Here is a 122,392-nt window from a genome sequence, read left to right as displayed (position 1 = left end):
GTGTCCCTGGCATGTTGCCCAAACTCAGTTAATTCATAGTGCCCTGCATTTCCCAAACCCAGAATATGGATTCCTTCCTCCCTCAAGAGGGTGCTGCAAACCAGTGAGGAGCATGCACTCTGCCCAGGCTCAGAGGCACACCAAGGGAAGGGGAGCTCCCTCATCCTCATTTGGGTGCAGGGGCTGTTTGCAGGGCGGTGGGGAGGGACAGAAAAGGCCCCCTGATTTTGAGGGATGCACAGCCACAGAGAAAAATCACGCAGGGTCAAAAGGAGCCCAACTCAGCATCGGAAAGGACGGCGGAGAGAGCCCCCCTCCCTCCCTCCCCCTTTCCTCATTTCCTCGCTGTTTATCTTCATTTCCGATCAATAAGAAGAAGGCAAGTGACTGAATCAGTTGTCGCCCTGAATGAATTACAGTGATTACAAGCCATTGCCAGGAGAAGGTGGGGGGGGGAGAAGGGGGAGGACTCGCACTCGGACACTCGGAGCGGGAAGAAGCCACTGAAACAAGGTTCTGCCCACAGCTTTGGCGGAGGGGGCTGCTGGAGTGGGGGTGTGCGGGAAGGGGTCACTTTGGCGCTTCCGAATCATGTGCCAAGGTTGCAGCGAGGCCGAGGCGCAGTAAGGCCAAACTGCCCTTTAGGTTAATTGGGTTGAACAGGATCAGGAAGAAGGACAAGGAGAAAGAAGGAGAGAAAGTGACAATAAAGAACACAAAAGGAGAGGTTGCACTGCTTAGAAGGCCCAGCCAGGGGGCAGCACTTAACTGACCTTGGACGATCTCAACAACCTCAGCAAGGCTGGATTTCTGGTTGAGTTGTTGGATGGGAGACCACTAGGAGAGCTCAGGACTGTAGGCTAGTCTGGGAAGTAGAAAAATCATCCCATGAGAAGGCATTGGCAAGTCTTGTTTTGATATTTCAGCCAAAGAAGCGGCAGGAACGGAACAGGAGCCAAGCTTGACTGAAAGGAGGGGATCCCACTCAGTCCCAAGATCACTTAACTCTGAGATGCATCAGCTGCGTCTGCACAACATGCTAAGCTCTAAATCCAGATTAACAACACAGCCCATAATGATTGTGTGCAAGCCGCACACGACCCTCAAACAGATTAACTACACTCTACTTGGTTCATGGAAAAAGAATCCCTAAATTCCCATAAGACGCCGAACCCCCAGATATCCAGCCCCTATTAGCCCCGTCTAATGGGTTGTGTGAATCCAGCTATTAAGCAAGAAACAACCAGATGTTCCCCAGCAGAAGTGCAGAGTGCCCTTCTTTTGCTGCCAACTGGATTAGAGACTAGCAATATGGCCTTCCAGGTCTGGAAGGGGTGCTTTCAGTCCAATATGATGCCTGGCACCTGTTTTAGTGGGGGGAAAAAAAGCAAGCTGCTGCTTCAGCCAGCCAGCTGTTAATCCGCCAGCAGATTTGCCAAGCATCCTAAAACAGTAGCCAGGCTCACTTTGGGGTCCAGATGAATAGTAGAGGCTCCTTTCCAAGTCCTTAAACCAGGAAGGACTGCTGTTAAGGTCCCAAATCCCTCTGTCCCTTCTCTGCCCCTTGCATTTCCCTGTTGCCTCATGGGGACGTTTGGGGGTGACCAGCTGCCTCCCTCGATTCCTGAATCCCTGTGCAGGGTCTGCCTATCTGTCTTGCTCAGCCCCTCTTGTGACTGCATCCCTCTCTGTCCATTTCTTGCGCCATTCATCATCCCTTCTCCCTCGTCTGGAGGGCAGCTGGGCAAGGGGGACCTGAGGGGAATGCAGAGGAAGGCAGGAGGCCGGGAGAAAGTGAGAACCGGGGGAGAGGCGCAGAATGAGGAGAAGGAAGGGGCGGGAGAAACCGGTGGCGGATGGGGAGATAAATAATCTGCACGGATGGATGGGCAGGTAGGCAGACAGCTTCAGTGAATGGCGAAGGGCTGCCCGTAGACAGGCGGGTGACAGACAGGTGCACAAAGTGATGGGCGCGCTGAAGGCCCCTGTGGAGGTACCAAGTGGGTGTTTAAGGAAAGAGACCGCGGTGTAAAACGGAATCTGTGGGGAGAGGAGACACAGGGAAGAAGAGGTTCAGACATGCATGCGCTGAGATGGGTTGAGGGTCAGAATTTTGAGCATCAGGCCAGGCCAAGGAGCGTAGGCTAAGGACGGTTTCCAGCCACCATGAGATCTGGTGGCTTTGTTCTCAAGTGACTAAGTTGTGCCTTGGGAAGGATGCCTGGGGGAGATAAGGGAGGGAGCCCCAAGCACTGAGTTCACATGGTGCATTCAACCCGCAGAGCATCCAGAGTAACAAAACACAATGCTGGGTTCACATGACAGGCAGTGGAGAAACTGTATAATGGCTTAACTCGATGGCCCAGTTCACACAACGTTCTAAGACTGTGTCTGTCTGTTCACAATTTGCTGAAACGCAGAATGTGGGCATGCATTGTAGGCAATTGTAGCGTGCTTTGAAGGCCCAGCTAGGGATTTATATACCCATTAAATCGGCTTTTCAGACACATCGAGCATTCGGATAGCGCCAGCACCCCAGGAATTCCGATACTCAGCCATTATACCTATCTGCTCTTGATTACAGTGAGATCTGGTCTGTTCCAGGGTGATGTGTGGGTGTCTGGATCTCTCTAACGTGCAACCAGAACTTTGCAGTGCGCAGGGAGATATGAATTCAGAATTGAATGATCTCAATTGCAACCCTTTCTGAGAGAACAGAGGCCCTGCCCAGAGTTACGAGTTGGAAAAAAAGCAAGATTAGAGACATGGAAGTGATAGGCACACCAGAGGGATCCATCTGGCTAGAGTAGGGCCAACTTCTGGGGATCAATATTGGTGGAAATTACCTCATCAATGCACCTCATTCTAGGAGAAGCAGCTGAGCCCCACCGTTGCAGAAGGATAGGAGTTCAGGCATTCAATAGGAACACATATCTGGCCAGAGACATCCTCCGTGCTGCGATATGATCTTTGGGTCATGCTAAACACAGAATCCAAAGATGGTGTTAAGAGAGCCTGGTTGTTTCTGGCATTTGCAATGCAGACCTGGCACCCAAAGGCACCCAGATGTGCTTCTGGTGGGCCCTTTATAGGATCCAGTGGTTGACCGTCGGTGGGAGTCTTGTCTAACCTCCAGTCTTCCTCCTTGCATCCAGATCCACCCAGATGGGGTAGCCGATCCCTATGGGCCACGCGGGTGAGCTGAGCGTCCTGCTGCACGACGACTGAACCTCGGGGCCAAGCCATGGTCAGCTTTCTGCAGCTCCTTCTAGCTTGGCTGGGAGGGTGTGGTTGTGCAGGCCGCCTCGTGCCTCCCAGCCAGGGATCCAAGGCCGGATCTTTCCGGGGAAACCCGTCTCAGCGTTGGGAACGACCTCTCTTCAGGACCCGTCGCAGCTGGGTCTGGAATCAGTTCTTTGTCATTGAGGAATATTCTGGCCCGGAGCCTGTCCTCATCGGAAGGGTGAGCCCTGGGCCCCCCCGGTTAGAAGGGAGAGATGGCATTTGTTCTTTCGAGGCATCCCCATTTCCTGCACTTTTTTCCAGGTTTGATTCCCCTTTTGGGCTTCGAGTTTCAACTCTTCTATTACGGTGCTCTTTCTTAGAGACCCTGAGTTTTCGGCCTTTGCTCCTCTAAAGCCCTCATGGCCAATTCCACCACTGCCAGATCTTGCATTTAGAAATTAACCAGACTTTCCCAAACTCCTCATCTGCATCATGTCTTCCTGGAATTGACTGGGGAGGGGAGGGAAATATTTAAAATCCATATTCAACCAAAGGCCAGATCTGAATCGATGAGAGGTCCTCTAATTGGACGCTGAATACAGAAACAATATAATAGACGGTATTAATTCAAACTGGTTTTTCATCAAGAAATCCCCAGGTCAGATCTCGCCTGAGCTGTGAATTCATTACGGCAAGGCAGTTGTTGTTGGCCTTAGCGTGCAATTTAATACTGAGCAAGGATCGGCCAGTGGTGACAGGCGGAAAAAGCTGCAGAACAACACGCTTGTACCTAATATCTTAAGGACCAGTTGGTCCTTCTACCTGGAATTCCTGGACCTGTTGCACCTTCTTGTGTGTGGTCAGTTCTGGCTTGCTGTCCTCTCAAGTCATAGGAAGTCAACGAAAGGCAGCCAGAGAGATCTGGTGGCTTGATCTCAGGAGGGTTCACCCACCTGATCGGACTACCCCATCCCTACTGATCCTGCTGGCCAACTTCCATGCTGGATGTCTTCCTTCTCTTTTGCAGCTGCACACAGACGTGGATCGTGGTGAGGGTCGCATCAAGTATGTCTTGACCGGAGAAGGGGCAGGCACGGTCTTCGTCATAGATGAGAAGACAGGCAACATCCATGTCACCAAGACCTTGGATAGAGAGGAAAAAGCTCAGTACACGTTGCTCGCTCAAGCGGTGGATCGGGCATCCAACCGGCCTCTGGAGCCGCCGTCTGAATTCATTATCAAAGTCCAAGACATCAATGACAATCCGCCCGTCTTCCTGCAGGGCCCCTATCATGCCACCGTGCCTGAGATGAGCAATGTCGGTGAGTTGGGTGTGTGGCCGGTTAGAGGACCATCTGCAGATGAGCCATGGAATTCCTTACCCTGCTGATCCCAAGAGGAAGGGGCCTCCAATCCCATTTCCCCCATGGGAAACTATCTTCTAACCTTCAGCCTCCAGAGGGTGGGACTGGCTGAGAAGTTGGGGGAAGAACCAACATATCTGAAGGCACTGCACAAGGGTGTAAGCATAGAATTACAGGAGAGACTGAACTATATAGTGCAGTGTTTCTCAACCTTGGCAACTTTAAGACGTGTGGACTTCAACTCCCAGAATTCCCCAGCCAGCACATGCTGGCTGGGGAATTCTGGGAGTTGAAGTCCACACGTCTTAAAGTTGCCAAGGTTGAGAAACACTGATACGGTGGAAAAGGACAACAGCCATTCTCCTGGGTGATAAATTGGCCTTGGTCCTTCTACTTTCCTACCTATGCTTCCTTGCACAAGAAATTTCAGAAACTGACAAGTCCTGGGCCTGGAGTTTGTGAAGGGCGGCCAGAGATACTTCAGATCTGAACCATGCTGGAATGGGGCTGCCTATGTCTCACATCATTCCGTTTTCAGCTTTGTGGTTAACAATGACCAGGGGGCTTAAAACCGGCCTGAGTAAATACATGGACTTTCTCCTACACCTGATTTTACTATTGAGGTAGCAAGTGGGCTCTGCAGGCCTTAACTGCAAAAGGAATCATTGGGGTGGTTGGGTATTCATATTTTGCTTCTGTTCCTGTTGTGGTTATGTTACTTATGTGCCATTTTCCCCACGGAAGCTCTCAGGGGCGGCATAGCACCCTTAAAAAAAAATTAAATCCAAACAGTGAACCATATAAACGTTTTTATTGTTGTTAGCTGCCAAGAGTCACTGGTTTGAGATGGGCAGCAATATAAATTGAATGAATGAATGAATGAATGAATGAATGAATAGAAAATGTCGCCTTAAAATGTCAAAACTACGATAAAAACGCTTTGGGGATCTTCACACATCATCCGGGAGAGGTAAAACCCTAACAGATGGATTCATGAAACGGGCCAAAAGTTGAAGTTTTAAGCCCATTTTGCTCTTTTTGGGGCTAAATGTTGGCGCAAACCCAGCGGGGTTAGTTTATGGTTCAAGGTAAGGTTGGTACCCAGCTCTCACCCTGTTAGCCATATTGTGTGAACAGAGCCCGAATTTAAAAAGCCAATTTAAAGAGAGGCGTGTTGACATTATCTGTGAAAAAGTTTGAGTAGGAGAGGGTTTCATTCCTGAATTATAATTGGGGAAATGCACATGGATTCTTCACAGCACAAAATGCTGGTTAGTTTAGCCCAGTGTTTTTCAAACTTGGCAACGTTAAGATGTGTGGACTTCGACTCCCAGAATTCCCCACCCAGCCTGTGTCCCCGGCAAGCTGGCTGCAGAATTCTGGGAGTTGAAGTCCACACATCTTAACGTTGCCAAGTTTGAAAAACACAGGTTTAGTCAGAGGAAAAACTGATCTCCATAAATCTACTCCTGCAGGAGTTAATTAACACTGTTAATGCATATATACAGGCCTACCCATGAAACGAGTGTAATAATTTTGTAACTTCCAGCCTATATTTGAGCCTAAATGTGCAGGGGTTCCCTGAGGCCTGAAAAGTATTTCAAGGGTTCCTCCAGGGTCAAAAGGTTGAGAAAGGCTGCTGTAGAGCTACAGCTGGCCTTGTCTACAGATGGGAAAAACTATAGTACTTACGCATTGCAAATGACCGGACAGGGATCATACAGAGATGCGGCAGGGCACCTCCTGAATGGAGTGCATTGAGCTCGATGGGTGATTTTCATTCTTTCCTTCTTTTGGGGATCTAACCGTTCTCAGCTTCTTCTGAATGGAGCTTCTGTGTTTGATTGTTTGCGGAGGTTTTGATCTATGTTGCTTTGGGATCTCTTTTGAACAATTTTTCTACTGTAAGCCTGTGGGCAGAGCAGGTGTTATATTTTTAAAGAGCTTGAATGCTCCCTAGAAATATTAGACACTTAGAGTAGACTGCAGGTTGCAAAAATGAAAGTAAATCAATCAGCATTAATGCAGTTAACAGACTTCCACAGTAATTTAAAATTTCAGCTTTTCCAGAGTGTTTTTTTTTAAATGTCTGTGCTATTTTCTTCTTTTAAATTCAATGTCCAAATGGCAGCCCAAATAAAAGGTTTGCCCTTCATCTCCTTTGCTAGAGGTGTTCAAAGAGGTGCTGGAAGGCTTTCTGAAGGGATGCTGTGGTAGTGGATTTCTGCCCCGGTAAGGGGTTGGATTGGATGACCTCTAAGGTCCCTTTCCACCCTTACGTTCTGTGCTTCTACGAAGTGCAGTTGGAATTTCAACTGCACATGAACAAGTGCTGCGCCCGCATATTCTGTGCTGAATGCAATGAACTATATTCTGATAACACAATGGTGTGGTTCACACAGCATGCTAAGACAACAGCTGGGTTTTACACACTGAGCCGCAAACTAACCAGCCCCATTTTAGTGAGTCTTATGCAAACCATGAGCTACCTCAAGGCACAGCTCTCCTGTCAGTAGGATGCCTGCATTTCCGCTGCCATCCACACAATCCGCATCTTTTCTCTTCTCCCACCCCGTTTCTGCAGGTACGTCCGTGATCCAGGTGACGGCCCACGATGCGGATGATCCGACCTACGGGAACAGCGCAAAGCTGGTCTATACGGTACTCGAGGGCTTGCCGTTCTTCTCCGTCGACCCCCAGACGGGTACACAATGGGGAGGGGGTGATAGCTTTGGGGAGGAACGCACTGGTACAAATGTCACCCCCACGGTAGGGGAGAAGAAGCAGGTGTCCATGGGGGTCAGAGGTGATGGCCTGGTGGGACAGCAGATGCTTTGAACCTTAAGGATGTTAAGGAGCCAGCAACATCTTTAGACCAGAACCCACTTTGCCCTCAAAGCCGTAATCTTGACCACTTCACTTCCTTAGCTCTGTGTAGCACATATTCCAGAGTCAGTCCTGATCTTGAAAACCACGTCTGAAATTAAGGCTTAGTAGAGCTCCAACAGGTTGCTGGGTAGATGTTATAGTTGAGGGTTGAAGGTGCCCTTCTTTTTCCTTCTCTGTTGGAACTGTTGACGTAATAGACAAGGGTTTCTCAACCTTGTCAACTTTAAGCTGTGTAGACTTCAACTCCCAGAATTTCCCAGCCAACTGGCTGGGGAATTCTGGAACTTGTAGTCCGCACATCTTTAAGTTGACAAGGTTGAGAAACACTGTAATAGACTCTGCTCTCTTGGAAAAGAAGCTCCTTCTTCTCCGGAACATTCATCCATGTTCAGCTAATTATTTTCAATCAGCTATCCATCCATCCATCCATCCATCGCATGAGCCTAGAGATCATTGAAAGTTATGGATCAACCAAGTTCTTCCCGTGCATCTGATGTGCACCTTCTCTATCAGCTGCGTCTCTGGTTGTCTTTTCCATAATTAGTTCCACCCGTTTCTCTGCCATGGGGTGGAGCTGTGGAAACCGAATTTCTCCCCTGCCTGATCCATCAACCAATTCTTCTGCCATTCTCTGATTCTCCTCTTGCTCCCCCTCCGTGATGTTAGGTGTGATTCGGACAGCCACTCCCAATATGGACCGGGAAACTCAACAGGAATTTCTTGTCGTGGTGCAGGCCAAGGACATGGGAGGCCATGCTGGTGGACTTTCTGGAAGCACGACTGTAACGGTCACACTCAGTGACGTCAACGATAACCCTCCCCGCTTCCCACAGAGTAAGTGGGAAAGGGCTGCTTAGAACAGGGGCAGAGTTGTGAGGAAGGAGAGAAATAGATATTAAAGGAGATTTATAGACCCAGAGAGAAGAGGCTGGAACTATCTGCCGCCTGAATAACAGAAGAGGTCAGGCATGTCTATACGGGATGACTTGGGGGCCCACCCTTAGATGCATGAGCATTGGTGGCCCAAGATGCACCTGGGCAGCTTTGCCAGGCCCTGCAGCCTGTCCTAGATGGGACTGACCTATAGCCCGTGTTCCAGTAACCCCGCATTTGGATTGCTGCCACCCGCTCCAAGCCGTTCTACCCAGGGAGGTCTCAAAAACTGTAACTGGAGCAGGATATGACAGTAAGGCTATTATCTGGACCCCCTGCAGAGACCACAGACCACCGCTCCTAAAGAAATTGGCCTAGTTGTCCATGTCTTGCTGGACTTCAAGCTTTAAGCAATGACATCCAAGGCCCTTAAGAGCTTGGACCTCAATATGAAGGGCCATCTGGCCTCTGCTTGAGTGCAGGGACTGCAGGTGGGGTCCTCCTCCGTATGCCAGAGATGTGTTCTATACGGAATGTCCTTTCCTTGGATGTCAGGGAATATCAAGCATGGACACGACCTGCCTTTCAGTGCCTGGCAAAAGCTTGGCTTCCCATTCTTGTATCCAGGACATGGTGTCCACGTGGTGTCCACATGTCCTTTGTCCCACAGAACCCAGAGAGTGTTACTATGTTGCCTCTTCTGTGTGTTTCTATTACGGGATGCGTTTTACGGATTACAACCCACCACAAGATCGTCTGGATAGCAGAGGGACCATAAATATTTTAAGCCCGCCAACCAGTCAATCAATTTTAACAGCTACCTGGCAGGTTCATATTCACGGTGTGTGAAATAGATGGGCCAGAGAGGCAGGGACTAAAGATCAGGGGAAGTAGACTAATATTTGGAATAATTATGTCCAGCAAGCGACGCCATGGAAATCTTCCAGCTCACACACTCCTTGTAACAGGACAAAGGAAGAACCTGGGTCTGAAGTCGCTCCAAGCCTAGAGTTGCTGGAGCATGACTCCGGGCATCACCACAGCACGGCTGAGGAGGATGCAAATTGTAGTCCAACGTGTCTGGAGGACACCAAGTTCTGAATGATGTAGGAAGTCTGGGAGGGAAGGTCTCTTACACCCTCGGTCTGTCTTTCCCACCCCCTTTCCAATACTCTAGGTTCTTACCAGTTTTCTGTGGTGGAAACAGCACCTCCTGGGTCTGCGGTGGGGAGAATGCGCGCGCACGATCCTGACGAAGGGGAGAATGCCCTGCTTGCCTACAGCATCCTGGACGGAGGAGATGGAGCTGAGGCCTTTGCCATTCACACTGACCTGTTGGGGCAGGATGGGATCATCACTGTGAAAAAGGTTGGTGAAAGACCCCAGAATGAAGGACTTCTCCAGTCTTCCTTCCTTCCTTCCTTCCTTCCTTCCTTCCTTCCTTCCTTCCTTCCTTCCTTCCTTCCTTCCTTCCTTCCTTCCTTCCTTCCTTCCTTCCTTCCTTCCTTCCTTCTGGGAGCTTGGTGATAGGAGCCATTATCTGATTCCCTTTTTTTCTCAGACAACATGGGGCCTTTGAGATCTCACCCAGCATTCTCGGCTGTTTTCACGTCCTTCCCAAACTCGCTGTGCAGTCTGCCCCTGCCTGCTTCTGATAATGAGCTTTTTTCTCGTCCATGAGAAAACAACAGTGTTCTTCCCCTTTCCCACCTCCCCATGTTATCCTCTCCATGGACTGATCGGCAGCCTCTGGATTTTGAATCCCGCCGCTCTTACACCTTCCGCGTGGAGGCCACCAACACGCTTATCGACCCTCAATACATCCGGAAGGGGCCTTTCAAGGATGTGGCCACGGTCCGTGTGGTGGTGGAAGATGCTGACGAACCCCCAGCCTTCTCCCGCCCCGAGTATCATCTGGCCGTTTATGAGAACGGCCCTCCGGGGACTCTCGTGGGCAAAGTGACGGCAGTGGACCTCGATTCCCCCAGCAGCGTCATCCGGTAATGTCTGGGGGGAACGTCGGAACCGCAGGGTGGGAGCCGGTGTTTGTTGTCTCTGTGTGTGCGTGAAGTTCCAGTTACTCCATTTATACCTCGTTGCCATGACAACCTGATACCCCAGGTTCCCCCCTCCATCTTCTAGATACTCCATTCTGCCGCCCACGGATCCCGAGCGCTTTTTCAGCATCAACCCCCAGGATGGCACAATTCTGACCTCGGTGCCTCTTGACCGAGAGGTTTTGCCCTGGCACAATATGACTGTCCTGGCAACGGAACTTGGTAAGGGAGGGGTGGACTGGGCTCGGTGCGGTGGGTGGGAGTCCGGGAGGATCCGGGGTGGTGGGACTTTTTCACTGGCAAATATATATTTTTCGTATTTTGATGCATCAGTAGAAGAATGTATAGAAAAGGCAATGGCAGTTGTTTATTAATTTTTCCCCCTTCTTTTCCTTCTTCCTTTCTGCATCCCTGCATCTGTTGGCTGATCCCTTGGAATGGTTTCTCCTTTCTGTTTTTGCCTTGCATGTCGGATGGGGGGAACGGTGCACTTTTTCACGCACCGACATTGGGGAGCGGGGCCCTGCCTTTTGTGCGTTTCCCTGTGCTTTGATTGATGGATTGATTGATTGCCTGTGTTGGCTGGGTGGCTGCATATGGCTGCCTGATTTCGCTTGTTGGTCACGGTGGACATTTATGTTTGCCTACCCATGTACAAATATGGCACATCATGCGCCGTTGCTCGCTTCCATCCCCCTGCCTCGGCACGCCTGCCAACATCTCTCAACCTCTTGATGTGATTCTCGCCTGTCTGGTTCTGCTGGTCTGCACGTGGCGTCTCCATCTTTTCGACAATGGAATCTTTTGCGGGGTTATGGATGGGATCCGACCCAACCTCGCTGGATTTGGGACCACGTGTCACCCTGGCTCACAACGGACGACCTGTATGGCTTTCTTGCGTGGGTGAACTCCCCTCCCCTTTGGATCTCGCGCCCTTATCGGTCAATGACTCACTCATTGAACCTGCTCTGTGTCGTCGGCCCGCCTCCCCCCGTCTGCCTTTTGGCCCAACGTCTTGCACATCTGGTCGCTCGACTCCACGGTGCTCCTTACCCCCGACTCTTGCCCTCAGACAGCCCCACACGGGGCTCCCAGGTCCAAGTGGCCGTTCAAATTCTGGATGTCAACGATAACCCACCCCAGCTGGAACAGAGCTACGAGCCTTTTGCCTGTGATAACGCTGCCCCGGGCCAGGTAAGGGCACCCTGGGAAGGTGATGGGGCAGGGTGGGGTGGGAGAGGAAAGCACAGGCAGAGGAAGATGAAGTCTTGGGCACGTCACTTTCTCATTTCCTTTCTCTGGCCAGCTGCTGCAGCTGATCCGGGCAGTGGACCGAGATGAGGATGGCAACGTGAGCCGCATCATCATCCGCTCCCCACCTGGGGCCAGAGAACCAAACGTCACTGTGCGGGACAACAAGGGTGAGGCCGTCGGAAATGTAGAGCCCCCGCCCCCGTCTCTACTCTCTGTTTCCCTTTCAGAGGTTGCCCTGACCCTATGGACTAGGAACATGCACTGTTCATAAAAGGAGAGTGGGCGTTTTCAAGAATACAAATATGTCACAAACACCAGACAGGATCTTTGGATTCAGAGGACTATATGAAAAGGGCACAGACCTCTCTGTGTTTAGCTGCCATCCTCCCATTCCACCGTTTTTCCGCCGAGTACAATGCAATCCCAGAATTGATAGAATTCAGTGGTATATTGCATCAACAGCTTATTACACTGTCCACATGAATATGGTTATACAGACCTACAGTATGGGGTTTTGGTTATTGCTGTCTACAAGGAAAACCCAATTTTAGAAAGACAGCAGAGCCACATTCATTCTTCTCCTCTGAATCTTCTCACCTCCAGACAATTCGGCCTCCTTGCTGCTCCGGGCTGCCCGGCTGCCTGCCCAAGGCAGGTCTCTGCTTCTGCCCCTGGAACTTGTGGACGGTGGTTCCCCCACTCGCACGGGCTCCCCGACCCTGACAGTGAGCATCTGCCGGTGTCGGCGAGACGGTGCCATGCAGTCTTGTGGCCCTGAGGCCCTTGGATCTCCTGCTGGCCTCAGCACAGGTGCCCTGCTTGCCATCCTTGCCTGTGTTGGCACACTGCTTGGTGAGAAAGGACTCGAGGCTTGTATCCTGATGGTATGGGTGGAGCAGGGAGAGGAGGACAGTATTATGGGAATTTCAGCCAGTAAAGGGTTGAGGCTATTCATCCTAGATCGGGCTCTAATAATAACACAGGAGAACTTCTCATGTGAAAAAAAAGAAGAGTTTCTAACTGGGAGGGGGAGGCGTCCCAGCAAGATCAACACCTGAGTGGAGATTCCCCAGCAACGTGGAGAACAGGCACTGAGGCTTGGGGAACGTTTTGCTAGTAATGCTGGATTTCTCCAGGAGGATGTATGGTGTAATGGTGCGTGGGAATGGCCTTGGGAGACAGGGAGAAGAGACGCAGCCAAGGGAACAGTCAGATAAAAGGCAACTTAGCCTGCAGCTGGATAGTGGGCGGGGCAAGAGGCTTAGAAGGGACCCTCCCTAGTTTCTTGGGCTGTAAAGGAGAAGGCGGGGTGGGAGAAATGTACTTTCAGACTTGCAAGATTGATGTCAGCCTTGTGAGGTAGACCAGACAGGAAGCGGGGCCAGATGAGCCAATTCTACTTTATTGTAAGGTTACATTTGATTTCTGTCAATCTTGCAAGTCTGAAAGTATATTTCTCCCCCTGTCCCCTTTACAGCTCAAGAGACCCTTGCCCCGCCCACATCCCTGCTGCAGACTAAGCTGCCTTTTATCTGACCGTTCCCTTGGCTGCGTCTCTTCTCCCTGTCTCCCAAGGTCATTCCCACACACCATTACCCACGGAAAGGAGTGGTGCAGCATGTTCGCGATGGGTGCCCTGCACCTGGTCAGTCTTACTAACGTCTAATCTTCTCCTCCCATTTGGTCCATCCAACTCACACCAATGCAACTTCCCGCTCGTATCTAGCCCTGGTGCTGCTGTTTGTCGCCCTGCGGAGGCAAAAGCAGGCGGCTTTGCTGCCCTTTGAGGAAGAAGACGTCCGCGAGAACATCATCACTTATGACGATGAGGGCGGCGGGGAAGAGGACACCGAGGCCTTCGACATGGCCGCCCTGCAGAACCCGGATGCTGCCCCTCCTCCTTCGCAGCAGCGGCGCCTCCTCCGGCGGGATGTCCTGCCCCGCCCGCACTTCCCGCTGTCCCTATCCACCCGGGTGCCCCCGCAGCCCCACGACGTGGCCAGCTTCCTAGCGGCCCGCTTGAGCGAGGTGGACGCCGATCCTTCGGTGCCTCCTTATGACTCCATCCAGGTGTACGGATACGAAGGTCAGGGCTCCTCTGCCGGTTCTCTCAGCTCACCGGGTTCTTCTTGTGCCGGCGACAGCGATGCTGGGGGGTATGAGTACCTGGAAGAATGGGGGCCGCTCTTCCGAACGCTGGCCGAGCTGTACGGTGCCCCAGAGGGTCCGCCGCCAACCTGAGTGACCTCGGCCCGATGCCTCCCCAGGAGAGCGTGGACCTCTCTCCCCCTTCTCTGTTTTGAGTTGCTTGTTCTCCATTCTGCTCACCCCCAGCTTCCTTGTCCTTGGTTGGAATTTGTCCCTGAAAGGCTGCATCACCTCATGGGTTCCGAAACCCTTCCTGCCGACCTGCTGTTGCTTTACTGTGTCTGTGTCTCACGAATATTTCTCCTTCCCTTTCTTTTGGCTGTCTATCCTGGTTTTTTTTTTCTTTTCGGTATCGTTCAGGCTTTTGGTTCTCGTCCCCCTCTGTCCACTCCACACTTTACCCTCCTGTTCTCTTTCTCCTTTCAGTTGCCTTGTATTTTTTTTCCCCTTCCTCACTCAAAGGTGCTTTGTCTCTGCTATCTTCCTGATCGTCCTGTTCCGTCTGCAGGGTTCAGTTTTGATTTTACATGACTTGTGCTGTGTCTGTTACGTTTCTTCCCCCCCCCACCCCCCGAATTCTAGGCTGACCGTACGTCCCGTTTTGGATGGGACTGGCCCGTTTTTTTAACATTTCCAGACCGTCCCGTCGTTTTAATATAAATGTCCGTTTTGTCCCATTTTCTTAAAAACCTTACTTTAAAATTTGAAAGTTCCCGCGAACCTGTCAGAAGGCACTCTGACTTTGAGCGGAAGGAGGGGGAGCTCGGCAGAAACGGCGGGGGAAAAGCCGCAGAGCTCAACCCGGCGGGAAACCTAAAGAGAAAAAAACAGGATCGGCTGATAGGCGGTGATCAAAGGGTGAGCCGGTTGGCTCCTGCCTTGAAACGGCAGGAAGAAAAGAATGTAAAAGCACAGCCAGAGGAGGAATGGCTTGTCGGGGACAACCGTTCACTAGACTCTCCAGCCCCGCCTTGCCTCTCGCAAACGAAGGAATCTGAAGATTCCCAGACCGAGAAAACCGGAGAAGTTCCTGCCTGCCGATCCAGCCCGTTGCCCAGCCCTGCCCCGTTCTGCCATCCCAGTGTCCCGTTTTTGTCTCAAGGAAATATGGTCAGCCTACCCAATTCCTATACAAAATACTCTATGCATTCATCTTCCCCCCAAATCCCTTGGTTCCAAACTCCCTACCTTCCTGGATCCTATATTATCCAGTCTTGCCAGCATGGATTTACCTCTCATTCAACTTGCATCTCCCAAGCCCTGACTGCAGAACCCATCCGCCCGGGCGACGGCCGGGCTTCCCCTTCTGCAGGAGCTCTTCGATTCTATCTGTGGAGTTTGCAGCCTGGTGGAAGGACTAAACTTGGACTTCACCTTCTGGAGAAAGCCCTTCTCTTTCCTGACACCAAAGGGGGGGAACGCTGCATATCCAGGTCAATGTTATTCTAGGGAGTTCAGGCAAAATCGGTGTCAGGTGGGAACATCCATGTTATAATTTCGTAATAAACAATTTATTTTCTAAAAGAAGGCCAGGGTGATTTGTGTGCATGAGGCAGAGAATGGTGTCGTGCGGGGATCATTACCAGCATGGCTTCAGTCCAAAAACCGGTCTCGTTGGCTGGATATTCTGGATCCTGTACTCTCCACACACATCTGTCACAGACATAACTAACTGGAGGAAGGGTTTTATTTGATCAGGTGGCTGAAATCCCAGGAAAGAGCACATAACTGGTTTCTAATATACTGGTCCCTCAAGGATCTTTTTAATTGCAAGCAGCAGCAATAGGTTAAATTGGGTAGGCGAAGAACAAGAGGGCCTTTAAATGTTCAAGCTGAAGGAACGCTTCAATGCAAAGCTGCCAAGCTTGGTTTAAGGCGAAATCTTCCATAACCGCCAACATTTCACAGTATGAATACAAGGAAGGAGCCTTCCCTAACTCCCATCATCCCCAGCCTAGTTGGCCACTGGATCCCTTGGGGCAAAGCAATCTGTTTCTCCACCAGAGAAAAAGGGGTGCAAGGGAGATCGATGTGCCCGATTCTCCAAGAACTAATCAAAAATAGCAGACAGGGAGAAAGAGGCGCCCAGATAGGAGTGGAAGAACATCCTGGCCTCTTTGGGCTATAGTGAAATTTCAGGGTCATTAAATAAGGAATTTCGGAAACAAATTTTTCCTTCAGGATGCAAGAGACTCGCTTTGTGAACCAGGCCAGCAAAAAGATATTTGGTTCTACCCATCTGTAGTTTCTTGCCACCGTTTCATTCAATTAGAAATCCTTATCCTTTCATCTGAAAAAGGTCCAAGATCACTTGGGACTCACATCCTGAAAACTCCTGATCTTAATCCCAAGCAGGAGCAGATTCTTTGCACTTTTTTTGTTGCTAAAATCACTTAGCACGTGCTCCTGTTTATTCTTCAGCATCACTAGTACCTGGATACTAATGCAAACGTCCCTCTTTTTTCAAACCCTCCTTTTTCCCTACCAATGTCTCCTTCTGGGTTTTTAAAGCATTCTGCCTCTTTCTGTTTCCTTCTCCCCACACCAACTGTGCCTGTAAAACAACTGCGTAGGCCCTCCACACAATTTTTCTTATTGTCTCTCCTGCTCACCCCAACTTCAAGCACATACCCATACCCTGAATCCTTAATTCCTTTCTTCTGCCGTTGAGAAATAAGAACATCCTCCCAGAGCAAATGGGCAAAGTTGGTTTCCCCTCTCCCTGGCAGAAAAGTGAGCAGTATGCTGGCGTGACCCTCTGCCATCTTTGATACGGAAGGAGGGTGCTGAAAAGATAAACAAACAAAAAAAAGCATTTATTTTGCAGAGACCTGCAGGTCAAATCTGGCACTGAAAGATCGCTGTTTCTTCCCATCCACACAAAACAGCATGCAATACGAAAGAGAGATTGAAAACGCTTGTGTGAACACTCCTAAATCATCCCAGACCCGTTCAGCCTGCAAATAAGGGTGACAGAAAGGCTGCAACTTTCTGGAAGTTAAGTTCTGGAAATAAAAGGGGGTACATTGAAGGCTCTGTAAACCAACTGCTGGTTTACCACGGGGAAAGAGAATGAAAGTCTCACCCAATTTAGCCTTTTGCTGGAAACCTTGAGGCACTTGCATGGAGAGGGAGGGAGTCTCATAATTTCCTGATCATGCTTGTTGTAGTCTAAAACATCACATTGGGAAATGCTGCTGTAGAGGACTCCGAAAGCCATGGGAAGATGCTTTAACACCAGTTCAGAGATGATTTCCAATGAGACTTGAAGCCAGCATTCAGCTTCTCTGTCGTAACCTGCCAGATGGTTTATTCAACTCTGTTTTCAGATACCCACAACACACTGAATCAGAAAGCCATCCCTTGCACTGGGTGCCCACTCCCACCAGGCTAAATCACGGCTGGTTGGTTTGCAGAGTGACAAGTCCTAACCCCACATCTCTCATGCAGCCTTTGGACAAAGCCATTCCGTTTCTCCCCTTCCCATCATTAAAACAGGAACAACAGTAGGTATGCATTTCCTTTTTCGCCGGCTGGGAGGAAATCCAAAAGAGCGTGCGAAGAAAAATGAGAAAAGCATGCCCGTAGGGGAAGGAAATAAATATTTTTCTTTCTTTTGCCTAACAGCAGACCTCAGGGTTACCAAATGATGCACAGCAGCTCATGAGCCAGAAAAATGCCCTTTTCTCCATCAGCTTGAACGCGACAATCACAAGCCCGTGCAATTTCAACAGCAGCATTTCAGTAGCTGTTCATTAAAGCATGCGTCCCAAACATCATGTTCTCAGATGAGTCGAGTTCCCCTAACTGCCATCTAGCAGGGTTGTTGGCAATGCTAGCTGGCACATACGTGGAAGTCCCAATTATCTGGAGCAGTGTTTCTCAACCTTGGCAACTTTAAGATGGGTGGACTTCAACTCCCAGAATTCCCCAGCCAGCTTCTGTTTTTCTTTGATGCTCTCTTCCAGGATACCAGAGCACCCAAATATTTCCCATTTCTTCCCCCAGTTGACATTTTGCAAAAATGTAATAGCAGCTACCAATCACACTTAATCCTGCCTGGATGAGAATGGTTGTCACTTTAGCTTGTATACACATGCATTTTCTATTTATGCAAGCCTTGGGATTCCCCTGGACAAGCCGGGACCTTTGTTTTGTACCAGTTAAGCCTCTGATCCTATTAAATGTAAAATCTCCTACAAGTCAAGACTCCAGATACAATGGGATATATTTAAGGAGTTTTCTTGGATATAAGGATGCAGTGCACCTCTGCCTTCTCCCAGGATGATTTTCTAACCTCCTGGTCTTGTCTAAAGCTGTGGGATTTCCTCTTGGTCTCCCATCCTCAAACCATTCCTCATGGTCTCGCATCTATGAACTTCCAGCCCAGACACAGTCCTCTTAAGTTTCTGCTGCTGGCCGAGACCCCATTCTCTTGAAAGATAGAACTATCCTTTCACTGCACACGTGCTAAGACAATCATGACAAGGGATATACTGTTGAAGTGTCCTAGGGACACGTGTGACATTGTCATCTGGAAGAACGTGAGAGAGAATTTAGCAGGGCTATCTGAGGCCAGACTGAACTTCTCCCGCAGAACCCAGTCATCCCTTCCTGAAAATCAAGGACGAATCACGCTCTCTCCTTAAAGCACAGAGGACATTATTCTCACACGCAGCCACCCATCCAGCCTTTTCAGCCCAGCTCAGGGGACAGACACGCATTCAGGCCCTAAGCGGGACGGTGGCCAGCATCCTCGTGGAATCTGAGCCCAACCCGGGTTCAGCAGCTTGATCCCCGCCGTTTCTCTGACCAGCTGGGGGGAAAGGGGGGCAGCAGCTGCTGGGAGGCTCAGCCCAGGGTGCAGGAGCGCGGAGAGAGGGCAAGTGTGTTCGCCGGCGGCCCCGCTCCCCAATTTAGTGGGAGCGGGCCCAGGGACTTGTGGGGGGGCGAGGGGGAAGCACTTCCCCGGGGCATAAACAGGCCTGGGAGGCGGATTGGAAGGCCCGGAACTGGATTGCTTTTCTGGCGGCGGCGGCTTTGTCTCTCGTTTAATTTAGATGCAAATGAGGAAGGCGGGTCTGCTCCCCTGTCCAGCGCAGCGCGAGCATATTAATCGCGGTGGCGGAGAGCCCCGGTGCTCCTTCTGATCCCGGGGCTCCCCGCTTCAGGCTCCCTTTCTGCCGAGGAGAAGGCGGAGGCTTCCCGGCACCCTCTTTCCCACATGCACCCTCTCCCCTGGAGTGTCCTGATGGGGCCCCGGGCCCGTGCAAGAAGCCCCCGCTTTGCTTGCTCGTTCCCGGCCGGCCGGGTCAGCCCAGCCCAGCCCTTGCTGGCCCGGTCGCCCGCTCCATCTCTCCGCCCCGGCCCCGGCCCCGCGCCGGCTCATCTGCCGCTGAGCCTTTGGCCCGCTTCCCGGCGCTGGCTTCTGGCCCGGGCAGCCCTCCGCTCTTCAGAAAGGGAAGATGCCCCGGGATCGACCTGGGCTCTTGAGGGCAAGCTGGAACACTGCCCGTGGCTTTCTTGGCCGTCTTGCTCCGGCGATGTTTTTCCGATATTCCAGTCTGGACTAAGCCGTGGGCGGTCCTCGTGGTCCCCCGTCCCCCTCTGGGGTGGGGGCAGGGGCAAGCATGGCTAGATCAGTGTTTCTCAGCCTTGGCAAGCTGAAGACGTGTGGACTTCTAACTCCCAGAATTTCCCAGCCAGCATGCTGGGAGTTGAAGTCCACACATCTTAAACTCGCCAAGTTTGAGAAGCACTGGGCCAGATGATGCTCCCCCTTGCCTGGGCAAAGCCAATCTCCCTCGAGTCGAGCCTGTGTCCTGTAGCTTGCCGCTCCCTTCTTTCAGATGCCCCTCTCCCCGTCGTCTTCCCAGACTTGACCACATCCCTGGGATTTCCTTGTGGTCTCCCATCCCTGGCCGAAAAGGCAGACCTTCCCGACCGCCTCGCTTCTTCCCAGCTCTCATCCCCGTCCCTCCGCCTGGCCTCGCGGCCCCGCCTCCCCCTTTCTCCGCGCCCCCCCTCCCTCCGCCTCCGGGTAAAGCTGCTAAAGCGCCGATAATTGGCGCCCCCCCGCCCCGCGGTGCCCGCTAATGGACTGACGCCCCGCCGCGCCGCAGCCGTGATGGACGGGTCTCCCACGCCCCCTGTCCCGCGGCGGGAGCCACGTAGCGGGAGGGGAGGCGTAAGCAAGATGCGGGGTCGGGGGGGGAGAGAAGAAAGGGGAGGGGGCGCGAGCCGGGGGTGGGGGCGAGGCGCTCCAGCGGGAGATGCTCAGGAGGAAGGAGCGGGCGGGGCAGGCGCTGCGAGGGGAGGCGGACGGGGGGCGGGGAGGCCGGGCAGGTGGGCAGATGGGCAGGCGGCGGGCGAGAGATGCCAATGAAACAGCGGCGGCAGCCCGTGGCGCGCCGGCCCGGAGACGCCGGGAATAGCAATGAGCGCGGCGTGACCGCTGGGGGGGGCGATCCGGGCAGCAGCCCTCTCCCCCGCCCGCCCAGCGCGAGGCAGGGGCGCTCGTCTGCTGGCCCCGCCCGGCTCTCTCCGCCGTCCCTCTTCGCAGCCGAGCGGCGCTGCAGGCGACGTGGCGGGGGAGGCGGCGAGCGAGGACGGAGCCTCCGCCGCCGCCGCCGCCGCCGGTGGGAAAGCCGGGTGCGGGTCGGCGGGCTTCGCCTTTGTCGCCTTCGCGCGACGCCGCGTTCCTGGACTCGCTCGTTTTCCGGACTCGCGCGATGCCGGGAACCCGCAATTATCCCCGCGATGAGTTTGTGCCACCTTCTGAAAAAAATAAACTAACCGGTCAACACTAACACAGCGGAGCATGTGAACCCAACCTTGGGGTGATAGGTGGCTGGTCAGCTTCTTGTCTGGAATGGCAGCATCCCCTGGCTTCAGTCCTTGGGTCAAAAAACCAGTTGGAGGATACCTGAGGATCCCTGATTCAAACAAATCGGGGACCCCAGACCTCTCCTGACAGCATTACAGGAAGTCCTCACTTAACAGCCATTTGTTTAGTGATAGTTCAGACTTATGATGGTGCTGAAGAACCGACTTACAACCGGACATCACACTTAGAACCATTGCAGCAGCCCCGTGGTCACATGATCATCATTTGGGCACTTGGCAACAGGTTCGCATTTATGGCATTTATGACCGTCACAGCATCCTGTGGTCATGTGATTGCCATTTTCTACCTTCGCAGCTGACTTCTGGCAAGCTAAATCAATGGGGAACTGTGTGATTCAGTTAACAACCATGTGGTTTGCTTAACACCCACAATGATTCACTTAACGATGCAAAAAAGGTTGTGAAATTGGGTTGGATTCGCTTAATGATCGCTTCACTTAGCAATCAAAATTCTGGTCCTAACTGTGGTCATTAAGCAAGGACTACCTGTGGGATGTAGCTGACTGCTTGCTCCATAACCCAGTTTTGCTTACTGATCTTCCACTGAGTCTCCTTTATGGCATGGTCCGTCCTATCCTGGTTTACACATTGGCTAAGGTTTCCTATAATGGATGCTGAACTGGAACCTGTTCCCTTCCAACACTGTCTACCTTATGTCAGATCATGCTGGTTTATGTTGGCTCAAGCTGGTGGCTGCTGTTCCTTATTTCCCACCATATTGGTTAATTATTACATCTTTTGCTATTTCTTGAAATGGATCTCTTTTATTTTGAGCAGAACAAAGGAGGCAACGCTAGAATCTGGCCCAAGCTGCTTTATTTGCACCCCAGCTCCCTTCTCCGCCTTACAATTTCTCTATGGTGTTCTCTGCACTCGCATTCTGGAATGAATGATTTCCAGATCCGAATCCTGATGGCTTCTGGTAGGGGGTGTCAGCTGCCCTCTTCCCGTGGCTCCTCTCTGCAGTCTCCATCCTCTTCAATTCGGAGCTCCAAGCCGTGATAAACTTCGCTCAGATCTTCCCGCGACACACAGACCCATCCGTTTGGCCGGACGTGGTAGAGGTCCACGTTGCCACCGGAGTAGGCATCTCGGTGGGCAGCGTGAGCCACCGCTTGGCGGGCCAGCAAGAAAGCCTCTGCCTGTGGCAGATCGTAGTGATAGGCGCCATCCAACACACCGTAGGCGTAAGTGGATCCGGACCCGACAGCCAAAACATCTCCAGAGAAACAGGTCCCATCGCTGTAGACATAATGCAAGCCGGGTCCTTGGTGATCCCAGCCGCAGAGCAGGGTGGCCACGCAGAGATCCTTGTTGGAGCATCCCCGCAGCAGGAAAGCTAGCAGCTTGGCCGCCCCAGCTACACTGGGCTGCTGCCCTTCAGAAAGCTGCCTCAGGCGGAGGGAGCAACTGAGGAGACGGAGCCAGGCAGCGCAGTCAGCTGAGGTCCCAGACGTGGTTGCCAGGAGGTGCCGGTGGAGCGTGATGACCTTGCGGGAGGACGGGTGGGCCACCAGGCCCGCGCAGGAGGCACGAGTGTCCGCTGCCACCACCACCCCATGACGGCAGCGGAAGGCTAGGGTGGTGGTGCCGTGGGACAGCAGGAACGGCGGAGTCACCACCGGCCCACCGGGTGATGGCTGAGGCCAAGAGGGAGCCTGCGAAGGGACGTTCTTGCGGAGAATGTCCTGGAGAGCCATTTGGGAAGAAAGTGGAAAGCGACAGGAGGAGAGAATTTAAAGGACGAGCAGCTTTGCTTGGATGAGGAGGGGGTGGGATCAAATAGGGGATGAAGAGGGGAGTGTGATGCGGAGGTAAGGATTATGTTTCTTGGGACGCGGAGCAAGATTCGGAAGAAGGAGCATGTTATGTTGCCAACAGTCCTTTTGTTCGGCAACAGGCCTGGGCCTGTGTTGGCTGCTCAATCCTAGTGGGGTTTATTTTCATCTAAAGGTGGCGGAATCTGATGCCGCAGCCTATCTCAATTCCAGCTTTCCTAAATAGTGGTGCTGTGGACCTTCCTCCAAATTCGGGGCAACTGCACCCCAAACAGCTTTTCCGAATCCGGTGGGGGAAGCGATGCAGAGAAACTCATCTTGAAGGCCAGTCTCGATGAGTGAGGCAGATAATCCCGTATCCTCCTACCACCCTCCATACCATCTCCATCTCTTCCCTGTCCCTGAAGGAAAATTTCAAATTAAAAGTTTTCTATCGAAAATACTCTTTTTTCAAAAAAGAAAGAAAGAAAGGCTTTATCTTCACAACAACCAGGGGGAAACAGAAATTCAATTCTCCGTTTTCTATAGGCCCTGATCCTTTGGGACAGGGGCTGAGTGAAACCCAGACAAGCAAATAATGTCTCTTTTGTTCCAGTTGTGTCTGTGATTGGCACCTACCGCTGAAATGACACGCTCCCTCTAGGGGGGGAGGCAACCAGAGTTTTTCTCTTGGGACTCCTGAGAAGCTGCTTTAAGGACAATCTCTGTTGAGCAATCTGGCAGCTGAGTTTTGCTACCCGAAACGCCTTCGCTGCACGCAACGGAGCTTGTCTTCAATGTCACTTGGGTTACCTGTCTTCAAATATATTAGCAGGGAGAGGACAATTGCTTCAATTATTGTTTGACTTTGCCTGCGGCTGGGACGGGACGCTGTCGTGTCGGCAGCCATCAGCCTCAACGGCATCCTCTGCGTCTCCTACCAAGTGGGGCGCTGAGTTGTCCCCACCCCATCTCACCCCACAGGTGTCTGTCCATCCAGAGGCTGGGAAAGAGATTCTCAAGAGAGGCACTAGCAAGGGAGACGAGTATGTGTGTGCAAAAGATGTGCCAGAGGTGTGCATTGGGTAACTGGAGGCAGCTCAATTGCTCCGAGACTTTGCACGCTCCATTTGCATCCCACAATCGTGTAGGACTTCTGTTGGATTTATTCTAATTTACCTCTAAAGCGGCTTTAAATTAACTTAAGGGCAAGAGTTTCAAGAAGTCAGATCCAGTTGGGGTCTTGGGAAGATTGTGAAGCTGTTCCAGACTTAACAGGCAAATTGGGGTTAAAGGGGAATAGAGGTTGGTGTAGAACAGTGTTTTTCGGCCTTGGCACCTTTAAGATGTGTGGACTTCAACTCCCAGAATTCCCCAGCCAGCATTTGGAGTTGGGGAGCGATGAATTCCATTAATTCTCCTGGCCAAATGTCACTAGCTTCTTGATCATTTTTAAAGAAGAATAAAGAGGGATTCAAAGTAGGGTGCAAGGGAGTAAACAGGGAGCAAAGGAGAATGAAAGAAAAGAATAGCCATTTCCTGCAGAAAGTAGGAGAGACCACAAATCTTGAGAAAGTGACACCTTCCCACGGAGAATGTTCAGGACATCTGCAATCCTTCTAGAGATATAGAATCAGAGTTGAATTTCCTCTTTCTGCAGGAAACAAGGTAAGCATCCATCAGTTCGGAGTGACAGCACAGTTAAGGGACATTTGTACAGGTGATACGGGGTAAAGGCAGTGATGGTGGATATAGGGATTGGGTTGTCTGGATTGGTTGTAGGTGATGGTGCATGGTGTGCAAAGAAGGGGACAAGAAAACTTGAAAAAGAATAGCTCCGTTCTTATTTCACCCAATGTCATATTTTAATCCTTGTCTGTTCAATGAAACACAATCAGAAAGAAATGATTGGATCAAGGTACTGGCTGTCACTAATACTGAAAAAAGAGTTATGTTCATGCATTAAAGTAACCTGTGGTTCGTTTTAGTCATGTTTCGCTGTATAAACCAGTGTTTCTCAACTGCAACAACTTTAAGATGCGTGGACTTCAACTCCCAGAATTCCTCAGCCAACATGCTGGCTGGGGAATTCTGGGAGTTGAAGTCCACGCATCTTAAAGTTGTCAAGTTTGAAAAACACCGACGTAAAGGATGCAAATGTGACTGCAGACCCCTCTTTTAGAGGTCACCAGATTTCTTGCCCCAACTCAAGTTTTATATTTTAAAAACAGCCCTTTTAATTAAAAAAGGGGCTGCAGCCACCTCCACATTTGTGAGTGGGCAAGCACTGAGCCATTTTGTGAATGCAGCCACAACTATTTCAACATTCCCATCAGCCCTGCCTGCCCCGAGTTGAAGACCTGTGTTAACCAAACAGGTAGATCTGTGCAATGTGCTAAGCCACACCCAGGCGTGCACACGATTAACAGCAGCCATACTCACCATGTTGCACAAAGGCAGCTCTAAAACCCATCCCTGGGTCTCTGTGAAGTTGCTTGTCAATGAAGAGTTGGAAGCAGCCTGATCCTGGTGTCTGTGGGGCTTCGGGTACAAAATCAGTGTGAATGCACGTAAAATCAAGTGAAAGGACCCATCCATTCAGCCTTCTTAGCAAGATAGAAGTGATTCATACTGCTTCTTATCTGGGGATGTTTTTGCACCTGCAGCCCTGGGGGTCCTGTTGGGGGTGTCTTCATGCAAGTACTAACCTGGTCTGATGCTGCTTAGCTTTTCAAAATAAATTAGCAATCTATTAGATCGGATGTATGCATGTTTGTTTTCGTTTTATGGTGGTTAGCCCCTCAGAGTCACTCACTTGAGATGGGCGGCCATATAAACTGAACACATTTTACGTACAAAAATTTATTCTATAAACTGTACCAAACATATACGGTAGCAATAAAAAACATCACAACCAGCAGCCGAGGTTAAAAGAATGATCACCAACAAATTAACAGGAGCACTATATAGCCTCTGGTGTTTGTGTGTGTGTGTGTATTGCACACACCAGGACGTATTTGCTTGCTATTTTGAAATCTGTTTATTCCACGCCATCACTGGGCAGTGAGTTCCGCAGGGGAACCTCAACATTACGACTACATTGCAGATTGCCTTCTACAAAGAGCTTGACTCCTTTCTGGTTGTTTCCTTCCCTAGCGTGGCTGATCTGCATGTCAACAATTAATTTCACTTTTCCTTTTCCTTCTCAGCACGACAGCCCCGGAGCTGTCCACCGCCCTCTTTCCTTCCCACCCTCCGAAGGCATCACTCGCTGCCCTCACCCAGCATGGCATTCCCCGTTGTTATCCGGGGCAGCTAATCTTCAATCTCCCACGCTAAAGATGGCGGAAGCGGCTTCACCAGCATGACTCGCGAGAGAGCGACGCCGGGGCCGGAGAGCCCGTCGGGTCTTTTGCGACGGGATGCGGGCGTTTGCCCTCACCCAACATGGCGCCCGGCATATATATATAACGGAGGCCGTAGCGGTTTCCTGAGTCACGGTGGATTGCCCTTACTTAACATGGCGCTGGCCAGCGTTCTGGAGCCGCAATTCCCCGCGAATAGGCCCGGCTTTTTCGGCCTGGGGGCGCTGGGCCCTCTCGGCGGGGAGAAGGAGTCGGGGGGCCTGGCACTGGCCGCCCCTTACGCCGGGCTGACCGCGGGCGACCCCGGGATCGAGCTGCAGCACGGGACCACCACGCTGGCCTTCAAGGTGGGCCGCCGGCGGGGGAGGCAGGGTAAACTTGAGAAGAGCTGGAGGCCTTGCGGAGCTGGTGGGGGCTGTGGGGCCCCTCCGGAGAGGAGGGGAAAGCCGTTCCGGGCGGGGAGACGTCACTAGGCTCCACGAAGAGTCCAAAATCGTGGATTTTGCTGAGATTTCCATTCCTCTTGCGCTGGTTTTACGGGCCTGGGTTTGAGGCAAAGGGAAGGGGTCAGTTGCACATCCAGATGTAGCTCACGAAAGCTGGTGCCTTTTAATAACGTCTGTTGGAAAAGGTGCCATCAGAACCCCCCAAACTGCTAAGCAGTGGGGTGAATTTAGGCTAGTTTCTTTCTCTTGGCCCAGCCTGCTTTGCAGGGTTGTTGTTGCCGGGGGAAATAGGAGAGGGGATCACTGTTCATGCCACCTGTAGCTCCTGAATTAGAGGGCGCATATGAAGCTCCAATGCAGTGTTTTTCGACCATGGTGACTTTAAGATGAGTGGACTTCAACTCCCAGAATTCCCCAGCCAGCACATGCTGGCTGGGGAATTCTGGGAGTTGAAGTTCACCCGTTTTAGAGTTGCAAAGGTTGAGAAACACTGCAGTAAAAATGTGGGTATCTGCTGTGTTGGCTTGAATCCCTCTTATACCCAGAGACTATGAGTTCCTTTCAGTTTCTCTTTTTGCCAACGACCCAGGATGCGTCTGTACATCAGAGCTACTTTTGATCTTCGGTTGCTTCCTCCTTTCTCCAGTTCCAACATGGTGTGATTGTGGCGGCGGATTCGCGGTCGACGGCCGGTGTCTACGTTGCTTCACAGACCGTCAAGAAGATCATCGAGATTAACCCGTACCTGCTGGGCACCATGGCTGGGGGTGCAGCGGACTGCAGCTTCTGGGAGCGGCTGCTTGCCCGGCAGTGCCGCATTTATGAACTCCGCAACAAGGAGCGGATCTCGGTGGCGGCTGCTTCCAAGCTCTTGGCCAACATGGTGTACCAGTACAAAGGCATGGGCCTGTCCATGGGGACCATGATCTGTGGCTGGGACAAAAGAGGACCAGGTGAGGAAACTACCTGTTTCCTGAGGGCTTTTAGAATGCTTTATTTCTCTAGCTCCTGACCCATCCCACTAAACCCAAATCAGAGTTAATGCTTCTACACCCCACCCCAAAATATTTTACTGTAAAACATTATACTCTGGTATCTCCTAGTGGTTTAAGGCAGCTAGTCAGTAGCTGAACAATGAAAGCTATTTTTTCAGGGTAAAACAGGCCATGAAACCAAATGCCAAAAGAAAACAACACAGCAAAAGAACTGTTTTGTTTTTTTTAAAGAGACCTGTCTAAAACAGAGTGAAGAGTATGTACAGAATGCTTGTGTTTGAATGTTAGCTGTGAAATCTTCTGGAAGGGGAGAAATGCTGTGCTGATGGTGATCAGCTGTTGCTCGTAATCCATTTATGTTTCATTTATAATTACTAGATTTTTATCCTGCCTTTTTAAACATATAATTCAAGGAGGTGAACATACTTAATCCTGCCTCCTATTTTCTCCAAACAACAACCCTGTGAGGTGGGTTGGGCTGAGAGAGAATGACTGGCCCAAAGCCACCCAGCTGGCTTTCATGCCTAAGGGAGGTCTAGAATTCACCCTCTCCTGGTTTCTAGGCCAGCACCTTCACCACTACATCAAAGTGGCTCTTTGCATTTACGTTTCTTTATCCAGCTCCTTAAAATTCCTTTTTTCAGGAGTTTGGTATTCTATTTTTTCTTTTGCTTTGAGCCTGTCTCCACCAAACCAATATGTTATGTTGCTTTCAGATGAGTGGCTTAAAATCAGAGTTTCAGTTCTATTTTGTGATATGATAAGCAATCCTTTAAAAAGTTGGCTGAATTTTACTAGAACGGCCATGTGTCTCTTGTTGCATTTCTTTTTTTGACTTATTTTTCTGTTCTTTCTGTATAGTGCACATTTAGCTACACAATACACTGTAATTTTTAATAGAAGTGGAGCCAGGGGTCTGTGGGCTGGATGAAATTTTCAAGCAGTCCCCTTGGAAAAATGAGAGGCAGTGCCTTTTTGAGATGTTGTAGCTTCAAGCCTCTAGCCAACCTTGGCTGGTCTCTACCAGTTAAGCTGGATCCCATCAGGCTTGTACTTAGGAGACTATCAAGACATTCACTGGCTGTAGACGGCGAAATCAAAAACTCCCAGCATTGCAGAGAAAGCTACATGGACATTTCCACAAGGTCACCAGGAGCTGACTATGATTTGGAGCTGATTCTATCTTCAATTTGCCTTTTTTCTCCAGCAGAATGGCACACGTTAATGGGGACTGCATAGTTTATTTATTTAGTCCATTACCATGGCATCTTATCTTCTGCCATAAATTTGAGACATGGGATTCCTTTTCAGTATGCGTCTTGCTGCTGCTCATGACTTTCACTGCACCTCGGCTGGCAGAAGCAGACAGGAGATAACTTGCGAGGGTGCGGGGCAGAACCCTCTTCGCTGCTGTGGTGAAGTAGTTCTGTTCTCCTGCGCTGATTCTGCTAGACTGGGCAGGTTTGCAGGAATCCTGGGGAGAAAGCCACCCATCTCACTTAAATTGCCATTGCCTGAGTTTTTTTTTTTCTTCCTGTCCCTAAAGCCCTTGTGGAAATTCTTGGAGCATTGTGTAAATAGATCTGTTTCTATGAAGTCCGGGGATCAAGCTGGCTGGTGTTTGAGAAATACTAGAAAATGTGCATGAATGTGCTCTGAAATACACTGACAGAATAAATTCCACTTAAGTATGTGAAGCGGATGCATTTTGGACTGGGATGTAAACCTCATGCATCTTCTTCCCCCCTCCCCTCATTCCATGCTGCAAGACTGTTGTTCGAAGCCCTTTATTACTCCCTTTAAATAGAGTACAGCCTCTCCCCCCATTCTCTACAAATCAGCGGTTCCAATTTTAGAACCCCCAATGGATTTTTTTTTAAATAGTCCCATAATTCTCTTTCCTTGCATTCTCTTAAAAGTTTTCTTGAAGACCTACATAGCTTTATAGTATGGCTATTCCTGTAGAAAGCAAAATCTCTCATGCTTTGACTACTGTAGTATGGTTTCTCAGCAAAAGATTAGAACAGAAGACTAGAAAACAGCCTTGAAGAACTGTTTTTCTTTTTTTGTGGTTCTGTTAGTTTTGAAGGGCTGAATGGAGTGCAACTTGCTGAGGTAAGAACATAAGGAGTGCCTTGCTGGAGTCTCACGGTGGCCAACCAGCTGCACAAGGAAGTCCCCTTGTCTTGCAGAAGATGGTCTTCAGGGGCAGTCACACTAGCCATTATTTGTTTTATTTATTTAATTTGTCCCCGCCCATCTCCTCCCATCGGGGGACTCTGGGCGGTTTACAATATAATGATCGATTAAAACAACAAACATACAATAAAAATATGATATATAAATATAACCGTCTTAAAAAATATAAGAATAAGAATAAAGTCCAGGTGGCAGAAGAACCCATACAGCCCGTATGTGGGAGGCGTGGTCTAATTATCCTCTTGACTTCCATGAATTGGTGCAACCCTTTTCTAAAGCCAGCCAAGCTGGTAGCCAGCACCAGATCTCATGATGAAGAGGCCAGGACTTAACTCTGCAAACCCCTGACAGTCCAGTTCTCACATTACCTTCTGACATTCCACAAACACAGAGGATCGGAAGGAATTGTGGTGGTAGGATGGTAAAGTTCGGAGAGGCTCAGCAGATTTGAAGGTGCTCCCCAGACAGCGTGTTCAGAAAACAGCCCAATTAAAACCATGCCTCATCCTTTTTTAGGAAAAACGAAAGGCACTCGCTGTGGTTAAGCCCGTTGTAGGGAAATTAATGGGCTACCCCGTTAATCTTGGTTTCCTTGCCCTGTCTTTCAGGTCTGTATTACGTGGATAACGAAGGGAATCGCATCTCAGGAACATCTTTCTCGGTGGGCTCTGGGTCTATCTATGCCTATGGGGTGATGGATCGTGGCTACTCACACGACCTGTCTGTGGAGGAAGCCTATGATCTGGCCCGCCGGGCAATCTATCAAGCCACCTATCGTGACGCTTACTCGGGTGGCTCAGTGAACCTGTACCACGTACGCCCAGATGGCTGGATCCGTGTCTCCAGTGACGATGTATCTGATCTGCGCAAATTGTTCCTTGACGCAGCCACAGAGGCAGTGGCTTGAGACAGTGGACTTAAAGCTGGCGGGGGGGGGGGGAGCAACCTGGGTCTATGAAGGTCATTTGCTGGGGAGTATTTTCAAAAGCGAAATTGTAGCTCGCCTGTTAAAGAAGGGTAAGGGCCCACTGGTTGCCCTAAAATGGGAAGACATTTGAGCAGTGTTTCATGCAATAAAATGTTCTTCGGGATTAAACTTTGCTTGCCCAAGCAGTTTTGAGTCCTCATTTGAAGAATGGGAAGAGCAAGAGAATCTTGTCTGCTCTAATCCCACGGGGGTGGGGGTGATATAGTTGGATTCTGCCTGTGCAAAGTACTAACGGCTGTGGAAATGTGATGGGTGGGTGCAGGAGCTGGAGGGAAACAACTCTTGAAAGTTCTATCCTTAATTAAGGAATTAATTCCTAAATTCATAGGAATTAAGTCAGCCCGTTTCCTGACTGGTGATGCTTAAAGACCCACAGCTTAGATAATCCTTCTTTGCCTTTCTCGGATAGGCCGTGCCCAACCCTCATCTTTCTCCGGGGTTGGCAGTACCCTCTACCAAGCGTCCCCTTCCCATCTCTCTGCTGGTTCCCTCTCACTTGGCACGAAGGCTGCGTGTGCAACGCGTGGACCCTAATGCGAAGGGAAAAGGTTGTTGCAACCTTCGGGGCAACAGCTGGGTTGAAAAGGGGATGCAGGCCGAGCTTGCAGAAGGGTTTTGTTTTTCTTTTTAAACAAAGGTTGCTTTTGAGGTGTCTTCTTTCTTCAGAGCTGTGTTCATGCTAACCAAGAGGAACGAATGAAACCAAACAGCAAAGGGATTTGCACAGCCACAAAGAGATGGAAGGGGAAAGATTGCTGGAAAAGCAGCAGCAAGTGGAAGGGGGCTGGGGGGGTTGTCCTGGGTGCAGCAGCGCTCCCCTGCAAAATACTTCTGGCTGGAGCCAGCGTGGAAAGAGAATTGGGGATCAAGAAGAGCCCAAGAAAGCATTGAGAAAATAATAGGGGAAGATGAAGGGACAGACTGGAAGAGGAAACAGGCTGAATGTTATGTCTCGGGAAGAGGGAAAAATTGGCAGTGCCCAGCTCTAGTAGATGTTCCCTGCTGGGGCCCTGCTCAGGAATGCGTGTGCAGCTCTGGTGTGTGTTCATGTGCGTGCAGGAGACTGGCCAATCAGGGCAGAAGGGGGGAGAACATGGGGGTGTGGCAGTTGGCAGCAGGGTGCACATCTTCCCCCTTTTTGCACACACACACATGGACACACGGGCGAATACAAAGAGCTGTATGACCTTCTGGTATCCTTTGCCCAGGGATGCGTGTGGGGGAGCGGGGATGGGATCAAGGGGAAACCGGGGATGGATTGCAAAGAGCGGGAGGGGGGATCCCGGCCCTCCTTCCTTCCTTCCTTCGGCCTTGCCAGGGAAACACGATGAAGCCAGGTAGGCTTCGCTGGAGCAGAATGAGGGGAGGAGAACAGTGGGCAGAAAAGGTGTACATGTAGGTACAAAATGGCTAGACAGGTCGACGTATACCGAGGTACGGGGAAGATACAACGGTGGGGCTCGGAAAAGGCGTACAGCAGCTCAGGACAATAGATGTCCGATAGGATAGCACGGTTTGCCTTGCCCCACGAAGCACATTAGTTGCACCGTTGGGTTTCTAAAAAACGGGGTGGGGGGACGAGGATTGGCCTTTCGTTGCAGGTGGGCAGTGGTTCTTCCGAACAGGAGAGGCTGCGGTGCATCCCCAAAGGAACGGAGGATTGGCATGCCGTGCCCTGGGAGAGAAGACACCTTTCCCAAAGGGCCTAGAAAAAGAAGGGGAGAAGTTTGTCGCAATCAGGCCCAAGCCAAGGTTCCCATGGACGGCATGGCTGAGGGTCAACGCAGCATCTCTGGGAGATGCGATGGTCAGAGTTAGTGGGCCTCATTCAGTATCATTTGGGGTAGCATCTGCTTAAATGGCACTTGTCATTCTCCCCTTTGTAGCCAAAAAGCTACCAAGCTGTAAACCAGAGGCGTCTAGAAGTACAGAAGCTAGTTATGGGAGCTGTTCTGGACTTTGATTCCACCGCCACTAAAAGAATAAAGATGTTTTAAGTGGATATAACCTGGAGGCTAACAGCAATATCTGGCCACAGGAACTGGCAGAGAGAGAGGCAGGGTAATAAATGCGAGGGTCTGTTTTCTGTCGTGCGGCAGGATTGCGTCTGCAAAACAGGGAACCAGGCTGATTGAGGCCCGAAGACTAGAATCAAAACAGCAATAACTGAGCTTGGCTTGCAGGTGTAAATTAAATTTTACGGCGTGAAAGCTGGGATTGATGCACAGGTATCTATCAGGGACTCTTCAGGGACTGGGGATGCCAGGGGAGGGAGACTGCAAAGCCTGAAATCCGGAGTTCAAACGGGACCCATTCAGGATGAGCATCCTCTGGTCAGTTCCTTCAGAGCAAAGCGACCCCCGGGTGTGCAAACGACCTTGGCCAGAGTCAGCCATTTTGAAGCGTCCCATCAAGGCAGGGTTCGGGGAGACGTTGCAGGGATGCAGGTATATTTGATTTCCGATGCTTTGCAGGGGGGCCAACCAGGAAAAACACCCGACCCTCGACTGGATCCTGCTGCTCTGAACCGGGCCCTGCAACGGCCGCCTCCTGCGGGCTCCAAACAGCGCGGAGCAGCCGGCGCCCTCAAGCTGCAGAGGCGGCCTTGAAAAGCAGCCGGCCTCGCAGATCTCCTGAAGGCGCCCCTTCTCGTCTCCGGGGCAAGGCGCCAGGGCTGGCAGCCAATCAGATGCCTGCAGCTCCTCCGCTCCGGCCAATCGGAAAGGAAAGGGCGGAGAGCCCGGCCCTTCCCTTTGTACACGGCTGCGGGCGGGCACGCCTCTCCCGCGCTGTACACGCGGGGTGGAATGTTGGGCGCCGCAGCGTTCCATCCCGCGCCTTCGAACGCGGGGCCCGAGCTGAGCGCGTGGCGTGTGAACGCGGCGACCCGGGATCTCTTTTGCAAAGCCGCCTCGGGCTCCTGAACCCCGAATTCAGGCTGGAGCAATGTACCCAGCATTCCCACGACGCTCTGGGGTCCCCGAACACGCTTCGGGAGGCCGTTCAGAGATTGAGCGGCTGCCTTCCCGCCATACGCTCAGCTGACTAGATTCCTTTTCAGCGAGGGTCGTTTAGGGTGCGGTGTGTTGTGCCCCACCCAGGAAGCTCGGTTAACCGGGGAATGAAATGAAGCTTGTCGTGTGAACCGAGCCGAGAGCTAACCACGCACAGTCCGCTGGCACGCAGCTGCTTCGTGGCTCAAGGTGTTTTGCAAACGCAGTGAATAAGTGGCAACTTACCTGGGGGCCGCGTGGCTCTAGTAGATCCACTCAGAGATCACTCTAGTAATTGCAAAGTAATTGCAAAGTTTTTAATTCTCCAGACCTTTCCATCGAAGTAGAGATCAGATGAAGTCGAGGGGCAGGGTGGGGGGACAAGGGACAAAGCGACCCCGAAGATGCCGTCTCAGTTCTGCCTTTGACACAAGGCGCTGTGTAAATATATAGGAACTACAAAGCTCATAACCGTTGGGGGTCTTACCAGTCTCCAAGCGGAGCAGCCAGATTTATTCAGAAGCATGATGGAATAATGGGCTGAAGTTGCAGACATTTAATTTAAGCTTTATTGGGGTTTTCTGGGAGGTTCGGATGCTACCTGGTGCTGCCCCGGAACCTGCTGAACAAACAAACAATGGCGAATCCCTTGTTTTTGAAAATATGACATCCACCTGTTCCTCGCAACTGTCTCCCTCTCCGAGCTGAGTTAATTGCAAGACTCGGCTGACAAAGACGCTCAGGAGGCCGAGAATAAAATTTACAGGAGGTCAGCTGTGAGTTAATAGAGTTTCAACTGTAGCGGAAGAGCAAGACAACACCACAACTCAAATGAAACAGCGGAGTGAGGCGAGGCTCTGAAGCGTCTGGAGGTTTCCTGCTTCGAACGTCTGTTTAGCTGGGCATCGAGTTAGCGGTGCCAGGGCCTGTGTTGCAGAAGCCGGGAAGGGATTTTTCTGCACAACGAGAAAGAGACTTGGTCCAAGTCTCCGCGGTGCTCTGAAAAAAGTCATTTGCGGCTTTCCCGGGATGAAGGCCTGTCGTTGAGCCGCACTAATGAAAATCCTTTATGTTCCTTTATTTTCCTTGATCTTCCGTTCCTTCAGCAGGCTGGTGCCTCGTCTGGCTAGCGGGTGGGTCCCCGCCTGATGCTCTCCCATCCAGACCGGAGCCATCTTGCTGCCTCCCCGCCGCGCAGGTCCTCCAACACCACGGGCTCACATGTCGTTCAGCGCCACCATCTTGTTCTCGCCCCCCCACGCTAAAGAAGCCAAATGCTGCTGCTGCACGTGCAAGCAGGAGCCGGGGGCTCCCACCCCGCCCCCGCCTTCCCCGCCTCCTCCCTGCACCCCCATCACCATAACGGGCACTGGGTTGACGGTCCAGTCCTCAGAACAGCTCCTCCACGTCATCTACCAGCGGGTGGAAAAGGCCGTCGGCCTGGCCGAGGTGGCGCTGAATCTAGCCAAGGCCAACAACGACGCCCTGAGACGTCTGGAGGAAGATCTGGGGGCCCTGCGCCGGCCCCCCCCCAGCGCCTTCAAAGCAAGCCCCCTGTGTGTTCCCGAGGAGTCGCAAGAGCCCCCCGAAGATGAGGAGGAAGGAGAGGCCGAAGGCTTCGGGAACGGCGTCCAGGTGGTCATCGAAGAATTAAGGCAGCTGGGCGCAGCGTCGGCTGCAGTGGGGCGGCCTGAACCCTTGGCCTTCTCGCCAGTGCCGGCCCTTAGCAGAGTACGTAGGGTGACGTCAGGTGCCTCCATCTCTCCTACCTCGTGAAATCCATGCCATGGCCCCGTCCCTCCGGTCAGGCACAGATGGCATCATGAATAGTTGATGGCACCTCTCGCCTTTCCTGCCAACCGGCCCCTCCAAGGGGCGGCATTCTGGGAGTTGCGCCAAGGCTGCGCTGCTGTTGTGGCCCGGGCTGTGGCAAGAGCTGAAAACCCCGGCGTGATTGGGAACACAACCCCAAGGCCGAGCTGGGAATGGCGTTGGCGTTCCTCAGGGTGCATGAGCTTGGGCCAAGTTGGGGCTGGCAGCAAGGGAGCGCCAGTTAATTTTCTGGCGTGACATGGAAAAACGTTTTTGAGCCTCCCGGGCCACTTGAGCCTGGCGTGGTGGTGTTCGTGGGCAATCACAAGAGGCTTTGGTTTCCAAATGCATGTTCGGGGCATCGTAGACTTTGCATTTGTGGGGCAGACCTGTTTAATGTCCGAAAGAAACCCCTTGCTTATGCAAGTGCATAGGAAGACTTTGGGCAGAGGGAAGGAAAGGCTGCGTCAAGCATTACGGTGGCATGAAATGTAGGTTTCAAGGAATCCGGGCTGTTTGGAGCCCCTCCTCTTGAAATGCTGAAACAGAGGCGGTTGAAAATTGGAATAAGAGGAAGGCTGCTGCGTGGGCAGAACGTGTTTAATTCTTCCTTTCCTCCCAGGTAGCTGAGGAGTGCCCTCCAGGAGATGCCCCCACGCAGCAGGCCTATGTTCCTCCCTCTTCTCCTACCCTGCAGACGCCTCATCAGCCACTTCTACAGCCTCTGGATGAGCCCGTCTCCTGCCCAGAGGTATCCCCTATCAGCACGACCCATGAAGATGCCACCAACAGGGAACCTCATTTCTCTTTAGGCTTTGCCAGTCTCCCATGCAGAAGCCGAAACATGGGGCAGAAGAATGCCAGGCGCAAGAGGGACCTAGTGTTATCAGTGAGTTGACGTCCCTTTCCTCGCTCGGGCAGAGCTCCTGCAGGGCACCCAGCTGGGAACCAGCCGTTCATACCCGGAATGCTTGTCTGAATTCTGGGCCCTGTTTTCATAGCTTGGGGATAGCGTAATGGTTCAGCTGAGGTTCACACTGTTCTCTCTTTCTTCTCCTAGAAACTGGTCCATAATGTTCACAACCACATCACCAACGAAAAGCGGTTTGATGGCGCAGAAAGGTGAATGTTAGTGGAGATGAGCCAATGGGAGAAGAAGTTGAGGGTTGCTAATTATTTAATTATTGCCTTGGGACCTTGCTTTCCTGTTAAAGAACGATAACCTTCAGGAGTGTGCAGGGGTTTCAGGAGCTGTGTAGAAAGCGGACACTCAAACGGAGCTGTGTTTTCTATCACTGCTGCGGTCTGTGGGTCAAAACAGCGTTGGTGTTTTAATGCGTAGACCCACCAGAGATTTTTCTTCAAGTTTGTCTGGCCGCCTGCTTTCTTAAGGAAGTGGATCCCAATGTCTTCCCTTCGGATGCCCCCGTTATTATCAGCTGAGTTTAATTTTTAGATTTATGGGCATAGATAGCATTTTATAAACTGGAGAGCCGTTCTTTGCTGTGAAGAGCTGAAAAGCTATACAACGACAAAGAAGGGGGGAATGGAGATGGGTCTCGGTTATACACCCTTAAAAGTTTGGTTAGAATTGTAAAGGGGCTTTCCCAAAGACTTAGTGGCAAGAATGTGTTCCAAACCATGGTTTGTATTGGTGATGCTCTAAAACAGAACAAGGATGGTGTTTTAGAGATACATTTATTGTGGTTTTGTGCTATTTTTTTTACTGTTGCCTTTGCAGTTCTTAATTCTTGTCTCATCTGCTATGCTGTTTGCTTCTTTCCCACTTTTGTAGCATTAAGTCTTCATGGAATATTTCTGTAGTGAAATTTTTGCTTGAAAAACTGAAGCATGAATTGGTCTCAAATCACCATAATTATACTGATAAGGAACTAAAAGGTGAGATGGTGTTTGTGTCGGAATTATCAGGGGCCAACTCAGCGTTGTCTCATAAGCATAAGGGGGTCTTTCTAGTAAACACATCTCCATTGGGCTTGTGGGATGTCACATGGGTCACCTGATTTCCACTTCCTCCTCCTCCTTGGGTTTGGGGATTAACAGTCTCCATTACCTCTTGGGCACACTTGCAAGCAGGAGGTGCTGCTGAATGCAGCTCTTGTCCTTTTGTCTCGCTTGCACACAGACATTTATTCCACATAGAAATCTGTCAGTGATGAATAAGTGCTTTCTACTATGAATCCACTTCTATCCAGATCTACTGAATAAATGTAAGCTACCTGTTTTTCCTCTTCATCTAACTACTGTGTGAAAACTGAATTTATTTTCTGAACGTAATTTAAGCTTAATGTGCAAGTTTCTTTTTGGTTCAGGCTTCTGCTTTGCAAGATAGTTGCTAGCTGCTTGGAGTTCTTTTATTCACCTTTTAAAAACTCCATCAGTTTGTTGAAATTTCCTGCCCGTTTTGTGTCTGGGTTTTATTGCTAGCAAGTACCCAAAATTTATCTCTCCCACCAAAAAAATAAAAAATAAAAAATCTCTATCCTTTGCGAAACATTCAGAAAAAATTTCCTCTGCTTTGGAAATAGCTCCTGGTATTTATTCGGAAACCAACAGATGATTTTTGAGATGTGGATTGATTGTGTACCCAAAGACGTGTCCTGTAACAGCCTTGTACTGTCTAGGCCCCAATTCTGCTTTCCGGGTTTGTGATTTCTGTACCCACGTACACAGATACATTTTCTGTCCTAACAGCCAGGAACCACGCTGAGACAAGGAACAGGTCTCTAGTGTTTTATTGCTGCTACATAACAGGAAAATCCTAACAAACTGAAGAAGCGTGGGAAAAACCCAGACATATAAACCCCAAAGGCTAAGGCGGGCCCGATCTGTGTCTCTTGGAATGGCCACCTAATTCCTCAGTGCTATGCATGCACTTTACAACCTGGATGGGAGCCGCCTGCTCGCCATCCTTACTCATGACATTTTCTTCTCTTAGGTGCCTGCGTGGCCTACTTTTTGACAAAGCGACGTGAGTATCGAAATTCTCTCAATCCCTTCAAAGGACTTAAAGAGAAAGAGGAGAAGAAACTCCGCAGTAGACGCTATCGGGTGAGGTTGACCAGACAGCAGAGGAACAATTTGGCACATTTATTGCCTTGTTGCTTGGTCACATTTAAAAATATAGACTTCCATCGATTTTATTTCAGGACGTCTGTAAACAAAAATGTTAAAGCTAGGACTGATGTGAAAGAGGAAATTGCACCAATACTCGCACTGAAATCTCTTAAAGAAAAAGCTGTTTTTTCCCTTGCAGCTGAAGGAAGAAGGGAGGCTTAGCAAGCCAGCCAATAAGGGGCACGGACTTTTCGGTCGGTCAGGCTACTGAAATTACAAAATGCCAACGTTAAAAGCAAACCGCTACAAATATATCCGGTCAGTTTCATCCTGCAGAATATTTAAGTGGGAGCTGATCTCAAGCTTCTTCGCTTATAATGGCGGATTTTCCTTCTCAGTTCTGTAAGATTTTGGTCTGTCCTTCAACTCGGCCTTAATCGTATTTATGTTCAAATGCAAACTTCTGCTTTTATAATCTTCCTTGTATTTACTCAGGTGTCAGTTCCATTATGTTCAAGGGATGATACACAATAAGGCTGGCACTCTATCAATATTGCATTGGGATTAAGCCTTACTGGACTTAATTTAGATTTAAGTCGTGCCCCCCCCATTGCACCTGATCACAGTGTAAATATAGGCTGGCAATCTGCTTTTTCTCCCCTGTCTCCATGATCCTTCCTTCATCTCCTCCCATGCCTGGAACTTGTTTAAATTGCCCGTAGCTCTGTTCCCGTTAAAGTAGTATTTTCTGCCTTCTGACATGGTGCAAGGACATCAGAAGGTGTGTAAAATCTATTACACTTTGCCATGAGTTAAATTGGAGGTGAAGTTGGGACTAATACGGGGGGGGGGCGGTCAAGGGGGGTTGGTATTGGCTATTTCAACCCCATCTGCTGCATCCTTTTGTAGTGTTCTCCTGTATTGTACCAGGGGTTGATCAAAATTGCGCGATAGCACTAGACTGCGATCAACCTAGACAGCAGCTATGCCAGGCTTCTCATCTGGCAGTGCTGAAAGCATATTACAGGTAGTCCTCGTTTAGTGACTGCCTTGTTTAGTGACCATTTGCAGTTACGATGGTGATGAAAAGTAACTTTATGACCAATCCTTGCATTTATGGCCTTCGCAGGTCTGTAAAGCAAAGGAAAGCTGAAGTGAGTTCATAAGCGCAGTTGGGTTTCACTTAGCGACCGCTTTGCTTAATGACCAAGTTGCAGGTCCCAATTGTGGCTGCTAAACAAGGACTACCTGTACTACCCTACCAGTTCAGATCCAGATGGAATAGCATGACTGTAGAATGATGAGACTGACACTCCCCCCACAAAGGCACAGTGGAGTTGGAAGCTGGCAGTTGGTGCCAAAGGAAAGAAAGGAAAGGGGAGAGAACTTCTGAATAAAAGCAGTACTTTGGATCTCAGCGCCCCCATGCCTCAAATCTCATTTTCTTGGGGCGGGGGGAAACTTTATTCAACTCAGGTCATCACAGGTACAGGGTGTGGGTACAGGAAGGAGAATAGAAACAATAGGCAGAGTCCTGAAGCCAGACCCTCCCCTTTTCTTCTGATTGGATGGTGAGGTGCAGACAAGGGCAGGAAGTAAGAGTCAACCAATCGCTGTGCTTACCATGCGCTGCACACCAAAAATCAGGACAACCCCTTGCAGTGTGGAGTCAAAACAGGAGGCAGGAGGTGGGTAGCTAATGTCTTGCAAGTGTAGTTTGCTGCTGACTTCTTTAAAGCAGACCATTGCAATCAATGGGATTTATGCTGCTAATGGTGGTTCCTCTTATTTCAGTGGGTCTTCTGTAGGTAATTACCAATTCTGGATCCAGTTCATTGCAATTACCCCTGCTTCTGAGTAAACATGAACGTAGGCATCCAGAAGAAGCCACGAGGATATCACACGGGTTGGGTTGTGATGTCGTGGTACAAGTGGCTTCACTTTTTTTCCTTTTCTCCTCCCCCACCCCCCAATGCCTGTGAAAGTCTTATTCTTATCCTGGTTTATTTGGGGGTAAACAGGCTGAATTCCTGCTGATCACAGCTCTTTTCCGATGATTTGTTTAACCCTCCGAATATAACAACTTTTTAAACAGAATTCAGTCCCCTCTTAATCACCCATTCATGGCCAGGAAGCAGCAGCAGCAGGCTTGTAATATTTAACAAGTAGGAAAGGACTGTAAAAGTTCTAAGACAACCTTTCACAGGACCGGAGATGATTTACTATAAGGAAGCAAGTGTTACGGTTTGCTTAACAAGCAGGTCCCTGATCGGTAAGTGTCTGTGGGATCTTTTTAAGGTTATAGAACCAGAGCCAGTTTGGTCTAGTGGTTAAGGTGCTGGGCTAGAGACCAGGAGCCTGAGAGTTCTAGTCCCGCCTGAGGCATGAAAGCTGGCTGGGTGCCCTTGGGCCAGTCCCTCCCTCTCAGCCCAGCTCACCTCACAGGGTGGTGGTTGTGGGGAGAACAGGAGGAGGAAGGAGTATTAGGTATGTTTGCCACCCTGAGATATTTTTTAAAATAATAAAGGCGGGATAAAATTAAATAAGTAAATAAAATAAATAAATGATCTCATTAAGATGTGAGCGGAAGTCTCAAAGAAATAAGTTTGGCTTTGTTTAGAGTTAATGTGCCTAAGGTGTGCTGTAAGAGACTAAAAGGTGAGGGGCAGGATGCTTTCTGGCAGCTTAAAACAAACCCCCATAAAAATATTTTTTCTAATTAGCAGATCACCTAGTTGCCTGATCCTATGCATATTTAATCTAAAGTGCCACCCCGGTTCAGGAAGGTTTATTCCCAAGCGTGCATGCAGGGCACGCATCAGATGGCAGGCTAAGAAAAAAATGCTGAAAAATAAAACTCAGGAAACCAGACTCTGATGTCTGCATCCCACTGGTTTTCCAATATCATTCATTGGAGCAGGCCGAGCTTTCCTGTCCAAAACAAGAAAAATTGAGCTGGTCTCAATCGAAGCTCCCCTCTCCCAGACCGCCCTCCACAGCTGCAGGGGGCCTTCTCAGAGTAGCAAGCCAGGCAAAGGGGCGCGCCAGCTTTCAACCCTTGGCTGCCAAGAGGTGTTTGCATTATTCACAGCTATCCATGGTGTGTTCTTTCTCTCTGCCATGGAATTGATTCCTGAGACAGCCTGCCAAATGTGGGGCGGAAGACAGAGGCTTGCACGCACGCATGGAACAGCTGAAAGTACTCCGAAGGCCCACCCCCCGTTTGCGCCAGCTAAACGCCGGGCACCAGGCCTCCCCTTAGATCTTGAAGACGTGAGGTTTGAGATCTCTGGCCCAAGGGGGAAACTGAGCCAAAATTGCGAGGAATGACTGCCCAGTTGAATAGGAGGAGGGGTTGGGATGGGAAAGGATGAAGCCAGCAGATGAGGACAGATGGGGTGGGTCCTTGCAGGAGTGAAAGCAGTTGTGATATTCTGAGAAGGACTAATGGATCCCTTTTTCTCCCCAGCTTTTTGCAAACCGCTCGGGGGTGGCACGGCTGCTTGGCTCGGAAGAGCAGTGTCTGTGGCAGGGGGTGACCGAGGAGCTCATGTCAGATGAGGAAGACAGTGCCAGCGAGCCCGGTGTGTGGGTGGCGCGGCCCCCCCGGTTCCGCGCTTCGCCTCTCACTCAGCTCTGCTACCGGCTGGATGCCAACTCGAAGCATGGCACGAAAGCCAACCGCGTGTATGGGCTGCCCTCCGACCGCCTGCCCTCTGCCGAAGCCCAGCTGCTGCCCCCACACCTCTACAACCCCCACTTCCAGGGGGAAGACCCCAGGACTGGCACCCCCTCCCACCTGCCCAGCCACAAAGGCTTCTGCCCTGAGCTCAGCTCTTTTGTGGCGATCAAAGTGGAAAAGGATGAGTGACCGAAGGACTGGTGATGACTCCTCGCGAGAGGACCAGCAGAATGAAGAGAAGGCTTGGAGTTGGGTTGTGTGAAAAGGCTTCCTTTGCTATCTGCGTTGGGGGGCGAGGAGGGGAGCCAACGGCGTGCCAGATTGAAACGACTTTTCTCGGGAGCCTGCTTCTCTTTGCTCCTTGGTGGGCCAGCGAAGAAGAGGTGGATGAAGCCAAAAGAGAACCTTCACTGCTGAAATGGCAGCTCCAGAGCGGAGAAGATCAGGAAGGCTGTGTGATCGTTAAGGGGAGAGGACTGCAAAGAGATTTCTCTCCCTTCGGACTTAAATGAAGTCCAGCAGGGAGCAGAGTCGAGATTCTCCAAAAAGCCACGTGGTTGGATGAAAAACTTGGGTGGACAAACTGTTCCCGCCTCAGAGCCTTCTTGCGTTTCAGGCAGCAAATATTGATGCTCGGGAAACGCCCAAATTAGGGTGGGTTTTCTCTGTAGCCCACTGCTGAACAGACTGCTGGGGTTACCCGAGCTTTGAGCGACCATCGTCAGCGACTGTTGGGCTTTTAAAAGAGCCACCACAAATGGCAGGGGGAGTGGTGGTCTACTTTTTCAATACGAAGCATCCTGAAAGAATAAGCTGTTGAGATGGAATCTTCTCAGGATGTGAAGTAAAGACTGGGTCTTGATGGTGGGCTGCAGCGGTGTCTGCAGGGCGTGGGCAAGAAAGTCAAGATGGCGGCCGCCGCGCTGCCCTCAAAGCTCTGCCTGGTTTTGATCAAAAGAGCTGTGGCCACCATCTTGAGTTTTATGACCACGTCCTGCAGATACCCCTGTTGAACAAGAGCCTGTCAACATTCTTCCTGCCTGTCAAATGATGCTTAGGTTCTTCATGAAGCTTTTTCATTGAGATCAACGTTTTGGATTTTGGGACTCTTCCTGTGTTGGCGTGGTACCCTAAGCGCCAACGTCTAGTTAATGAGCACAAACCAACATTTGTAACTCCCAACCATCTTTGGCTCAAATTTCGCATTCCTTAAATCCCGAACAGTAGCTGTTACAGGTTTGGCTACCGACGGATGATGTCTGTCAAAGACTTTCCGGCTAGCAGGGAGGGAGGAGGTGGTGGTGTATGATCTCATTAAGCTCAACCTTTTGGCTGAAGCATCTCTGAGCCTGATCTCTGTTTTATTTGCTGGGAGATTAAAGGCTTGTTTGTATGAGAAGAGGATGAACGAAAACATTTCTGCGTTTTGTGCTGTCATGTTGGCCTAGTGCATTGCAGGCATACAGTGAGCCATGTCTGTCCTCTGGTGGATCTTCTCAGTAGTACAAATGGAGGAATGGTCCTCATGTAGGGAAATACTTAATATATGTGGTTTTTCCATCTTGAAAAAAATCAGGGAAGCGTCGCCTCTTATATTGCATCCTGCAGCCCCCTAGCTTCCATGTCGCTCCGTGTCTACATTTCTCTTCCCCAGATAAGACGTCTCTTTCCCTTGTTTGTTCTTGACTTTTATATCTACTTTTCCTGGCAAGGGTTAGAAATCCTTCCTGGGCCATTGGAGAAGGTATGGACGTCCTGGGACTATAACTCAGCAGTGGGAGACCCTGTTTAATGTGCTAAGGGTGCTTCAAATCCTCCTCAGGTTATAAAAGGGGGATCAGGTCCAAGCATGATGAAGGATCCCTATTCCAAAGGAGGTAGATAAAAGCTCTCAGGCTACTTCCAAATTCCAAACTCCTGAATTGTTCTTTGTTTTAATTTATTCTTTGCCAATTCATTCACCAGATAAATTGAAAAGCAGGATTGGGGGAAAGGGAAGAGCAGTGATGTAAGTCGAATGGAAATTACCCTCCTTGCAGAATTAAAATTTCAGTGCACTGAGATAGTTGCATTTCGGCAGCAGCAATTTGGGACAGATAACAAGGGAACCTGTTTGGGGGAAACAGGATGAGATCCAGAGACACCTGCCGGAAATAGAGGTTTAGCCCAATTGAGTCCGACTGATTTTGAAAAGGGAAGAATGAACTTTACCTGTTGATCCATGTTTTGCTTGAAGTGCAATTCTGCACAGGAAAGCATGTGTAAGGTTGCAGCCTTAGTCCAGTGTTCCTCAGCCTTGGCGAGTTTAAGATGGGTGGACTTCAACTCACAGTTTCAGTTAAAAACTTCAGCTGCTGCCCGGTTCCTCTCAGATCTTAGCCTGTTTTATGCATTTACTTATTTAGTGATTTTATATTTTGTCCTTTGTCTGGTTTATCCTTCAATAAACCAGATTTCATAGAGTCCACTTGTGAGTCTGGGTTTGTTAGGTTAGGCAACCATTACAGTATAGGAGCTCGAGGTGCAGTTTGTAGCACTCCCTAATTTTTCCCCACAGCAACCTTGTGAGGTAGGTTGGGCAAGGGTGACCCAGGGAACTTCCATGGCTGAGAGTGAACTAGAACCTGGGACTCCCCAATGCTGGTCCCACACCTAAACAATAATCCTAGTTTGACTGGTTTAAGGATAGTCTTTTAACTGGTTTAACAGTTAAACTGACTCGTTTAGTGACCATTCACAGTTACGATAGTCATGAAAAAGTAACTTTGCCACCAATCCTCACATTTATGTCCATTGCAGGTCTGTAAAGCAAAGGAAGGCTGAAGTGATCATAAGCACAGTTGCGGTTTCACTTAGTGACCACTTCACTTAACTACCAAGTTGCCAGTCCCAATTGTCACTAAACAAGGACTACCTATATTGGCTAAACCACCACTAGTTTTGTGCACGCAATCCCGGACAGCATGAACTGTGGTTTCCAAGCACCTTCATGTGATAGGGAAAGCCAAAATTGAACAAACGTTACGGGGTAATGTTATGTGTGAACCCAGCCTTTCAGTTATCCACGCATTCCAACTATACCTATATACATCCACACCTACGTTTATTATTTAGGATGTGATAAGCTGAACTGGCCGTCTCCTGTGCTTTTTGCTCACAAAATTAAAATACGTGTCTCAGAACCACAGATTCTAATTCCTTTTACAGCAAACTGATCATTCACTAATTTTAGGGATGACTGGTAATAGAGGCATTATTTTCCTGGATGATAAAGCTAACCAACCAAGAAGACTTAATTCAGCAGGGACAATTTTTAAAGTTTGAATGTCTAAGGTGGTGTTTCTCAGCCTTGGCGAGGTGGACTTCAACATTGGTCTGACTAGATGACCTCTGGGGTACCCTCCATCTTTGACTCCAGGCATTGGAGCTCCTTGCTGCTCTGTAGGTGGGCAAGGGTTGACCGAAGGAGGACGCGGCCGGGCTCTGCTCCACCCCTACCAGCCTTACTAAATTTTGTGTCCGATGCATCCCACTGTAGAAATCCCCACTAAAGCCCATGCTGGCTGGGGATGATGGGAGGCTTGCACCTAGACAACTGAGGAAGGGGCTACCCGATCTGGGTGGCAAAACCCCGGACGGCCGCTCAACGGCAGCAAAGATTTGTCGTCCAGATTTTTGCAAGCCAGATCTGACAGAATTAACCGGGGGGCGCCTGGTTGGGGAAGGCGAGCTAGCCGAAGGCCGAGGCTTGGGAAGAGTCCGACAGCGCCCCCTTTGGATTTCAGAAAGGAAATCTCCCAGGCACTGGCCAATCCGGATCCGACTCGCCCTCATCAAGGCCACGCCTCTCCTTGCGCTTCTCGTTCGGCCATTGGCAGCCTCCTTCCGAGCTCCCGCCCCTCGTGGTGAGGAGCTCGACCCATTTCCTCCCTCAAGCCTCTCGGGGTTTCCCGGCGCGCGGGGCGGCCCTGGGAGTTGGTGCTTGGCGGGGGGGCGGGGCTTAATCGTACGCGCGGGGGAAACGGGGCGGCAAAAAGGGCGGGTAAAGGAGCCACGCCTTCTCGTGACGTCACAGGTTGGCGCGGGGGCTGTGCGCGGGAAGTGGGGGGCTGCTCGAGGGAGGAATGGGGTGATACCTTGGCGCAGGGTTCCTCAACCTTGGCGACTCTAAGCTGTGCGGACTTCAACTCTCAGAATTCTGGGAGTTGAAGTCCGCACAGCTTAGAGTCGCCAAGGTTGAGGAACCCTGCCTTGGCGGGTAAAATCCCCGCCTCTTTCGCTCTCCTCCCGCTCCTCCTCTGCTTTGCAATTGGAGGCAGAAGCGGAACTGGTGCAGCCTCAAGGAGAACTGCACCGGTTGCATTTCTGCCTGCCACACAGCTTGGCAGGGTACAGCGAGGAAGAGGGAGGGGCGGGTGCTGGGAAAGCTCCCCGCAGTGCAGGGGGAAGTGATGCTCAGGTGGGGGTGGCGTTGCATTCTGGGAGGCTTGTGGGGGGCTGCAGGGTTAGTTCCCTTGTGGCAGGGAGAAAGGATCTTTGTAGGATTGGCAGGGAAAATTGACAAGGGGTGTGCCTGGGAGGCTGCATTCACACAACACCCTGGAATGGGAGTTGTCTGGCTTGCCACTCTGCCTGCGCTGGAACCCCGGGATGGCATTCGGGAGCCGTTTTGCTCTGCCCGAATTAGGCAGGGCATTTTATGTGAATCCAGTGACGGCGGGGTTCAGAGGGCAGCGGGTCGTGTGAACCCACTCTAAAGCAAACCTTAGCTTAGGAAAGCCCCTCCTTAAAATTGAATAATAAAGAAATAAAACAAGAGCTCGTCGGGTGATGGAGGGGGCTAGCCAGAGCATCTCTGTCAGATGGGAGTGTGACCCATGGAGAGGAGAGGATTTAGACTTGGGTCAGCTTGTGAGAAACATCAGCCCTTGACCCTCTCCAAGACACTTGACATCACACCAATAAATAGGGGGTGTGGGATTCTGCCTCTTCTCCAACAGGCAGCCCGCCCAAATGGGCACGAGTTTGTTTATGTATTTATGCATTAATTTGATGCATAAATACATAAATCACACATACATGACTATAGGCTACTTAAAATAAAACAGATAAAATTTTAAAAGCCCTTAACCATCCCTTTTCCTCCACTGGTGAAAATCTCAGCCCCCTCTTGGCTGGCCTGGCTGGGGATGATGTTGCCCGATTCATCTGGAGGGCACCAGGTTGAAAAAAACAGATGTAAACATGCTTCTACCAACTTCCTGCCCCAAAAGGGATCAGCTGGATTTAGGCTCTAGCAACTCTTTCCCCAGTCAGATCCCTCCCTCCATCTTAAGGCAGCTTCTGCCAATTTAATTGGTTTTTTTTCTTGGTAGTGTGGGCATAATGGCAGCTTCAGGAGCTGTGGATCCTAAATTCCTACAACAAGGTAATTGCCCTGGGAGGGAACCTTAAGGAGTCTAAAATAAGAGGGGGGGGAAATAAACTTTTTTTCCCCCTTTCTGTTTCCACAGGTTGTAGGAGCCAGCTACCCCCCTGCTCACTGACAGATGATGATCTGTCTGCTTATCCTGGCTTGGCTAACCTTCTTATGGTTCTGACGAAACATATGGATTCTTCGGGGATGAGCATCGCTTTGGCCCAACCGTTGGAAGAGGTGGGATGAGACATTGCTGTGGGGGAAGTGGAGATCAGTCCACAGATTCCTGAAGACCTTAACCCTTTCCTTGTCTGGGGTGGGGTGTGTAAAATGGGATGAAGGAAAGCGAGGATCTAGGCTAACCTTTTTCAAACTTGGCCACTTTAAGATGGGTGGACTTCAACTCCCAGAATTCCCCAGCCAGCATGTGCTGGCTGAGGAATTCTGGGAGTTGAAGTCCACCCATCTTAAAGTGGCCAAGTTTGAAAAACACTGATCTAGACCTTGGGGAAGATCCTGGGCGGGTGTTGTGCTGCACTGCAGATTCTCTCAAGCCAGAATGGGCAAATGGCATCATTTTCCCTGCTCAGCGTGTGAGAAATCTACTTGATCTTCTCTGCAGTGCAGGGAGATAAAATGAACACTGAAAGAAAAATAGTTACAGATGTAAGATATGTAATCCAACTTATCTTGGGGTAGAGATTATTTATTCATTATATTGACTGACCTACAGTAGCTGCCCTTCTCGCAGATTGTGACTCTGGGTGGCGAACATTGGATTAAGAACCAATGCAACCACAAGAAGAAAACAGGACTAGTAGCAGTAATAATGCACAATTCTTTACCCAGTTGTCCAGCGTGCTTATAAGACTCGGTATGTTGTGTGAATCTGGTAGCTCAGTTCTTTCTGGGTTAAATGAGGAAACGTGCAGGGTCCCACAGTATTCTGCACGTATGAAAAGAGGGTTAACTGGAAGTTAATCCTCCCTATTGGCACTGAGATGAGGACTCAAATCTTGGAAAAATGAGTTTGCATCAGCTGTTTGGTGTCTACAGGTGGTCCTCGGCTTACGACCATTTGTTTAGCAACCATTTGAAGTTACGACGGCACTGGAAAATGGGACGACCAGTCCTCACACTTACAACATTGCGCCGTCCCCATGGTCACATGACCAAAATTCAGGTGCTCGGCAACCAACTTGTCTTTATGATGGTTGCAGCATCCCGGGGTGATGTGATCACCATTTGCAACCTTCCCAGCCAGTTGCTGACAAGCAAAATGTATGGAGGAAGCCATTCATGCTTAACGACAGCATGATTCGCTTAACAACTGCAGCAAAAAAGGTCATAAAATTGGGTGTGGTCATGCGATGCCTTGATTAATGACTGCACCGCTTAATGATTAATTTTCTGGTCGCTATTGTGGTCGTCAGTCGAGGACTTACTATATTTGCAAAATGGTCACGTAGAGCTTTAGCCTTTTCTTGCTCCCTGTACAGGGGAGTGGCTTTTTAATTTTACAGCTTTTTAACACACACACACAAGCAGGAAGTGACTGCCAGCCAGCTACAGCGAAGGATGCTGGTATGCGGTCAAAGATGGTGGCTCCACACTTGATGAGGTTATTTGGGCTGGAGCGCTGGGAGTAGCTTGCCTTCAATCCATGCCATGTAACTTATTGAGCAAGTGCCCATGCAATTATTAAAAGCTTTTCTCACTTTCTTCTCTTGTAGGCAAGGAAAGAATTACACATCCACCGTGCAAACTGGTTGAAGTGGGAGGCATTGCATCGGCTTTTGCAGGAAGCTTTGTGGGAATCGGGAGCTGATCCTGCCCCGCAGGAGAAAAAAGTAATGTTTGAAAAGAAGCATTTCCGTAGCACTTTAGACTAAGTGCGTTGGGCAGTTGGTGATGGAGTGTTACATTGACTTGGCAAGTTGTGTAAACCAACCCATCCCACTAAGCCCAGATTTGGGTGTCTGCGCAGCAGAGCAGAAAAGTGGGATATAAATTAATATGTTTGGGCAGAGTGTTTGATGTGATCTCAGTAATTGCATTGCGTTTAAACGGGGTTCAGGGTCCAGCACGTAGTACAATGGCAGCCTATATGCCCGTGGGGGAAGTGGAGAGCGCATCAGGGCTATCCTTTGCGTCTGGAAGAGAATCCAAACCGTCAGGATAAGTTTTCATGAGCGATATCAAAATGGTGTCGCTGGAGAAAAGCTGGATCGGGGCACTTTTAATGAGACTCGGAGCCAAGAAGCGAGTCACAGTTTTGCAGTCGATGAGCTTTTGCGTCGTGATCACAGAGGCGTTGAGCAAGATGTTTCCTTGCAGCCACTTGCTTGTTGGGAGAAAATTAGGGCAGGGCCTCCTGAGCATCTGTTGGGTCTCTCAGAGATAAAAATGCAATAAATATATAAGTGGCCTCTTGCTTGGAGCTGTGAGGTAAAACACACTAAATCCTTAATCCTAATTAAGCCACGTTGACTGTTCACCCGAACTGCAAAGCAAAACCCAGACCGCACTGTGGCTTGACACAGGGGCCACCTTCACACAAGGCGTGATGTGTCTCGTTTGGCTTTGCCCTTGTGGCTTGCCAGCCAGACTTTTTGCGGCTTCGTGTGTTGTCTGGCGGGAAGGTTCTAGCTGGGCTGAGATGATTTGTCTCTTTTCCTAAATCTTCTTGTCCTGCCCTCAGTTCCTGGAGACCCTGGAGCAGCAGCTTCTAGTAGCGGAGTTAAAACGGATGCTTGATCTGGATTCTTCTCTGAAAAACTCCCGTCCGTCTGTCCTTGGCTTGCAACCCTCTAATTTAACAGAGTTTCTCCCTGCTCACCAAGTAAGATAGATGCATTGCTGGTCTGTTGAAACTGCATAAACAAACTTTTCTTTCACTACAAGAATCCTTGCTATAACATCCCCTGCTTGAGCTTCACTCCTCTTTTAAGGGCTCCGATACCCACAAGGTGCACCTATTTGTTGGATTGTGTAACAAATCCCATTAAAGGCTGGGGTGGATGGGATGACTCAGCATCCATGCTTTCCTGAAACGGACGCCCCAATGAGGAAAATACTCAAGAGTCTTAATTCTGAGCAGGGGAACGTTGTCTGCAATTAAAATCCCTAATGGTTCTGCAGAGAATTTGTGACAATTAAAGTCTGTCGGTGAGAGGCATACGGTTCTACTTCTGTATTTCCCTAGGAACTGGAGCAAATGCAGAAGCACCTCCCTGCAGAGCTACAGAAGCTTCTTAAGGCCAAATGTTTGGCTTTGCTGAATTACTATCGTCCTGAGAGTGGTAAATTGGAACTACAGCACATCAGGGGTGGCACAGGGAAAGACCGTGCCCGTCGGTGGGAACCATGGGCACAGCCTGGAACTCCTGGTGTGGGGATTTTTTTCAGTGGATGCCCATGACTTTACTTCTTGCAGATAGTGCTGGAGGAACAGCCCAGAGTATTATGCTGGGGACCCTGGCAGACAGTCTCGCAGTAGAGAAGCAGCGTTTGAAGGAGGCCAGAGCTCAGCAGGAAGAACTTATAGGATGCCTTGAGCAGCAGAAAGCTGCTTATCCCCAGGTAGAGGGTGCAGAAGAAAACTTTGGTCTGTCCATAACAGCCTTTCTAAACCTTTTGACCCTGGAGGAATCTTGAAATATTTTCCAGGCCTCGGGGAACCCCTGCCTATTCAGGCCCAAATATAGGCCAGAAGTTACAAAATTATTCTGCCCGTTTCATGGGTAGGCCTGTATATACGCATTAACGGTGTTCTTAAAATAAAGAATGAAACTTACCTCTTGAATGTGAAGTTGCCCACACTTGAAATAATTTTTTAAATAAATCGTGATCTCTCCGGGAACCCCTAACGACCTCTTGCGGAACCCTAGGGTGCCACGGAACCCTGGTTGAGAAACCCTGGTCTGTAAGGTATAAACTCTGCCCAGAATTGTGCCCCAGTTTCTTTATCTCCTCCTCTTGGGTTCCAAGATTAAGCTTTTAAATAGCACGGGAGTCTGTCTGCATTCATGTCTCTAAAACAAACCTGTTTGCGTTTTGAAAGCCCGGATAGAAAAATATCTTTTGCTTCTATAAAAAGACGGTTACCTGAGGGACCGTCTCATCCCCGTTATATCAGCCCGTCCCACCCGGTCATGCAGAGAGGGCAGGCTATGGACCCCGTCTGCAAGAGAATTCCATCTGGTGGGGTCCAGGAGGCAGGCCTGCTCTGCAACAGCCCCTGCCCTTTGGAACATCCTTCCCCTGGAAGTGAGGTTGGCCTCTTCGCTTCTGGACTTCAGGAAACGGCTGAAGACCTGGTTTTGTCCCTGGGGTGGGGAGAGGAAGAGCCACTCTTGGGGCTGGTTGGTTCCCTAGTCCTGCCTGGACCAGTTCCGCTCCCCTTTGGGGGGAATTAGATCTGCCATCACTTGGATTTTATTATATGTATATTTATTGATATTATTCTGATTTTATTGTATTTTATACCATTTTATTGTGAACCGCCCAGGGTCCCCCGAGTGGGGGAGATGGGGGGTAATAAAAATATGACAGATAGATAGATAGATAGATAGATAGATAGATAGATAGATAGATAGATAGATAGATAGATAGATAATCCTTGTTGTGAAATCCCCCCTTCCCCCACCAACTCCAGTCAGGAGTCTGGTAGCATCTGTACCAACTAACGAATTATACTGAAAGGCAGAAGCTCACTTCATGAGATGCCTAGACCGGTACAGATTTAAATTGGAGTGAGGTTGGGGGGAAAGTAAATTGGCTATGCTAGTGTTTCTCAACCTTGGCAGCTTGAAGATGTGTGGACTTCAACTCCCAGAATTCCCCAGCCAGCCATGCTGGCTGGGGAATTCTGGGAGTTGAAGTCCACACATCTTCAAATTGCCAGGGTTGAGAAACACTGGGTTATGCAGATGACACGTGAGACAAATTACCAGTACTTTATTAACTAACAACTCTAAACTGTTAAAAACCCACTGTGTTTGATGAGACCTTCTGAAAGGGCCTGAAACCTTTGCTGCCACTGGAGACTGGATTCAGTGGGCTCGCCTTCTCCTCTCCTGGGCGGTGTCCACATCTTTCCATTTTTTCCTCCACAACTGTGGAGGGCGGAAGCTTTATTTATTTACTTCTAATGTAGATTTCTAAGCCCCCCCCCATCTCGGCAGCGATTCCAGGCGGCCCACCAATTGAAACCAAAGCCCTTGGTACCTTAAGCCAGGAAAAAAGATAACTGATGATCGTAACATGGGAACAAACCTGCACCAGACACTTAAGTTTGTGAAACACTGCCCTAGACAGGTCTGTGCAAAGGATGACCAATCTGTGGATGTGTGTGGTGCCTTGGTGTGCCTTGCACCTTCCTTTGTGATTGTTTCTTTGCGTTTCCCCATTTGTTTCAGGTCCTACTACGTTGCTTAGCCCTCCTGAAATGCTTGGCCCGCGAGTTTCGCCTCGGTGTCCAGTCTGAACTTGACCAGCTCAACACGCAGTATCTGGAGATTAAATGCAGTGCTATGTTCCTAAAGATACGGTGAGATCCTATCCTGTTTCTTCCATCCTCACACCATTCTCTGAAAAAAAAATCAGGAAGAGTCTGGGAGCACCTTTTCTGATGGAACCAATTCTATTAAAAGGCATAAGCCCTCCTCCTACAGGGTGGTTCTCTGGAAGAGGCCGACGTAGCAATGGAGTCAGCAAAATGGTGTACGAGTCCTATGTGGCCAGGATATTTCTTAGCTCTGTGCTCAAAGCTTGCCTGGATCTAACTGGTTAAAGCTTCTGTGGTCTTCAAAAAATGAAAAATGAGCACAGATAAGTAGTTTAGCAGACAAACTAGCATTGCACCATAAAGTGTATCATAAGACTGTAAAAGCCAAAAAAAGATAGGAATAAGTGTTAAAAGCCACACGACAGGAGTTGAAGGTGGATTTGGTGTAAAGCCTGTTTCTGCCTTCCAGTAGAAGATTTGGAGCCTGGGGAATTCTGGGAGTTGGAGTCTACACATCTTAAAGTTGCCAAGGTTGAGAAACACTGGGTTAGCCAGTCTTGGATGGATCTGCTCCGGTCATTTTATGGTCAAAAAATACATGCTGGCTGGGAAATTCTGGGAGTTGAAGTCCACAGATCTTAAAGTTGCTGAGGTTGGGAAACACTGGTGTGGATGCTGGCATTCTGTGTCATGGGCCCTTTGGTTTAGTTTAGTAGCTTTTATATTATATTTGAATATTATATTTGATTGAAAATTACAGGATTAAGTGTTATTTTATTCTTTAATGCGTTTAATAATAAGTGCATGATACGCACACAGTCTGTCAGATGGCCACCTTGTGCTTGAAGACTCTCATAAAGAAGAGCTTCTGAAGATGATCTGAGGCTGGGTTAGATAGATATGGAAGAAAGTTTTGCATCGGGCAGTGAGGTCCCAAACTGATAGACTATTTCATCCATTAAAGCCAGTGCTAGCAATTAAGGTGGGAAATGAATTGGAAGGTAAGCCCATAAATTCATAATGGCAATTTTCCCAATTGAAAGTCTCATAATAAAAGTTTTGCTGTAGCAGCAGCTTCCACAGTGTTGTTAAAGACAGGCCCGTGAATGGTTGACATCCCAGAAGAGCTCCTTCAGAAGGGTTGATAGGTGTCAAGAGACACTTTTCTTGGTTGGAATAGAAGGTTGGCGTTTACTAGCCCCATTCCAAACAGTTTTGCTTCCCATAGGCTTGAGGAACTGAACATCCTTTTGGAAACCTACACGCCTGAGAAAGTGAATGCGCATCGGATGATGAGGTGAGCTGGTGTTGGCATAGCTTGGGAGAAAGTCTGGCTCTGCGGTGGCCGGCGGTGCAGCAAGGCCAGTATCCTGCGGGTCCCGCGAGTACAGAATGAGTGAATACAGACTGCAGCTGGGAGGTGGTTGTTGTGAAACCATGTTTTGTTGGCAGGAAACTTTAAAAAAAAGCCACATTTTTGGCTACCCTCTATTAGGGCATCAGCTGGCAGAGAACTTTCTAACTTTCTTACCTCTTCACTAGGAATTTCAATTGAAAGGGGTCAGAAGAGTACACACCTTAAAGGAATTCAGTGCAGCTTTATGGGAAAAAATTGTAGGCAGGAATGGAGTGTGTGGAAGGAGGGGACAGGGTAATAAAATGGGCCTCCCCCACGTCACTCTGACTTGCAAAAGCTTGTTGTCCACATTTTATCCTTCTTTTTATCCTGCTCCAGGGACAACCTGCAGGCCAGTCTGAGCCAAGAAGAACGTGATCTAGCCACTTCCTGCAAGATCCTTTCGAACTACGAGATACTCGGCCCTGAATTTGAGGAATTGGTAAAAGAATACACACGGTTGCAAGCAATCATTGAGAACCGGCGGTGGGTGCTGACAGAATTCAGCAAAGACTGAAGCGGCTGAAGCGTTTGAACAGCGACTGCTTGCATGGTAGAAATAGGCCACTTGGATAATGGAAATGTCACGCAATAAAACTCGAAAGACAAAAGAGATAACAGCATGTGCCTGGGCTGCTTTCGTCCTCTTCTCCCTCTTACCCTCCCACCTCGCCACAACACAGATGGATTATTTGGGAATCCTTTTTTTACCATGCTCAAACCTTCTGACAGCCAAAGATGCAGGATCTAACCCATTGTTTCTCAAACTTGGCAACTTGAAGACATGTGGACTTCAATTCCCAGAGTTCCCCAGCCAGCGCATGGTGGCTGGGGAATTCTGGGAGGTGAAGTCCACACGTTTTAAAGTTGCCAAGTTTGAGAAGCACTGATCTAACCTAAATTTCCTTGTATGTCCATCTTCCTTGGTTAATTCAGAGGTCAACAAAAAGGCTGTTTCATTAAGCCAGCATAGAGAATCTGCCAGCCCTCTAAATTTATCCATAGTTCTTGACAAGGATACACAACCTTTTCGAAGCCATCATTCTTGGTCTGTGAGCAGCGGGCCAGGGGACACACGAATGGGCAGGACCAGGACAATTTTTTTTCCGAACTGCATTACATTAAATTACAGCTAATATGACATCCCAAGCATTGGGTGGTGGCTTGTCTGCTGGGGTGGTACTTCTAGAACATATCCCTGTATTAAAGGTTTTTGCCAGTCTGGATCTCCATTGCGTGGAACAGCTCCCAGAATTCCCCAGTCAGCAGTTATCAGGAGAATTCTGGGAACTGAAGTCCATATTTATATGGAGAGGACCTTGGTTGCGAAAGATTGTACTATAGCGGGGGTTTCCAGACTTTTTCAGGCTGTGGAATCTGTTACTTTATTTAAAATGAATGCATTCGCTGCCTGTTACTGCTTCTCACAATTGTTTCATGGGATTTTAATACTGTATTATTTTTCAGTGTAGGCTGGCAAATAATTTTGATTTCACAGACACCTGAGTGGGTCTTGGGGTACCTGCAGGGATCCTTGGACCACACTTTGAGAAATACTGCTCTTGTGATAAAAAATTGGCTGCATTTGAATGAACTCTTTTTGTCCTTAAACAGAACCCCATAAAATTCTCATGGAACCCAGTCTGAAAAATCCTTTACTGCTTTCCTATCAGTAGAATGACAGCAATCTGGTAGGGAAGTACCCTTGAAAATCCACTCTGTGTGCTTTATCGCTCAGTCAATTAATCAATAAAACAGGCTTGTTACATTTTGTGGAACATCGTGGGCCACTTAAGCAGCTTTCTAAAGTCAGTGGAATTAATTTCATGAACTTGGCTAAAGTCGTGTTGCTGTTTCTCTTTTTTAAAATGTGCTGATTAAAAGTTGAAACTTCTTGGTTGCTTAGTGGCAAGACTAACGATTGATGGATTGATCTATCAAATTTATATGGCTGTCCATCCCACAAGAAGTGACTTGCGCTATAAATGATGCTTTTCTGCCAGCCTGACTCAAATCTTAATTATTAGAGGGTGAGACAACAATCCCATTCGCTGCCTAGGACTCTGAAAAACAGATCTGGTTTGGAAAAAGGGTGTCTGCATTGAATTCACATTTGGGAAAAACGGACTTGATGTTTAAATGTTTGCAAGACTGATCCCTGGTTATTTTGTAAGAAGTGCAGTGTCATTGGGGGGGGGGGCTACCTGTCTGGGCTAGTAGCAATCAAACAGTGTATCAATGTATTTTATTTTGGTTTGCTGTCCATATACCCCATACACAAAACTGAATTATGAGCAACTCTTTGATACACATTTTATCAGTTAAATTCTTTATGAAGGGCTGACTACCTCTTTCTTTAACAATTGGGTAGGTGAAAACTATATAAATATTGTACGCGGTGTTGCTATGTCCTAATTCGATTTCTTAAAATGCGGCGTTGTGGGAAAAACACTAGTCTGCACCGAGCCAGCCAGGAGTCGAACCTAGAATCTTCTGATCCGTAGTCAGACGCGTTATCCATTGCGCCACTGGCCCTCAGACTTGCTCAAAAATTTGCAGCGGCTCCCTTATAAAGCATTCTAGAGGGAGCCCGCGCTCATAGCAATCCCGCTGAGCTTTATTGGTATCGTGATGCATCTTGGGAATTATAGTTCTGGTGGTTCCCATGGGGGTTAGGCGAGCAATGCACTGTGGTCTATGTAGTCCCAACGGAAACGCAAAGGCGGAAAGCGCTGTTCCAGCCGGGGGAACGTTCTCCTTCCAGAGGCATGACGGGAAATGGCTTTTTTCCCTTTAGGTTCCCTCCTCAAGCTAGGAAGCACCGCCCCTCGGCCGCCCTCAACGTGGGTTCTGATTGGCTCCGCTTGGACCATGGCGGCTCCTCCCCTTCGAGGTCCCGGGCAAGGCGTCTCGTGATTGGCGGCTTCCTCTGAGGAAGGGAGGGGGCGTGGCCAGCCGGCTCTCGGATCCCTGTGCGGCGTGCCATGGCGGCGACTACAGCGGCAGCGATGGCGGCGGCGGCGGCGGCCTCGTCCGCGGTCGGGCCAGGGGCAGCTGGCGTGGCTCGGGTCTCCTGCGGGAGGGACCTGAGCTGCGTCCCAGAAGTGGCGGGCACCCTGGGGGCGGTTGCTAGACAAGGGTGAGGAAAACCACGTGCTCCTGCAGCGACCTTTGACCTGCCGCGCTCGGGCCAGGGTGACCTCTGACCTCTACCTGTGGTCACCTGGGCCCGTGCCTGGGACGGGGAGGGCATGGGCCGGCTTGAACGCCGTCATCCCCACCCCAAGCATTTATGGCCCCTGTGGCGACCTCTGACCCCATGGCTCTACCTTCCCCAAATAGACCCCCCAAGATGTATTGGGAATGCAGCTCCCATCATTGCCAGGAAGCAACGATGGGAGCTGCATTCCCAATACACGAACCTGCAGTATGATGTGGCTGCAAAAAAAAGAGAAAGAAATGCAATTTTAGGCTGTGTCCATAAAACTATAGTTACTAAATCATAGGGAAAAAAATCATCCCATTCACAGTTCGACCTCTCTTCAAATCGTCCATACTGTAAGAAAGATTCAGAGCAACAGGGACAGGCTGAGAAAAGGGCAGTGAGGATTGTTAGAGGATTCAGTTCTGTTAAGAGAGATGGAAGATTCACATACCGGCTCTGATGCTGCACAGGAGGAAGCCAAACCTGTTCTTTGTTCTAGAGGGCAGCACATGGAATAATGGATTTAAGTTACAGGAAGGCAGATTCCAACCGTGCATTAGAAAAAAACCTTCCAGGACTGAGCAGTGCGACAAAGGAAGCAGTACCTGAAGTTTGTAGTGAGTTCCTCTTTGCTGAGTGCATTCAAGGTGGGGGCTAAGGCGCCATCCCTCTGGAGCTTTCATGTGGAGTCCTGCACTGAGCAGGGAGTTGGACTGAGCAGAATTTCCAGAGTCCCTTCTAACCTAGCATTCTCTTTTAAGCAGGAATTAGCAGCTTTAACTTAACCAGGTCAGGTTAAAAACTGCCAGGTGCATTTGAGCAATATGCCTGCAAAGGTCGCTTAGGGTTTTACGTGTTAGCTCATCCCCTTTCGATGGTTTATCCCTCAGCATCAGAGGTGAATGTTGTGGGTTAATTCAGTGACCGATGCGAGTGTGTTGCAATCATAGAATGATCTGAAAAGCCTTTCATGTAGTCCATCCCGAACTGGATTTTTGAAAGTGAAATATGCATACAATTCCGCCCCCGCTTACACCCCCGTAGGAGGTTGGTTTGATTGCGCTAGCCCTGGACCAAATTGCGTCTAGGGATGCATTTCTTTGGGTTCCTGTTGAGTATGGATGCTAGTAGTACTAGTTTTCTGAAAGTAGCCTGCCAGCAGGAGGAGCTGTGTTCACACTTCGGTTGCCGTGGGTTCACTCCAGGGATGCAGCCAATAGATCTAACGTTTCACATACAGTTTCACAGCTTGGATTCTTTCTCCCTCAAATCCTGGTAGTTTCACAGTTTTTCCTGGGCTGCACAGTTCTTTAGTCGCTCTGGCAGCCCCCAAGTTACTTGAGTGTAATCTCACAAAAACGTACAGGAAACATTTGCATCGTGGCCGTACCGTTTCTGATTCAGCAAAAGCAACATCTTACGGCACCTTAAAGACCGGCATAAACATTTCTGGATTACAGTCCGTGAATCTTTATCTGAGGCATTTTGGTGGTGTTAGCAGAAAAGTAAATGCTTCCAGTGTATAAACATTTGTCTAGAGGCAGTTCATAGCGTCTTAAGAGCTACCATTAAAAAAAAAAACCTCAATAATGCTTTGGAGATAAACATCATTGCCATTGTAAAGATAATTTTAAAAAAAGGAAAGGGGAAGCTATGTGAGCTGTTCTGAGGTATCTGTATTTCATTCAGAGATTCTTTTTGTTTTTAAAGAATTCACTTGTAAATAAATGTATGCAAGGTCAGTATTTATAATTGTTTTTATTAGAATCAGTTTTGTGCCGTCTTTCCATTAATAAAAACGCTCAGAGTGGCTCACGGTTCTAATCAGCCTACTAAAACAACACTGTACAAATAATTAGCAATTAAAAAGAGAGAGGGCAGCAGCAAAATTCTTCGTGTAATGGACTGTGGGGGAGTTAAAATTTCATAGCTCAGCAGGTAAGATGGCCTGCAGTAGAAGAAATGACCTTACCCAGCAGAAGAAAGTCATCAGGGAGAACGGCGGGGTTCCTTGGTAAAATCTAGGCATCGCCGTAGAGAATGGTTCTTCCTGCATCCCAACCAAAAGTAAGATTCAGAGGTCATGCTCCCTAAACGTGCTTATCCAAGGCTTGCTTGAAGACGTTTGTTCACAATGCACGTTGACTACCATATCAGCGGCTTCTGCACACAACCTTAAAAGCTAAAATCTAGCTGGCTTGTTTTGTAGTTGGGTATGTTGTGGAGAAACAGCCAGCAATCAGGGTCTTGACGTGCCTGTTCCCCCCCCCCCATCCCACCTATTCCGTAGATTTGATTTTCTCTGCATGCCTATTTTCCACCCCCGATACAAGAGAGAGTTTTTCCATGAGCCGGCTAAAAACCGACCAGGACCACAGACTCGCTCTGACCTGTTACTCTCGGGGAGAGGTAAGAACTTCAAAACCTTTGCTTTTGCTAGTGTCCCTGACCGTAGAGGACAAGAAGCTGTAGAATGTTTGTTTATAATAACTGAGCCCTGATTCTTACAAAAATTAAGCCTAGGATGCCTAATTAAAGCATCCCTGTTTTTCTAACCTCACTTGTGCATAACCCTGGCCTGTTAGTGCTACCACAAAGAGGAGGAGAGTAAAAATTTTAAGAGAATGGGATTTCTTAGTTAATTCTTAATTAACGGCATAGATGTGATTCATTATTATTCAGATTTTTCTTTAATATGCTTTTGGGTGGTTTTAACGTGCATACATGATTCTCCGTGTGACTCTTGCTTCTAAACAAACTGCTGGGCTTGTGTTAACCCACTCGGTATCTTGCCCCTTCTTAGACTGGAACACACTGATTGTGGGCAAACTGTCTCCGTGGATCCGGCCAGATTCCAGAGTGGAGAAAGTTCGCAGGAATTCGGAGGCGGTGAGTGACCCTGGCAGGTGAAGACCTATCGGGTGCTCTTGTAGTGCAGATACATTTTTGTATGGCGGCAGTGAGCGCGGACAAATAACCATTGAGAATATGCCTTGCTGGGCTAGATGCAGGTGTCCCTCTTAGCCCATTTTCCTTTCATGGGAAAGGATAGGCACCTGATGAAATCTCTCTGGATTTAGTTTGGTGTGAGAAAGAACTATTTTGACAGAGATGACGGCTGTGGTGTCTGTGGTTTAGAGTAGTTGGAGGTAGGCAGCCCTTGAAGCTGCAGATTTTTTTTCTGTTCCTAACATCTGGCATTTGATAGTCGTACCATTGATGAATGAATTTAATGAATTTAAATCACAGATGGTAAGTTTGTATAACAGAGGTTTTTATCTAACTTCAAGTTGATGAGGTTTTCAAAATCTTTTTTATTTAAAAAAAACCTGCTACTGATGCTGTTGGCTGGTTCACCAGCCAGTGAATTCCTCAAGTTAATTTGCATGGCATTAAGATTCAGAATCCTGGCTCTTCCTGTATTCCAGCATTAGCTATTTTGACCAGGAGGCTCTCCGAGGTCTTGGGCAGAATGAAATATCTTCCATCCTGCACTCTTAGGTCCTGTAATAACTGCAGCGGTGGCTTTGTAGACCGATCGTTTAGCGCTACTCTGTGACCTTTCCCCATAGTTTTTCCTTTAGATTATTTTTCCCCACTTGAAATTACCAACCTATCTCATTCTGTGGCTTGGAGTTCGAGCGAAGGAAGAAAGAATAATGTCTGTATCAGCAGACGTTTCGAACTGTTTATCGTCTTAGCATGCCCCCTATTAAAAAAAGAAAAATAAATACAGAGCTAGACAAGGGCTGCAGGCTGTACTCTTAATAGTAATGTCTGTGCTTTTCTGTTCGTTGCAGGCCATGTTGGAGGAGCTGAATTTTGGGGCATATTTAGGGCTCCCAGCATTCCTCCTTCCCTTGACACAGGCAGATAACCCCAACTTGGCACGTGTCCTGTGCAATCACATCAACACTGGTCATCACACTTCCATGGTATGTCCAGCAAATAAATTTTTTCCTCCCCAAACCACAACCAGAGATCCTTAGGACATCTACTGCAGGGTTTCTCAGCCTTGGGAACTGGACGATGTGTGGACTTCAACTCCCAGAATTCCCCAGCCAATATATACATCGCTTCCATGACACCTCCCTTATTGTATTTACCTTACTTTTTCTGTTCGTGATATTCATCAAGCAGAAGTGGGGATGATCTGACAAAGAAATAATTTCAGATGTGACAATTACCCTTGGAGGGTAAAGGTCCAAATAGTCCTCTTTTCCTGCCATTCCTGAGTCTGTTAGCCAAATGGACTTGAGGACGAGTTAAGTGGTCTCAAGCAAATGAAAATATAAATTGAGCACCCCGCCATGCTAAATAGCATCCTTTTCTAGGGAAGGCGGCTATTAATTCCCCTCGGATGATGGCACAGAAATCTTAAGTGGACTTAAGGACTTTAATATCCTTAAAAATGCTGTTGTGTTACTGGCATACAGGTCCTACGGTATTCTTCATCCCTATAAATAGGTCCCTTGTGGACTTGGTGCCTGGGTCAATTTTTGGACACCCTCTTTTCTTTCTCCCATGTCAGTTCTGGATGCGAGTCCCACTGTTGGCCCCAGAAGACTTGAGGGATGATGTGATTGAAAATGAGGCTGTGCAGGGTGTGGAAGAAGAGAGTGCGGGCGAGGAGAAGACCTGGCAGTGGTGAGTGAGAAATCTTAAGAGCGTAGGGAAGTTTGGCGGATGTTTCAAATGGGGGATAAATCTCGGACGGTTTGAGTAGCTACAGCAGCCGTCCTCAACCTTTTGACCCTGGAGGAAGCCTTGAAATGCTTTTCAGGCCTCGGGGATCCCTCACCCATTCAGGCTCAAATATAGGCCAGGAGTTACAAAATTGCCCATTTCATGGGTAGGCCTGTCTATATGCATTAACAGGGTTCTTAAACGAAAAATAAAGAATGAAACTTACCTCTTTAATGTGAAGTTGCCTGAATTTGAAATAATTTTTTAAATAAATCTTGATCTCCCAGGGAACCCCTAGGGACCTCTCCCGGAACCCTGGTTGAGAAACCCTGAACTACAGAGTTGTATTCCTAGAGATAAATCTTGTTGGATCTGACCTAAGGCTGCTGAATTCAATCAACCTGCTGCTGCGTCCCGTATAATAACCAATCTCAAGACAGTAGTCCGTCAGGACCCCAAATGTGGCCATAGGTTATTCTCTTAAAAACACACACATTCCTATCTGAAAGTATTTACTTTGAATATTTCCTCTGTAAGAGAAAATGGGTTGGAAGTGCTACTCTGTGGCGGCTTTAAACAAAAAAATCTGTTACTGTTGTCAGGATGGCGAGTGGGATTGCTTCAGTTCTCTCTTACGAGCTAAATCCATTTTCTGAGTCACCTCCTAGTGATGTCACCCCACCTGCTAATTTTGTGAGCGAGTCCTGGGGAAAAGAGAGAGGAAGGAAAGAGGAGTGAATAATGTAGAGGAAGAGGTGGGTGATGCCAGCCTTCCAGCGTGCCCAAATTAGCTCTTTGTTTTTACAGGTGGCATAACTTCCGAACATTGTGCGATTACAACAAGCGTGTTGCTGTGGGTAAGCGCCGGGATGAGAAGTGCCTGAATGGGGAGTTCCCACACCATGGCATCTCGCTTCTCCCATTGACAATTCTTTCTGTCCATCCTTGGCAGCACTGGAGGTGGGCCCGGACCTGCCATCCAATCATGTCGTTGACCGCTGGTTGGGTGAGCCAATCAAAGCAGCCATTCTACCCACCAGCATCTTCTTAACCAATAAGAAAGGTTTCCCTGTTCTCTCCAAGATGCATCAGCGCCTGATCTTTCGCCTGCTTAAAGTAAGTCTTTTTCTGCTTGGCTGATCCTCTTTTCTGTCAAATCAGTTTGATTGCCTTTTTTTTTTTCCTCCCTCATTCTGGTACTGAGAACTTATTAATCAAATCAATTACACTGCTTGCCTGTTGCTTTCCAGGCCCAATTTAAGCTAGCGTTATTAACTTTGAAGACCCTATCTGATTAAGTGAACTATGTTTTACAACTGTTGAGAAGCTAAGTGTGAAAAGTTGGAGAAATAAAATAGGTGTCTGGCACTTAATTGGCCAGAGTGACTCAGAAATCATAATCAGGTCTCTGCTTAGGCCTTCCTCATTTTTTTCCTCTCTTCCCTGATTGTTTTTCTGTATCTGTTTAAAAAAAATAATCATGCATCTAAGCCGTATTGAAATTGCTCAGGTTGACCCCTGTTTGTTCTCTCACTCAGCTTGAGGTACAGTTCATCATCACGGGAGCCCACCACCATCCAGAGAAGGAATTCTGTTCGTACTTGCAGTACTTAGAGTATCTCAGCCAGAATCGCCCACCCCCTTCTGCTTATGAGCTTTTTGCAAAAGGCTATGAAGACTACCTCCAGTCTCCGCTGCAGGTGAGTCTTCTCTTCTTAGTCTATTGGAGTGAACCTCAAAAGATCTGGGGTCAAGACTTCCTTAAGTATACAGAATTATCTCCCCTCACTGTAAGGGAGACCAAGCTTGCTGAGGACTGTGTGCTTTGGGCTCCTGGAGAAGCTGAATTCTCCAGTTGTGCTCTGCAAATTTGCTTCCTGCCTACCAATGGCTTATCCGTGATACAAATCCCTCTCCTTGATTCTCGATCCTGATAGCCCTTGATGGACAACTTGGAATCCCAGACCTATGAAGTCTTTGAGAAGGATCCTATCAAATACTCCCAGTACCAACAGGTCAGTTTGCGAGGCGAAGGGTGAGGCATCTGCTGGAGTAATAAAGGGTCTACAGGAGGGGCAGGAAGCGTCAAATGAAGGTGCTGCCAATGGCTGAGAAAAGAGGGGACCGGTGTCTGGGGATACAGGAGGAAGGCTAGACCAGGGAAGGGTCACTGAGATTTGGAGAGAGGCCGGGAGGAAGGGAAATATGAGAAATGTTTGGGGAGCAGGAAATTTGAGACGGAGTTATTCTTAGCTTGTTCCAGACAGGGGAAACTAAGCTGTCCTATTGTTTGCCTCTGTGCAGGCTATATACAAGTGCCTCTTAGACCGTGTTCCTGATGAGGAGAAAGAAACCAACGTCCAGTGAGTAGGAATCTCCAACCTGGAGATGGGCATGGGACCACAGTCCTCGGATGTGGGATGAGATTTGCAAGATACACTTGCTTGTTATCTGCTGCATTGCAATCTTCCTAGAAAAGTGTATCACTTTGGTACAAGGTATATTGTTGCCATTGTTACAGGAACACAACAAGTCTATCCACCATCTATTATCCTGGGTTCCCTTCATTAATTAATATCAGGGAATAATAAGCTGAAATATGGCCTCTCCCTCATTTTTTTTCCCTATCACTTTTCTGTCGCAGAGCAGTAGTAACATTCTCTCCCCACCCACCCTTTCCAATCCTTTGAACTAGTATCAAACTGAACAAATCTGTACAGGGTGACGCTGCTGGTTTTGGATACGAGACAAACTAATTTGAACGGAGCTGGGTGGAAACCAGAATACAGAGGTCACCTTTTTAGTTACAATTCACTTTTAAGCACGTCCGCCCTCTGTTTAAAGGGAGGCTCATTTACCCATAGTGAGAGAAGTTACTCATTAGGCTTCGTTTACTGGGGGTGCTTGTCTCACAGCATGTGGGCGGGCTTTATTTGATTGTGAGCATAGACACACTTCCTGGCTGTGCGACAACAGCTCTCTCTCCAGCTGGGCTGCACGTTTTAGCTGGATTGCTCCCAGCAGGCACCAGCTCAGCCAGAAACTAATTATAGAGAATGGCCTGTTGTTTTTGTCTCACTGTCTTCCTTGGTTCTCCCTTTTGCTGTTTCCCGAACCCACAGGGTGGTGATGGTGTTGGGGGCAGGGAGGGGCCCTCTAGTGAACGCCTCCCTCCGAGCTGCTCGGCAGGCCAACCGGCACATCAAGATTTACGCTGTGGAGAAGAACCCCAATGCGGTGGTGACGTAAGTTGTTTCCCACCTGCCACAGAGCCGTCCTTTGCATGAAGCTCTGATCCAAAGGGGTGGAAAAGAAAGGAGACTGCCTGTGGGTGCTGTTTTGCAGGAAGGACCTGGGAAACCCACTTGGGCTCTGTTTTGTCTGCTGCTGGGTAGAATTCATGACCTGCATTTGGCTTGTGAGCGTAGACATGCATATCTTTAAGGCTGTCTTCCCCAGTCTAAGTACCCTTCGGATGTACAGCTTTCAGTTCCCAGAATTCCCCAGCCAGCATGGCCATGGAGAATGCTAAGAGCTGAAGTCCACACATCTGGAGGGTACACGGGTGAGGGAAGAGTGATTGATTGGTTTTTCGTTTTGCTGCTTAGCCCGGGCGGCTAAAGAATCAATGATAAGGCAAGATGATCTAAAAGGCCATGGCACAGAAGGGTTGTGGGGGGGAAGACAAGCAAACTCAGGCACCAATGGTTATAATTACAGTTACAGCAGCGACCAGTTGGGAGAGAAGTAGTTCTGGTTGCCGGATGGAACATCTGTCTCTCGGCGATGGTTGAGAAAGAGCTAAAGCCTAGGCAGTGTTTTTCAGCCTTTAAAATTTAAAATTGGTGGACTTCAACCAAGGTGGTTGAAAGTGGTGGCCCTACTGTTTGAAGGTGCCACAAGCACTTTGGGGGATCTACCCATCAGCATATGCCTTCTTTCCAACCTGGCCTTTCCTATGAGGGATCCTGGGTGTGAGATGGAGTGTTACATGCCCTTCTGAAAGGGGGCAGAGAACTCAAGAAACTGGGCTCGGAGAGCACTTGTTTCTCTTTCCTTCACATTATTGAAGGATGATGGATGAAACTGGGACAGTGGGAGCCTTAGAGCAGGCTCCCACCCTTTCCCTTCCATTTCTTGCTGCAGGGAAATGGGAGGTTAGTATTGCTTGCTCTGTGGGTCAGTTTCACACTGGAGAGGGCCCTCCACTAATCAAGGAAATTAGCCACTCTCACGTGCCTTGACGTCTTCCTTCCCTCTTTCCTTCAGGCTGGAGAGCTGGCAGTACGAGGAGTGGGGCTCCCAGGTGACGGTGGTCTCCTGTGACATGCGGGAGTGGGAGGCCCCGGAGAAAGCGGACCTCATGGTGTCAGAACTGCTGGGCTCCTTCGCCGACAACGAACTATCCCCCGAGTGTCTGGATGGGGCAGAACATTGTCTCAAAGGTGGGTCATAAGAGAAAAAACGTTTTAAAAAAAATGGTGGTTGTGGAACAAAAATGTGTAAAATACTATCTGTGTCCTTTTGAAGATGCAGTAAGCGGGCTTTGAAGATTGGTTGGTTAGCTGAGACAGGTTCAAAGTCCCGTTACTGTTGGACGTGACTGATGCCTCTCTGTTTCTCCTCCTACAGAGGGAGGGGTGAGCATCCCTCGTGACTATACCTCCTTCTTGGGCCCAATCTCATCCTCAAAGCTCTACAACGAAGTGCGGGCCTGTCGTGAGAAAGATCGGGACCCCGAGGTGAGGTTTCCTGTATTCTGTTCTCTGTGTCCCCAAAGGTGTTCTTTGCTAAAAAGAAATTAAAATCTGCCTGGAGAAAAAGCAGAATCCTTGATCTTTTGAAAAAAATAGAAAGTAGGGCTTTTCCTGACAAAAAAATAAGGTTAAATCAGTTTAAAACGCCTAAAATTATTTATTGTCAAATACCGGGTGTGTTCATATAATCAAGTTATTTCAGTTAAAATAACATTCTATTAACATAATGGTCTCATGACATCTGATTACATACATGTAATCAAATTTACATACTTGTGATCAGTTTTCCTAATTTAGATTCATCCATTGAATTTGCAGGATGCCCTGAACAGTTTTTAAATTTAACAATGATATAAAAGAAAAAAAAAAATCTCCTGCAGTATACAAAATCAAACATATACTCCAACCTACAAGTTGAAGAGAAATAATTACAAACCTTTGATTCTTGGATACAAAGAGAGATTGGCGCCTTTCTATAAAAGAGATTCTTGAATGGCAGTTTAAAATCTGGTTTTATTCTGTTTTGTTTCATCTTTCTTCCAGGCTCAATTTGAAATGCCGTATGTTGTTCGCCTTCACAACTTCCACCAGCTGGCACCCCCAAAAGCCTGTTTCTACTTCAAACATCCCAATCCAGGTAGGAAAAACGGTCTTGGGGTGCGAAGTACCCATTCAGCTTCGTGGAAGGAAAAGGAGGACCTGCCTTAGCTACACTGTTCTCTAGATAGGAAGCAGCACTGGCTGCACCTTTTGAAAGTCTTTTACTACAAAACTTGAGTTGATCCATCCACTTCCAGCCTCTTGAAAGAGCAGAGCTTGGCGTGGATGTTTTTCCTTGCTGGGCTCCCCATGCTGTCTTTTCTCTCTTACAGACCCTCTCAAAGACAATAACCGTTACCAAACGCTAGAATTCCAGGTGGATGTGAATACAGTGCTTCATGGTTTCGCGGGCTATTTTGAGACCACGCTATATGGAAATATTACACTCAGTACGTTAAGAGAAGCCTCAGGTTGGGGAGGAAGAATGTGCCCTTCTCGTGATGCTGCTGAACATCCACATTGCTTTTTTTTTTTCCTTGCAGGTATTCGGCCTGAGACTCATTCACCGGGCATGTTTTCGTGGTTCCCGATTTTCTTCCCCATCAAGGTAGGTGTTTTTAAAAAATTCTCTGTAGGAGAGTAAACCCTCTGTTGGCAGGACTCATCCTGGCCAGTGAGGATTTTTCACCAGGGAAAACAATAACAAAACAAAACTATGATGTACAGGGGTTGTACATTATAAGCAAGAGAAGTCTCTAGTGCGATGTTTCTCAACCCTTAGCATCCTTTAAGATGTGTGGACTTCAACTCCCAGAATTCCCCAGCCAGCATGGCTGGCTGGGGAATTCTGGGAGTTGAAGTCCACACACCTTGAAGTTGCTGAGGTCGAGAAACACTGCTCTAGTAGCTAGTGGTGATTAGCTGCCCTGTCTGATTGCCTGCCATCTCCCTTCCTACGTTATCTCTGTTTCCCGTGATTTCTTTCCATCTTGAGTCGATCGATTGAAGGGCAGTTAGCCCAGCTGTTAGCTAGACATGAAAGTTTAGCGCGGTGCAGCTCAAAGGACACCAAACTGGGGAAGGCTGTTTAAGGGCAGTAGATCAATAGTCCAGTTATCAAGGTTGCAGCCTATGTGGGGTGAGGTGGCCTGGGGTTTTAATTTCCTGCTCAGACATGGGACAGATTGAAAACCAAAAAACCAAAAACAATTCTAGGATTGTTGCCATTATTTCTACTTAAAATAAGTGAAAAAGTTGAAGAAATACCTAGTTGTGAATTTTTAAAAATATCTGAGAGCTGACATTTAAGTGCTAAAAGGCCCAGCATGCAAAGTATGGAAATGATTGACAGAGCTTTAACCTGACAATGCTGTACACAACACTGTCAGACTGAAGCTCTGTCAGTCGTTTCCATACTTGCATTTTTGATCTCTGGATGAGGACCACCAAATTGTTGGCCCAGTGGGAATCCAGAGTAAAGAACTACAGACCAAGGTTGTCAGGTCAAAATCTTAAATATATAATTTCCATCCATGCACATTTGCTTACAGCAAGTTACATTTTTAAACAACCACTAAAATATAGAGAGAGCCAGTTTGGTGTAGGGGCTAAGGCATCAAGCTAGAAACAGGGAGACCATGAGTTCTAGTCCCACCTTAGGCTCAAAATCAGCTGGGTGACCTTGGGCCAGTCGCTTTCTCTCAGCCCTAGGAAGCAGGCAATGGCAAACCACTTCCGAGAAACCTTGCCAAGAAAACTGCAGGGACTTGTCCAGGCAGTCTCCGAGAACCAAACATGCTTGAACAGATAAATATATATGTATATATCTGTGTTCCTATGGCATTGCCATTTCTGTGTGGAAGAATGCTTGTGGGACAAGGGTGTGAGAGTAGTATTTGTCTGGCCCAGAATGACTCTGCTGCTATTTATGGTGTTCTACCCACAGCAACCCATGAGCGTGCAGGCAGGGGAGAAGATCCGAGTGGCCTTCTGGCGTTGCAGCAACTCCAAAAACGTGTGGTACGAGTGGGCTGTCGTTTCCCCAACGTGTTCCGTCATCCACAACCCCACGGGACGTTCCTACACTATTGGGCTGTGAGCAGGAGATCAGTCCACTCCCCCCTTCTGCTTTACCCTTGTCCAAGAGGGACTGATTTTTCTATGCAGAGGCATAAGGTCTTCAACATTTGCTGGTTGCAGGCTGGAGCAAAGTCCTTGGCTTGGCTTGGCTTCTTCCTCCTGCCTTGATCATGTTTTCCGGTCAGTGAAATTTCAATAAAGTTGCTGAAATGTGTCCTGGCAGCCGCTACCACACAGAAACAAGGACTTGGAGCCCCATTTTAACAGCTTTTCTGACGCGTGCTGCGTTCCCAGAAGCTCACTGGGGCGTTTTTATTAAGCGGATCCATACAGGATAGGCCTGTCCGGTAGAAACCCCACATCCAGAGAATCACGGGTATCCTGCCAGCAGCTGCCTCCGAACTTGACCATTGCAATGGGCTGAGGGTAGGGCTGCCCTTGAGGGGTGTCCAAGAGGTGTAAAATGGGCAGCAGGGAGGGCTGTTGACTTGGTGCCAGTGTTGAAGGATGGGCTTGAGCTGCTGCTGTTTTCCGGGCAGGTTTTTGCTTCCTCAGCCCTGAACGCCTGGGGGCCCGGCTCCCGACTTGAGCCAGGATGAGCAGAGGCGGCCCTTCTGGAGGCGGCCTCCCTCCCTCCCAAATTATGGGCCCCCCCGGGAATTGTGCTCAGTCCCAGGTTTGACAGGTGGGGGCGGGCCACGGAGACCACCGGCCCTTCCGAGTCTCGGTCGATCCCTCCGCGAAGCGCTTCCGTGGCTCAGCGTCGGGGCAGCCTACGAAAACGCCGCAGCGGCGGAACAAAGGCCTGGCGGCGCTCTCGGCGCCTGGGAAGCCGCGCAGGGCGACGCCAGCGGACGAGCAGCTCGCCACGGCCGCAACCGGGAACTCGCGGCGATGGCCGGGCCGGGCCGCTGCTGCCGTGGCGACTGCGCAGCCCCTCCCCCGCTTTCCTTTGGTACAGGAGCTTCGTGGCCTCTGACCTGCCCGGAAAGCGGCTCCCCTACCAACTCGGCGGCCAATCAGGGCTTCGTTTGTACCGTGAAGGGATATCCAATCAGGGCAAACCTCGGAGGGGAGGGTGCTTTCTTGGGCTTTGCCAAACCGAGCTGGCGCTTCGTTCCGCCCTCCACACGGTAGCCCAATGATAGTCGCTGTACTGAATAAACTGGCTTTTGTCCGCTCATCCAGCCAATCAGCCGCCCTCACAGTTTTTCCGTCGGCTTGCCTAATTGGCTACTAGGAAGCCCCGCCCCTGGCTTGACAACCATTGGTTCTCCTACGTGCGGGGAAGTAAAATAAAATATATACTTTAATACGCCTTTCTGAGACCTTATCGAATCAGCGGGAACGTCACCGAAAGAAAGGCCGCCTCCCCGACGCAATCAGACCAATCGCCGCCCGGCTTCTCACCTCGGGCCCCACCCACTTCGACACGCTTCATCTTTCCCCTCACCCTTTAGCCAATCCGCAATGCCAGAGCTCCTGCGCATGCTCGCTGCGCCCCCTCGCGAGGAGAAGGAGACGGGAGGGGGAAGGTTCTGGAGGGAGCAGTGTCCGCCGCCATCTTAGAATCGCTGCTGCTCCTGCTGTTGCGCCCGCGTCTGAGGAGGGAGTGAAGGACTCGGAGCCCGGCAGAACGGAAAAGATTGCCGGGGTCTAACGGCCAAAGGGGAGGGGGAGGTGGGTGAGTGAGTTAGAGGAAGAAAAAGAAACCAAAACAGCCAGGCCTGAGGCGGTCAGAGCATTGAACGGGTAGTGGCGGTGACGTCACGCCCGCGGGCGGTGACGTCAAGCGGGAGGGGGTTTTAGAATTCCCACGAGTGTTCACAAAGGGGGGGGGAAGAGGAGCGGCTGCCGAGAGGGGCGTGGCCTTGAGGAGAGGGCGTGGCCTTGCCCCGGGGGTACCATCGGCCTGCCTTCCTGGAAGTGTGTTTTGGGGGAGTGGGCAGGTGGGGGGGCTCCTCGGCTGCAGGGCAGGTAGGGGACAAGATGGAGCCCTGGGGAACAGGCAGGGACGGGGAACGTGGCGCGGAGCGTGTCCATGTACATGTGGCGCTCCTTTTCTTCCCACAGGCGCTTGGGCTGCTGTATTCTGGACCTTCATTTCCTTAGTGGGGGCGAGTTAGGACTCAAGGGAGATCCAGGAAGCTCCGGGAGTGAGGAGAGAGAGGTATGTGCCGTTGTTGGGCCCGTCGGATGATAGGTGAGCCACGTCCACCTCGAGGGTGATGGTTGGGGAAAAACGGGGTAGGAACCTGCTGGATGGAGAGATGTTAAACGGGGTGCCTTGATGCTGAAAATCCAGCATGGCAGCCAGTTGTCTTCGCCTTTGCTCGGGGTCTCCCTTTGCAGATTTGCTTAAAATGGGTGGGTTTTTGCTGAATAAGGCTTTTTCCAGGTGACAGAGATCTGAAAACGGCAAAATTGTGCCAATCCTGGTGTGCTTACACCCAGAAAAGTGGTTTGGAGCTGCCATCTTTGCCTGGCCTGTGAACTTGTGGTTATGACATTCTTTTTGAGCTAGATGATGAGTGAAGTAGAGTTTTCGGTAAGCTTAGCGTGGGATAAGTAAAGAGTTAAAAGATAGCTTAGGCAGGAAAATGAAACTTGTTCGAACCGTGTTTGTCTCCTTTTAGAAATCTAGAATCCTGTGTTGCATTAGGAAAGGTTTGATTTGATGTTGAGAGATTATCTGGGTTTGAATGCATGTGTGACTTCCTCAAACAAAGCCTAGTAAACAAGGAAGTTGCATGGATATGTTGTAGTAATATGCCTTCCATGAACTGAGTGCAGTAGTGCAGATCCTTTAGGATACTGGTTATAAAGACGGTAAGCTTAGAGTGTATGTGTTATAATACTGGATCATAACATCTGTATTTTTTCAGATTTCAGAAGGGATTCTTAATCTGGCAGTAGAAGCAAATAGATCCTGGGGAAGGGAGGTAGGGATGATTGATGCAAGATGAAATGTTAGTAACAACTGGAGGTTTACAGGTTCCCATCCTTTCTTCAAAAGTGTGAATGTTGGGAATGTTTCAGATCTACTGGAGCTCAGGCTATTAACGCATTTTTGGAATGTACTTGCTTTTATTAATATATTCACATATCCTAAAATTTTCCAACTTGGAATTTTGCAAACTATAGAGCAGCCGTGACTGTTTGTGGCATGGAAATGGCTGGGAGAGAAGTTTCTTAGCGTTTTTGAGCCTTAAGTAAAAAGCCTGAATGTTATATCCTCTCTAGATAAAGTTTGATGCTACCTTGGCATTTCAAAGGGCCTCTTGTGTCAGTGGGGAGCCCTACTGTGGTCAAAGAGCTACAATTGGTTGATTTCAACAGTCTGCTTAGCATTTTTGTCAAGTCTTCCACATTTTACATGACTTAAACTAGGAAGAACCAATGGTGATCCTTTGTGTATATGAGCCTGCAAGTTAAAAGTTTTGTGTTCCCCGTGCCCTGCCCATTGCGAATTTTTCAAACCCATTTGTAGCGTTTGCTTCTTCAGTGCAATATGCAGTATGTATTTTCAGAGCTATCACTGTAAAAAATTTAGGGCATTATGAACAAAAACCAAGGAATGTCACTAGCTATATTTTCCAATATGGGTTCTCTTTGTTGCTAGATACTGTCAGGTTTTTTGCTTGAATGAATTGTTAGAAGGTGCAAAGAGGTTATTTGGTTGAATTTCCTACTTATATTCCAGTAAATTATCTGTTATTTTGGAATAAGTAGTAACTCGGTCCTTTCATAGGTAACACAGAGTGCAAAAAACATCATAGTGTGCAGTTGCTGATAACCTCTAGGGGAGACTTCCATAATGGGATAAAATTCAGAGATTAGGAAGAAGGATAAGCAGTCTTGAGATGTACTGGAATGGTTTTATTTTCTTTTAATGTGGAATATAAAGCGGTTGCCCTTTGAAATTCCAAATAAGCTTTTTAAAAACTCCTACATGCTTATAGGCAACTTGCAAATGATGGTAATTTCCTTTATTCAAGATAGCATTTGTTCTTAACTGTAGGGTTACTGTTATAGAAGCTTGGTTCTCTTCTGGGAGGCCTTAAGGCATTGATTCACTGTAGGAAAGAAAATTCAAGGAAGGAAAGGTGGCCTGACAGGGGAGAGAACCAGAGACACATTGCTTCTGGCAACTGAAGTTTAGCACTGCAACTGTTGAAAATGTTATGCGAAAGATGCAGAAATAAAGACATCTACTGATTCCTTCTGAGTACGACAGTTTGGGGATTTCCTATTCTCTCTTGGACTTGGTTTAGGAAGATGTTTGAAATGCCCTGTTCTAATCTCAGCATCAATTACTGTTCTAATCTGCAGATACTTATAGTACCAATTAGATTTCTCATGCTGAGCTACTGAAAAGCCAGCTGTTGCTGAACTAGTCAGTGAGAGGGTAGAGTAAGTTTAGAAAAGGACCAGAACTGCTGTGAAATCTTTGTGGAAGTAGAACGGAGGACAGTGCTCCCCCTTTTGGGTTGGTGAAATCAGTGGGCCTCTCTCAGTGATGAGCGTGCAGCCAATAATGCTTATAACTAGGAGTGGGCCAAACTCACCAGTTGGAGAATTCTAGAATGTTCTGTTCTGCCCCCAGAATGGCAAAGTCCAGAAGGGGAGTGTTCCATTCCCACAGTGTTTCTCAACCGTGGCAACTTTAGGATGTGTGGACTTCAACTCCCAGAATTCTGCATACTGGCTGGGGGATTCTGGGAGTTGAAGTCCACATATCCTAAAGGTGCTAAGATTGAGAAATAACTGCATTCCCAAATCATCAAGGTTTGCGCATCTCTCCTCAGGGTCCAAAGGTCTGTAAAAGTAACTGCATGTTTGAATAAAGCTATGGAAGATTAAAGTGTTATTGCAGGATGTATCTTTATTTATTTATTTATTATTCAAATTTTGTTGCCGCCCATCTCCCCCAAAAGAGGGACTCTGGGCGGTTGTAGGGTTTTTCACATATAAAGCTGGGGTTTCTTTTTCTTTTTTGAGCTTTTATTATTTAAAAAAATAAAAAAAATGTTTATTTTTTGAATAAACATTTGACTTTTTAAAAATTTGTATAAATATACGTAACATATAAATAGATGGACACAGTTTCCAGAATTGAAAAGCCCTTTTAAAAACCAACTTTAGCAAAGGCATGGAAATATGGCTCTTAGGAAAAGCTGGGGTTTCTCAGCTGCTGATAGACAGTATACTTTTCTGTCTACCTCCTCCCTCAACCCCTTGGTCCAAACGTCTTCTAGGGCTTTCTTCTCCAGTCCATTGATTTAAAAACTGGAGCCGGATGCCTGTCTGGCTGTCTCCTTCCAAAACAAGTTAGGCTTGCAAAATACTTCCATCTTACAGTTATACCTTAACCCAGTGGAGAAACAGGGATGCGTTCCTTCTTGATTGTCTGAAGGGTTTTGGAATACAAGGTCTCTCGAGATGGGGCTGGATAAAGGCTTATCTGTGAGCAAAGTTTGCTCTGAAATAGTGGGGGGGGGGGAGGGAAGTGAGGGTAAGTTGTTGTTTCCTTGATGTGAAAAGCTGGTGAACAGTTTGAAAGCGGGCGGGGGGGGGGGGTTCGTTCCTTGCTAATACACATTCCGGAATCCCAGAGCATTCTTGGTTTCCAAACAGGTGGTTTTAGAGCACAATTCTGTTCTGGAGTCTAGAACATCTTGTATCCAGGCGACGTATATGGTCCGCACTCCTCTTCCATATTCCACTTCTCAAATCCATTCAAGCCTCCCTCTCTTCCAGGCTGTGACCAGATCCTTTGCCTGCTAGACTTGCTTCTCCACCAGCTGCTCCTGTGCCTTGGGGTGGTGGGGAGCCCACCCATTTGGGCCAGCCATGGATCCGGCGTTCCCCAATCCATCCCAGGACCCTGTGAGTATCAACCTCCTTTCCCTTCTCTTTGGGGAAGATGGCATTGCGGCGTTTCACCGGAGAGCTCTGTCTTCCTATTCTTCCTCTTTCCTCGTTCGTAGAACCAAGAAGACGGCATGGCCTCAGATGATTTTGATATAGTGATAGAAGCCATGTTGGAAGCCCCGTACAAGAAGGAGGAGGTGAGGAACGGGATCTTGAAATCAGAAGCACGTTTAACCTGTGGGAAAGTATTACCGTGCTGTATTTTGCCAAGAGTCCTGAGGTAATGGTAAAGGCAACGTAATTCAGGATAGTTTTGGAATATTGTGGGTTCCTTGATCCAGATCTTGAATCCCCTCAGCTTGTTACCTAAATTCACAGATATTCCTCTCATTCACCTTGAAACCTAAGCATTTTCCTTTTTTAGCAAAAGAGAAAGAAAGAAAAAAAGGTATAGGTACGCATATCATGCTGTTTGTATAAGATAAAATAAGATGGCTTTTTTTTTTTCTTTTGCTGAATTAAGCCTCAAATGGGTTTCTAGCTTATGCCTCCCAGACACCCCACCCCCAAACAGGCCAAAACTTTCTTGGAGGCTGGCCGGGGGTGGTGAGGCAGAGTATGGTGCTAAGGGAAAAAGAAAAAGGCCAACCCCCCGGGTTGTTATCACCATTTATTTGGAGGTCCATCTTACGTAAAATCAATCAATGCAAATATAAACCCACTGTGGCAAGGGAGGGGTTTATCCCTTTCTCAGTGTTTGCTGCTTGTGCTGCCCCCCCATGCCTTGCAACTGTGTAGTCCCGAGTCTATGTTGCGCACAGTGTTGTGTTTTAAAGATGATGATCACTCCAGCATCAAGGGGCTTTTCAGTCTGTGTTAGTGTGGTTCTAATCCCCGTTTATTGGACATGGTTTTGTTCAGTCTCTCCATTGTCTCCCTCAGTCTCAGTAACAAAAAGGTGAGAATATGGAGATATGATGTGGGCTGTTGTGCTCATCAGTCCTTTTTGTTCTAAAAGATTTGGACCAAGATTCTAAGGAACACGTTAAAAATGGAGGATGCCCTTTGGATGTTGGAGGCCGGGTTTCCACCCTCCTTATGGCAAATTATTTAGCCACCCTAAGCACACTCCTGGAATTCTCTCACGTGTCACTTTGCACTTGCTAGCTAACTAGAAACATGCTGCCGGCTGGTATCGTGTTTGTGCAAGTGGAGTAGGGAATTGTGTTTGCGTGCCTGCTGTGTCTTGGTGCCCCTTTCCCGCTGAGCTCTCTCTTCTTGCCTTTGCTCCAGGCCCAGCCAGGACCCTCAAAGCCGCCAGCTGATCCCCCCACAGCCCAGGTAATGTATGAAGTTGGGGGGGGAGGGGGTACGAGAGGGAGGTGGAGGGCTGCAGTCTCACCTCCTCCCGCCCTTTTTCTTAGCCATCTCAAGAGGAACAAGGAAAAGAAGCAAAGAAGGACAGCGTCCCCAGCAGCAGCAGCGGGGAAAGCAGCAGGTGAGCCATGAGGCTTGTTTGGTCCCCCTTCGCTTCCCTCCCTCCATCAGCATGCCTCTCATTGCTTGCTTCCTTCCTTCCTTCCTTCCTTCCTTCCTTGCAGCAAAAAGAAAAGGAGTCGGAGTCGTAGCAGGAGCCGTGACCACAGACACAGGTAGGGATGGCCCTGAGGAGAGCAGAAAGGAGGTGGGCAGGGCCTGGCTGGGGTGGCACATAAGCGGAGGGGATCCCCACTTAGAGCTGGCACAGGGCCTTTCAAAAGCGGGGGGGGGCTGTCATAGAGGGTGAGAACTCCAAGACAGACAGGGGGGTCAGTCTTGCGTTCTGGTTTTAAAAAAATTTAATTTTTTTTACCTTTGTTGCTGTGGCTGTTTTTTTTTTTTACAACACCCAATAAATCCAGCACTTAATAAATGGCCTGACTGTCCAAACAGTTAGCGGTCATTCCCTGGCTGGCTGTTGGTCAAAGGGTCATTCTGCTTTCCAGGGTTTCTGTTTCTTCGTTTTCTTCCTCTGGGCTGAATGGAGACTTGGTCCCCCAACGATCCCGTTGCAGGGAAAATGGCACAGGCAGCATTCCCCACCCCAGCCCACCCCCAACACAAAACCTTTCTCTCTAGCCGTAGTAAGGACCGAGACCGTCATCGCAGGCGCAGCCGCGATCGCCGCAGCCGTCACCGGAGCAGAAGTCGCCACCGAAGCCGCAGCCGGGATCGTAGGCGAGGCAGCCGGTCTCGCAGCAGAGAGCGCCGGCGGGAAGAGAGAGTGCGCTACCGCAGCCCGCCTCCCCCAGGGTAAGAGGTCTGGCAGCATTTGGAGGGTCGTGGGAAAGGGGCTCTCCAGCAGCCGAAAGAATGGCGACAAGGAAACCAGACCAGGAAGCGGAATTGAAGCAGGCCAAATTCTCGGATTTTTCTCATTCTCCAGTTCTTAGCTCAGCCTCTCGGCCTCCACCTTGGAAACCGTTTTGGAGGACGAATGCGTAAAACCTGCTAGTTTACTTACGGAACGTTTGCAGAATTGCCGAATACTCAGGTTTCCTCTTGGGACCGTGCCGTTATGGGGGTGGCTGGGAAGTTTCTAAAAGTAAATTCTCGAAACCGATGTCATTTGAGATACGACAGGCAGACTGGCCAGAAAACAGGCCTGTTTCACCTGGAGTTCCCCACCTGGCTGTCTGAGGCCGCTCCCAGTCGGAAGGATTTCCTTTTGGAAACTGCAGAACATGAAGGAGTTTTGTATGCCTCTGTTTTCTGAGGGCAGCCGTGGTAACCTCGTTATACAGTGACATCAGCAAGGAAACTCCCGCTGCGTGACCCTTGCTGTCACTGTGATGCCGCTGCTGAAGTTGCGATCTGGGCTTGTCTTCTGTTTCTCTGCAGACGACGGTTTGGACACAGCAAGAGTCCCTTGTACAGAGAGAAGAGCCCCCTCCGGTGAGTGTTCCAACTGGGGGGTGGCCGAGAGGACCCGGAAGCGTCTCTTCTCTCCTCCCTGGCATCTGTGCTCAGGGCCTGCGTCTGAGTCTCTTCAATTGCCTCCAACAGGGAGCCTCTCGGCAGCTTGAGCCCTGAGGAGCGTGATGCCCGCACAGTGTTCTGCATGCAGCTGGCTGCCCGCATCCGCCCCCGTGACCTTGAGGACTTCTTCTCTGCCGTTGGCAAGGTCGTATTCCCTTCCCTCCTCTCCGGCTTTGGGGAACACTTACTTTGCCCCCCAGCACGGGTGACTTCTGGCCCGTTCAGTGCTGAGTTCCCACCAGCCTAGCTAGCACAGCCAGCTAACACAATTAGCCGCCCAGAGTCCCTCTTTTGGCGGAGGTGGGCGGTAACAAAATTTGAGTAATGAAATAAATAAATAACTGGAGTTGCGGGTTCCCCAGTCTTGTCTTATCCTAGGCATGAAATATTCAGGACCCAGGGCTCTTCCCCTAACGTTCTCCTCAATTGTCACTTTCCTTGGGCAGGTGCGCGACGTGCGGATCATCTCTGACCGAAATTCCCGCCGCTCGAAGGGCATCGCTTACGTTGAGTTTTGTGAGATACAGTCGGTGCCGTTGGCCATTGGGCTGACGGGGCAACGCCTCCTAGGCGTACCAATTATCGTTCAGGCTTCCCAGGTTTGAAACTTTTTATTAAAGAGCCAAACTCTGCAGTCATCAAAGAAATTAGGAAGGGGGGCATATCTGCTGAGTAGCATGAGATTAACCAGGGGAATACGGGTTTGATTTTTGAGGTGCATATTAAAAAATACGGATGGGGTGGAAAATGGCAATTAGATTGTGCAGAGTCAGGAATCCTTAACTTCAAAGCCAAGGCTTTTTGAAACGCTCACTTCTGTGTGGGGGGAGGTGTATGCTGTTCATGCACGCACAAAATAGGAATTACAGCTTGAGAAAGGGGGCTGATGACTTGTGCAGAAATCACTTACGTAATTGGATTAGGAATGGATTGTAGGTGACTTGCCTTGATTTCTCAAATGTGCATTGCTCTGCAGTTGGGTGAAGCTCTTCTACTTCCATCACTGTTTTGGGCAAAGAGTTGGGATTGCTTCTTTAAAAACAAATGTGGGTTGTTTCTGGCTGTTTTTAAACACACCCCCCCCCCATCTGTGGCCTTAGGCGGAGAAGAACCGGCTGGCAGCCATGGCTAACAACCTTCAGAAAGGCAGCGGTGGCCCCATGCGGCTCTATGTTGGTTCTCTTCACTGCAACATCACCAAAGAGATGCTGCGTGGGATCTTTGAGCCCTTTGGCAAGGTGGGAGATGGGGCAGGGGAGGACAGAGGAGGGAGGGGTGGTCCTGGAGCTGAGGGGGTGGTTGCCTTGGTGCTCTGACTGGGGCCGCCTTCTCTCTTCTCTGCAGATTGACAGCATTGTGCTCATGCGCGACCAGGATACTGGGCAGTCCAAGGGCTACGGCTTCATCACCGTAAGTTGCGTGGGTGTTCTCCCCGCGGGGCAGGGAGAAGGTCAGCCTGTGCTACTCTTCTCTAAGATGCGTCCCCTTTGTCCAGTTTGCAGAAGCAGAATGCGCCCGACGTGCCCTGGAGCAGCTGAACGGTTTTGAGTTGGCTGGCCGGCCCATGCGGGTGGGACAAGTCACCGAACGGCTGGATGGCACCACTGACATCACTTTTCCCGATGGTGCTGAGGAGCCTGACCGGGCAGCCCTGAACTTGGGGACCACCGGCTCCCAGCTGCAGCTGATGGCTAAACTGGCAGAAGGTGAGGCTTCCTGGTGGAAATTTGGAAGAGGGGAATTGATTCTGTTACATTTGGGAAGGCCTGGTGGCAGTGGGGTGGTTCTTCCTGGGTGATGGAAGTACGTTGTTAGGAACAGGATTTGGAATGAAAAATCTCAAGGTCGGTGCTGAAGGGAATTACGAGCAGAAATTGCATGAAATTTTCTACCAGTTAGCCAAACAGGACAGTCTGTTGATCTGGTGTGAAAGGAATCACATGGAATGGGAGTCACTGCCAGAAAGGCTGTGTGGCCTATTTTGCCTTAGGGATGGAATCTGCCATAGGGCGGCTTTCCAAACCATCATTCTTGAAGGATCAAAGAGATGATGGCCCTGTGTACATGCCTGGCCATTGTAGACTTTGGTCTTTAAATCCTTCACGTGAGAGACTTGCTTTGTGATGAAGAGCCCCCTCCTCGATAGGCGGTACCTCTGTCTCTTTAAGCCAATTACAGCTGCTGCACCTGGTCTGTTGCAAAGGTGACCAAAGTCTGTATCCCTTTTGACAGGATCGACACTGACTTTTCTTTCTGAACGAATTTCCTTACTCCAGCTCTGTTCCTTACAAGGAGAGAAGCTAGTTGGGTCGAAGAGAATCTGTGGGGATTGAGGTGGTAGATAAATTGAATAAATAAATTTTATTGAACTTTATTTTATGCTAATTTATATTATTTTTAAATATAAAATATACATTAAGATATAGTTCATTAATATTAAATTTATATCTTAACATAGATATTTTATATTTAAAAATAATATAAATTAGCATAAAATAAAGATCAATAAAATTTAATATAAAGTAAATAAACATAAATTAAAGATGACTAGCTTAGATCCATCTTGGCCTTTCCCCATGTGCATTTGCCCAACAGGACTTCCTTCTTTAACAGAAGCCCATAGTTCTCTCTCTTGGCTAAGGAAGGTTGATCTTTAGACCGGCCAGTGCTCTGGTGTTGGGAAGATGCTGCAGAGGAAGCCCAGAGAAGGTGCAGTGAGAGATGGTGAAAGATGCCTTGGCTTAACCCCGCTGTTGGCTGCACAGCAGCTTCAGTTTTGAACCAGCTCAGTCCTATATAACGTGTTCTCTTTGAATATTGCAGTTGCTCTGGGAAAACTGCCGGACTGCTACGATTTGTGCTTGGTTTTGCATTGTTGAAGGCAAACGTTTGTTACCTGGAAGCACGGGGGGAAAAAAAGACAGGGCTTAGTCATCTATCTCATCTTTGCGGGGGGGCGTTTCTGGAGATGGGAGAGGGACGGGCATGACTGAAGAATGCTGACGAAGGCCTTCAGATTCGACCCAGCCTAAGGGCTCTGTAATTGCAATTGGCAAAATCGTGGGTGGGACACCAGCTCCTGTAAGTCACAGCTGGAACGCTCTCAGCTCTGGAAGATGCCAGGCTGGGAAGGTGGTCGTTTTAAAGGCTGCCAGCGGAGCAGCCTTGTCTCTCCATCCCCAAGCATCCTGCCCTGTGTTTTCCCCACGCAGCTGGCTCTGGGATTCCGCTCTCGACAACTGCAGCGGCTCAGGCGGCTTTGCAGCTCAACGGAGCGATTCCCCTGGGAGCCCTGAATCCAGCTGCCCTGACAGGTAAGGCAGAGTGGGTCCGGGCTGGGCCGAAAGGACCGGCTGGGAGCGGCCCTGATGGCAGCCGAGCGCATCGCTCCCTGATAATGGCCCCGGTGCAGCGTTTTTCAACCGTGGCAACTTTAAGATGTGTGGACTTCAACTGGCTGGGGAATTCTGGGGGTGAGAAACACTGCCCTGGTGGAGGAGAGAGCACTGTGTAACAGGAGAGCCGCTCACAGCTTCTCTCGTCTCCCAGTCATAGACCGTCCCCCAAGTCTTGTTTGGGTACAGATTGAAGAAATCCTCCAGCCTTCCTTTCTAAAAGCGTCCTGCTCTGAATCGGACGGCGGGCCAGTCAGCGCAGGGCCTCCGCTTTGACCCCCAGCTGTTCTTCGGGGGCCGCAGGTGGAGACAGTGGCCGAGCTGCCCTTTTGCACTGGAGGTGTGGTGGGTTGACCGTGGCGCCTCCCTCGTGGAAAGCCTGCCACCGCCAAACCAGTTCAACTGAGCGTTACTCCCGACCGCTGCTGGCCTTGCACCAAAGGGCACCCTTTAGCGTTTTTTTCTGCGGGAAGTTTCTTCCAAGGTGCTAACGCTTTTCTTCGTTCTTCCCCCCGTAGCTCTTAGCCCAGCACTGAACCTGGCTTCACAGACATTGGCCTCCCAGTGCTTCCAGCTTTCAGGCCTCTTCAGTCCCCAAACAATGTGAGTGGCTAAACAGCAAGGCCTGGGGTGGGGAAAAGACGGGTTCCCGACTTTATGCTCAAAATTTGACTTGCATACCTTTTATAACCTGACTAAGATCTGTAACTCGATCAGGTGGACTCTTACCTAACAGATACCTGAAAATTTAGGGCTCCTCCCCCCACTCCCCAGAGATCTCAGCCTGGCAGTTTCTTGGGCCCAAAAATATTCCTCATCCCTTAGATTTTATGTGAGTAGGTTCACATACCAGATTACTCGCCTTGCAGATTCTCTGGCACCCAGATGTGTTCTTCGACTGATAACTTCCCCTGGAGCTTTACTCAGTGTCATAAGCACTTTCATTGGCTTTCTGTCCTCTGCCATATTTCGAAAGTGGAGGGGCAGAGTGGAGGGGGTGGAAGAGAAGGAAGGGGGTGGGAAAGGCAGTGCCGCTCAGGCTGGGAATCGGGGGAACAGGAGGCCCCACTTTGGGGAGGAGTGGCTTATGCTCTGTGGAAGGTGGGATGAGGAGGAAGGTTCCTAATCTCCCTTTTCCTTGTTTCCGCAGGTAACGCAACCCAGTTCCCCCCCTCCCCGCCCTCCCTCTCCCACGGAGCCAGGAGGGGAATAATCATCTCCACACCATTACCGCCTCACCTGCCCCCGTCGGACACAAGGCTGGGGGATGGACTTTGAAGGAATACTCCCTCCCTGGGGGACCCTTCTTAACACGAACTCTGATTTTATTCTGATTTCCCTCCCACCAAGTGCTGGGGGGAGCCTGTATTCTCCCCCCCAGTTCTCGAATCATAATTGGAGGAGGTGCATTACCCCCCTCGAGGGAGCTTCACAGGGACTGGAGGGACCTCCCCCCCCCCCCATGAGGAATTGCAGCATCTCTTCGTTTTGCTTTCTGACTGAGCCCAGCGGGGCCGTCGGGCCAGGAAGAACCGTGGCCGTTCCTCTCTCCCACCCCCTGCTCTCGGATGGCGCCGTGAGGCTTTGCTGGAGGGCCTCAGGCAGTTGTCCCTGCAGATGGGGCCTGTATGCGCACACGTACATAGAAGGGAGGGGCGCAAACTGGCCTGTGGGTGGGAGGCCTGGTCCTGCGGGGGAACCCTCCTTGCCCACGAAGTGTTTTGTTCCCCGCCCCCCGTAAAGAGGCTGCATAGCGTGGGGGGTGTTGTCCTTTTCCTTTCCCTCATTTTTCTTGACTCTGCATCCTGTTCTTGGTGGTTCCCGTTTTCTGCTGCACCTTCCCTCGGAGTCCCTCAGACCACCTCTTCCCCCATTCCAGATTTTCAAAGGTGTACTTTGGTTTTCTTTTTATCTCTTTCGATTTCCTTTTTTTTTTTTCTTTTGCTTATAAATGAATAATAAAAGTCACCAAATGTAACCCAGCACATGGCCCGTTTTTCAGCGCCCTCCCCTGGGGGGGGGGCACAATAAGGATTGGAGAGAGTTTCTCCTGAAAAGAGATGGAAATCTTTAGGATGGGGCTAAAATATGGGGGGGGGGGATTTTTTTCAACAGCTAGAGTCCTAGTGAGAAGGGGAAGGAAGCTGTACTTCTTAATTTGGATCAGTATTTCCAAAACCTGTTCGGTAATGCATCCCTCTCTCTTTCCCTCCTCTTTCCCCACCCTCCAAAGTATGTATGATTTCAGGTACATTATGAGAAGAATGAACCTTTCGTCCATGTTTAAGCATTTCTCTGTAGGAGTGATTAAAAGGAGAATTCCTTCCTCCCCTCCCCCACAAAAAAAAAAAGACAAGGCCAGGGACGATGTATTAATAAAGCGGGGCACCCATTCTGTGGTGTGGGGTTTAACTTAGCTTCCCAAGCCTGGGGCCTTTAACCTAGCTTCATCCCTGTTGGCGCATCAGCTGCACTGGTGAGGCTGGCCTGGGTTCATCATCCCCACAACTTGCAGGCCACCCAGAGGAATCGGCAGATGTGCCCCTAAAAAAGGCTTCTGGCAGAAATGGTGGGCTGCTTACTGCTGCTTTCCTGGACCGAGCCTTTGTCTTTCCGCACAGAAGGCTCGCCCCAGAGGAAACGCTCTGTGTCCTCTGCGCTCCAACGCTCCATGCACTGAAACTGCGGTGGTAGATGTTCTTTCTGGTTCCGCCAGCCTGGGAGGCGGCCAAGATCTTGGCTCCCTCGCGGCTGGCGGGACGAACCCTGCAAAGTATCGGGGTGGGGACTGGAGGCAAAACGTGCCATGGATTTATGACACGGGGGTGGGGTGGGGCGGTTTTGCCTGCAGGCGGATGGATTGTCCAGGGATTGCCTGCCATCATCGTGCACCCCTCCCCATCCTGGGAGCCTGAAACCCAGACTCCGCCTTGCCATAAATGCCCCCTTCTCTCCCTGCTTGCCTGCCTTGTCCCCACCCTGCAATGGCCTTACCTCCCTCTGTCCTTGATCCCCCTTCTGAAGGCTGGATGCTGGGCGCGAGTTGCTAGCTGGTGCTACTAAGCAGAAGTTGGTTGCTATAGCAATAGGAAACATCCTGTCTCCGTGGCAACTCCCCAACTGGGGACCACAAGGACGTTTCCATGGCAAAGTGATGGATATCTTGTGCCTTCTCCCCTTCCCCCTTTCCAAACCCGTTCAGGTTCGGGAGTCGTGAGCCTTGGAAATCTATATGGAGGAGGGCGGCCGGTGGGGGGAGCAGGAAGAGAAGAAGTTTGGCTTTGGGGAGAATGACCCCCTTGGTTGGCAGAGGAGGGGGGAAGGGGCGGCCTTGCAGCACGACCTGGTGCGCTGCCCTGTCGACAAAGCACAGCATCCTCTGTCCCCTTCTCAAGACCACCAAGAACCCTTTTTGCTGATCTGTTCAATTACTTCCACAGGGATAACTTGAAAAGAGAGCCAATTCTGAATGCATTGGTTTGGGAGGGGGGCATCTTCAGGGTGGAACACCTGGGTGATCTTGGGTTCAATGCTCCTCCGTCCGGAGGCAGAAAGTGTAGAATAGCCTTTTCTGCTACCCTCCAGATATCTTGGACCGTAACCGTTTTCCATGATTCAATAAATCTGTGCCTCGCCTTCCTGCCTCCCGGATGCTCGGTGTGACGCACCAAATTTAGAGAGAAACAGCAATGTACATCCCATCGAAGCAATAAGGGGCATTCATTATAATGAACGGAAGGAGTCTGCTGGCGTCTTTTCCGACTAAGGAATTTTATTAAAAAACAGAAGCCTTCTTGACTGATGAGCTGTAGTCCAACATATCTGGGGAAGGCTGTATTATTAATACTGATTTTAATACACTGCAATTAGAACGTTCTATTTCCTATACCATAATCGTATCAAAAAGGTAATTTTTATTATTGAAACAGGCTTCTGATTTGGGAAGAAAGAATGGGCAGAGAATAATAAAGGTTTTGGAAGCCCTTAGGTCAACCAAGTAGTTCTCAGGACCCTGTGGATTCTGTGAAGTTTTTTTAATGCATTAATAGTGACACCATGGATTTAATAGTGGCCTGGGCCATATTCTCTTTGACAACCAGCATGGCATTGGGGCATAGGGATATAGCTATACCTATATGATTGGGGCTGGTCGGGCTCCATGTTTTAATCAGAAGGAGAGATGGAAAAGCAGGAATACGGTCACCAACTTGAAAGAGCCGCTTGGTTTTTAACCCCTTCTCTTCTGGCAGGTAATCATAACACTATATTTGATTCTGATATCTGCTACTGGAGCTTGCTCTTTTCCTCGGTCCTCCTCATCCCATTATCCTTTAATGCCGTATCAGCTTATGCCTACAGTCAAGCACTACCTTATTACTGGTTCTTTGTAAGTCATTCTGAGAGTCTCTTCAGCTGGAGAATGGGATGGAAATGCTTTAAATGGCTTCTACAAGCTTGTGAGGATAAAAGGCAGGGGAAGAAAGGAACTAAGTTTACTGTGCTGCTTTGGCCCCGGAGGAAGGGTGGGAGGTAACAGAAATAAATACCTGGAGTGGAGAAATTCATTGGAAGACAAGTCTATTGAGGACTCGTCTTGGGGACCCAGGGCTATCACAGGGTTGGGGCCCAACTTCCTTCCAAGTCCCACGTGGGGACATAACGGCAGAAAAGGTAGAACTCTGTCTCCATTTCCTGCCAACAAACACCCAGGGCATTCCTCTGGCCAGCCTTTGATCAATCGATCTGTTGGCGAGTTGAGCTTTGTTTGGGTGGATCCTGCAATTTATTTCTTGATCGACTTAATGAATTTGGGGGCTGTTAATTCCCATAGGGTTATTTTATGGTTGAGCACCACTTTAAGAAGAGGAAAAATTAATCGCCTTATTACACACTATGGTGGGAAACCATCCTGGCTTCTGCTAGATTTTTCTTTGCTTTGTGCAGTGTAAATATGAGGCAAAGACTTGGGTGTAAATATGAGGCAAAGAGTGAGGCCTAGCTGAGATCTCCTTCTTGGACTTTCTCGAATATTCCCCCAAAGCTTAGGCCCACGCAGGGGACTTTGTAGTCTGGGGCTTTGTGGTACCCATATAACAGATGGGACTTGGAAGTACAGGCACTCCTTGCTTAACAACCATTCGTTTAGTGATGGTTCGGACTTACGACGGTACTGGAAAAACTGACTTATAACTGGTTCTCTCACTTGCAACTGTTGCAGCACCTCTGCGGTCACGTGATTACAATTTGGGCGCTTGGCAACTGGTTCACATTTATGAACATCGCAGCATCCTGTGGTCATGTGATTGCCATTTTTGACCTTCCTGGCTGGCTTCCGGCAAGCAGAATCAACGGGGAACCACATGATTCACTTAACAGCCATGTGGTACACTTAATGCCCATGGTGATTTGCTTAACAACCGTCGCAAAAAAGGTTGTAAAATTGGGTCACATTCATTTAATGACCACTTTGCTTAGCAACTGAAATTCCAGTCCCAATTGTGGTCATTAAGCAAGGACTACCTGTACTCCAAGTCAGACATTGGATAAATCCAAGGAAACTTTCTTTAACAGCTACTTGAACAGGGGGAGGGATATATGTATAATCTCAAAGTGCCTGAAAACATAGAAGCGTCCATTCCAGAAATGCAATCTTTCATTCCCGTTGTGTTAAACCCAGGAAATTACAGAACTGCACCTGAAATAGACATGCTGAGTTTTCCCCATTTACCTTGTTCTTCCTGGCTGGCGTTCTCACCCTGAAAGAATGGAGTAATGGAGCCACAAGGGGGGACTCAATCCGGTTGATATTTGTTAGATGAGGGCTGAAAGGGTTTTGGAAAGAGGGTTCCTGCCAGGCTACCCAAAAAAACTAGCTTTCATTGTAAAACCCGCTCTATGCCTTTACAAGAATTCTGATTGTGAGATCTATGGTTTGGGAGCAGTATGCATGGAGAGGCTGTCCACACCGGTTTAGGCATTCTCTGCATGAGGACGTGGTTCTCCATGAGGGGCAGAGACTCGGCAGGTGGGAATGGAGGAAAATGCGAGAGAGGTATAACAAGGTAAGGTTGCAGAAGCTGCAGGGCCAGGAGTGGTGGGAAGAAAATGATGTTCTTTGCTGCAGGTGCTATTCTCTGAGAACGGGCGTAGGAGGCCCTTCTGGAAAACAATGACAGCTTCAGCCTTCGGCTTGTCTCTGCTGCTGATCAGGGGAGACACGGCTTGCATCTTAAAAAGGCTCCAGGGGCTGCCTCTCGCCTCCCTGAGTCTTCTCCTCCAGGACGCCTGGATCTGGGCTGTGGGAATCTTGATGACCACTAGATGGTAGTGGAGAGTCTCCCGTGCCTCCTGGTGGCTTTCCAGGCATGACCTGGATGTTTGCAGCCCTACCACCCCAGACATCCTCTGCATCAAAAGCCAGAATTTGGGTTCCAGACGAGGATTCGAACTATCAAAGGACTGAAGGAGTGGGGGCAGAGCACCTCAGGCCATGTGCAGAGGGCTTCCTGCCTTTCCTTTGAAACAGAAATAGCATCTCTTCCTCCTGATCTCCAGATGTTCCCCCTGATGTGCACCTAAGTGGGAGGCCACCCCGTTCCTTCTTCCCAAGTCAAAACAGGATAGAAATGTGACTTGCCTCTCAACTCATTGACTAAATTCTTCCACTCATTTCTTATCCCACCCTTTCCACTCACTCCCTCCCTCCCTCCCTGCATGCCATGCCTGGTGCTTTAATGTGGCCAGATGATATGATAAGGATGGCACAATGTAGTAGAAAGTGGCTTTAATTGAAAATAAGGGCACAACCACTTGCGGTCAGGCATTCTATCTCAATTTTTTCTGGAGGCCTCGGGGAGACCACCCCTAACATCTCGATTATTCTAGAAACTGAACACATTTTCTCTACAGAACTAAAATTCTCTTTAAGAACTGCTTAAGCGAGGTGTAATAAAGCTGCTTTGTCCAGTTCCTCGGTGGGTCTGGCGCTTTCAAATCAAATTATCAAAATCATCATCAAAATCATCCAAGGATAGTGGTTAAAGGAAAACACTCTCCACCTCCTGCTTCACCATCTTAAAGGAGAAATCTAGCGTACGCAGCAGGATTGGTAGGGAGGTTGGCATTCACTATATTGGAACGAGAAGGATGGGATTGTTCGGTTTCAGACATTCTTTAAAAGGACGGGCTGGTTAAATAACCCTCCAAAGAGAATTGCAAACAGCCCGTTGCTCCCGGCTCCTGTCTCTGCCGATGCACCAAACATAGAAAATGGCAACTCTGCTTTGCCGAAGTCTTTATAAAACAGTTGCTCGAAAGAAAAGTGCGAACGCCAAGCATGAATAAACAAACCAAAACAGGCCTTCTGGAGCAGCAGTCACCTGCTTGAAACCGGCCCACAGAAGGATGTCCGTAAATGCTCTTGAGAAGCGTGAAGCTCGGAGCTTAAAAAGACGAATGTTCCCGTTCTGCAGGAAGCTGAGGCTCCGTCTTTGCTCCCCTTTGAAGGGAGGGGCAAAGAGTTTATGCCAGCAGGAAGCATTTGGGTGGGATGGACCCTCGGGTGCTAGTCCATGGCTTTAAGCAAGGCCTCGTCGAGGTGAGGTTCGCAATTGCACGGAATTCAGAGCCTTTTGAAGACGACCGCATAGAGGTGCCGCCAAACCAGTCCCTTCCACAGCGATAGGAAAAGAGCAGAACGGTGAAAGCATCCCGCACACGTCTCGCTTGTTTGTTCACACAGACAGTGGGCTTCTTCTAGCCGGTGCCTCGAAAACAATTAAAAACCCCTTTAAAAAGAGGGCGGGTCTTCGAACTGCCGCAGAGGAGAAGAAACACAGATTGAAAAGAAAACCCTGAGTCTCTGAACAAGCGTTTTGGCCCTGCCTGGCATGTTTAGGACCGATTTAAAAGCTGAAGTTGAAAATGATGGTGCTTCGTCACCTCCCCACCACCAATAATAATCTCACAAGAGTGCAATGGGGTGTCTTTTGGAGGGGGGGTGAGGCAGATGAGCTTGGAGGTGAGCAGTTATTTCCATCATGGCCCAATTCCAAATCCTCCAGGGTATCATAAACATTCTTCTAAAACTGGACCTTCCCTCCGCCACGAACGGTCCTCCTAAGAATTCAGTGTGATGCCAAAGGTGAAACTTGATAAGTTACGCATCAAAGCTGATGAGAGAGTTGCGCCCCGAGGAGCATCTTATGCACACACCTGTCCGGAGTGGTGCATTTGGGGATGGGAGAAGCAAGAAATGGTTTCTGTTTCCTTGGAGAAATTTCTGGGGTCTTCAGGAGGCTGGAGACTCATAGCACTGAGAGGTCATTGCAGGATTTTGACCTCTGCTTGAAGAAGCGTCCGTTGCGGGGCACCAGGCTAGAGAGGAACCGCTTGGCTTTTTTGGTGAGGCTTTCGCGACGGCCGACGGCCCCCTGCCTGCTCAGGGAATCCCCCTCCCGCCGACAGCGGCGCAGGCGGATCTGGCGCACGACCCCTTCAAACAGCTCCTCTGTGTTGTGATGCAAGGCTGCAGAGGTCTCAATGTGCTTGCAGTTCATCATCACTGCCAGGCTGCGGCCTTCTGGGGTGGAGGACAAGAAGGGAGGAGAGCAATTCAGCCATCTGGGTGGGGGTTTTTTTTAACCCCTTGCCCCGGGATTGTAAATTTATTTCTGCCCCTGGTTTCTAAAAATGGTCTTTATTGGGTTTATATCCACCTGCAGTCTCACGACTTGTGCGGGTGCATAAGATAGGCTAAGAAAAAGATCCATGATAAGGTGACAACAATCATCGACAAAATAAGCAGGAGGTGTTGGTCTGCCCCCTCCTCAAGAAGCTACTGCTGGATCCCACCGTACAGGATGTCATGTTCACTGTTTCAATGTATTTCAAACGTTTCTCATGCCATGGAGCTGACGCGTGTTTCTGTTTGGGAGGGAGCTGCTGTGAAACCTTGTACCAAGCTCTGTATGTGAAATCAGGACAATGGAATGTGTTTGGGTTATCTTCTCTGCTCAAGGACTTTTCCCGCAGACCATCAGAAACCGTTAGGAGCACCTGGGATTGTGGACTTGAGAAGAGTCTACGGGGGGAGGGATTTTGTTTTCACCAAGGGTTTTTAGTTTGAATTTACCCGCGTTTTTACCTTTCTCAGCTTTCTTTGTGATCCTGCATGCTGTTCTTTAATAAATCAGATATCTTTGAATTCCTGCTTATGAGTCTGATGCATTTTAGAATAGGCAATCATTACACAAGACAACTTTTGACCAGTGTCCAACCTCTTCTCTAAGGTTGTTCTCACGACCCATTACAGCTGCCTCATCCCCTGCCAGGTCATGGATGAAGCTGGACTTACGCCTGTCAGCCCCACTCGGTAGACCAGACCAGGAGATCCACTCCACAGGAAGGCTAAAACTCCTTTTAATAGGCCACAATAACCAAATTTTGCAGGGCTGATTGTGCTGAACCTCCTCCCCCTTCTTATGCTTAAATGAATCAGGGAGGTGTCTGCCTGAGCTGCTTCTGAATGCTATCTTGCTCTTCTGGGCTTAAAAACACTTTGGCCCCTTCTGCCTAGGGAACAGCTCCTGCAGATCTCCATCAAGGTAATCTTACTTGCTACCCTTGCAAACAGAGCAGGCGGGAGGGTGCTGGAGCCCCACATGTGGCCGCATCAGGACAGCCACCGCACAAACTTTGGGGAACTCACCTTCGCGGGAGACTTCCCGGGAACGGGCCAGGTCACTCTTGTTCCCCACCAGGATAATGGGGGGATCGGTGCGAGGACTCCCTGCCCGCAGGCGCAGGAGGGTGGGGGGGACCCTGGTGAAGCTGCGCCGATCGGTCACTGAGAACACCACCAGGAAGGCGTCGCCCGTCTGGAGACAAGATTCTTGCATCCATCCTCCAGGGTCTCCCTGTGAAGGAAAGGTTTCCAGAGAAAGAAAACATCAAAGGCCGGGGTGGTGAGGATCTGTGGATTATGAGCAGCCGAAACCGAGGCGTGATTTCTGTAGAGAACGTTTCTCCTTGGTGTCACTTGGCGAAAGGAAGCCTTGAGCCAATGAATCATAACAGTCCCATTTTATAGTCCCGGGAAAACCATTGCAAGGAATCGCAGCTTTCTAATATCAGGCTGAGGTCTCCTTTTCCTGCAGGATTTTATCATTTTTATTGCTATTATTAATGAGATATACGCCCCTCCAAGCATATTCTCCTTTGATTTTTCTCCATAAGAATGGCCCTGCAGGGTAGGTTGGGCTGACTGGCCTCTGATTATCCAGGGATCCTCCAAGGTTGGGAGTGGACTTGAACCTGGATCCTAATCCAACACTTTAACCACTATGCTACACTGCCTGCCTGTCTGTCTGCACCTGTTGGTCTCAATGGACAAAATAAGGGCACCAACTCCAGGCTGACATGTAGTTCCACGTTCTTGGGTTTGGGGTAGTGGAACATGGTGATAGGATAGTTATTTTGAATTTTGGATTTGGCATTCTGAAAGCCTCCCCCTTATAATCTCTTGCTATAGGAGTGGCAACAGTGGAGTTGATCCAGGGAAGACCTCTATGGACAGACCTTCCTTTCATTGGCTTCCCTGGAACTATAGTGATGATGATGAAGATGATATTTTTTCAACTTCCTCGTCTGGCTTTTCCTGGTGGTCTCCCATCCAAATGCGCACTACAGCTAACCCTATTTCTGTCCAGAGTACCACTGCCACTTGCTGAGATTCTGAACCAGTGTTTCTCAACCCTGGCAACTTTAAGATGTCTGGACTTCTTAAAGTCGGCTGAATGTGCCAGCTCTTTAACTACAGGAATGCAGATGGATAAACAGAGGGCTCAGGCAAGCCCTATGGTTATTTCATTATGATGGGAAGGATAGAAATCCTTCCCCTCAAAGTGAAAATCAAACAAAAAAATTCAAATAAGCCAACCTTGAAATGCCAGGTCTCAGCAACGGAACAATTAGGTGGATTTGGGAAGATGCGCTGACTTATCTGAGAAAGAATGAACGCATTTGCAGAAAATAGGAATTAAATGGCCTCTTAAGCTGCCCCAGCCCTTGGATGCTGTTTGGCATATATCTGCATAACACAGAATGCTGCCATTCTTTCTGGAGGGAACCCTGGCAGCATTTGCATATCAATTTGCATATCTGTGCACTGTAGTACTCTATTAACACCCATGGTTTCCAAGCAGATGTGTAATTTGCATGCGTTGATATACTGCCTTCCTCCACTTAAAGGATCTTGCGAAATGATGTCATGTCTTTTTCTACAACTAAATGTTTAAACTTAAAAGCAGCCACCACTTGGATGGTTCTCTGTTGCCCATCATCTTTGCATTAATCTCAAATAATACCTTCACGCACATCTGCATAATCTTCCCAAAACTGGAGCAAGACCCACTCCGGATCTGCTGCTTATCCCTTGGATTCCTTTTCTGAATATTTAGCCAAAACATTAGTAATTCCCCACATTTCCCTTAACAGCCATTCAATCTTCTTTGTTATCTTTTTTTCTCAATGCCAAGTAAACTAGACTCAGACCTCTCCCTTGTGCAAATTATAAAAGTTCAGATACATTTGCTGCTTAAATGAAAATGCAATTATTAACCCAAAAGAAATCCCATTTAATAAGATTTACCCCGAACTCTCTGAAAAATTCACAAGGAATAATTCACAGAATTATTAAATCTTAAGGGCTAGAAACTTGACTCACTCAATACATACTCTCAGAACCTCTGAATTCCTGGTTTCTGTGCACGCAACTTGAGAAGGCATCACTTGGAAATCAGAAATTCAGGCCAAATCAAGTTAGTGTGGATTGTCAGTCAGTGAAAGACAAGATTGTACGTTTTGTGCTTTGTGTTTTTGGTGGAGGGAGGTTACATTGTGTGTGTTTTAATTAGGTCAATAATCTGATTTGGTTGGGGGCCATTAATGAAGAAATTTAGATCACCCTTTCTTTAGCCACGCAATTCCGATCCAAATCCTCCCACTGTCTGTTAAAATGGAAAAAAACTTAAATTTGAATTTCAACGTCTCCTTTACACTGATTTGCTGAAAAGACATTTGCACGTGAACGGGGCTGGAGACAAGAAGGTATTTCTGGATTGTTCAGGTTTACAAACCAACAGCATCTTAGATGAAGCCTTTTTCCTGTCAGGGATGAAACACGGGCATCTCCTAAAGTGCTGCTCCTACCTCTGTGTAAAGATAAATAATTTTTTTAAATTATATTGCACGATTTATGGGGCAGAAGGGTTTCAGATCAGGCATTTGATCCCACTAACCAAGAGTCTAATCTTCTGTTCAGAATAAAATGCCGCTCACTGCATTCTCACATGGATCGTTTGCCGAAAATGACATTTGGGTCTGTGCCATGCATTAAATCGCCGAAGAACAAATTCTACAGAGACTTTACATCTGGGCTGAATCAACCTCAGAGTATCCGGAAGGTTATAATATCAGGGCGTTGGGAAGTTTGTCCTTTTCAATTTAATGGCTTATTTTTCCTTCTGAAAAGAGAACGGAGGAAACAGACATACTGTACATACCTGATCCCAGATATCATACAATATAAGGGTGACTTCTGCATCATCCACACAGAACCTTCTTTCGTAGGAATCTTCTGGTGGGGAAAAAAAAAAGGAACATCTGATCAGAACAGTGGGATCGTCGGAAAAGATCCTATTTCTATCGGGTCTTTTTAAAAGATGGTGGGGGAAACGATTTGGTCTTTGAAATGATTCGATCCATCAGCATTTGCAAGCAAAGCAGCCCAAGAAATCAGTTCGAGTATAATGCTAAGAGGCTATCATGGCAGGATTTCTGTTTCCCCACCCATGTGGGGACTGTTGTCTTCAATGAGAAAAGAGAGATGCAGGAAGAAGGGAAAAAAAACCACATTGCCTTAAGATGCAGAAGAGAGCAAGTTTGGGGATGCTGGAATTAATATCTTGCCCCAGGTTTTTAAGAGTCTTCAAAAGGTCCCATATTACTGGTCCAGTTTTGGCAGTAAAGGTACCTGGGATGCTCCAGTGAACCCCAATTGCCAGAAGAGATTCTGCCTTCCATCTTGTATTAACCTGGTTCGCAAAGTACACTGTTCTCCTGAGTTCTGGTTTCTTGGGACCAGCGAGAACACAGATCCGTATGGATCAAACAAGGCCTCCACTCTGTTCAACCGTGTCAAGGCAGCAGGTTCCCAGAAGGGTTAAATTATTAGGCACGGCGTTCAGTTCAGGATATTTTCTTGCGTGTTTTATATTTAAGCCAAGAACAAAGTAAAACCTGGGTTCCAACTATCCATGTTTGAAAAAGGTCAGAGTGACGTGCCAGGCACAATATTCCAGAAAACAGCTGTGTCTGTGATAAAGGAAAGGATTGGGCCAGGATCACCGTCGAATTAAAATTAAATTAAAATTAATTAACTGTCTGTTATTCCTCGTTTTATCCCCCTGCCTTGATCCTGCCTGAAACAAACTGCAAGTGCTGATTTAACTGCTTTGATTGCTGGGAGGGTGGTGGTTAGATCCTGATTTATGCAGAACCATTCTGAGATGTTTATTATTTATTACAAGTACAAATTTTTCCAGAGCGGTTGACGGTTAAGCAAGGATGGGATATGCCAACCAGCTCCCTAGTTTGTGCTCAATTTAATTATACATATTTATTGGTCTGAAATGTGTTCATTTTTCATTTTATCTAGCATCCTTGGGAGAAATTAGGTAAATTAAAATATTTTTAGGAGCACTGCAAAACGGCCTAATCGTTAGCCCTTCACTCACAGTAGAGCAATTTTGCGGTAATGTAAAAGCCATGCTGTGTTTGCACAATTCTTTCCTAGATAATTTAAATATCTCGATCCGTCTCACCTCTGCACTATACCAAATTTGTAACATCGCACTAGCTTAAAGTTGCCAAGGTTCAGAAACAGGGCTCTAGCAAATTCAGCCCCGAAGTCTGATGTGTATCTCGGAAGGTGGAATGCAATTTTTTCTTTTTTTAAAAAAGCAAGATTCCCCTAACTTTCATGTAACTTTAGCAGGCAGGAATTCAACGGGAGTTGTTTCCTCATCCCCATCTCTATGATGGGAAAAACAGCCTTCGGGTGGAACTTTTGAAAGTTCTTTAAACAGACAGGGATTGCCAGATGAAAAGACTGTTACTGGAACCTCTCAGTGATAGAATATGGATGTATATTTTCTCATTAAGCCGTCAAATACAAATAAGTGTAACAAAAAAAAAGTATTTTGCTGGATGTAGCTTCGCTGAGCTCTAATAAGCCACAAATAGATTGTTATCACTTGTTTTGGCGATTCCAAATTAATGGCATGATAAACACCATTCCAATCCTTCTGACTGAATCTTTTGATCCGTCCAATGCTTTCAGCCGACCCAGGTGGTGCATTTTCCTATATCCCCCAGTTCATAAAATATTAAACCTTCTGACCTTTGTCAGAAGTTGGAACTTCCTTGCGAGGATCAGCAGGGAAATAAAATGGCAAATAAGTTCACCAAGCCTCAGGCCGTCGTCCTAGTGATAGTTACGATGATAACCGCCCTATTTCCCAGCACAGTTATTCATACTTTGGATCACTTGCGAAAGAGAAGAAGTAAATAAATAAAATTCATAACCTTAAATAAAATTCAGAGCGACTGCAATTTGCAGGCATTCCAAATACCTTCTTTAAAAGCTTCTTGAACTTAAAATCAAATTTAAGATGCTGCGCATTGTCCGTGCCACCGAGATGCGCCAGGGAAACAGCCTGTTAGCATTCTTGGCTTGCACGTGCTTTGTTCCCAAATCCAGGATGCATCCTGTGCTCTTGATAGAACAGGACCTTCCTCCTGGCTTCTTACCTGTATGGTCCTCCTCGTGATGGGCGACTCCTTTCAGGCCCCCGAAGATGGCAGCCAAGGCCGTCTTGCCCACTCCGCTCTCGCCAAGCAGCATGACTTTGTACGGGCCTCGGCCCCCCGCCGGACTCGCTCCGCCATGGCTGCTCACCTCTGGGGAACTCGGAGGAGAGTCCAGCTCGTCCACTGCTGATGCTCTCACCAGCTGGTGCTTGATGGGCAGGGGCATGCTGCCACGCCGAGGCCCGGCCCCTGCCAACGCTGGGGGCAACGTCATGGCTGACCGGGAGCTGTAGGAACATGGGGAGGTGCCCAGGGGGAGAGACAGAGGGGAGGTTCACTGTGAAGGGTGCTTTCCTACAGGACCAGGGTTAAGGTGTGGCAGTGACACCTGCCCATTCTCCTCTTTGGAAGCTGAGCATAGCCAGGATTTGGATGGGAGACCACCAGGAAATCCCAAAGCTGTGGGGAAGTCAAACGAACATCCAAAAGAAAATAGTGCCAAGCTACATGGATGACTCCGTGAAGTCACCAGCTGGTTTCCTGTCCCTTTTGGCAATGGAGGACAGCTGGTAGAGGCTCAAGACAAGGAAGAGCCTGTTTGGTCTAGTGTATTAAGGCAACGGGATAGAAACCAGGAAACTGTGAGTTCTAGTCCCGCCTTAGGCATGAAAGCCGGCTGGGTGACTGGCCAGTCCCTCTCTCTCATCCCAGCCCACCTCACAGGGTTGTTGTTATGGGGAAAATAGGAGGAGGAAGGAGTACTAGGTATGTTCGCCACCTTGAGTTACTTATAAAACTAATAAAGGTGGGATAAAAAAAATCTAAAACAACAACAACAAAAGACATGGGTGGGTGAAGCCTGCATCTGTGTCCTTCCTAATCCCCTCAAGTAAGGCCATAAAATTGGAGCCGCAATTTCCCGCCATTCTGAAACAGGAAATACTTCCAAGCGTTGGAAATCAGGTCTATGGTTACAGTGAACACACGTCCTTTCTTATAAAGGCCAGCCCTTTATTTCAGAAAGCTGTCCTTTAGATTTATTTAACTTTTTAAATTTTCTTGGCTTTGCTCTTGAATTTTCCTTCGTCAAGCAAAGTTATAAACACAAACCATTATTTCTTTTTTTTTTTTATCTTTATGAACCTCTTTCAGATTTGCCCCTTTTCCAGATTTGTCCTTTTTTTTATTCCAAGAAAAGATGGTCGCTGTATCTATGGTGGATTAGAAAAACCCTGCATCTGAGGGTGTCCCTGCGGACAGAAGTACTGTATGGGTTCACGAGCTCCCTGTGAAATGCTGTTCACTCTGCTTGGTTATGATTACTCCAAAAAGCTAAGCTGTCGTTTGAGACCTGGAAGGGAGCGAGCTGTGTTACCCTTGGCTAACAGAAAATCAGAAGGTGTCTGCCTTTTAAATAAAATTGGCAAGTCGGAAAAGGTGCTACCAGACACTTTCTGACTATTTCAGACACAAACACACACACGCACACACATATATACATGCGCATACATAATTTCTGAAAACAATCAAATAGCAACAAAAATAGTAAGAAATATTTTAAAAAATAGCAGCCGCTAAGTAAGTTTAGTAAACCACAGTGGCTAGGCTCAAGCATCTTTCTAAACCATGGCCTGACCTGCTTCAGTTGGGGCTTAAATGTCCGGTGAACGCCAGCCAATGTGGTTTGCAAGCCATAATTTGTGGCTTAGTGATTGGATTTACCCCTTGTACTAACCAGCAATAATGTGGTTTGCTTCACCGGCACTTGCTGAAGAAGTCCCAGTTGGGTGGCATCGATGGTAAACCATGGTCTGTAGATCTGTAATTTACAATCTGTAAATCATGGTTTAAAAACAGGAATCCCATGACTGGAATCACCCAACTTGCTTAGCCAAAACTCAGCCAACGAGGGAACATTTTATTTATATAATTTATTTACAGGAAGTATGAAAACAGCTTCTAATGACTTTCATAAACCATAGTTATGCATACTAGGAGGTGTGAACCCAGTGAAGAACCATAAAATAATGTCAAAGGCCACTGGGAGAAAAATATTTTAAGACTCTCCTGAAATCAAAAAAAGAGAATGCCTAGAAATTGAGGGGCCCTCTCAGAGAAGGGATATGTTATTTTATAAGGTGGTTTTATCGAAAATACTCTTCTGTCTAAACTGCCCTGCATGACTTTGGGCAAGATAAAAAAAAATAAATCAAATATCTCAGTGGTTATTTTTAATTGACTAGCTACAACATGGTACAAAATAAACTTAATAGGTGCCATTAATTCCACTGTAATCTGTAGAGATCCTCTGTATCCCAAAACAGAATCTGAAAAAAAGATGATGGAATTCCCCCCCCCCATATTCTTTTTTTGCAGTGAAGGCATCCAGCACAGTACTAAGTTGCCTTGAGATCTTCAGACACCTTAAAGGGACACAAGAAATCCAGGAACATTCAGAGGGTGGGTTCACACAACCTCCTTGTCTCCTCAATGGCTTCCAATATCTGGAATCACCACTTGACAAAATGGGTTTTCTTTGTCTAGAGCACGATGCCACGAAAAACTACAATAAATAAAAACTATGTATGTTGTGTGAACCCAGCAAGTGAAGTTTACCTATCGGAGAACTGGACACATTTTAAGGACACCTTTTCCACCTCCAGTATGCCCCATGGCTTGACAGTGAGGTCTCAGCCACAGAAATTGCCATATTTCCTGCATTTGCCTAACTGGGTCAACTAAAAACCTGCATTTACAGCAACATGTGAAGCTGGCTTAGTTCTGTCTAGTTTAGGTGGAAATCTGAACCTCGCCCACTTGCTGCATTTAGGATCCAGCGTGTGGCACAATGCCAGAAAAATGGGTTTCTTTGTTAACCAGAGTAAGAGGGTGTGTGTGTGAAGGCAGTCACTGTGGTTGATCGATACACCAGGGGAGATGAACCAGACAGCACTGGATGTGTGCAAGAGACAGATTTTCTATGTGGCACAACACATTTGCTGTCGAGAAAACCTTTTTTTTTTAAATCATGTATGCGTTCACACTTCTCAGATAGACAGGATACAAAAAAGCGCATGGCTGAATGCACATCACACCCAATGTGGTCTTCTTCATTGCTCTGCACCCTTTGGCTCATTAATCCCATATCAGCACAGCAAAGGTACACAATTACACACACAGATATATCCAGGGTCATCTGCCTACTTCATTCATTCTTTAATTCTGCACTGCTGGACAGATGTATTTGTGGAAAATACTTGGGTGGGAGGCGAATCCTCTATTACTTCATCTGGGTGTCTGGCTTATCATGATTAGAAATGGCTGGATCTTGCAGGGTTTAAGGCAGAGAGAGCTGACTTATTATTTATTAAAAGGATTTCCATGCTGCTAATTGGAAAAATCCCAAAGCATCTGACAAATCTGATTAAAACCCTTTTTAAAAAAATTCCAAGACATGATAAACACCAAGCCCACAAATGTTAGGAGGAATTAATGACTGGGAAGGGCCAACCTAAAATGATGATGATGAAAACATCCCCACAGCTTTTGAGAAGAATTGCAGCGAATGGCAATATCTACCCAGCCTTTGTTGATCTCAGAAAGCTAAGCAGGGTTGCATCTGGTTAGTACTTGGATGGGAGACCACCTGAAAGCCCCACAGCTATAGCTAGAGTAGGAAATACAAAAAGCACCCTAGGAGAAGAGGGTGACAGACCACTTCTGCATTGTGGCCAGGAAGATAACACATCCATACAGTCACCAAAACTCTAAGTCATCAACCTTGGCAAATTGAAGTTGTATGGACTTCAGCTCCCAGAATTACCTAGCCAAGGTTGAGAAACACTGCTCTAACTTGACTTGGGGGAAAAGTTACCTTTCCTAATGTTTTATAGCTTGGCTCACTTTCTTGAGCTACCCACAAGCCATTTATCAGAACTGAAAGGAAACAGGGTGCCTGATTTTGTTCTGCCCTTGAGACCTGCAGTGAGATTTATTTAGATATAAAGGAGGAAGGTGAATCTGAGGAAATAAAGATGCTTCTTTTTTTCCACTGTCTTTTTTTCCTAACAGAATTCGTATCCCCTCTCCAGCTGCCAAGACTTTCCCCACAGTGGGAAATGCTTCACCAGTTGAATTTTTGCCTGAGGCATATCTTGGGCCAGGCACAGAAGCCCTCCCTGAAACGGGAAGTGGGCTGTATTGGAGTGAGCAAATTAGCAAAGGAAACCAACGAGCATGAAGTGGATAGAACAAAATCCCCCGGCCCTGAAATTCTAAACAGATCCACCAAAACGCACACAATGGGTCGCGTGCCTTCTCCCTCCCGAACCCCAACCGTGCATTACACACACCCACACACACCTACACGCACTAGTAGTCAGCGAATGCACAAAAATGCCCTCCTCTTTTTCCTTTCTGCATTTCCAGAAGCATCATTTTGAGAAAAAAGAGAATTAAGTCCTGGACAGACACACCCACATAGAAACACCGGTGCCGCAGCTACCATCACATCCACTTTGTGGGAGCTGCACAGCAGCACCTCGCAAGCAGAGGGATTTCATTCCCCAACACAGTGCTGGTTTACACACCCGGAGCAGTGCAGAAAAGCCGATTCCCAGTGTGTAATTCTTGCGTTGTTTGCAAGGAAGCCGGGCGCCTCGCCCGGCTCCACTGGTGCTCAACTTCAATCTGTCTCAAAAAGCAACCAATTTGCTCTCTTCCCATGAATATGCATGGATGGGGTTGCACTGATGCTGCCTGTTGCCATACTGAGACCAGGAAAGACAGTAGCATTTCTGAGAGAAAGGGACCTTAATAACCGCACAAAGAACACCCCCAATTCCGTGAGCATGTTGAACATCCCCACGTGCATAAGAGAGAGGAGGGCATCGCCATCCGGGATGCTCGGAGGGCAAATCTTTGTAAAACCTCCCCTCCTTCCTCCAGGATCCCGTCACCCAAGCCTTTTGCACGACACTCTGCTTGCCGTTCGCCCAGCCGACTCAGACCTGCTTCCTGCCACGGCTTCTGAGATACTCGCGGAGACCTGCAGCGCGTGCCTCCCCGCAGACATCACCGCAAGCCCAGATGCGCGCACACTTGGCGGCTTGTGGCTGTCACAGTGTCGAGGGGTTCGAATCCGACAGAAACAGCGATCCCTCTGGCTACCACACCGGGGGCAGCTTAAAAAAATTCAGGGAAGGCGAAACCGTGGCAGTACGGAAAGGGGCAGAGGACTTCAGGCGCCACGAAGGCACGCGAAGTGCAGGTGGGCCCTCCTCGTGGAATTCAGCCACCGGCACGAATCGGCCCCCGCGTTGACATCTGGCCCGTTTGCAAATCTCGCCGAATCCCTTCGGAGCTGGGAGTTCCCAAGGCTCGCTTTGGCTCCCCCTTCTGCAGCTGGCAATGTGCGCGTGCATGGCAAGAGGCGCCCAGTCCGCGGGCAGCCCCTGCCGCTGCTTCCCGCAAACCTGCAGCCACTTCACTCGGCGGCAACGGGAAGTTTCCGAAAAAGAAGTGCCCTGTCCGGCGTGACTGCTCCGTCCGCGAGGTGGTTTGTGTGTTCAGAAGAAGCCACCACCTTTTACGGCCGGGTGCCACATGAAAACTCCAGGTTTCGGTTGCAATGCTTCCTCACCAGGAGAAGAACACTGCCCTCTCCATGCCTGCTGCCGCTCCCATGTTTGTCACTCACGAGCTGCCATGTTCTCCTCTCCGTCCCCACGCCGGCTGGCACATTGATTCCACGTAAGCCAGCCGGCTCCGCTTTCCCCGGCTCCCACAAACACTTCTGCTGGAGACATATTGCTGAACGAGAAAGCGCAGCTCCCAACCTCCAAGTAAACCGTTGAACCTTTTCCTTCTTGCCCCATCCCTCGCAAGAGATTTGCGCGGGGGGGGGGGTCCTCTCACCTTGGTCGCCACCGACCCCCACCCACCGTCTAGCAGAACAAGGGAAAAGGGGGGACCCGTCGTCCCTTTCTTTGCCAGATCTGCTTCCTGCGCTCCATGCTCTCTCTAAGGAACTGCCAGCTGCCCCCCTTTTAAAAGATTTTCCTCTCTCCCCCCCACCTCAGCAAAAGGAGGGGGCCAAAGACAGAACCAGGGAGATCCCGCATGCCTGGAAATTGGGAGGCCGTTGATGCTGCCCTGCCCACATGGTCTCCCCAAACCCACCTGTTTTCAGCACACCCCCCCGGGATCTTGTGCACGGCTGTGAAATGCTGGAGGGGATCCAGGTAGTGCCCACGGCTCCCTGCAACCCAAATGGGAAGGAAGGAAGGAAGGAAGGAAGGAAGGAAGGAAGGAAGGAAGGAAGGAAGGAAGGAAGGAAGGAAGGAGAAATTAGCATGGACGATGTGTGGAGATGACAGGCAGGTAGACCCAGGCAAGGGGGTGTGTTTCTGGCGAGGCCCCAGCCTGGAGGGAGCCAGCGGGACTGGAAGTGATTGGAGGAGGGCAGGAGGGAGGGAGAAGAGGAAGGGAGCATGCCAGATGGAAGGATGGATAAGTAGATGGCTCGGGAGGGAAGGTAAAAAGGAATTTCGAAAGCCCTTGGTGCAGGGGCTGGCAATCAGCAAGAGGGAACATCTGCACCAGGAAGGATCAATCAAAGGATTAATCCAAGGGTGTGAGAAGAGGGTGGTGGGAGAGACAACAGACAAGCGGAGGGGAAAAGAGGAGGAAGGGGCTCTTTCAGCGAGGCATGTGTGTGTGTGTGTGTGTGTGTGTGTGTCCTCAGGCTAAGCCACAATGTGATTTGCTCGATTCCAGGTCAGCAGTGTCTTGTGAATCTGGCCCTTGGGGCCTGTCAGCCCTGGGGTACGCCTCGGCGTGCAGTGTGAATCCAGCCATTCTGGCTGACAATAAACCACGGTTAAAACATGGCTTCCAGGGGGGCTGGCCATCTGGCCAGAGTTGTGGAAAGAGCTGCAGAAAGGTAGAACTGGCAACAGTTCATCTGTGCTTCTCTATTTGCTGGAAGGCTGGCACAATCCATGGAAAAAAAGTACTCCGGGGAAATAGAAAGTGCCCCATGCTTTGTGGGCAACTCAAACAAGTGAACCAAGCTGCACCCCAGAAACTCAGTCAGGAAGATTTAATTTAAGAATAATGGAATGCAGGAAAACACGATTGCACTATGACTGGGTTTGCCTATCGCATAGCTTATGTTTGGTTTGATCTGTGTGGAGTCTGTTGTGATCCCTGCTACTGAGGTTTCTGCGAAGTCTGAACACAACCCCATTGAGATCAGTGGGTAGGTACAGAGAGATGCAACCGCGGAGAAGATGGAGACCAGGATGAGAGATGGCTGGATGGAGACAGAGAGAGACATTTAAAACCAGGTTTATCCAGGGCAGTTTAGAACGGTATGCCAGTATAATTTTGAGAAAAGCAAAAATGAGGAGAAAAGACGTTGGAGAAAAGATGGATGGGCACAAAGAAGGCTAAAATACGGTACTGAGGAAAGACTTTGAACTGGCATGGCTACTTTTACAAGAGACTATGTACCATTGCTAAATTAACAGCCTAAACAGGGTGCCAGGAAGAAACCCTAAAATATGTTCTTCCATGGGGGTAGGAGCAGCGGCGAGTCAACGCGCGGAGGACCCGCCTGGCCGGTGGATAGTTTCGCAGGAGCAAGAATGGGCCGCGAGGAACCGCAGCAGCGCGCCGGAGAGATTCCCCCTCTTTAAAGATGCTGATTTAGCTGCTCAATCTAATTAGGCAATGGGGGAGAATTGCACTGTTAGTCATGGGTGGGAGGATGCTAATGAGGCATAATTAATGCCTGCCAGAAAGCGAGGGAGCGCCCTCCCCCCCCCCGTCTCCAGCTCAGCCCCGAGACACAGCAAATGAGGTTGAGGCCGGGCTGCGGATCAAGCCGCGAGGGCAACGTGCGAATGGGTGCACGGACGCGTGTTTGCACCCCCCTTTGGTTCCTTTCCGTGCTCCTGGATTTAAGGGGGGTGAAAACAGCACCCTGCCTGCTGCTAGGATGCCCGATGCATCGCTTGGCTCTGCAGGAGAGATCCGGCCTCTCATCTCACCCCGATCCTCCTTGGATCCACACAAGACTGGTCCCCGCAACATTCCTGATCCCTGGAAGACAGTTGGCAGGGCAACAGGCTGGATCTAGTCCACGGGGGGGGGGGGGGGGTGTCTGCCTATCTATAACCGCAGATTTCAGCCACCAGCTAATTAATCCAGAGAGGCTGCATCTCTCTTCAAATGCCACCACAGCCTTGAGGCTCTCTCAGTGTGAAACCCCCAGGCATGGGAAACCCACATGATCCAGGGCCTCTGGGCAACCCTTTGTGCTTTTAACTATAGGTATTTAACTCTACTTCTCTCTGGCCCTCAAAATCAAGGTCTTTATTGACAGGGTGAATTTGTCCTGAATTAAATGACTGGGTTTCTGGTTTCCGTGGCAGCCATGACAATTAAAGTGGGCAGGGGGGAACCCCTAAAAATAAATGGGACTTCTGTCTACTGTGAGTTAACTGGAATAGAAATCCCATCTCATTCACAGGCATGAGAGGGTAGCTCATCCAGGGTAGTGGGTTAAAGAATTGAGAGAGTAACGTAAGGTCATGCAGCCTGACCCCACATCTGAGGATCTCCCATTCATTGGCTCCTTCAGAACCAGTGCAGATCTGCTCATAACAAGATGTTTCTGCTTTTTATAAATACTGGTCAACAGAAGTCACTTCCCACAATCACCATATTAAAATTCCAAGTGTAGAAACTTCACCCAGGTGCCCCATGGCTCCACCCACTTTGAATTGTGGCCCTACCCACTGTGGACCAGGGCCCCTGCCTCCCCCCATCAATGCTTGGTGCAGGTTCTGACCATTAAAATGTTAACACCTATGATCTACAACTGTTCCCCAAAATAAAATAACAACATCCACCGGTTTTTGATTTACCAAACCAGTGAACCTGTCTGCAAAGAGGGAAGAGCAGGACGGTCTCTCAACTCAAACTGCAACCTCCTGAGAGGCAGCTCTAGATTAAATAATGGACTGAAACAACAACCACACACACACACTGGAGGACAGGAAGATTCGCTTTACTAGAACAGTTCAAAACATCCTTTTTTTAAAAAGCTCTTAGCAAAATCGTAAAGGCAACAGAAGGTGGAGTTATACACCGAACAGCCCTCCGTTAGTGGTCACAGCAAAAGAACAAAAAATACATAGTGCAAATACTCACTATTACCGTTACCCGCACTCATTTTCAGAAACAAAACGATGCTGCCACTGATTCAGTGATTTAACTACCTCCGCCAGCAAAAGGAATGATATATATATGAATTGATACATGTGAACACACAAGACGCTCGGGAACAATTTGGCGTGCTGCTGAGCAAAATCGGGAGCCCTGGCTGATCGTCAATTAATTTACCAGACTCCCTCCTGGCCAGCTGGCCCCCCTGAATGTCTACTTTGGGGGGCAATTTCTCACTGCAACGAGCCAAAACCTGGAGCTTCTTGAGAGATGCTCAACTCTGGACGGTTGGTACCATCAGCTCCAGTAGCCTCTTTCAACTGGAGTTCCACGGACAGAAATCCATGAAGCCACCCTGAGGACTGATACCCACTTTGTTGCCGTCAAGTAGAACTTCTGGTCAGTGTTTCTCAACCTTGGCAGCTTTCGGATGGGTGGACTCCAACTCCCAGAATTCCTCAGCCAGCACAGGCTGGCTGAGGAATTCTGGGAGTTGGAATCCACCCATCCGAAAGCTGCCAAGGTTGAGAAGCACTGTTCTAGGTCATGGATGCAGAAGGCACCCGTTTTGCTACTTCATGGGAGAAGCATTCTTCTTCCTGTAAAAATCAGCAGAGTTCATTTCAACTTGGAGTGGATTTGATTTTACTGGTCCCATCCCTTCCCCTTCAAAATAATCATGGGAGTGCCATCTTTTTCAACCTGGTTTCTGAGAGCAAAAACCCCCTTGGAGGTCATCAGGTTAGCAGCGTTGGATAGACAGCTAAAAAGAATATTATGATGGAGAAATGCATCTGACAGAAAAAGATTGCAGCATTTCTGCCTATTCCCCATCAGGAACATTGTTTACGGAACACAATTTGCCTGACTCGGTAACGGCCTGTGTCATTCTCAAACACTTCTAGCCAGCTTGGAGAAATGATAATTCACAACTGCCTTTTCAAGCTTATTTTGCAACGTATGCTCCACTTGATTTGCATTCTGTGGGCTTTGTTAAAAATAGGTAAGTAAACGGGCAGAGATTCAGCACAGATTTTATGCCTTTCCTTTTTTTTCTCTTGCCTAAAATATGATTAAAATTTAAAAGCACCGCTTTTTTAAAAAAATCAGACACTATTCAGATTTATGGAGTTGAATCCAGTCATGTAAGGGTAAACAAAGCTGATACTTTTTTTTTTATTATTATTTTAAAGTGCCTAACTTGTTACTATGGATTTCAGTGGATTTAATCTAAGCCAAGATCCAAATGTAGGACAATATCTTTCTGCAACAGGCCACTTCAACCCCTGTAAGTCCTACCCCAACTTTGGGGAATTCTGGAGTTGAAATCCAGATGCACCAGCTTGAAAAAAGCCAGTTGCCACTTCACTGGTGTGAAATAAGTCATCACCTCATTTAAGAACACTTTTAAGAATTTAAGAGCAATCTTGTAAAAGCTGAAGGCAAAGATAATCTTGACTTTTGATTTAAGCCTTTCCTTTTCAGGACAGCCTAAATCATGTTTATTTCACTGTAGCTGGATGTGTCTATGCTTCCTGTTTGTAAAAGAAATAATCAACAGTTACCACTACTAAATTTGTAACTGATCGCTGCCCTTAAAACATTCCTTTTATCCTTCATACAAAATGCTGCTTACACAGCTGATTGGACATTCCATGTGCAAAATTTCTTTTTCTTTTTTCTGTTGGCTGTGCTTTTAAAAAATAATTTACTTACAAAAGATTTATCAACAAAAGATTCAAAGTATTTTCTACCTTTCTTCTTTCTCCCACCCTGCAATACTATAGATTTTTTTTTTAAATCTAGGATCCACTCCCACTGAACTCCCAATTTGTTAGCAAAAGATTGCGCTGTAAAACGTTACCGCAAAAAAAGTTCCAGTGGAATTACTAGATTTTCAGCTTTCCCCCTTTCCATAAACTCACAAAAATAAACATTTAATTCCCACACAGGATGGACAGTTTGAAGGTCAATCACTGCTGCCACCACCTTTAGGAAAAAGAAAATTACTGCCTGCAGAGAAGCTAAAGGTTATTCTGGATTGTGGCTCGAGTATCTTTGCTTCCTTCATTTTTAGTCAAGTGAGAAACTGCAGTGTTTCTCAAAGAACACATTTCATTTCCATCCCCTCCTCCTCAGTTTCTAAGAGCGCTTTTTAAAATGTCAAGTGCATGTACTTTTATCACTTTCAACACAAGTCCCCATTTCAGTGCCAAAGGAAGCAAAAACCTCTCTAAAGGACTGGGCACGTTCTTGCCTGAGAACGAAAACCGCCATTTCAGAAGAGAATCACCCCTTCTAAAAATTAGGATTTTAGAGGCCCAGAATACTCCTGCTCTGCTGAGCCAAAGAGATTTTTGCAACCCTCAGGATATCAGAAAGGGGAGCTGACTTCAAGGGCCAAATGAGACCATTCTTACGGTCAAATGCCAAGAAGAGGACTAACGTTTAAGGATTTGTTTTTTCTCCGTTCTAAATGGCCAAGGGTTTCTTTCACTTCCCACTTGTCCAGAAAAAAAAAAGACTTGTGGAAGGAAGGGGATCTGCAGGGAAAAAAAACGATGCCTCTCGCTTGTCTGTCAGTAGCTTCAGGTTTCCTAAAGGCAACGCCCAGCAATATTTCTCAGGCCAGAAGGGGCTCATCATCGGCGTCCCAGTTTGCAGTGGCGTGAAGGCTCTGGAGCTGTGGATCGGTGAGAGGAATTAGGAGGACATCATCTTCATCATCAGGAGACCGGGACGTGTTCAGGGGGTCCTCCCCAGCTTCCACAGAGCAGGGGGGCGCGGGGGAGAAGAGCCGAACTCGGAGGCTGCGCATCACCCTCGAAAGCCGTGGAGTGGGATACAGGACTTGAGGCTCTGGTGCGGATTCTGCGTGAACTGGTGGGATCTTCTGGGGGAGAGGCAGGGGTTGGTCTTCTGGAAGATGGGGGGAAGCATCTTCATCCCCGCCAGACAGCTCAGCTGGGTCATGGGGAGCAGAAGGCGAAGTCGAGCCAGGGGTGGCTGCAGCAGCGGCTGCTGAAGATGAGGCAGAGGAGGCTGGGCGAGGGAGCAGTCCCAGCCGGCGCATGCGCCTCGTCAAACGTCGCAAGAAGCGGCTGCGCTGGGGGCGACGACCCCCGCCGGTGCCGGGAGGGCTAGCTGGGTCCCGCCGCAACAAATGCAGCAGAGACCGCAAATTTCCCAGGACTGAATTCTGAAATGAGAGGAGGGCAAACATGAGCACAGATTCACAACGGATCTTCAGCTTCCTAAACTCCAAATACAGGTAGTCCTCACTTAACAGCCACTCATTTAGTGATGGTTCAGACTTACGACGGTGCTGGAAAAACTGACCTATGACTGGTCCTCACACTTACGACCACAGCAGCATCTCCGCAATCACGATTTGGGACTTGGCAACTGGTTCACATTTATGACCATCATAGCATCCTGTAGTCACGTGATCACCATTTTTGACCTTCCCAGCCAGCTTCTGGCAAGCAAAATCAGTGGGGAGCTGTGTGATTTGCTTAACAACCACATGGCTCGCTTAAAGCCCGCAGTGATTTGCTTAATGACCGCTGCAAAAAAGGTAGTAAAATGGGGTTGGATTCGCTCAATGACCGCTTTGCTTAGCAACCAAAATTCCGGTCCCAGTTGTGGCCGTTAAGTGAGGACTACCTGTACACACCTTGAGGAAGGTTGAGGTTGAGAATTCTCCATTGAACTAGTCCTATTTCTCCTCGGCAGAAACGTCAGAGGGGATTACCTTGGCCGGGTGCCCCTTACAGTTAAAAGAAACACCATTAAAAGGACCTATAGAAGATGATGAAAAGAAGCAGTATTTTATTCAGGTTTGGGGGCCTCATGAGATGGGCCCAGAATGTCTGATGACCTCTTAAGAACAGCAGCAAATGAAGAACATCACAAAAATTGGCCCATTGGCCCTCAAGATGAATGCTTATGGGGAGTCATTAGTATGCACCCCATGCTGTTATGCATCACTCAAGCATTCTTGTCTTCTGCTGCCCCACAAACCTCTTGAGATGCTGCTCCTCAACCTCCACCTTTTGGTCATTCTTTCACTTAATTAAAGGGTCACTTTCCAGGCACGTTTCTGATTGGTCAAATCATACAGAAGCTTCCTGACCATGGGTCCCCACAGCCATCATTTTTTCCAGAAAAATATACATCTTGCTCTTCAGGCAATATGGAAGGACTTGTCCCACAATGAAGAAGTTAGAGGGTTCTTTGGGAACCGCAGGAAACATGGATAGGAAATTAAGGAAGGAAGATGAGGAGATGAACCCATGCTTTTCTGAGATCGGTTTTGAGGAAAGTAAGCAAGTGTAGAATGTTGGGGCACTTACTTGACTCGGATGCTCAACTGGGAAGCCTTCTACTGGAGGAATAACACCGCGAGCAATGAGCTGCCCATAAGATGGTGGAGCCTGGCGCTGAACCAACCGCGCCTCCATCCGTGACATTGGTGCTAAGACCCTAAAGGGGGAAGATTCAGAGAATTATGGTCCTTGCTCCACTCTTTCCTAAGTAACCTTGACTCAGCATCATTTATCTTTTGGTTCTCTTAGCAAGCCTTTATCAACTGAGCATCCTCCAGCAGTGTGAACTTCAACTCCCAGAATTCCACAGCCAGCATGGCCATTGCTAATGAGTCTATTCACCTTCCTGGAGGACAGCTGAGTTGGGGAGGCCTAGTCTCCTTAAAAAGCACACGTTTTCATCTCCCCTGTTTCTCCCCTGAGATGAGGAGCAGAAACCTCAGCAGCCTTTGTGGTCCTTCCCGTCGTTCCCACTGGTTTGGCATGTTCAGATTTCTACATCCTGGAGGACCTTTACAATTGTCCAGAGCAGAGTTTCCCACCTCAGCAACTTTAAGATGCATGGACTTCAACTCCCAGGATTGCCCAGGATGCTTGTGGGGAGGAAGCATTCTGGGAGTTGAAGTCCACACATCTTAAAGTTGCCAAGGTTGGGAAACTTGGAAACACTGCCCTGGGGGTCAGCCGTCATCCCCTGGGCACTGCTCCATTGGTTCACCTCCTTCACCAATCAGCCCACTCAACTTGGGCCTACCTCTCAATCCTGGCCCCTCTAGCACATCAACTCTATCCCCACCCGCCTTTCAGCCACCACACCTCCAAAGACCCACCCCACCTTCATCCCCCAATTGGCTTCTCACCCAAAATCATGGCTTCGGAGAGCATAAAGACGGCACGTGCAGCCCAGCGCTATGACCAGAAGAAGACCGCACACCAGGCTGCCAATGACGGCTGCCGTTACCACCTTGCGTGGCAGGATGTAGGAGCAATCCGCCTCATCGGAAGTGTCAACACAGTCCGCCTGCCCGTCACACACCCAGCTCTCGTAGATGCAGCGCCCATCGCGGCACCGGAAGTTGCCAGGCTGGCAGGCGTAACAGCGGCGCTCGTCCGCAGCATCGCCACAAAACGTCTGGTAGTTGCAACGGTCGGCAGGCCCGTAGCAGATGGCACCGCCAAGGCCTCGTCCTCCGCAGGCGTACTGCCCCGGCGGGCAGCCGTGACAGCCGTCCTCATCAGCGCCGTTGGCACAGTCCCAGCTCCCGTCGCAGCGCTCGGCGGTGCTGTAGCACGTCGCCCCCTCCCCGCTTTCTCCGCCACAGGGGAAATCCCACGGCACACAGAAGCCTTGCACGTGGTAAGTGGCGTTGAAGCCGCGGCCTTCCGTTCCTGGCACTGCCTGGTAGGTGACCCATGCCCGGCTGGACGGGGAGTCCACAGACACGACCTTGTTGTTGCTGGTGTAATCCAAGTTGCGCAGCAGGTGAGGGTGGGGCGGGGCCCCAGGAGCCCCATCGTACACCCGGAGGGAGTCCCCGATATCTAAGTTGAGGACTGTGAAACGAATGGTGAGGGGACGGCTGTCGTGGGCATCGAGGACCCACTGGCAATCTGCGGCTCCCAGGTGTGAGTCCGAGCCGAAGGCTGGAGAATAAATTACCCCGTAGAAGTTGTCCAAGGTGCGGTTACATGAGAGGGTGGGCTGTGCTTTAGATTCTGAAGCAGAGAAAGATCAAAAAGAAACAAACAAAAAATGAGACTGTTTTATTATGTAGCAGAAGTGCTGGGCAATGACCTCCTTCTGTGCCACTGTTGTCTAGAATTCCTCTCTAAAGGAACTAGCAGGATCATGAATTTTAGATACAGGCAGTCCTCATTTAGCGACCACAATTGGGACCGGCAACTCGGTCATTAAGTAGCCGCTAAGTGAAACCATGACTGTGCTTATGATCTTCCTTCAGTTTTCCTTTGCTTTACACACCTGCGAAGGTCATAAATGCAAGGACTGGTCGCAAAGTTACTTTTCCATCACTGTTGTAATCACAAATGGTCACTAAATGGATCAGTTGCTAAATGAGGACAACCTGTAATTTATTTTTCACTCTGTACGGGATCCAGTCTGTGCTATATTTTCCATTTTCTTATTTCTGGCTTTCCTTAGCTTAGGGTTCTTTTGATTTTATGCACTTTTAACAGCTCTCTTGGATTGTTTTGACACTGGTAGAATAAAAGTATTCTTTCCAAACGATGCTTCTTGGAAGCAATTGTTGGAATCGGAAGCACAGAAGATACCTTTTAAATCAAATCAAACCAAACCCAGGTACTGTAATTAGAAATGGGGGCTTTTACCGGCAGATCTACCCAAGTGCTGGACTGCTTCACTGGCAGGATCAATTTTGATTGGGAACTGCACGTCTGCAATGGGTAAACCAGCTCGAAGAATGGAGGGAAAGGGGAAGGGTGAGGAATGAAAAAATGAAAAACGAATCAGTTGGGTGGACAATTTGGTGACTTATACAGAAAGCTGGAAGGACTGAGGGAGACAACTTGGGAGGAAAACTTCCTTTCCTATAATTTCATCTCTTTGGCTCAGAGTTGGGCCCTCACAGAGCAGCCCTACCTCTTTCATATTTCAGCTGAAATCCCTTTCTTGCCCACATCTTGCCCAACTTCCAAGTGTATGTCAGGGTCACGTTGCCTCCCTTTATTCGAAGGGGCTCCGGTGTTTTGTAACCGCAGAATTTCCGGAAAGGCTGAGAGGTCGGATGGATGATTAACATCTCCGAGCCGCAGGAAAGAAACAAGTACTGGAACCTGTGGGAGAAGGGAAAAGACCGCAGACCCAAATCAGATTTCTTTCTTTCTTTCTCTCTCTCTCTGTTTCATTTTATTAAAGTTCAAAATACAAGAGAGCCAGTTTGGTCTAGTGGTTAAGATGCTGGGCTAGAAACCAGGAGGCTGTGAGTTCCAGTCCCGCCTTAGGCATGGAAGGCGGCTGGGGGTCCTTGGACCAGTCCCTCTCTCTCAGCCCAACCCACCTCACAGGGTTGTTGTTGTGGGGAAAATAGGAGGAGGAAGGAGTATTAGGTATGTTCGCCGCCTTGAGCTATTTATAAAATAATAAAGGCGGGATAGAAATTAAATAGATAAAATTAAATAATAAATAAGCAAAATATATAAAGACAGAGAGAAGTTGAAGAAAGAAGAAATGAAAAAAGGACAAATGTAAAAGTGCAAAAATAAAAAGCATAGAAAAAAAGAGTGATTTCCGACCTTCTACAGATAAAAACATAAAAATACATTAACCTCTTACTCTATTTTTAACTATACAGGTAGTCCTCGCTTAACAACCACAATTTGGACCGGAATTTTGGTTGCTAAGCAAAGTGGTCATTAAGTGAGTCTGACCTGATTTTACAAACTTTTTTTGCAGCGGTTGTTAAAAGAATCACCATGGGCATTAAGCAAACCATGTGGCTGTTAAGCAAATCACGCGGTTCCCCATTGATTTTGCTTGCCAGAAGCTGGCTAGGAAGGTCAAAAATGGCGAACACATGACCATGGGATGCTGCAATGGTGATAAATGTGAACTGGTTTCCAACTACCCAATTTGTGATCGTGTGACCAGAGGACACTGCGATGGTTGTATGTGTGAGGACCAGTTGCAAGTCATTTTTTTCAGCACCATTGTAAGTCTGAACCATCACTACATGAATGGTTGTTAAGTGAGGACTACCTGCAGCACACATTATTTCTATATTCTTATTCAGTCCTAATCGTCCAATCCTAAAATCAAAACTTCCTTTTTTTCAGTTTCAAGCAAAAAGCCCAAAAGTGGTTTCCAGCCAGAAATAGAGTAAATCAGATTTCTCTTTTTACGTGGAAACCCAGGAGAGGCATTCATGAAGATACTGGGGAGCTGAGAAGGAACATGTCTACCTGCACACTTGCCGTGAACGCCCCCACCCCAGATAAATAATTCTTTTGGATCTCATGGGAGGGAAAATCTTCCTTGCGCAAACTAGCCTTCGAGGAGTATTAGGGCAAAGGAAAGCTTTTTTAAGCCCCCTGCATTACATGGATGACACAGGAACCAGAGGATATGCCCAATGAGGACAAGTTGAAGGAACTTGGGTTGCTCAGGATGGAGAAAAGGAGACTTAGAAGAGACAAGACAGCCATGATCAAGTGCCTAGAGGGAAATCCCAGAAGTATTTTTCATGGCCATAGAAACCAGGATCAGAAATAACCAATAGAAGTTTCAGCTATCTAAACCTGGTTTAAATATAAGGAGTCTTCCTATGGAGGCTGGGTTTTTCCATCTCTGGAGGCCTATTAAGAAAAGGCTGGACAGCCACCTCTCCTAGACGGTTTAATGGGCTTGGACAGAGGGCTGGACTAGATGACCTTTGGGCACCTTCTAACTCTGCACTGTCATTATTGCAAGCCCCCCTCCCCAAGAGATCTATCAATAAACATTTGCAATGCCTCCAAAGTTTTAGGTCAGGGTTTTTCAAACTTGGCAACTTTAAGAGGTGTGGACTTCAACTCCCAGAATTCCCCAGCCAGCCATGATGGTTGGGGGATGCTGGGAGTTGAAGTCCACACCTCTTAAAGTTGCCAAGTTTGAAAAACACTGCTTGTGATCCTGTAGTATAATTGTCAACTCCATTAAAGCAAGTTCATATGTTTGACCAAGGGTTTCCTGTTCTCATTTTAGAGTCTGCTAAGATGTTGGCGTGGGGGGGGTGCTTAAAATTTTTCAGCAGGGTCTTGGGTACTACACTGATTGGTTATCAGGTTTTGGGTAAGCAGGTAAGTTGTGTGTCGAAATGGCTTTGTATCTGCAACAGAAACCACAGTATTTTTTTTTTTTCAATAGTACAGGAGCCTACATGAGTATCGCCCTTACCCAATGTAGATGATATCGTCAGGCCCACCCACGATCACCCAAGTACAGCTGCTGGAAGTTGCCCCTCGGGACAGGGAGCTACGGATTTGGCCTTGCGGTTCTCTCCGGACATCAGGGTAGCCTGGACAAGCAGCTGCCGGGAGGGAGGGAGGGAGGGAGGGAGAAAGTTGGGAAGCAAAAAGGATAGACAAGTCTTAATTTGGGGGCAGGCACGAGCGATCCAGCTTAGTGCCAGGTCTAAACAATTATATTTTGGGATGCTCCGGGTTCCTCTGATTAAACAACATCATCCATTGGGACCCTGGAAACAGACCTTCTCTGTGGCAGTCCCTGCCCTCTGGAATGAGGCTCCCCCCAAAATCTGGATGGCCCCCACTCTGCTGTTGTTCAAGAGCAATGAAGACTTTGTCTTCGCCCAGGTCTCTGGCAAGGGACAGTGAGACCCCTCACTTCATCACGCCTGCCATCGTTTTATCGATTTTATTGTAATTTTTTTTGTTCGATCGTTGTGAGCCTCCCGGTGTTGTTGAGAGACGGCACACACGTTTAGTAAATTATTGGCTATTATTATTATTGGCTTGGCATCCTTCTCTGGCACCCATCCCTTCTCCCGTCTTACTCACCTACACGCGAGGGGTTACTTTTGGCAGCCTGAATGATACCTAAGAGAAGAGAAAGCAAAACGAATTAAATTTTAGACCAGTGTTTCTCAACCTCAGCCATTTTAAGATGGGTGAACATCAACTCCCAGAATTCCCCAGCCAGCATGGGAATGCTGGGAGTTGATTCACACATCTTAAAGCTGCTGAGGTTGAGTAACACTATCCTAGACTAATTTGCTTTTTTTTTTCTGCATCCCACGTGGGCCCTTACAAGCTCTGAGGTCAACCTTCTTTGAAGGCAAGCTCCTGATCTGACAGCACATCCCTACAATTTTTCTTCCGCAGTCCTGCCAAGGCGGTTGGCCATTTCCTTCATCTTGGATTTCTTTTCAACTTGCCAGCCTCGTCTCCAATCACGAGATTTCTCAGTGGTCTCCCCTCCAAGAAGCAATGAGATAAATGAGATACTTTTTTTTGATGGTCTGAAATCCAAATAGTAGCCCTGTGTCGCTTTCCTGAAAAATCAGCTAGGTGGGGTCACCTAACTGGAATTAAAGGTAAAATCTCCAAGTTTTGCTCAGCTCCTGTTAATTCCACGGTCAGATTCCTCAACTTTTCCTGGCCCCAAAAGGATTTCCATCCTTCTTCAGGGTCAGTGGCGTCAACCTCCCGGTCCAGCCTATCAGGTTCAGATTTGCTCGATGACATTTAATGTCAAATTTCTCCTAGCTGAGGGCTGGCACCGTCGGGGAAGTTGCAACTAAGACGTTGCAAGTGGGACAAACAGAGGAGGCGGGCGTGCTTTTGGGCACCGACGGAGCAGAAAATCCGGACGGCCGAGGGCTGGAGCGAACCCGGCGCCGCCGCAGGCTCGCAACGCTAATTCGCCGGCCAAAACAAACTGAAAAACCGGAAGCCGCTCGCTAAGAATGCGGCCGGCCCTTCTCTCCGCCTCCGCCTCCCGACCTTCGCCATTAACGACCGTCGCTGCTCCAGGAACTGGGGGAAGGGGGGGTTGTATTTTCTCTGCGACCGCACCCTGATCGAGGGGGGAGAGAAGAGGAGGCCGGGTCGCCTCCCTGCCCCAACCGAATGACTTCCAGGCTGGGAATCCTGGGAGCTGAAGTCCTGGGGGGTGGGGTGGGGGGTTGGAAGGGGGGCAGGGCGAGAAAGGGCCCGATCCCTCGCCGGCGCTCTCACCCAGCAGGAGCCCCACAAGAAGGACGCGGCGGGCACCCCGCGCGGTCGCCCGAAGGGGCTGCTCGGCGCCCATCAGCCGCCCGGTCGGGCCGCCTCGGCCGGCAGGCAGGGCCATCCCGCTCCTGCTCCCGCCGCTGGTCTCCGAGGGTCGCCGGAGCGCTGCCGCCCCCCCGCGCTGGAAGCGGGGCACGGTCCTCGCCCGCCGCCTCGCCCCCCGGGCCTCCTCGGCTCTTCCTCCGGGCGGTCCGCTCGCCCTTCACTCGCCCATCCCCGCCTCCGATCGCCTCCGCCTCCGCCGCCGGCTGCGCTCGCCGCTGGGGATTCCCCGGGCGCGATGGGGGGCCCGGCCGCGCGCCCCCCCGCTCCGCTCTTCGCAAACTTTGTTTCCTCCTCGCGCTTCCGGGCTTGGCAACTTTGTCGGCCGGGCAGGCCCCGTGACGCCGCCTCTTCCTCCCTCGGCCCCATCCCGCGCTGCGTTCACACGCTCCGGGCGGAGACGCCTCCCCGATCGGGCGGCGGCGGCGGCGGCGGCTTCCCCCGATCCAGGCCGGGTTTCTGGGCTGGGTGCGAGCCCCCAGTGAGGCTGCCTTCCCCGCCATCCACCCCCATGGGGTTGGGCCGGTTTGGGGTCCCGCGTCTCGTGGGAACGGTCGCAGGCTGGGCGGCTCTGGCTGGCAGGCGGGAGGCTGCGGTTGCTGCAGGCTCCCAAGGCAGGGAGGGTCCCCGCCTGGGACCTGAGAAGCGGGGTGGCTCTCGGAGCAGCCGCCGGCGTTGAACCGGAGGGACACCGGCGCTGGGCGTGGAATTGCAAAGTGATGATCAGGAGGACCGTCAAGCAGCCCGCCCGCGTTTCTGATCTCGGGGGGCCCCGCAGAAGCGCTCGCCCGCTCCGCCCGCCCCCACCACGAGAGGAAAGGCGGGTCTGGCCCTTTAAAAGAGGGGCCTCGGGATTCCCCCCCCCCCGTGGGATTGAGTTCTCGGCAGCGCCTGGCGCCGCCTTCCGACGCCCACAGAGTCCTGCATTTGAGCAGGACTCCCCGAGCCTCGCTTTCAAGGGCAGCTATAAATTGCTGTGAAACAATGTTTTTCAAAATTGGCAACTTTAAGAGGCGTGGACTTCAACTCCCAGAATTCCTCACGCCTCTTAAAGTTGCCACCTTTGAAAAACACTGCTGTAAAACGAGCTCGGCTTTCCTCCGTCACCTGGCTGCCCCCTAGCGGTCGACCGAGGCACTGCAGTGGAGAGCCCGGCGCCCTGATTTTTTTGCCCTGTTAGACTGACGTCATCTCCAATGTCCACGAACACTGGTTATTGGTTGATCAATAGGCTATGATTAGGGGGACGTTCTGGGTTCTGCACTGTTTTATTGGTTAGTTTTGTTACCTTTCACAATCAGACTATGTTAGCTTGCAAGGTAAGGCAGTCCGTTCAAACGTCCACAGTAATAAAACATTAATATTCAAATAAAAGTAAAACTTGAGAAATGCACCTATAGAGAAAAAAGAATACAACTGCAAAAATAACACATCCCTGCAACCCTCTGTTCAAGGAGCACAGCTTGGAGCTTGCCCATTTCATCTCACAACAATCCTGCAAGGTAGGTTCTGCTGACTCAAATTCACGTTCACTACCAGCCATGGCAGGAATTGTTCCCTCTTCTTCTTTACTCCCACCCACATTTATCATTCCTGGTTTTACTGCCTCCATATGTTTCTTTACCTCCCTCTACATATGAAGTTCTGTGAAAAAGCCAGGATCTTGCAGGAATGCCCAGAGGGGCCAAAAGATGGCAGCCCCAGACATGTGAGCAATGCCTCACCCCTGTTTTACACATTGAAAAGGGGTGGGGCTTCAGTACTGCATTGACAGCCACCATGTTGACTTTTTTGACCCACCCACCCTGTGCAACTGCACTTAGATGTTGTCAGATCGTCTGGAGCTACAGTCAAAATGAAATCTGACAATCTGACACTCCTTTAAAAAATAGTGAAAATTCAGCTGTGTTTGTGCAACGAGCTGAACCTGATCAGGTCAGAAACCACCTCAGAGATGCCTTGGTAGGACATACAATGCCTGGCTAGCATAACACTGGATTTTTTTGTGGCCTTGGCTGCTGTGCGAACCTCGCTGATTTAGTTCATAGTTCAGTGCACTGAGTCAAACCAGAACTGGGTTAATCCAATGAGCAGATTGGGTTATCAAGAGATGAAAAAGAGCCAGTTTGGTCTAGTGCTTAAGGTGCTGGCCTAGAAACCAGGAGTCTGTGAGTTCTAGTCCCGCCTTAGGCATGAAAGCGGGCTAGGTGCCCTTGGGCCAGTCCCTCCCTCTCAGCCCAAGAGCCAATCAGGAGTGGTATGAGAGTTCTAGTCCCGCCTTAGGCATGAAAGCGGGCTAGGTGCCCTTGGGCCAGTCCCTCCCTCTCAGCCCAAGAGCCAATCAGGCATGATATGAGAGTTCTAGTCCCGCCTTCGGCATGAAAGCCGGCTGGGTGACCTTGGGCCAGTCCCTCTCTCTCAGCCCAACCCACCTCACAGGGTTGTTGTTGTGGGGAAAACAGGAGGAGGAAGGAGTATTAGGTATGTTTGCTGCCTTGAGTTATTTATAAAAATAATAAAGGTCGGATAAAAACAAATAAAATAAATAAAAATAAATAAAATAAAAATCCATAAATGTGTTGAAATTTATCATTTACAGGGTGCGTTCATGAATGCTGGTGTGTGTGAAGGGGAGAATCAGCTTCACTTTCACAGTAAATGACTCAGAATGGAATGGTTTAGAAGTGTTTCTCAACTTCAACAACTTTTAAATGTTTGAACTTCAACTCCCAGAATTCCCCCAGCCAGCATGGGTTTAGAAGGGCGTTTGAGTTGTGATGGTTGCCAGATATCCATCAACGGGGAGGAGGGGCTTACATAAACAGTGGGTGGAACAACACCCAAACTGGGCAAGGCCCTCCTTCCTTTGTTTCTGATCTCAACTTTTTTTTTCATTGACATATTTTATTTAATTCTCCATTTGTAAGCTGCCTTACACCCACCAAGATAACTTGGCTATTTTACTTTTTCTTGCCCCCTTCTCAGCCAGCGGGGCCATGTCTGAATTTATTCATTTATAGTAAATTTATATTTCAAATTTAGACACCGCCCATCTCACTCAAAGAGTGACTGGCAGAGGGCTTTTAAAATTTAGCCCGAGGGCCAGGTGTGGCTTCGAGGCCACCAGTTGCAGACCCCTGTGCTACAGGAACGCGCTTCCATTCCCCACAAGCTGCTCCTGAACATTTTGAGAGGATTTAAAGGCAGATCATTACCATGTTGAGTCAAGACTCTTCTCTGTCATTGCAAATTCTCTTTAGTGCACACCGTTTCCTCGGGAAGCTGTTCCAAACCATTCAGAGTTTCTAGCGGGTAATAATCTGTCTTTTCCCATTGACAGTGTTCTTCTAGTCCCAGCTGGAGGGTTGAGGGAGGAGAAACAGGAGCAGTAAACTTTAAAATCTTCATCCTCAGAAAGATGCTTTTGGAAATTCTAAGATTACCAAGTGAGTATCAAAACCACAAGACCTGGAGTGCTTTTGATCTGTTTATCTGGAATCAGAAATTTCTCTTCTTTCTTCTCTCTCCCCACCCCCCTTTCATTCCAGCGAACTTGGTTTTTCATTTTTTTTCTTGCTCTCTGGCTCCAGACGTGGTTCCTGGCATTTACATTTTGCTGATTCCAGATTTTTTTAAGGTTTCCCACGTCCGCTTTCTCCCTACCTCCTTCTTTTCCTTTACTTTTTTAGGGGTGGCTGGATTCCAGGGAGAATGTTCTAGGGATCACACAGATTTTTAGTTACCTGGGAAAAAGAAGATTATTTTTGGGGGGGGGGACAGGGAAAGGGGGGCAGAGAGGTCTGTGGGGGATGGTGGGAAAGAAGATGGGAAAGAACAAGATAATGGATTAGAGATTTCCTTTCCACTCCTGAGCTCTGAAATGCTCCCCAGGAGGACTTCCAGAACGATGAACAAAGCCCCTCCTAAGACCGAGCCATGGATGGTTTCTGCTCTCTGCCACTTTTGGGGAAGACTCCGAGCAAAGAGGAGCTGGAGGTTTCTAACTCAGCAAAATTGGATGGCTGAGTCAACTGCGCAACCCAGCATCCCCAGCTGGCTGACTGTGGATGGGGGACAGGCAGGGATCAAAAAGGCAGGGATGTGGGGAGAGGATCTGCTGAGAGGAAAAAAACCTTCCTTTTGGAGAGCAACATCTGTTTTTGGCTTTAGAGCAGGGTTTCTCAATCAACCTTGGCAACTTTAAGACGCGTGGACTTCAACTCCCAGAATCCCCCAGCCAGCATGGCTGGCTGGGGGATTCTGGGAGTTGAAGTCCACGCGTCTTAAAGTTGCCAAGGTGCTGTAGGATTTGCCTTCTCACAGACCTTTGATTTCCTTCCTCCATGACCCTTTTCTCAGCCTTTGAGGTCCCGTTTCTGAAAAGGTGATCCAAGGTGGCCCAGAGATCGGTCAACCAGGAGAACGTCAACCCAGATGGTCTGCCACCAGCCCTGGGAACTGCCTCCCTCTTTCTGCCTAGGCTACCTCGCAGGCTTGTTGTGGGAATAACAATTGCCAGGGCCCAGGGTTAGGAGGAAAAATGGGATAGAAATCTCCCTACATCAGCATTTCTCAACCGTGGCAACTTTAAGACGGGTGGACTTCAACTCCCAGAATTCCCCAGCCAGATGGGTGTGGTTAAAAGAGAAGGCTTTCTTTTGGGGGTTGAGGTTGGATCAGATTTTACCAGAGGCAGCTTATTGATTACCGTTATATTGGTTTGTTGTTGTTTATTTGTTTAGTCGCTTCCGACTCTTCGTGACTTCATGGACCAGCCCACGCCACAGCTTCCTGTCGGTCGTCAACACCCCCAGCTCCCCCAGGGACGAGTCCGTCACCTCTAGAATACCATCCATCCACCTTGCCCTTGGTCGGCCCCTCTTCCTTTTGCCTTCCACTCTCCCTAGCATCAGCATCTTCTCCAGGGTTTCCTGTCTTCTCATTATGTGGCCAAAGTATTTCAGTTTTGCCTTTAATATCATTCCCTCAAGTGAGCAGTCTGGCTTTATTTCCTGGAGGATGGACTGGTTGGATCTTCCTGCAGTCCAAGGCACTCTCAGGATTTTCCTCCAACACCACAGTTTCAAAGCATCGATCTTCCTTCGCTCAGCCTTCCTTATGGTCCAGCTCTCACAGCCATATGTTACTACGGGGAACACCATTGCTTTAACTATCCGGACCTTTGTTGTCAGTGTGATGTCTCTGCTCTTAACTGTTTTATCGAGATTTGTCATTGCTCTTCT

At 48.8% G+C, this 122,392-nt stretch overlaps 9 protein-coding genes and 1 non-coding gene across 18 annotated transcripts; 6 read left to right on the top strand and 4 right to left on the bottom strand.

The window, feature by feature from the left end:
* The first annotated feature begins 3,179 nt into the window (after nt 1-3,179).
* CDH24 (cadherin 24) lies at nt 3,180-14,159 on the top strand. Of its 3 annotated transcripts, none has more exons than XM_063303124.1 (11): nt 3,180-3,463; nt 4,253-4,547; nt 7,174-7,293; nt 8,145-8,312; nt 9,529-9,719; nt 10,098-10,351; nt 10,494-10,630; nt 11,481-11,602; nt 11,715-11,829; nt 12,266-12,514; nt 13,389-14,159. In XM_063303124.1, exons 1-11 carry the CDS (start codon nt 3,245-3,247, stop codon nt 13,901-13,903), a joined length of 2,385 nt encoding a protein of 794 aa, XP_063159194.1. In that variant the 5' UTR covers nt 3,180-3,244; the 3' UTR covers nt 13,904-14,159. The 3 variants fall into 3 exon arrangements, with proteins under 3 accessions (XP_063159194.1, XP_063159193.1, XP_063159196.1); XM_063303123.1 differs by having other exon boundaries at nt 10,494-10,668; nt 11,402-11,602; XM_063303126.1 differs by lacking the exon at nt 12,266-12,514 and having other exon boundaries at nt 13,571-13,798.
* Nucleotides 14,160-15,049: 890 nt separating this feature from the next.
* Nucleotides 15,050-22,416, bottom strand: PSMB11 (proteasome subunit beta 11). Its single transcript, XM_063302905.1, has 2 exons — nt 21,707-22,416; nt 15,050-15,209 (listed from the first exon to the last, which is right to left on the bottom strand). The coding sequence occupies exons 1-2, from the start codon at nt 22,414-22,416 to the stop codon at nt 15,050-15,052; spliced, it is 870 nt and encodes a 289-aa protein (XP_063158975.1).
* A 3,538-nt stretch (nt 22,417-25,954) lies between these two features.
* On the top strand, nt 25,955-30,572 carry PSMB5 (proteasome 20S subunit beta 5). Its single transcript, XM_063301556.1, has 3 exons — nt 25,955-26,185; nt 26,931-27,237; nt 30,087-30,572. Exons 1-3 carry the CDS (start codon nt 25,994-25,996, stop codon nt 30,383-30,385), a joined length of 798 nt encoding a protein of 265 aa, XP_063157626.1. The 5' UTR covers nt 25,955-25,993; the 3' UTR covers nt 30,386-30,572.
* Nucleotides 30,573-34,571: 3,999 nt separating this feature from the next.
* On the top strand, nt 34,572-42,217 carry C4H14orf93 (chromosome 4 C14orf93 homolog). Its single transcript, XM_063303122.1, has 6 exons — nt 34,572-35,190; nt 35,894-36,160; nt 36,332-36,393; nt 37,067-37,170; nt 38,228-38,340; nt 41,816-42,217. Exons 1-6 carry the CDS (start codon nt 34,681-34,683, stop codon nt 42,215-42,217), a joined length of 1,458 nt encoding a protein of 485 aa, XP_063159192.1. The 5' UTR covers nt 34,572-34,680.
* Nucleotides 42,218-47,191: 4,974 nt separating this feature from the next.
* On the top strand, nt 47,192-54,970 carry HAUS4 (HAUS augmin like complex subunit 4). Its single transcript, XM_063301555.1, has 9 exons — nt 47,192-47,456; nt 47,542-47,684; nt 49,181-49,297; nt 50,149-50,289; nt 50,653-50,749; nt 50,884-51,029; nt 52,868-52,998; nt 54,185-54,253; nt 54,692-54,970. The coding sequence occupies exons 1-9, from the start codon at nt 47,414-47,416 to the stop codon at nt 54,867-54,869; spliced, it is 1,065 nt and encodes a 354-aa protein (XP_063157625.1). The 5' UTR covers nt 47,192-47,413; the 3' UTR covers nt 54,870-54,970.
* Nucleotides 54,971-56,814: 1,844 nt separating this feature from the next.
* TRNAR-ACG (transfer RNA arginine (anticodon ACG)) lies at nt 56,815-56,887 on the bottom strand. The gene has a single exon. It is a non-coding gene; the product is annotated as a tRNA-Arg (tRNA).
* A 429-nt stretch (nt 56,888-57,316) lies between these two features.
* On the top strand, nt 57,317-69,865 carry PRMT5 (protein arginine methyltransferase 5). The gene is made up of 17 exons (XM_063301554.1): nt 57,317-57,491; nt 59,848-59,966; nt 60,361-60,446; nt 61,358-61,492; nt 62,089-62,204; nt 63,051-63,100; nt 63,196-63,359; nt 63,782-63,943; nt 64,181-64,258; nt 64,548-64,606; nt 65,366-65,488; nt 66,513-66,688; nt 66,876-66,985; nt 67,544-67,637; nt 67,873-67,989; nt 68,083-68,147; nt 69,486-69,865. The coding sequence occupies exons 1-17, from the start codon at nt 57,337-57,339 to the stop codon at nt 69,636-69,638; spliced, it is 1,962 nt and encodes a 653-aa protein (XP_063157624.1). The 5' UTR covers nt 57,317-57,336; the 3' UTR covers nt 69,639-69,865.
* A 1,271-nt stretch (nt 69,866-71,136) lies between these two features.
* On the top strand, nt 71,137-83,884 carry RBM23 (RNA binding motif protein 23). 7 transcript variants are annotated; one of them, XM_063301546.1, is made up of 17 exons: nt 71,138-71,299; nt 71,693-71,789; nt 75,380-75,508; nt 75,610-75,690; nt 76,787-76,834; nt 76,918-76,991; nt 77,095-77,145; nt 77,612-77,785; nt 78,374-78,427; nt 78,539-78,656; nt 78,958-79,110; nt 79,612-79,749; nt 79,856-79,921; nt 80,007-80,217; nt 81,724-81,825; nt 82,425-82,509; nt 83,057-83,884. In XM_063301546.1, the coding sequence occupies exons 3-17, from the start codon at nt 75,473-75,475 to the stop codon at nt 83,058-83,060; spliced, it is 1,395 nt and encodes a 464-aa protein (XP_063157616.1). In that variant the 5' UTR covers nt 71,138-71,299; nt 71,693-71,789; nt 75,380-75,472; the 3' UTR covers nt 83,061-83,884. The 7 variants fall into 7 exon arrangements, with proteins under 7 accessions (XP_063157622.1, XP_063157616.1, XP_063157617.1 ...); XM_063301547.1 differs by having other exon boundaries at nt 71,138-71,303; XM_063301550.1 differs by having other exon boundaries at nt 71,138-71,371; nt 77,618-77,785.
* A 6,254-nt stretch (nt 83,885-90,138) lies between these two features.
* On the bottom strand, nt 90,139-97,051 carry REM2 (RRAD and GEM like GTPase 2). Its single transcript, XM_063301553.1, has 4 exons — nt 96,778-97,051; nt 94,470-94,543; nt 91,616-91,823; nt 90,139-90,487 (listed from the first exon to the last, which is right to left on the bottom strand). The coding sequence occupies exons 1-4, from the start codon at nt 97,049-97,051 to the stop codon at nt 90,213-90,215; spliced, it is 831 nt and encodes a 276-aa protein (XP_063157623.1). The 3' UTR covers nt 90,139-90,212.
* An 8,786-nt stretch (nt 97,052-105,837) lies between these two features.
* On the bottom strand, nt 105,838-117,299 carry LRP10 (LDL receptor related protein 10). The gene is made up of 7 exons (XM_063301544.1): nt 117,054-117,299; nt 115,875-115,913; nt 115,252-115,384; nt 112,960-113,153; nt 111,200-112,055; nt 110,367-110,496; nt 105,838-109,210 (listed from the first exon to the last, which is right to left on the bottom strand). Exons 1-7 carry the CDS (start codon nt 117,166-117,168, stop codon nt 108,635-108,637), a joined length of 2,043 nt encoding a protein of 680 aa, XP_063157614.1. The 5' UTR covers nt 117,169-117,299; the 3' UTR covers nt 105,838-108,634.
* Between the last annotated feature and the right edge of the window lie 5,093 nt (nt 117,300-122,392).

Source organism: Candoia aspera, chromosome 4, assembly GCF_035149785.1.
Source record: "Candoia aspera isolate rCanAsp1 chromosome 4, rCanAsp1.hap2, whole genome shotgun sequence".
Classification (NCBI taxonomy): Eukaryota; Metazoa; Chordata; class Lepidosauria; order Squamata; family Boidae; genus Candoia; species Candoia aspera.
This window is presented reverse-complemented; position numbering and strand designations above follow the sequence as displayed.

Coding starts and splice junctions, on each gene's coding strand:
- CDH24 (XM_063303123.1), top strand. CDS start 3,245: ATGGTCAGCTTTCTGCAGCTCCTTCTAGCTTGGCTGGGAGGGTGTGGT. Junction 4,548..7,173: donor GCCTGAGATGAGCAATGTCG/GTGAGTTGGGTG, acceptor CCGTTTCTGCAG/GTACGTCCGTGATCCAGGTG. Junction 12,515..13,388: donor CTGTGTTGGCACACTGCTTG/GTGAGAAAGGAC, acceptor GCTCGTATCTAG/CCCTGGTGCTGCTGTTTGTC.
- PSMB11 (XM_063302905.1), bottom strand. CDS start 22,416: ATGGCTCTCCAGGACATTCTCCGCAAGAACGTCCCTTCGCAGGCTCCC. Junction 15,210..21,706: donor GAAGTTTATCACGGCTTGGA/GCTCCGAATTGA, acceptor CTTTGGTGTCAG/GAAAGAGAAGGGCTTTCTCC.
- PSMB5 (XM_063301556.1), top strand. CDS start 25,994: ATGGCGCTGGCCAGCGTTCTGGAGCCGCAATTCCCCGCGAATAGGCCC. Junction 26,186..26,930: donor CCACCACGCTGGCCTTCAAG/GTGGGCCGCCGG, acceptor TCCTTTCTCCAG/TTCCAACATGGTGTGATTGT. Junction 27,238..30,086: donor CTGGGACAAAAGAGGACCAG/GTGAGGAAACTA, acceptor CCTGTCTTTCAG/GTCTGTATTACGTGGATAAC.
- C4H14orf93 (XM_063303122.1), top strand. CDS start 34,681: ATGTCGTTCAGCGCCACCATCTTGTTCTCGCCCCCCCACGCTAAAGAA. Junction 36,394..37,066: donor CGGTTTGATGGCGCAGAAAG/GTGAATGTTAGT, acceptor CCACTTTTGTAG/CATTAAGTCTTCATGGAATA. Junction 38,341..41,815: donor TCCGCAGTAGACGCTATCGG/GTGAGGTTGACC, acceptor TTTTCTCCCCAG/CTTTTTGCAAACCGCTCGGG.
- HAUS4 (XM_063301555.1), top strand. CDS start 47,414: ATGGCAGCTTCAGGAGCTGTGGATCCTAAATTCCTACAACAAG. Junction 51,030..52,867: donor AGAAAGCTGCTTATCCCCAG/GTAGAGGGTGCA, acceptor CATTTGTTTCAG/GTCCTACTACGTTGCTTAGC. Junction 52,999..54,184: donor GCTATGTTCCTAAAGATACG/GTGAGATCCTAT, acceptor TGCTTCCCATAG/GCTTGAGGAACTGAACATCC.
- PRMT5 (XM_063301554.1), top strand. CDS start 57,337: ATGGCGGCGACTACAGCGGCAGCGATGGCGGCGGCGGCGGCGGCCTCG. Junction 64,259..64,547: donor AATACTCCCAGTACCAACAG/GTCAGTTTGCGA, acceptor GCCTCTGTGCAG/GCTATATACAAGTGCCTCTT. Junction 67,990..68,082: donor ATATGGAAATATTACACTCA/GTACGTTAAGAG, acceptor TTTTCCTTGCAG/GTATTCGGCCTGAGACTCAT.
- RBM23 (XM_063301546.1), top strand. CDS start 75,473: ATGGATCCGGCGTTCCCCAATCCATCCCAGGACCCT. Junction 75,691..76,786: donor CCCCGTACAAGAAGGAGGAG/GTGAGGAACGGG, acceptor CCTTTGCTCCAG/GCCCAGCCAGGACCCTCAAA. Junction 81,826..82,424: donor GAATCCAGCTGCCCTGACAG/GTAAGGCAGAGT, acceptor TTCCCCCCGTAG/CTCTTAGCCCAGCACTGAAC.
- REM2 (XM_063301553.1), bottom strand. CDS start 97,051: ATGACGTTGCCCCCAGCGTTGGCAGGGGCCGGGCCTCGGCGTGGCAGC. Junction 94,544..96,777: donor TCACGAGGAGGACCATACAG/GTAAGAAGCCAG, acceptor TTTCCCCACCAG/AAGATTCCTACGAAAGAAGG. Junction 90,488..91,615: donor CCGGGAAGTCTCCCGCGAAG/GTGAGTTCCCCA, acceptor CCTCCACCCCAG/AAGGCCGCAGCCTGGCAGTG.
- LRP10 (XM_063301544.1), bottom strand. CDS start 117,168: ATGGCCCTGCCTGCCGGCCGAGGCGGCCCGACCGGGCGGCTGATGGGC. Junction 113,154..115,251: donor GACGATATCATCTACATTGG/GTAAGGGCGATA, acceptor CTTCTCCCACAG/GTTCCAGTACTTGTTTCTTT. Junction 110,497..111,199: donor CTCCGAAGCCATGATTTTGG/GTGAGAAGCCAA, acceptor TTCCCCCTTTAG/GGTCTTAGCACCAATGTCAC.